The sequence below is a fragment of the Talpa europaea genome, assembly GCF_964194135.1.
Source record: "Talpa europaea genome assembly, chromosome: 14".
Lineage (NCBI taxonomy): Eukaryota > Metazoa > Chordata > Mammalia > Eulipotyphla > Talpidae > Talpa > Talpa europaea.
Window position 1 is genome coordinate 69,171,038 of NC_140082.1, and position 144,179 is coordinate 69,315,216.

Below are 144,179 nucleotides of genomic sequence, written 5' to 3' on the forward strand. Positions count from 1 at the left end.
ATACAAGCACTGGGCACAGTAAGAAGTGCGGGAGGGTGAGAGAATTCACCAGAGCCAGAGCGGGGAACAGAACAGGCAGACTGGAGAAGTACACTGCTGAGGGGAGCAGTGGGCATGGCAGGAAAGGTCTGTCACACCATGTGGGACCCTCGCCTGCGTCTGGGGATCGAACTGGTGCTGCAGAGACTGCAGGCAGCTTCACAGCCCAGCGCTTAACTGCTGCGCCACCAGGCAAGGCCCCAGAAATTCTTTAAACTAAACCCCCACTCCAAAAAATTCAACAAGAAGACCTAACGCCAAAACCAACAGAGGAATGAACTTGAAGAACAGAATAAAGCAAGGAATAAAATCACAAAAAAGACAAACAAAATGGCAAATACAGATGCCAACATATCAATATTAACTCTAAATATAAATGGACTGAACTCATCGATAAAAAGACACAGAGTGGCAGACTGGATTAAAAAATAAAATCCAACCTTCAGCTGTCTCCAAGAAACATATTTTAATCACAAAAGATAAAAATAGACTGAAAGTAAAAGGCTGGAAGACAATCCCACAAGCAAATGGACCAAAAAAGAAGGCAGGAACAGCTATACTTATATCAGATGAAACAGACTTCAAATTAAAAAAGGTAAAAAGAGACAGAAGGACACTACATTATCATCAAGGGGACAATACACCAGGAAGATAAAAACACTCAGCAACATATACTCACCAAATGAAGGAGCACCAAAATATACTGGACAATTATTATCATCTCTGAAAACAGAATTAAAGAAAATGCATATATATTCGAATATTTCAATACCCCACTCTCACCAATGCACAGATCAATGAGACAAAAAATAAACAAACACACCAGAGCCCTAAATAAAGACATAGAACTCATGGACTTGACAGACATCTATGGGACACTGCACCCAAAAAAATCAGAGTACACATTTTTCTCAAGCACTCATGAATCATTCTCCAGAATCAATCACATACTGGGCCACAAGACAAACATCAACAGATACATGAAGATCAAAATCACTCCAACTATCTTGCCTGATCATAAAGACATCAAACTTGAAATAAATCATGAAAAGAAAGCAAGGAACCCTCCTACTTCATGGAGATTGAATTCCACATTACTGGAAGGCCACCGGACTAATGAGGAGATCAAAGAAGAAATTAAAAAATATTCTGAGTTGAACAACAATGAGGAACCCAATTTCCAGAATATATGGGACACAGCAAAAGCAGTAATAACAGGGAAATATATAGCAATACAGGCTCACATCAAGAAACTAGAAAGAACTCAAAGAAACAAGTGAATCTCACATCTCAAAGAGCTAGAAAATGAACAACAAAAAAACCCTAAAGCCAGTAGAAGAAAGGAAATAATAAAAATCTAAGCAAAGTAAATGAAATAGAAATTTTTAAAAAAATCCAAAAGATCATGAAACCAAAAGTTGGTTCTTTGAAAAAAATAAACAAAATAGACAAACCTCTAACCAGGCTCACAAAGGAAAAAATGGGAAAAAACACGTATAAATTGGATTATAAATTAAAGAGGAGAAATCACAACAGACTCCATTGAAATCAAAAGAATAATCAGAGATTACTATGAAGACTTACTGCAAACAAATTCAACAATGTAGACGAGATGGACAAATTCCTAGAACAATATATCCATCTAAAGCTAGATAAAGAAGAAATAGAACACCTAAACAAACCAATTCCAAGCAGCAAAATTGAAGTAGTAATCAAAACACTCCCCAAAAACAAAAGCCCAGGCCCAGCGGCTTCACTAATGAATTTTATCAAACATTCAGCAACGAAGTATTGCCTATCCTACACAAACTCTTTCAAAAAATTGAAAAGAAGGAACACTACCAATTACATTCTAGGAAGCCAACATTACACTAATACCAAAACCAAACAAAGATAACACAAAGTAAGAAAATTATAGGCCAATCTCCCTAATGAATACTGAGACAAAAATCCTCAACAAAATCCTTGCCAACAGAATCCAACAATGCATCAAAGGGATAATACACCACAATCAGGTGGGATTTATCCCAAGGGCACAAGGATAGTTTAACATACAAAAATCAATCAGTGTATCCAACACATCAGCAAAAAGAAAAATAAAAACCATATGATCATATCAATAGATGCTGAGAAAGCATTACAAAGTCCAACATCCACTTATGATGAAGGCCCTTGAAATTCTTGGGATAAAAGGAACATACCTTAACACGATAAAAGCCGTATACAAAGAAGAAGAAATCAAGAAAACCATCCCTTTTATAATTGAAACAAAAAAAAAATCAAATACTTGGGTGTAAACCTAACAAAAGTGGTGAAGCACCTATACAAAGAAAATTATAAAACACTGTTAAGAGAAATAGAAGAAGACATGAAGAAATGAAAAGACATCCCCTGTTCATGGATTGGAAGAATTAACATTGTTAAAATGGCCATCCTATGAATGGCAATTTACAGATTCCATGCTATTCCAATAAAAATCTCAATGACATTCTTCAAAAGAAATAGAACAAATATTGATGAAATTAAGATGGAACCATAAAAAAAAAAAAAAACGTGAATAGCCAAAGCCCTACTGATGAAAACAAAGGTTAATGTAGGTATTGCACATCCAAACTTCAAACTATACTACGAAGCCATAATAATTAAAACAGTATGGTATTGGAAAAAATAAAACAGATACTCAGACCAATGGAACTGAATAGAAAGCCCAGAAATAAAGCCACACATATATGGACAACTAATCTTTGACAAAGAAGCAAATAATATACAATGGAACAAGGACAATTTGTTCAATAAATAGTGCTGGGAAAACTGGACCACCACATGCAAAAGAATGAAACTAGACAACTACCTCTCATGGTACACAAAAATCAACTCAAAATGAATAAAAGAATTGGACAAAAGACCTGAAACCATAAAATATATAGAAGAAAATATAGGTAAATCACTACAAGAAATACATCTCAGTAACATCTTTAAAGACTCATCACCCAAAGGAAAGAAAGTCAAGGAAAAGATAAATACCTGGGGTTACATCAAACTGAAAATATTCTGTAGGGCCTCCCCAGTGGCGCAGCGGTTGAGTGCTGGGTTGCGAAGCTGCCCGCAGCCTCTGCAGCGCCGGTTCGATCCCCAGCTGCTCCCCAGCCACCGGAGGAGGGTCCCACATGGCGCGCAGACCTCTCCTGCCGCCCGCTGCTCCCCTCAGCAGTGTACTTCGGTCATTCCGCCTGCTCTGCTCCCTGCTCTGGCTCTGGTGAATTCTCTCACCCTCCCGTGCTTCTGACTGTACCCAGTGCTTGAATAAATAAATAAATAAATCTTTAAAAAAAAAATGAAAATATTCTGTATGGCAAAAGAGACATTAACCAAAACAAAGAGACACCCCACTGATTGGGAAAAAGTCTTTGCACTCCATACATCTGATAAGGGACTGATCACAAAGATATACAAAGAACTCACTGGCATGACTCCACAAAAGCAAAGTAACCAATCCAGTCAAGAAATGGGCAGGAGAACTCAAAAGACAATTCTCCAAAGAGGAAATGCAAATGGCCAACAGGCATATGAAAAAATGTTCAACATCACTTATAATCAGGGAAATGCAAATAAAAACCACACTGAGATACCACCTTACACCAGTAAGAATGGCACATATCAAAAAACAAACAAACAAACAAACAAAAAAACCCAAGCAACAACAAATGTTGGCGAGGATACGGTGAAAAAGGAACTCTCCTACATTGCTGGTGGGAGTGCAAACTGGTCCAACCACTGTGGAAAGCTGTCTGGAGGTTCCTCATTCTACTAAAAATGGTTCCTCATTCTACTAAAAATGGAGCTACCATATGACCCAGCAATTCCACTCCTGGGGATCTACCCAAAAGACACAACAACATTGATTCAAATCAGCACCTGTACCCCTACATTTATTGCAGCACTATTTATAATAGGTAAAACCTGGAAACATCTCAAATGCCCCAAAATAGATGACTGGATCAAGAACATGTGGTATATATACACAATGGAATACCATTCAGCAATCAAAAAAAGATAATCTCATGCCATTCGCAGCAACATGGATGGAGCTAGAAGGAATTACGCTCAGTGAAATAAGTCAGAAAGAAAAACAAAAGTATTGGATGGTTTCACTTATAGGAGGAATATAGGGGAACAAAATGAGACATCAGGGGAAAAATAATAATACAAAAGCCATGAAAACAAAAACAAACAGATAATTATAAATCAGAGATATCCTGCAGGGGAGGAGGAGGGAGAAGTCTCAGATGGAGGGAAGGAGGAACACAGAGGACTCTGGTGATGATGCACAGGTGCATTGTTGAAGGAAATATTATAGGGATGACACCTGAGAGGAGAGGGAAAGCAAACATTGCTTAAAAATGAACAATGATGTAAAAAATATATAAAAAATAAATTAAAATATTGCAAAAAATATCACTAGTGCTCAAAATGCCTCCAAAGTGTGCTTGAGGGGGGAAAATGGTGAAAACACTGAAAGAGGTAATTATTTATTACTTTTCTCAAGAAAGTAAGTAGAATACATTGATATCTCACCTGGCTGTGTTAAGAGGCTCTAGGTATGAGAAAAATCACTAGTGCTCAAAATGCCTCCAAAGAGTGCTTTAGGGCAAAAATGGCAAAAACACTGAAAAAATGTCCTAACTCTAAAACTACACTATTTAGGTAAAGAGGAAGTTATATATTACTTTATTTGAGAAAGTAAATAAAATACACAAATATTACTCTTGGGTGTTGTAAGTCACTGAGTATAAGAAAGTTCACCAGTGCTCCAGCAACCTCCAAAGGAGCTTTTGCACGATGATTCTGAATCAGTATAAAAACGTGCAGTAACTCCAAAAATTCAATGTCTGCTTGCAAGAGTTACTTATATGTGATTTTCCTCCAGAAAGTAAGTCAAATACACAGCTATCTCACTTGGGCATTGGAAGAGTCGTTCAGTATGAGAAAAAACACTCGTACTCAAAATGTCTCCAAAGAGCACTTTAGGGCAAAAATGGTGAAAACACAGAAAACATGCTCTAACTCTGAAAGTTGAATGTTTAAGTGAAAGGGGTAATTGTTACTTTTCTTGAGAAAATAAGTAAAATACACAGATATCTCACTTGGGTGTTGTAAAAGTCACTGGGTATGAAAAAGTTCACCAGTGCTCCAAGAGCCTCCAAATGAGCTTTTGGGCAGTAATGCTGAATCACTGTGAAAACGTGCACCAACTCTGAAAGATCAATGTGTGGTTGCAAGAGTTATTTATATGTGATTTTCCTCCAGAAAGTAAGTCAAATACACAGATATCTCACTGGAGCGTTTTAAGAGTCTTTCAGTTTGAGAAAAAACACTAGTGCTCAAAATGCCTCCAAAGAGTGCTTTAGGGCCAAAATGGTGAAAACACAGAAAGCATGCTCTAACTCTGAAAGTTCAATGCTTTGGTAAAAGAGGTACTTATTTGTTACTTTTCCTGAGAAAGTAAGTAAAATACAGAAATCTCACTTGGGTGTTATAAAAGTCATGTGAAAGCTTACCCGTGCTCAAGAGCCTCCAAAGGAGCTTTTGGGTGATAATGCAGAAGCACTTTGAAAACATGCACTAACTCTGAAAGTTCAATGTCTGCTCGCAAGAGTTACTTATATGTGAAATTTCTCCAGAAAGTAAGGCAGATACACAGATATCTCACCTGGGTATGTTAAGACTCTGTAGGTATGAGAAAAATCACTTGTGCTCCAACTGCCTCCAAAGAGTGTTTTAGGGCGAAAACAGTGAAAACACTGAAAATATGTCCTAAATCAGAGTTTAGGAGAAAGATCTACTTATTTCTTACTTTTCTCTAGAAAGTATGTAAAATACACAGATGTCTCACTTGGGTGTTGTAAAAGTAACTGGGTATGATTTTATAGAAACTTTCCCATTTCTTTCAGTTCTTTTAATTCTTTATTTTACAGCCAACTGATTTAAAGAATACAATATTTAATAGATTAACAAAACAGGCTGAAGGGGATTTAAAAGCAGTTACTAAAATCTATAGAAAAGCTCAAACAAGGCAGCATCTGTCTTCACAGAACCAGGATCAGGGTCTGGGATGAGGAAAAGACACATTCCTGCTGCTGACATAGTGGGCGGGGGAGGGGGTCTGTTCCAGGAATAGATCTGAGGGCAGGGCCAGACTGGGGGTGCTTCGGGGGGAGCTCTGCCAGTGTCCTCTGAGCTGTCCACCAGCCCTGGATTCCCTGTCTGAACACAGGCTGCCTCCGGCACCTGGGGATATTGGGTCTTACCATCATGAGGGAATTAATGACTTGAAACTGACTTCAGAAGCCCCAAATATTACCCTTTCTCCCTCTCAAGGACCTTCCTACATGCCAGGGGTATCATTTTATTGTCATGAGTTAGAAGTGTCTCACAAACAATTTGTTTTAAATTTTTATTGTCAGAAGAATTTAGGATCAAAAACTCCATCTTTTAAATTTTTTTTTTATTTTAAAAAATTGTGATAACCATGTGGCAGGCAGGTCAGTTATTACTGAGGGTGTGCGTGTTTGTCTGTAATGTGTGTGTGCTCATGTGCACACCAGCATACATATACATTCTGGTACAATATTTATTGAAATATATGCACAGAAAACTACAATCCCGACTGTATCCTCATGTGGCCACCACCCAGGTTGAGAAAGAGATCAGTACTAGTCTTTGGAGACTTCCTCCATGCCCCTCCTAGTTACTGCTCTTTAACTCTAGAAGATACTCTCCCAACTTCACTGTGGCTAGCTAGTTTTGCCTGTTTGGAACTTCCAATAAGTGGAATTATGCAGCCTATACTATTCTGTGCCTGGAGGTTTTCATTCAACATTATGTTGTGACATGCGGCTGTCACACACTGTTTCCTCCCATTCTACCATTGCTGAGCATTTGGGTTCTTTCCAGCTTTTTGTTACAAACAGCACTGCTCTGAGTATTCTTGTACCTGTCTTTTTTGAATATATGTCTGCATTTGTACCAGGTATATATCTAGGAGTACAATTCCTTAGTCATTAGGAGGCATGTGTCCAGATTTGAAAGAAATTGCAAAATTTTCCAAGGTGGTTGTGCTAAGAGCTGTAACTTTTTCTAATTCATACTGATACATCACTAAAAACTTTGTTACTCAAAACTAAACGTTCTGCAGGAAAATATTTTTTTAAATGCCCTAGGTCAAAACCATTTTGGCATTTTTCTCTGGTTTAGAACTTGGGGTTTTATTCGCTTTCTCATGTGCTATTAGTTTATGGCCACTAGAGGAGTCTCTTATGTAATAGCATTTAAGCTGTTAAAAACTACAGGCCCGGGTTTAGAACTGAATCTCTTCCCCACCTCACACCCTAGACTGCAGAGGTTTGTTTTCTTCCTTCATGGGTTTGATAAAGAATAAAGTAACAATCCCAACCAACCTGTTCTAAACAAAAAGATTAATAATGCCAATTGTCAATTGAAAGGATACGCATGACGAGAAGTCACCATATCAAGCAAAGGTGAGGTCCCAGTTGTGGCCTTTCTGTGCACCTCATGTGGCCTTTCTACGTACTTGGGCATGGGGTTTGGAAGAAGAATTCCTGCATGACTGCCCTAAGACAATGGCCCACATCGCAGGGAGGCCTGAGGACACCTAGGTAGTCATTAAGGTGATTGTGTGGTCATGGTGAGAGATGGTCTGGGAGTAGCTCAGAAATTACATCAGGTAACTACAAAGTCTTCCCTGTATATGTGGCCAACATGTCCCTCCTTACAAACTTGCTCCACGACTCGGCCCTCAGCATGCCCCTAAGGATGCATTGGTGTGTTCCAGACACACCACCAGTGTGGGGAGTTATAAAGATAATTAGCATATCAACGCATCTTCTTGTCACTGTTTCAGGGCTCAATCAGGGGTCAGCATTGGCCTCCAGACTTCAGGTTATAAAAGGGCGTTGGAAATGGATGTACTGGTGGGAAGGTGGTCTTTGGATCTACAGTTCCTTGTGTTGTGATCTACATTACAACTTTTATTCTGGAGATTAGTTTTAGTATGTTTTTATAGATCTGGTAGTCACTGAAATGGTGAGGGTCCATATCCCTCACCACTGTCTCACTAGTCTGACCAAGCATTTTTACTACATAGCACTCTACACTCATTCACATAAAATACATTTCTTTTTTGTGAACATTACATTTCATTTCGTATCGAGTAGAATGACCCTCAGCTGACTGAGCTCTTAATCAGAAGGCCGATACCTAAGCATAGAACATGGACAGGGAAAGCATTATGACTTCACTATGTTCCTGTAAGCAGAATGAAAAATCCCTTTTCCTCGTCAGAGGATATTTCTTTAGTGACAAGGCTATTTGTCCAACTGGATACAAAGGAGTATCCCAGAGCAGGATCTTAGACAGAGATAGATCGATGCTATTGGCTCATTTTGTCTCCCTGAACCATTTTTTCTTCCTAACTTATCTTCTCCCTGACACATTCTTCTCTAGATGACTTGAGTATCATTGAGCGAAACTAATCAAGGGCTGTTTCTGTTGGCTTGGCAGATGATATAGGTTAGACTTTCCAAATTTGATGGGTAGGTTACTGTTTCAGGCCACAGTTTTGTTAAATCAGGAGTTTCGGAAGGATTTCCACTTCTCTGAATTTTTTCCAAGTTGACTATTTTGTTATTTACATTGGGAAATCAATATGACCCCTTTCCCAGCAACCTAGGCAGTTTCCTCTTTGCAGCTGTAGTTAAAGGAATAAACCAGACAGAGAACATCCTAGAATCCAAACAAAGTCCTACAGCACAATGTTCTCCTTCATAGATTACCAATCTTTTCACCCACAATAATAGATGTCTTTAGTTCAAAGACTGGGCCGAGATATTACTCTTTTTTTTTAAGATTTATTTTTATTATTTATTTGTAGAAGAACTGGGGTGTAGGCCACAGGTTCAAGGTTGTGAGAGGATTCACCAGAGACAGAGTGGGGTTCAGAACAGGTGGATCTACTGAAATCACACTGCTGAGGGGAGCAGCAGGGAGACAGGAGAGGTATATTGCACCATATGTGGATTAGCTCCCTGGCTGGGGATTGAACCCAGGTGGTGGTGGTGATAGCGCTGAGATTTAACTCCTAGGTCACCAGGGAGGCCCCCAAGACATTCCTCTTGACTTCCATCACTTCCCACTGTGAATCTTTAGCTGACATTGCTCTGACCTTGCTCAGGGGCTCCTGATGAAATCCCAACCTCTGAAACTATTTCCAGCATCCACCATGGTGCAGGACTCTGTGTATGTATAAATGTTTCCTCTAGGAAAACTAGAAAATCACACAGTGGGATCCCCTTTCAATCCCTCTGCAAGCCCTCACAGGCACCAGAGTGTAAAACTGCAAAGTACTCTGATAAAATATCAAGAAAAAAATCATCAGGGCCTCCCTGGTGGAGTGAGGGGTTAAGTCTCAGCACTATCAAGCTATCAGCAGCCACTGCAGCACTGAGTTCCATCCCTGGCCAGGGAGGTGAACCACATGGTGCAGAAGACCGCCTGTCTTGTACGCTGCTCCCCTCAGCAGTATATTTCAGTCAATTCTCCTGTTCTGTTCCCTACTCTGTCTCTCACCACCCTATACCTCTGGCCTACACCCCAGCTCTTGAATGCATAAATAAAATAAAATTTAAAAAAAAGAAAAAATCTTCAGATATTTAAAGGGTTGATATGTAGTAGAGGGCTTAGATCCAATGAGCAGAAATCTCAGAAGGAAGTCTGGTTGAATTAATCAACAGAGAAATGTCCTGCTTTGTGATGACATCACTAGGAAGTGATGATGACTGACTATTCATTTCTATTGTTGTCAGTACCATAAATTCAATGGCTTAAAACAACAAAATCATGATGTGTCCCTCAGCTGCCCATGTCTTTTTGGGGGTGCCCTAGTTGCTCCCAGATTATCTTGGTACATAGTGCTGCTGCTATTGCTTAAAATACCTGGTTGCCAGTCATTTGTAGAAACCACACCTACACCTAGAGATTCTGCCTGCCCTCTTGGCAGTCCCTCTGTTGTGAAAAGCACTTAGGCTCTGAGGTGTAAGGAGTGAGCAGCTGGGTGATCTCATTCCCCCACCTTCTTGTTAACTCCTTGGGTTCTGGTACTAAGCTAACCACATTCTACTCATGCTAACTTTTTCTTGTGCCATTTCAAATGTTCAGGAGCCACAAAAATAGAAAGGTTCTGTTTTCCTTCTCTTCCAGTGCTGTCACAGGCACTGGCTTCCCCACTGGATGTTGCTCACTCATTTGCTCTCTCCTTAAAAGGATGCGCCCATTCATTTCTACCTCCTCTCTAATTACTAGTTCTAGGACTGAGCCAATTGTTTTAACCTAAGTCTCATGTTGCTCTGTGAGGTTTTACTTCACAAACAGAAATATTTGGACACCCTAAGGCGTCCAACAAGATGGCTGCATTCACAAAAATGATATAAAAGAAAGCCCAAAAGCCCCTGAGGGAAAAACTGATTACTACCAAGCAAACAGGAGCATCACCCTGATGGAAAGGGGTAAGAAACTTTAAGGGAACTCTGTATAGAGTGATAGCCAGGTAGTATAGCCCATAAAATGGAGGAGAGGCTGCAGGGTAGAGCCTCCTACAGCTATTGACTGGTCACACAGCAACATCCAGGCACCTACAACCTGGCACTGCACTGGATAAGGGAGTGTACAAGTAGGAACACAAGTTAGGGTGTGCATTGCTGGAAACCTGCGGAGGTGGGGTGTAGGGGTCAGGAATGGACACGGTGCAGGTTTTCTAGGATCCAGCAAACCGGGTAAAGGAGTAGTCAGAGTCCTCAGTGGTTTTTCAGGTTTTTATTGGGATTACCAGGTACAGGGCAGGCAGGACTACTGGGGAGCTGAGGGGCTGGGAGGCTGGCAGGCATGCCAGCCTCCCAGCCCCCAGCAGGTCTTCACTCTATGAGCTCTCTGGCCTTCTCTCGGCTTCTGCTTCGGCTTCTTCTGGCATCCCCTCGACGCCGCCCTTAAAAGCCCAGTCTCAGCCCAGATGAATCCCATCTACCTATGCCCACACCCTATTCCAGGTGCCCGCCATCAGGCATGCATTCAGGACAAGGATCCATCATCTATCCTGATGGCAGAAGGGCAGAAAAGCCTGACATTTTTCCTTACCCTACACTCTACCCCCTCAGGGTTTTCTGCCATATAGTCTTCATATATACAATTTTCTTAGCAAACATAAACAATGCAGCCATGGCCCACAAAAGTAAATACATTACAATATAACAACAAAATACAACAGAACACAAATAAGTCCAGGCAGGGCCCCAACCTAGTGACACAAGACAATTATTGGTACCAGCAGATGAGCCACCAAATCTGCTGCCTAAGACACTGCTCACATGAGGGAGGGGGAATCATTCACGGCATCTACTGTAACACACCAGGAGCTGTCAGGCTTCCTGGCCTTTTCTGGCTGTAGTCTTGGCTACAAGCCACACACCGCATCCACCCCCAGGATGCACTCAATCTGGGATTGGCGATTCTATTCTACTGTTGGGGATAATCGCCAACCCTCAGGGTTTCTGTCTGCAGTCGCTCCAACACTCGGCTTTCATAGCCACCAATGCGACTCGCAGAGCCCTGCACTCAGGCCAACCCACTGCACAAGCACATGGGTCGGGGATCCAAACTTTACATTAGGCTTGGGCTCCACCCCAAGCCACGTGCCCCACCCATCCCCCAAGGACGGGTTCCTCAACACCTCACCCTCACTCGACAACGAGCAGGGCATCACCCACAGGTGATTTTACGAGACTCACTGGTCTTCAGCATACTCAGGCTGCTTAACAGCCACTTAGGGCTTCTCAACTTAGCATCAGCACCAGGTTTTGCCTTCTCAGTTGGCTTTTCTCCTCTGCCTGGTTGCTGGGCATACACAGGCTGCTTTTGGCCATCAAGGCCCACTGGCCACCCCCAGATTCTCAAAAAAACATAACCTGCCAAGGTCCTCCGCCTTCTGGCGGGATTATCAGTCCAAATTCATTAGTCCAAGTCCGTTAGCCTCTCCCTGCATCAGCACTGGTGAGCACTGAATCGTGGACCTCTCTTCCGACGATTCCTGCCGCCTCAGGGGTCGTTGGGTGGTCCTCTCAGGCGTCTCCTCCATGCGAGGTCTCGTCCTGCAGCTCCCGGAACCTGTCCTCCTCCTGTGCCACCATGACGCCTCCAGTGCCGTCACAGGCACACACAGTCTGTTACTCCTTAGTCCCTCCAGGTCTTCGGAGGGCTCCATACCCGTCTGCATGGATCATCTCGCTGACTTACGCCAATTGTAGGGGTCAGGAATGGACACGGTGCAGGTTTTCTGATCCCATGCAGACCGGGTAAAGGAGCAATAAGAGTCCTCAGTGGTTTTGCAGGTTTTTATTGGGATTACCAGGTACATGGCAGGCAGGAGTACTGGGGAGCTGAGGGCAGGAGTACTGGGGAGCTGGGAGGCAGGCCTCCCAGCCCCCAGCAGGTCTTCACTCTATGCACTCTCTGGCCTTCTCTAGGCTTCTGTTTCTCTTGCTTCTCTCTCGGCTTCTGCTTTGGCTTCTTCTGGCATCCCTGTGATGCCGCCCTTAAAAGCCCCGTCTCAGCCCAGGTGAATCCCATCTACCTATGCTCACACCCTATTACAGGTGCCCGCTATCAGGCATGCATTCAGGACCGCAAGGATCCATCATCTATCCTGATGGCGGGAGGGCAGAAAAGCCTGACATTTTTCCTTACTCTACATGGGGGCACAAAGTGAGGATAACTGGCTTGAATCTGATGTTCATAACACAAACAGCGGTAACTTTAATCAGGTCAAAGCACCTAGACTTCCCTCTAGAAGAGGAAACTACTGAAGCCCAGGCTGAGAGATCCAAAACACCTGCCACCCCTTACAAAGAACTGTATCACAACAGGAAGTTCAAATTGCTGAGTCTATTAGAGCTGATCCTTCGATGCCTAGTGCCCCAGTCCTCTCCTATACCTACTACTGCTCACCAGTTGACCAGTCCACCAACAACTCCAACAGATTCAAAAACAACAGTTGAAAAGCTACTCCTACTAAAACCCATACAAAATAGAAAATGAGATGGAAGAACATAGCACAAATGCCAAAAAAAAGCCTCTGAAAGGAGCCCCAAGTCAGTGCAGTTGTGGAGCATGACAGGGGAATATAGGGCAATAGTCCTAGCAATGCTCATGTAACTTTAAAGAAACAGGGAGGACATGAAACAAGAAGAGAATAAAGATAAGGAAAATATGAGGTAGCTACATTTAGGAACAATGGAATTAAGAAATATTATAACTGCTTTAAAAATACAAAACTGAGCCTAAATAGCAGACAAACAGAAGCAAAAGAGACAATGAGATTTGAAAACACAATTTTGGAGAACAAAATAAGATAGAGGAAAAAATTAAAACAGTGTTAAAAGTTTTCTGAGACAACTTAAAGAGAAACAATATCTATACCCTGAGGATCCCAAAAGTAAAAGAAAAAGAGAAAGGCACAGAAAGCCTATTTAAAGGAATAATCACTAGAAATCAATCTGGGAAATGAACCAAAAGCTGTGATCCAAGAGAATTGAAGAGTTCCAAACAAAACAATACTTCAGGGGCCTCCCTGGTGGTACAGGGGTTAAAGACCATGCTATCAGACTGCTGTCAGCCACTGCAGCATGAGTTCAATCCCCAGTCAGGTAGCTAACCCACAGGGCACAACAGACCTCTCCTGTCTCGCCCACTGTTCCCCTCAGCAGTGTATTTCAGTAGATCTGACTATTCTGCTCTCCTCTCTCTGATGAATCCTCTCAGCGCCCCCCCCCCACCCCCACCTCTGGCTTACACCCCAGTTCTTGTATACAAAAATAAATCTTTTAAAAAATGAAATCAAAGTAGAAATTAAAAAATACCTTGAGACTAATACAAATGAAGAAACAAGCTACCAGAATCTATGGGATGCAACATAAGTGGGCTTGAAAGGGAAAGTAATTGCTACACAGGCTCTTATTAAAAACAAACAAACAAGAAAAGTCCCAAGTAAACAACCTATTATCACATCTAGAACTTGAAAGGAACAAATAAGATCCAAAATTAGTAGAAGGAAGGGTATAATAAAAATAAGAGTGGCAATAAATGAAATTGAAATAAAAAGACTATATAAAAAACATTGATGAAAGTAAGAGTCGGTTCTTTGAGAAGACAGAAAAATAGATAACTAACCAATAGATAGTCTAAACAAAAAATAAATAACGAAAACATTAACATCCAGAATTACAAATGAAAGACGTGAATAGTACAGAAATACAAGTGCTCATAAGAGATTACCATGAACAACTATGTCAATTAATTCAATAATCTTGAAGAAATAAATTTCTAAATCAACACAATCTACCAAGATTAATCCATGAAGAAATAGATGAATTGAAAAAATTGATTACATAGAAATTGAAATAGTAATTTAAAAATCTTGTAAAAAGCAAAAGCCTAGGACCAGATATCTTTACAAATTATTTTTATCAAATTTTTAAAAACGAACTAATGCCTACCTTGTTCAAATTGTGTTTAAAATACAAGAATTAGCAGTGTTCTCTAATACATTTTATGATGCCAATGTTACCTTAATAATAAAACCAGACACTCTTTGCCTTTGGCGGGCCCCCCAAGATCCTGGTGTCGCTATGGGCCACGGCCCCGCCCGGTGTTACCAGTATTGTAAGCACAAGCCCCACCCAAAGTCTCGTTTCTGCTGCGGGGTCCCTGATTCCAAGATTCGCATCTTTGACTTGGGGCGGAAGAAGGCAAAAGTGGATGAGTTCCCACTCTGTGGCCTCATGGTATCAGATGAATATGAGCAGCTCTCCTCTGAAGGTCTGGAGGCTGCCCATATTTGTGCCAACAAGTATATGGTGAAAAGTTGTGGCAAAGATGGCTTCCACATCAGAGTGCGGCTCCACCCCTTCCATGTCATCCGCATCAACAAGATGCTGTCCTGTGCTGGGGCCGATAGGCTCCAGACAGGTATGCGGGATGCCTTTGGGAAGCCTCAGGGCACCGTGGCCAGGATCCACATTGGCCAAGTCATCATGTCCATCCGCACCAAGCTGCAGAACAAGGAGCATGTCATCAAGGCTCTGCGTAGGGCCAAGTTCAAGTTCCCTGGCTCAGAAAATCCATATTTCCAAGAAGTGGGGCTTTACCAAGTTTAATGCAGATGAGTTTGAAGACATGGTAGCTGAAAAACGGCTCATCCCAGATGGCTGTGGTGTCAAATACATCCCAAATCAAGGCCCCCTGGACAAGTGGCAGGCCCTGCACTCATGAGAGCAGAAGAGCTGCCCCCTTGTTAGTGACACAAATAAAAACTGCATTCTTAACCAAAAATAATAATAATAATAATAAAACGAGACAAAGAGAGCATGAGAAAAGGAAATTATACATCAATATCCCTGATGAACATTGATGCAAAAATTTTCAACAAAATACTAGTAAATAAAATTCAACAGCTACCACAATGATTATACGCCATGATTAAGTGGGATTCATACCACTTAATGAATGCAAGAGTGGTTTAATATACATAAATCAATTAATGTAATGCACCATATCAACAAAAGTAAACATAAAAATCATATTATAATATCAATAGATACAGAGAAAACATTTGATAAGATACAGTGCACATTTATGATGAAAACGCTAAGATGGGAATAGAAAGAACTTACCTCAATATAATAAGCCCATATATCACAAACTAACAGCCGATATAACACTCAATGGTAAGAAACTGAAAGCTTTCCTCCAAAAGATCCAGCACAAGACAAGTATTCCCATTGTCACCAGTTCCATTTAACTTAATACTGTAAAGTTTTGACTGGGGCTTTAGATAACACAGGAAATAAAGAGAATCCAAGTAGGAAAAGAAGTGAAACTTTCACTACTCGCAGATGATATTATATATAGAAGATTTGGAAGACTCCATTAAAAAAGTTATTGAAAACAATGAAGGTATACAGCAAAAGGGCAGACAACAAAATCAACATACAAAAATCCATTGCTTTTTAATATAAAAGAATGAACAAAAAGCAAAATAAATCAAGAAAATAACTTCAATTATAATTACTTCAAAAAGAAAAATTTCAGAATCAACCTAACAAAGGATATTATTACATACAAGAACTGTAAGATGTTATTAAAGGATTTAGATAGTGACATATCCTGTGCTTCCACTCTTAGATAGAAGTGTATCCCATTCTCATGGATGGGGAAAATCAATATAACCAAAATTACTATCTAGCCTAAAATGATATACAAATTTAACACAATCCCCATCAAAATACCAGAAATATTTTTCAAAGAAACTGAATAAAAATCATTGAGATTTATATGGAACCACAAAATGTTTGAATTTAAAGGCAACCAAAAGAAAAAAGGAAAGAAATGGGGATAGCACATTACTTGACTCCAAATTGTATTATAAAGCAATAGTATTAAAAACAATATGGTACAGAGGCGGAGCAACATGGCGGCGAGGAGACGCTGCGAGTAAGATCTCCCATTAAAAAAAGCTAATAGGGAGGAAAAGCGGCAGGTCCCAGTGACAACTGGGACACGGAAGATAAACGGGTGACTCCAGCAAACTACCCGAAGAAGAAAGTTGCCATAAAAGAGGACTAGAAGGGAGGAAAGCGCAAAACCCTGCTCTCCTCCCCCACCCACAGAGTCGGCACTCTCCAACCGGCAGAGAGGAGGGAAAAAACACACTAAAACGACCAACAAGAACAAACTACGCAGCAAGCGGGACTGTGAGTGGAAAGGAACTATTGCAGCCACCACACCCCAAGGGCTCTAGGAGAGATCTCTGGCGCCACCTAGTGATATGAAACCAGCAGAGGCTCCTGGAGGAGCCAGTGACCAGCTGGGAAGTTAGCCGACACCTGGCCCCTGCCGACCAGTAGTCTGAGCCCACAGGGGGAGCGAGCACCCACAGCCAGGGCAGACCAGGCGCGCAGAAGAGTGTGCCTGAGACCGGACGCGCAGGGAGTGTGTCCCGCATCGCCATTTTAGAACGGGGACATTTCTTCAGTAAAGACTGCCTGCAGAAAGCTCCCTCAGGAGTCAGAGGTGAGCCGGGGAAGTTCGCCCACAGCAGAACACCTCTGGCCTGCAGTCCAAGCCCAGAGGGGGAGAGGGAACCCACCGCCGGGGCAGACCAGGAGCACAGGGGAGTGTGTCCCCACATCGGCATTTTAGAACAGGGATCTTTCTTCAGTAAAGACTGCTTGAAACTGACAGATGGCTCCCGGAGTAGCCAGAGGGGAGCAGAGAAGCTCACCTAAGATGCTGGCCAGCCCCAGCAACACAGTGTCCCAACGCATACGGCAAATTAGAAAACAGACAGTAGGGAGTAGAAGAACCACACGCAACATAGCAACTCCTCAGGGAAGAAGCACACCACAAAAAGAAAACCAGCCCCCAGATTGCAATGACAGTAACTTGGAAGAACTTCTGAGCCTTCCAGAAAGAGAATTTAAAATTGCCATGATTAAAAAAATGACAGAACTCATAAAGGAAAACAATGATAAGGGAAAAATAATCAACGATCAGAAGAATGAAATTGAGTCCCTAAAGAGGGAAGTGAAAGAAATGCAGGAGATAAAAAAATTAATGGAAAAACTAAAGAATTCTGGGAAAAGCAATGAAAGCAGAATAGATGAAATGGAAGAACAAATAAGTTCTCTTGAAGACACAGAAATAAAAAGAACCAAAACAGAAAAGGAAAGAGAAGTACGAAGGAAAAAGAACGAAGAAAGACTTCGGGAACTATCGGACACCATGAGGAAAGGAAATATAAGAGTTATAGGAATACCAGAAGGAGAGGAGAGAGATGTAGGAACAGAGAAAATATTCCAGGAGATAATTGAAGAGAACTTCCCAAATGTGAAGAAGGAGCTGAAAATTGATATACAAGAAGCAAGAAGAACACCAAACTTCCATGACGAAAGGAAAAATACAGCAAGACACATAATAGTGAAGCTCCCAAGAATCCAGGACAAGGAAAAAATAATGAAGCTGACAAGAGGGAAGAAACAAATAACATTCAAAGGAAAACCAATCAGGCTGACATCAGACTTCTCTGAAGAAACAATACGGGCAAGGAGAGAGAGGAAGGACATAGTCAAGAGAATCCAAGAAAACAGATGTCAACCAAGAATACTTTATCCCGCAAAGCTTTCCTTCCTCTGTGAAGAAAGAATAAGGACCTTCCCAGACAAACAGAAACTATGAAACTTCATTACCAATAAACCCCCACTCCAAAAAATACTACAAGGAATCCTAAAACCAGAACCTCAGAGGGATGAATAACAATGAAAGAAGGCAAGGGGAAAAAAAGATATTAAAAGAATAAATAAAATCAAAGGAAAGACAAACACAATGGCAAATACAGATGCTAACATATCAATATTAACCCTAAGTGTAAATGGACTAAACTCTTCAATAAAAAGACAGAGTTGCAGCCTGGATTAAGAAACAAAACCCAACCTTTTGCTGTCTCCAGGAAACACATTTAGCTACAAAAGATAAAAATAGACTCAAAGTTAAAGGATGGAAAACAATCCTACAAGCAAATGGACCAAAAAAGAAAGCAGGAACAGCTATACTTATATCAGATAAAACAGATTTCAAACTCAAAAAAATAAAAAGGGATCCCAACGGTCACTACATTGTGATCAAAGGGACAATACTTCAAGAAGAAATAACACTAATTAACATATACTCACCAAACGAAGGAGCACCAAAATATATCAGACAACTGTTGTCATCTCTGAAAACAGACATCAGAGAAAACACATATGTAGTGGGAGACTGCAACACACCACTATCAACAATGGATAGATCAACAAGACAAAAAATAAGTAAAGAAACTAAAGCTCTAAATAAGGACCTAGAGCATTTGGGCTTAACAGACATCTATAGAACACTAAACCCCCAAAAAACGGAGTACACATTTTTCTCAAGAGCACACGGATCATTCTCCAGGATCGATCACATACTGGGGCACAAGACAAACATCAACAGATACACCAAGATCGAAATCATACAAACCATCTTTTCTGACCATGAAGGCATCAAGATAGAAATAAACCATAAAAAGAAGGCAAGGAACTTTCCTACCTCATGGAGACTAAAAACCACACTACTGGAAGACCACTGGACTAATGAGGAGATCAAAGAGGAAATTTAAAAATTCTTTGAATTGAATGACAAGGAGGACACCAATATCCTAAATGTATGAGATGTAGCAAAAGCAGTAATAAGAGGAAAATATATAGCAATAGAAGCTCACATCAAGAAATAAGAAAGAACTCAAAGAAACAACCTAATCTCGAAGCTCAAAGATCTAGAAAAAGAACAACAAAAAAACCCCAAAACCAGTAGAAGAAAAGAAATAATAAAAACCAAAGCAGAAATAAATGAAATTGAAACTAAAAAAACAATCCAAAAGATTAATGAAACCAAGAGCTGGTTCTTCCAAAAAAATCAATAAAATAGACAAACCCCTAGCCAGGCTTACAAAGGAAAAAAGGGAGAAAGCACAAATAAACAGGATCAGAAATGAAAGAGGAGAATTCACAACAGAAACAGCAGAAATAAAAAGAATAATCAGTAACTACTATGAAGAGTTGTATGGAAACAAGTTCAACAATCTAGAGGAGATGGACAAATTCCTACAACTCTACAATCACCCAAAGCTAGATAAAAAAGAAATAGAACACCTAAACAGACCAATTACAAGCAGCGAAATTGAAATGGTAATCAAAAACCTCCCCAAAAACAAAAGCCCAGGACCCGATGGATTTATAAGCGAATTCTACCAAACATTCAGAGATGAATCGGTGCCTATCCTTCACAAACTCTTCCAAAAAATTGAGAAGGAAGAGACAATACCAAACACGTTTTATGAAGCCAACATTACACTAATACCAAAACCGAATAAGGACAACACAAAAATGGAAAACTACAGGCCAATCTCCCTAATGAACAATGATGCAAAAATCCTCAACAAAATTTTAGCTATCAGAATCCAACAATGTATCCATAAGATAATTCACCACGACCAAGTAGGATTCATTCCAGGGACACAAGGATGGTTTCACATCCGAAAATCAATCAACGTTATCCAACACATCAACAAAAAGAAATATAAAAACCATATGATAATATCAATAGATGCTGAGAAAGCTTTCGACAAAGTGCAACACGCATTCATGATAAAAGCCCTTGAAATTCTTGGGATACAAGGAACATACCTCAACATCATAAAGGCCATCTATGACAAGCCAACAGCCAGTATCACTCTCAATGGTGAAAAGCTGAAAGCAATTCCATTAAGATCTGGAACAAGACAAGGATGCCCACTCTCACCACTGCTTTTCAATATAATACTGGAAGTCCTAGCCAGAGCAATAAGACAAGAGAAAGACATCCAAGGAATCCAAATAGGAAAAGAAGAAGTCAAACTATCACTATTTGCAGATGATATTATAATATATATAGAGAACCCCAAAAACTCCACAGAAAAACTAATTCAACTCATCAATCAGTTCAGTAAAGTGGCAGGATACAAAATCAACACACAAAAGTCAGTAGCCTTCCTATACACAAACAATAAATCTGAAGAAAAAGAAATAAAAAAAAACCATCCCTTTTATTATTGAAAGAAAAAAAAAATCAAATATTTGGGAATAAATCTAACCAAAGAGGTAAAGGACCTATACAAAGAAAACTATAAAACACTGTTAAAAGAAATAGAAGAAGACACAAAGAAATGGAAAGACATCCCCTGCTCATGGATTGGAAGAATAAACATTATTAAAATGGCCATCCTACCAAAAGCAATATACAGATTCAATGCTATTCCAATAAAAATTTCAATGTCATTCTTCAAAGAAATAGAACAATTATTGATGAAATTCATATGGAATCACAAAAAAACCCGAATTGCCAAAGCTCTCCTGAAAAAAAAAGAAGGGAATGGAGGCATCACACTCCCAGACTTCAAACGATACTACAAAGCCATAATCATCATAACTGCATGGTATTGGAACAAGAACAGACATACAGACCAATGGAATCGAATAGAAAATCCAGAAATAAACCCACAGATTTATGGTCAACTAATCTTTGACAAAGGAGCAAAGACTATGCATTGGAGCAAAGAAAGTTTGTTCAATAAATGGTGCTGGGAAAACTGGGTTGCTACATGCAAAAGAATGAAGCTTGACCACTACCTCACACCATACACAAAAATCAACTCAAAATGGATTAAAGAACTAGACATAAGACCTGAAACCATAAAATATATAGAAGGAAATATAGGCGAAACACTACGTGATTTGCACATCAAAGACATCTTTACAGATACATCACCCAAAGCAGTGATAGTGAAGGCAAAGATAAACCGCTGGCACTACATCAAATTAAAGAGCTTCTGCACAGCAAAAGAGACAATAACAAAAACAAAGAGAAACCCCACTGACTGGGAGAACATTTTTGCACCCAACACTAATGATAAAGGACTGATCACAAAAATCTGCAAAGAGCTGATGAGACTCAACAACAACAAAGAAAATAACCCAGTCAAAAAATGGGCAGAAGAGCTAAAAAGAAACTTCTCTGAAGAGGAAATGCAAATGGCCAACAGGCATATGAAAAAATGTTCAACATCACTTGCCATCAGGGAAATGCAAATCAAAACTACCATGAGATACCATCTTACACCAGCGAGAATGGCACATATTAAAAAAACTAGCAACAACAAATGTTGGCGAGGTTGTGGAGAAAAAGGAACTCTCCTGCATTGTTGGTGGGAGTGCAAACTGGTCTAACCACTATGGAGAGCTGTGTGGAGATTTCTGGACCTACTAAACATAGAGCTTCCATATGATCCTGCAATTCCACTCCTAGGTATTTACCCAAAGGACACAGAAACATCAATTCCAAAGAGCACCTGCACACCTATGTATAGCAGCACTGTTTACAATAGCTAAGCTTTGGAAACAGCCCAAATGCCCAAAAATAGATGACTGGATCAAGAAGATGTGGTACATATATACCATGGAATATTACTCAGCATTCAAAAAAGATAAACACATGCAATTTGCAGCAACATGGATGGCACTGGAAGGGATCATGCTCAGTGAAATAAGCCAAAAAGAAAAAGAAAAATACCGGATGGTCTCACTCATAGCAGGAATCTAGAAAACTTAAATAAGGGACCAGGATAATGAATAACTATAAGAAAGTGAAAATCAAAATCAACAAAAAACTATGAACCAGAGACACTTTTTGGGGGGTGGGGGGCGGGAGTGGAGGTATTGGGGTCAGAATGGGGGGTTGCAATTGTATGGGGAATATAAAAATAAAATTTATTATAAAAAAAAAGAAAATCAAATTTTGCAAGAAGTGAAGTACATATTTGAAAGGTAATAAAAATTGGGCAAACCATAAAAAAAAAAAACCAATATGGTACAATGGCCTCCCTGGTGGCCAAGGGGTTATGTCTCAGCACTATGAAGCTATCACCAGCCATTGCAGCATGAGTTCGATCCCCGGCCAGGGAGCTGGCCCACATGGCACAGCAGACCTCTCCTGTCTTGCCCACTGCTCCCCTCAGCAGTGTATTTCAGTCGCTCCACCTGTTTGCTCCCTTCTCTATCTCTGGTGAATCTTCTCACTCCCCATACCTTTGGCCTGTTGCCCCAGTTCTTGTATGCATAAATAAATTCAAAAAAATCAACAGAACAATATGGTACAACGGAACAAAATCAACAATCCAGAAAAGAATCCATGGGTATACCAGCACCTAGTCTATGATAAAATATCCATGACCATAAAATGGGGAAAAGACAGTGTCCTTCATAATTGGTGCTGGGGAAGTTACACAGAATGAAGTTGGATTACTCGCTAACAACATACACAAAAATAAATTCCAAATAGATCAAAGATGTAGATATAGGACCTGTAACAATAAAATACATAGAAGAAACATTAGCAATACATTCCATGATATCAACAATAAAGGTATTTTTGGTGACTTAACCCATATGGCAAGGGAATTGAAAACAAAAGTAAACAATTGGTATTACTTCAAGTTGAAAAGCTTCTACATAGCAAAAGAAAATACAAGATGATTAAATAGATGCCCTATTGAATGGGAAAAAATATTTACACCATATACAAATAATAAAGGACTAATATCCAAGATATATTTAAAAACTCATTAAAAAAAACCCAATCAACAAATGCACAGCAGATGTGAATAGATAATGCACCAGAGAGGATATCCAGAATAATTTGAGAATTATTATCCTGAACCAAAGAAGTGAGACACAGAAGAGTTCATACTATTGATTTTATGTCTCTGACATCTTGGAAAAGGCAAAAAACTACTCTTTAGAATCAGAAAACAGATCAGTGCTGCCTGATATAGGGAATATTAATGCTAAAGGAATAGGAGATTAGAGGGAATGTTATATAGCTTGATTTGGAAGTATTTACTAGAATTTTTACATATATCAAAACTCAAATGACTGCACACTTGTTATATACAATACATTACTTGTAAATTATATCTCAGTAGGTTTGATTTTAAAAAGAGGGGAAAAAAAGAAGAGTAGAAGACCTAGCTCAAATGAGACTTGTCACTGTTTCTCATTAATACATTGGGCCTCCCCTGGTGGCGCAGTGGTTGAGCGCTGGGTTGCGAAGCTGCCCACGCCTCTGCAGCACCGGTTCGATCCCCGACCTCCGGCGAGGGTCCCACATGGCACACAGACCTCTCCTGCCGCGCCCGCTGCTCCCCTCAGCAGTGTATTTCGTCAGTCTGCCTGTTCTGTTCCCCGTTCTGGCTCTGGTGAATTCTCTCACCCTCCCGTGCTTCTGACTGTACCCAGTGCTTGTATAAATAAATAAATCTTAAAAAAAAAAATACATCACCTTACACAAGTTGCTTATTTCTTTATCTATAAACTGAGATTTTTTTTATTGAGGTATAATTGACATATAAAACTATATGAGTATAAGTATACATGTGATGATTCAATATTTGTATATATTGTGAAATAATCGCCATAATGTCATTAGTCCATTCCTATGTGTAGCTACAAAAAGGGTTAAAATTGTTTTTTGTGAGGAGGACTTATAGGGTCTGTTAGTAGCATCAATTTCATAGGATTGTTGGGAAGATTTAGTAAGATGTTATTATATGTTGTTTGAGGTTCTACATGAACTTAAAATTAAAGGTAGTTCTTACTACTATGATTCATGGATTTTTCCTGATGAATTCATGAAAGAATGTGGCTCATGACTCATCTTGTTTTCAGAAGAGCTGCCTCTACAGATCTCAGAGTAAATGTGCACCTTTATCCACCACCCACAGATCATGCAGGCAGAACATACAAATCACACCCTAGAAAAACACCTTTTTTAATGCCAACTATCAGCAGGGAAATTAGGCTGAACTTCTTCCCCCATTCTGGGTACATGGCTATAGAAAAGACATCTAACTCTTTAAGACTGAGTGAGATTTCTTTGGGACAGGGCAGTCCAGTTAAATGCAGGCCGATTTGAGCTAAAATGGGCTCATTTGACCCAGTGAAGTGTCAGAACAACTGCTCTCTTTTATATTCACATGTGGTGTTATGTTTCACTAAGGGTTTCTGTCCTCCTTGTCTATGACAGCTTGCTTGGCAGCTTGAGCCTGCCCTGCCCACAATTTGGCCCTCTGCCATTTACCTTATGATTACGATCTCAGTAACCACTCCTGTTTGAACCTAGCAGCCTTTCCCATATGCACACCAGTTTGATCACACCTAATCAGTCAACCTTTCACTGTCTCCTACAAAACAACTCACCCACATGGCTCCTGAAAGCTCTTCCTTGGAGCCTCCAGACTCATAGGTCCTCCAGACTGAAGGAGGGTCTCTGCTGGCACCTGCGAGAAGCTGAAAGAATTTTTGACAGGTTTATCTTCCAAAGCTGAAAGATCAGAGAAGCCTTCCATCAGCCTGTAAGGGATTTTAGAGTAAGATAAAAATCATGGGAGCCTCCCTGGCCCCAGAGAGGTTCAAGTCTCAATGCTATCAAGCTATCGCCAGCCACTGTGCATGAGTTCCATCCTGGGCCAGGTTGCTGGCCCACATGGCGCAGCAGACCTCTCCTGTCTCCCCGCTGCTCCCCTCAACAGCATTTTTCAGCAGATCTGCCTATTCTGCCTATTCAGCAGATCTCCCCACTGTCTCAGGTTAATCCTCTCACCCCCCACACCTCTGGCCTACACCTGAGCTCTTGTATGCATAAATAAAATAAATCTTAAAAAAGAAAAGATAAAAATTAAGGATGCATACTGGCCTTAAGTTAAGATCCACATTAGATGAAGCTGGGTTTGATACAACTTGTACAACCCAATGCTTTGTCTTGGCAGTTCTTGTCTTAGGAAAGTTTTTCTGCTTGCAAGATTTCTTGTTTTGACTTTTGATTCCATGTTTCACTTTCTTTGCTCAAGTTAACATAACATAACTGATGATGACAGCATCCAGAGCAGTCTATGAAATGTGGGCCTTGGTCTATCATCTCCCTTATTTATTAGTTGTATGATTTGGGGTCAGGGCCTCTGCTCCCGCCACTCTGGCCTTATTTCTACTCATGTCACGCTCACTTCTCCCTCAGGGTCTTGACATTTCCCTCTGTGAGGGACCCCCTTCATCAAGATCTTCTGAGGATAATTTCTTCTTGTCATTCAGATCTCAGTTCAAATGTCATCTCTTCAGGTAGAACTTTCCTAACCAGCATTTCTAAAATGCCTTCCCCAGTTCAGTCAGTCTTATTTTATTTCTTTATAACATTTTTCTTATTTACTTATCATCCATCCATCTCAATTAGAACAAAAATTTGTAGAGGGCAGAGCAGAACCTTGTTGTCTTTTCTACCACTATACCCCTGAAGTTTAGAATTGTATCTGGCATATAAATAGTATGTTCCTAGTAAGTATTTATTGGTGAATCAATGAATTACTATCTCTAAGGCTTATTTTCTCTATCTGTATAATGGAGATAATAATACCTCCCTATAGAGTTAGTGAAAATGCATGTGAAAATATTTGTCCAGGGCTTAGCAATGCTTGGCATATAGTAAGTGTGCTCTAATGCTGGGTCATCATACATCCCCCCTATTGAGTTTATAAGCTCATCTAGTGCACAGACCATATCCTTATTTATATATTGCATATTGCTATAAATGTAGTAGAAACAATGAAATTTCATATAAATGAAAAAATTTCCTACTAGTAAATCAAGCCTTCAAAATAGCCATGTAGAAAAACACACAAACTTTAAGTAAGCTCATCTTTTAGATTCAACTCAGGAGGCCTCCTTACCCTCCAGGCTTTCCAGAATGTTCTGTCCTGTCCTGAAAGGGTCAGGGGATTCAGTGGCTATTCCCTATAAGGACTTGAACCAGAGCACCTGTGCTTTGATTTCACTCATATACTCACAGGTATGTTTTCATCTACTTGGCTGCCGGTGCTTTGAATCTGACTTATGTTTATAGCCACACTGACTGGGCCTGTGTCTTCCAACAGCATGTATAGGAGTGTTGAAGGATAGAACAGCAGTAAAGGGATAATGGCATAGTAATAAAGAACAGACTCTGTACTCAAGGCACCTGAATTCAAATCCTAGCTTCTGCCACTCATGTAGAGTGGGGCTTCAGAGAAGTTATTTACCCTCTGTGCCTCCGGTTCCTCACTAATAAAATGAAGATAACAAAGAACCAATCTCACAGTTATCAAGGTGGTTAAAAGACTCCCTACAGGGCCTCCCTGGTGGCGCAGCGGTTGAGTTCCACACTGCGAAGCTGTCTGCAGCCTCTGCAGCACCAGCTCGATTCCCTGCCAGCCAGGGAGAACCCCACATGGCATAGCAGACCTCTCCTGCCTCGCCCGCTTCTCCCCTCAGCAGTGTCTTTGGTCTGTCTGCCTGTTCTGCTCTCCACTCTGGCTCTGGTGAATTCTCTCACCCTCCTGCGCTTCTGACCTATACCCCAGTTCTTGTATAAATAAATAAATCTTAAAAAAATAAATAAATAAAAATAAAATAAAAGACTCCCTACACACAGGATTCTTAAAATAGTGCCTTCACTTCTATATGGCTCCTCATTTCAGGTAGCTATGCTCTAGAAAACTCTTGGCTCATTGAAAATATTCAGTATTTATTAAATGAAGCTGAAAAGTTCCTTGTAAATTGAATTTTTAAAATAAATTTAAACATACTTAAATGCACAGAAAGAAATTACAAATTGGTAATTTGCAATATGTATAAACATGTCTTATTAATTATTTTTCAATTTCATATTTATCCTAGTAAATGTGGTAAATGTATAGATGTATACTTCCTCTCCAAAAAGGACTTTCAGAAAACATATTAAGAAACAAAAAGGTTCAGTGATTTCAGCTTAGGGATTTACCTGTTTGAGGTGAAAATTCTCTCCAAACAGATAGTACTCTACTTTTTTCAGTTTCACAGTTTCTAAGTTTACTTTCTCTATGGACCTTAACTAGAGCAGTAAAAATCAAGTTCAGCCAAGACTTTAGAAATGTTGCTTCTCTATTATCTACAGAAGAAACAACAGGGGGTGGAGGGAGTGTTCTCAGCTCTCAATTAACAACGAATTTAAGTGCTGCACATTACTTTTAATAGAAGTGAGTTAGGAACTCCATGCAAATAGGGATTAAATGATGGTATAGAAACTGCTTTTGCTTAGTTTTACTTTTTCTAATCATTTAGCTGTTGGGAGAGAAAATGTTTATAGTAGCAATGTGATTGCTTCTGTTTAATAATTAATTGATACTTTGTAATACCAGCTTAAAGTGAATATCAAGAACTTTTAAGAATTGGTTCTTTCCTGAAAGATACTTTGGCCATGTATTTGTTTCTTTTTTTTTTTTTTTTTAAAGATTTATTTTATTTATACAAACACTGGGTATAGTCAGAAGCGCGGGAGGGTGAGAGAATTCACCAGAGCCAGAGCGGGGAGCAGAGCAGGCAGAAGGACCGAAGTACACTGCTGAGGGGAGCAGCGGGCGGCAGGAGAGGTCTGCGCGCCATGTGGGGCCCTCCTCCGGTGGCCGGGGAGCAGCCGGGGATCGAACTGGCGCTGCAGAGGCCGCGGGCAGCTTCGCAACCCAGCGCTCAACCGCTGCGCCACCGGGGAGGCCCCTTGGCCATGTATTTGTAAAACCAGTTTATTTTTCACAGGTACTCTTGAAAAATACTCAAATAAACCAACTTAAAAATGGTTTAAATGTTTTCTAAAGTGACTAGAACTCAGTTCATTTTGATCTAATAGAGTGTGTTTTAGTAGAGACTAGGAAGAAACACATGTACATTCCTCAGAGAGGAATAAAAACCCCTTTGTACTGGGAAGCCCTAGTCACAGAAGCCCAGCAGGCTTTGTTGATAGCCATTGCTTGTGAATGATAAAGTTTCAGCTTAATTTGCTGAAATCTTATCAGGTTTTCTTTCTTTTAAAATGTAGTATAGTAAATATAAACATCGTTCCCTACGGGTGATGACACCATGGGTCAGTCATCAATGGGACGAGCACTTTAGGTTTGTATCCCACAAGGGGTTAGTGCATAGCTCCTTTACCTTCATTCAGCCAGAACCACTTGTAAGCATTTGTGAGATAGCTGTTTGGGTGATGAATATAATTTATTGCCATAGGCTTGGAAACACATACAAACAATCACTATTATGGGCTGAATTATGTCCCCTAGAATATATACCTTGAAGCACTAACCCCCAAATGTGATGATATTTGGAGGTGGGGCCTTTGGGAGGTGATTCAGTTTAGATGAGGTCACCAGGGTGGGGCCCTCATGATAGGATTAGTGCCAGAGATCTTGCTTCCTCTTTCTCCACTATGGTTATTATGAGAAGACAACAGCCTGCAAGTTAGGAAAAGAGTCCTCATTGGGCAATCAAATTGACTGGCACGTTTTGGACTTCCCAGCCTTTAGAAATGCAGAACATAAATTTCTATTGTGTATGCCAACTAGTCTATGATACATTGTTATGGCAACCTGAATTGACTAACGAATGCACTGGCTTTTACTAGAGGAACAATTCATTTGTTTATTTACTTTTTCATTCATTTGATTATTCATTCTTCTTCCATGTACCAGGCTGTGTTGAATGTACAGAAGAACCAATAGCAAACAAAGATGAATAAAATCTCCTACCCTATGGTTTAGTTGTGTGGGAGACAGGGACATTAGTTGAGTAACACTAGTAAACCTAATGTTCTATGGTGAAGATGGTATAAAGGCAAGATCCTGGGAGCTAGGATGCAACATGTCATGGTGGGAGTTTGGATGTTTTGAAAAGAGGACTGAACAAAGATGGTTGTCAGAGAGCAAGGGGACTGTGGTACCTGGTAAGAGATGAGCAAGGAGAGACATTCAAAGAGTTGAAGGCAAAGTTAAAGAAGGATGTTAAGCTGAGCTACTGATAATCAGATTTGTGAGGGTTGTGGTGATGGAAGATGATTAAAGAAAAAGATTAAATAGATGTTAGAGATGAGGGATAAATAAAATGAAGCTTGATTTCTGGGTGTCTGACTTGGGAAGCTGGATGAAAACATGTTATTTATTCACGGAGAGAGGAAATAACGGAAGAGGACCAGGACTGGGAAGAAAGATAACGTATTTGTTTTAAGACAAATACATAGCAAGATAACAGCATAGAAAGTTGGGGAGATGTGTTTTTTTTTTCCTATTTCATATCGGTAAGTACCAAAATCAATCAGCCAATCGATCATATACATACAGACACATACACACACATACACATAGCCATGGAGTACAGATGAGACATTGACTAATTATGTTTAAGAAACATCAAACAGGACTTCCAAGAAGTGATGACCTCACTCATGTGTTGTTTTGCTGCCTCACTAGAGTACAAACTTCATAAAGGCGGAGATTTTGTTGACTATTATGTCTCTATAGTATAGAACGATACCTGGCAAAATATAGACACACAAGAGTATTAGTAAAATGAATTAACAAAAGGAGTGGGAAGAAGGTAGAGAAGGGCTGGAGTCAGAGGAAATGATTTTACAGGAGTGCAAGGCCAAGAGCCTCCATTTTATTGGCTGCTTACATAGAAGCTCATCTTCTGAGAGGGAATTGGGATACAGGGTTTGAAACATCTGTGGAAAATAACTTGGAGAGGAAGTTGTGAAACATATAAAATCAAGCCAAACAGTTTGTACTGTACTTGGGAGTGAGGTGAGGTGCAAAAGAGAAGAGTTTTGCATTCCAATTGTGGTAACTCAACTTTTCTTAGAGTTGGATATAGAACTATAGAGAGAATTACAGAGTAGGGAGAACCAAGGAGAGGCTCTTGACAGAACATGCAGGTGAGGGGGGAGCAAAGAAAGTGAAACTTGGAAAGAAGAAAACCACCTGAAGGTTCTATGTAAATAAGGCAGAATTTGAAGGAATGAACCCAAAGCATACACAAGTCTTCTTTGGTTTCATGCCTCCATGATTAGTAAAACGAAGAAAAAACCAAAACCCTCAACATAAACATACCTGCTATTTGGCAGCAAGGAAGTCTCAATAGGCTGGAAGTAAGTTTCAGGACTAAGTGCCAGCTACTGTCCCTTTTTCTTTCCCTCTCCTTGGGCAGGGCATTGATGTAAACAAGTAGTAAAGAAATAAAATGAACCATTTTATTCTACTTCTTCTTTGCTTACTTCTATTTTCATTTTATTAATAAGCCAGGGCTGCCAGTGCTCATATTAAATATGATTTACTGTTGCATATCCATTTATGGGGGATGGGGTGGGTAAAGAAGTAAGTTTTTTCATTGTTGAAAAGTGGAAGTTTAACGACCAATATCCAGAATTCTTTTTCTAGATGCCGGTGGGTCATGATCTTTTAGGGTGTTTCTGAGATTTCTTTGCTAGAAAATGGAAACCAATGCATAGGAACTAGTTTTTTCAGTACTAAACAGCCCGTTTATGAGTTGTAGGTTACCAAAAATGATTCTTGCTTTCCACAAATATGCTAACTTTTAGGATTAGAGGCTCTTTTATTTTTATTTAGATTCTAAAAGTTAACATGATTTTCTCTTCCCTGCAACGTGCACCACTTACAGTCTTCTCTCTCAAATGGTAAGTAACTTTCATCTTTCAGGACAAAAAACCTTGAATTTATCCTTGAGATTTTTCTTTTATATTTCATATCTAATCTATCAGGACATTCTGTGATTTCGACCTTCAAAACCATCCAAAGTCTGACCACTTTTCACCACATTCACTGTTACGGTCCACACCATGTCCACATTTCGCCTGGATTATCAACCTGTTTTCCACAGAAGCTTAGAGTGATTCTACTAAATTGAAGTCAGATCATGGCACTCATCTGGTCAAAAATTTTCCATGGCTCCCTGTATTAGCTACTCCTTTTCCCCTCCTACATAGTTATCCTGGCCTCCTTGGTGGCCCTCAATAAGCCCGCAGTCCCACACCTCAAAGTGTTGGCATTGGCTGATCACAGTTCGGATGCCTTCCCTCACCTAGTCATGAGTTCATGCCATAGAGTCTGTGTTCACTCATGACTTTTTCTACCAGGTCTACCTTGATTACCCTCCTTAAGACTACAACTGTATGACCCTACCTCCTATAATATTTTCCTTCTTAACTATACTTGTAAATTTATGTAATTATTATTAATCTGCTTAGCTCTTGGCTTTACGATTGATGCAATTTTTGGTTTTGCTCAGCACCATAACTCTAGCACTTAGCACTTTCACGTGAGTGAAAGAAAGGATGAATTCCCTTTACTCAACTCAGGACAATCCTCTTAAAACAACTAGACTTTAAATCGGATTTTTGGAGGGGCCTCCCCTGGGGGCGGGTGGCTGAGCGCAGTGCTGCGAAGCTGTCTACAGCCTCTGCAGTGTGGATTCAATCCGACTGGCTGCGGAGATGCCCACATGGCAAGGCAGACCTCTCCTGTGTCGCCCGCTGCTCCCCTCAGCAGTGTATTTCAGTAGATCGGCCTGTTCTGTTCCCCACTCTGTCTCTGGTGAATCCTCTCATCCTCCCGCGCATCTGGCCTGTACCCCTGTTCTTGCATGCATGAATAAATCAATCTTTAAAAAAAAAAAAAAACCCGGATTTTTGGAGTGAGCTTGCATGGGCAACTTTGCCTGAAATAAAGCTTTGCAGTTAGGGTTTCTGCAGTCTGTCTCCCGAGAAGAGGGAAGACAGTGCCTGAAACAGCTCTGCCCCTCTTTCAATGCGCCGCTGCAGGTGTCCCAGGCGCCCCTGCAGGAGGGTAGCGTGTGCTCCTAGACATCAGACACTGCCCTAGGGGTGACAAGCCCCTTCCTGTGTGAAATCCAACTCACCTTTGAGAAGCGGAAAAGCAGTTCAGCATGGCTTTATAGTTTGTTTTTTTAGCGTGATAAAATGTACATTAACAATCCACCATTTTAATCATTTTAAATGTCCCCTTTTTAAATTACGCAAAGGCGCCACCCGTGAGCTTTAAATTACCAAGCGGGCAGTGGCAAATGTGAGAGAGAGAGAGAGAGGGAGAGGGAGGGAGGGAGAGGGAGCGGGAGGGCCCCCCCAAACCCGAGGAACTCCCCGGACGGGCTGCAGGACGCGGAGCGCCACGAATCTGCTCTAAGCGGGGTCCCGGCTGCCTCGTGGCCTCGGGGGACCCGCAGTTCCAGCGGCGCAGCCACGGCCCCCGCGAGGTGCGCTCTGGTAGCTCGGACCGGCCGAGGGGAGCCGGGTCAGCGCGAATCCCGACCCACATTCCCGCAGGCCAAGTGCTCAACCCCGAGCAGCGGAGGCCGCGGGGAAGGCGGCTGCGCCCGGGCGCCGGGGGCCTCTCACGAGCAGCACAGCTCCCCGCCGCCCCGTCCCCAGCGCCGCCGCGCCAGAAAGCGCGCCCCTGCGCGTCCCCGCGCGCCCCCAGCCGCGGGCTGAGAGAGAAGCGCGCGCCGGCGCCGGCTTCCGCTGGTGCCCGCCGCCCCGCCCCGGCCCGCCCCGGCCCGCCCCGGCCCGCCCCTCGGCCCGCCCCGCCCCTCGGCGGGCGCGCGCCGGCCTCCCCTCCCCCAGCCGCGCGCCGCGGGCGGGCGGGGCCCGCGCGGGGGGCGGAGCCGGCGCGGCCTGGCGCGGGCCCAGTCGGGATTAGTTGGTTTCGGAGCGGAGGAGGGAGAGTCCGGGCCGTCGCGAGCGCCGAGGAGACAAAGCCGCGTCTGGGCCCTGCGGGGTGGCCCGGGGTCGGGGCGCCCCAGCCGGGAGGGAGCCCCGCGGATCGGCGGGCCGCCGCCCTCCGCCGCCGCCCCGCAACAGGTTCGCCGCCGCCCGGCGCCTCGCGGCGCCCTCTCTCCGCCCCGGCCCGGACGCCTCCCCGGCGCGGGCCCGCGAGCCGGCCCCGCTTCCATGCGGTTCGGGTTCAAAATGATGCCGGTAAGCGGGCGGGCCGGCGGGCGGGCGGGGGGCTGGTCGTCGCCGCGGTCCCGCGGGTCGGGGGCGCGGAGGGGGCCTGAGCCCGCGTCGGGGGACCGTGCGGGGGTATTTCCGGGGTGCGGCCGCGGGTCTTTCCTCCCGACCCCTCGCCCAGCTCGGCGCGAGAAGCGGGGAGACCCCCACGCAGAGAAGGGTCCCAGCCACTGCTCCTGACTTGGTCTCACAGACTCTCAAAACTTTTCCTCTCTGACTGAGTCCTGGCATTTTGCATTTCTTGGCGGTCAGAACTGGAACCCTGTTATTTGCTTTTTTTAAAGAAAAAATATAAACAAACTTTGCAGGCGTGAGCTATAATATACATACTGGAAGACGTGCATGCCGTTTCTTTCATTTCAATTAAATTTCATTTCAGCCTTGATAACTTCAGTAGCTGCCAAGTGGCGCGCTCTCTTTCTGGATTTTTTTTTTTTTTTTAATGGTTGCAGCCTTTAAGTTTTGGGTCTCGGTGAAAAGGAGGCGGCGCTGGCTTCATGTGTTTCCCACAACACAGCTCTGCAGAGCATCAGTGAGCTCTCATGAGGCTCCTCAGGCTTTGACATGGCCACTAGGCCACAGGTGAACTAGCCAGGTCTGAGACATTTTTGGAATGTCTTCTCTTCAGCAGTCGCAGAATTTGGAGGGTGTTGGTGGTTCCTGTAGACTTTACTGGCTTCCTTCCTCCAGGAATGGTACTGGTACTGGAACTGAGCAGAGCCAGGGAAAAAGGGATGACCTGATGGGTGTGACCTGACCCAGGCCTGCTTAGGGGTGCAGGGCATGCCTCAAAAACAGACATAAAGGGAGAAACAATAACAGGGTTTATTTACAGGTAGTGAGAAAATGGAGAGCTAAGAGAAGTAGAGTGAGAGAAAAAGAAGTGGGACATTCATAGATTGGCTGGTAGCTGAAGCAGTCTTTCCTACTGTTGTAGAGCAACCCCGATACAAAATCGGGTGCCTGACTGTGGGTCCTCACCCACGCGCTTAAAAGGACTTATCAATGCTCTATTGCAGGCACACGTGAAAGGTTAATAAAAGGTTTATTTACAAGGGAAGGGGAAATGAGGAAATGTACAGCTCTGGGAGAAAAGTGGGAGACAAAGTTTTAAATGAGTCCTACCCGATCCTCAGATCAGGAATCCCAAAATGGCGCTCTCACAGTTGGCCACCAGCCAGGAGCGGTGAAGCCGGGAGGCGAGCGATCGCGAGCCAGAGAGCGAGCCCAAGGCCCACGTGTTTGGTTTTTTATATCCAACCTGGCTGCCCAACTCCACCCTCATGTCCCAGCCACCCTCCCTTGGTGGTGATGGGATTTGTCTTTCCCAGAGTCTTGATGGCTTTAGTCTGGAGTGGGGGTGGAGTCCACAAAGCCTGTATAGGATTAACTCAGGACATCACTTCCCCCTAACACTACCTGGGATAGTCACCATGGTTTAGTAGCCAGGGCCCAAACAGCAGATGACTATGGCAAGATGGCAGCTTGCTGCCTCAGCAGAGTAAGCAGCAGCCACGCCACACATAGAAGATGGCAGCCGACCTGTGGAGGAGAGACTGGAACCCTCTTTACATGTGGAGGAAGCCAGTCTCTTGTGGAGAGGGCCAGGCTGCTGAGGATGAGAGCAAAAGCCAGGAGCTCTCTGCCAGAGACTGCTTGGTGTAGCCAACTGCTTGGGGTCAGAGGGGATGGGGGGAGCCTGGGCAGCCCCTTGAAGAGGAGACCAACAGCCACAGGAAATGGCACTGTCCAGCACTGAAGAGCCAGGAGAACCCATGAACAACTTTAGAGTTGGCCACATGTGTGCCAGCTTTTTAAATTCCCTTGCCCACTCCACTCCACCCCCTTCCCAGGAGCCCCCTCACGGAGGAGATCAGGGGGCAGAGTTCTGACCAGGGTGTTGTACCCCCTCTCCTTGGGATGTGGTGCAGTGCTGTGCAGGAGGCTTGACTGCCACCCGAGAACCCTGAGCATAGGGCTCAGCCACACCAGACTTCCAACAATTTCCCCGCTTTAAATTTTTGTCACCATTTCTATGATGATAAAAGTTAGATGTTTGGATGCTGGGATGCAGCCTTAGAAGACAGTTTCTACCAAGGTTGCAGTGTATTCTAAGGAACTGGTACTATATGTCATAAGGCACTGACCATGCATAGTCACTGTGGCCAAGTCAGTTGACCATACTTTTGGGTTTCAGAACAGTGTTGAGGTGACTCTTCAGAGTTTGGAAAAAAGGGGAGGTTTGCATTGGGGTTGGATTTATTTGCATGTTGCAGGAAGAAGAGAATCCAAGAGATAAAGATTGGCGCAGAGCTACAAACATGGAATCGTAGAATTTACTTATTTATTTTTACATTTATTTATTTATGCATATAGGAGTTGGGATATAGGCCAGAGGTTTGGGGAGATGAGAGGATTCACTAGAGAGAGTGGGGAACAGAACAGGCAGATTGACCGAAGTACACTGCTGAGGGGAGCAGCCGGCGAGACAGGAGAGGTCTGCTGCATCATATGGGTTACTCCCTGGCTGGGGATCAAACTTGTGCTGTAGAGGCTGCAGATTGCTTCATAGTACTGTGCTTAACCCCTTGCGCCACCAGGGAGGCCCATGGAATTGTAGAATTTAGATGTGTTCAAAGCCTGCTGGAATGACCATATTTCCAAGACCTGATGGAGGCCAGAACTCAGAGTAGATGTGGGTCCTATCCCTTGAACAGATATCATATGACAGTGGCAGGCTGCATGGGGAGCCTGATTCAGAGAACCCCTCATTCAGAAGATACATACTACTATTTCTGGAGTAGATCAGATCTATGGAAAACACCATTGATTACACAGTGGGACCCACCGTGGTCCCCAGACCTGGACTTAAACCTGTTCTTCACCCCTCCACTCAGTACAAACCAGAGAATCCATGGTCTGCCCAAGTACCACCAGCTTCCAACACTTGAAGTTCCATTCAACTGCAGGAGCCTGTCTGCCTAGGTCCGTCAGCACTGTCAGCTAACTCAGGGTCTTGGAGAAGTAGGGGGTCTCTTTCTTGCTAATTTCTCTTGAAACAATTTCCACAAATACTACCACTTTGAAATAACCAAAAATTAAAAATAAAACAATTGATGAGATTTTTTCAGAACTATAGAATTTAGTTTATATCATTGTATCAGAACATATCAAATACCTAAGAAGTTTCACGTAAAGATTTTGGAACACCACTATTAATACCCATGCATATGCTAAGGTTAAACATTTCCTTCAGATGATAGTGCTTCCCATTAAGTTCTAATTTATGAGATAACTCCAGTAGGTCAAATTCATTGAATGTCTTTCACGTGAGGAAAGGGAGAGATTTTATTTTAAAGATTTATTTATTTATGCATACAAAACCTGGGGTATAAGCCAGAGGTGCATGGAGGTGAGAGGATTCACCAGAGAGAGTGGGGTGCAGAACAGGCAGATGTACTGAAATACACTGCTGAGGGGAGCAACAGATGAGGCTGGAGAGGTCTGCTGCGCCATGTGGGTTTCTCCCTGGCCTGCGGAGATCGAACTCATGCTGCAATGGCTGGCTGCAATGGCTGGCGTTAGCTTGATGGCGCTGTCTTTAACCCCTGAGCCACCAGGGAGGCCTGAATGGGAGAGATTTTTATGGAGTCCCTCAGAAGCTCCACTGAGTTCCCATGACGTTTCCTCTGATCAGTCAGACACAGGATTGTCAGCGTTTCCTAATGTAGTTTTCCAGAAAGTTTTGTCGTAAGTATGAGGGGGGAAAAAAGCCATTTAGTTACCCAATGTTGACAATTTGAGTTATCACAAAGCTAAGACTATTCTTAGCCAGTACAATGCAGACAACTAAACTATAACCTATTATCTGAATTTCATAATGGGAATTCTTAGCCTTAAGAAAATTCCCAACTCCCATTTTTCCTGATGTTTAAAGACTGAAGCAGTCCGCCTTGTGCTGCCTCTTCTGTGCAGCGTTACCGAACACAAATGGCACAGGTTAAAAAAAAATTACTCTCAGTAGTACAAGTTCAAAGATATACATGTTTTAACCCAAACCATTGAATTCCAAATTAGTTTTCACGTTAAACAAAAATTATCCCAGATCATGGAAGCTCCTGAACTAGTTCCCATTATATTTTTGAGCTTAAGATTTCTATAGGTGCTGTCTATGCCAATTTTTATATCTTTCAGAGGCCAAAATAATTAGACATAAAGGAAAAGACACATAACATACAGACACAGACAGCTTTCTTAGTTGTCATTTAACTCATGTGGGATATCTTCTACAACTGCAGTTTTACTCATATTTGCAATGACATTGAGCACTTTTGTTTGCTTCTTTACAAAAACAAGCCCTAGTTGACTGAGGCTAGATTCTTTTTACTGCCTGACCGAAGGGCAGTTTGACTTACATTGAAGTAGTAAGGCTATTTGTTTACCTCAACCATACGTTTACCTGCAAAACAAACCAAAACAGTCTGCAAAAAAGGAAAGTAAAATAGACGCGTATACAGAACCCTCACAAAAATCGAAATTGTGAAAAATTAAAAGCCAAAATCAAAACCAAGTGAGACTTCGGAAGGGAAACCAAAACCAATCCAAACAGATCAATAATCAAGGAAGGTTCAGGCCTCCCCTGGTGGCACAGCGGTTGAGCACTGGGCTGTGAAGCTGCCCGAAGCCTCTGCAGCGCAGGTTCGATCCCCGGCCACTGGCGAGGGTCCCACATGGGGCAACAGACCTCTCCTGCCGCACCCGCTGCTCCCCTCAGCAGTGTGTTTCATCAGTCTGCCTGTTCTGTTCCCCGCTCTGTCTCTGGTGAATTCTCACCCTCCTGCGCTTCTGACTGTACCCAGTGCTCATATAGATAAATAAATAAATCTTTAAAAAAAATAATCAAGGAAGGCTTATAGTCATCTTCATTATCTCAGGGTTTCCAGTGTTTATTAGGAAGTCAATTCTGGGACATCCTGCAACAAGCTGAAAGAGGAAGGAAGAAAAAAATTAAGTTTTGTGTTAAATATCTCAGGTCTTTGACAGGTTCATAAATCCAGTGAGTGTGTGTATTAGCTTGTTTAACTCTCATTTTGTTCTGCTTCCTTCCTAGCATCCTCTTTACTCAGGACATCAGGGGATGGGGTCTGGACCACTGTGCTGTGCTCCTTTTCCTATGCCAAAACCAGCTGCCCTGCAGCCCTGTGGCACAGGGCTCCCTCCCCTGTGCTGGTGGCTCCTCCAGCAGCACCTCTCCCACTGAAATAGGATCATCTTGCAGTCTTCTGGCATTTTCTTGTGGCTTCATTTGACTAAAGAAACAACTCTCCTTTTACTTTCTACTGTGTGTAGAATGAAGTGATATAAAGTTTGCAGGCACAGAGGCAGAGTATAATGTTCTGCCCCTTGGTCCCCGCTTTTGTCATTATGGGAGGATGTCCTAAACTTTGAAATGCTGGACCAACTTAATAGAGTTGATAATTGAATTTTGGTATTCTGGGATATTTTGTCCTGTCAGGGTTCAAGGAATTTTTTGTGTTAATAACAGTGTGCGTCCTGTTTTAGTTTAATACTTGGTTATGAAGTTAGTTTTGTGATGTAAATGTCCAGTATTAAAATATGGACCACAGATAAGGGTGAAGGATTTCGTTTATGATTTTTATTCCTTAGGTTTACATTTCTTTGTTATGAAATAACTTTTGCAGATTGTAATTTTTTTCTAAGAATAGTAGCAAGTTAATATTGGTGTTCATTGCAGTATGATTTCTTTCTTAACGATCAATTTTATGTCATGGTATATCTATCCTTTGGGCTTTCTTGTGAAAGTTTTCCTGAGTACTTACCAGATCATCAATACTTACAAAATGTAGCTCTTGAGACTGTATTTAATTTTGCAGTATGATTCTTACTATTGCCTTTCTAATGTCAGAGTAGAATGTTAACACAAACACAACAGTGAGGTGTGGTAGCTTATGCACCAGCTTTGAAGCTAGACTAACTCTCCTCAGTTACTGCCCTATATGACTATAGGCTTAAAAATTATTTGTCCCTCAGTTTTATCATCTGTAATGGGGCTGCTAGTAGTACCTATAAACTTGCTTTTAGGGTGATTGTCAGGGTTGGAGTCACTGTTTATGAAATAGCATGTTGCCTAGTTTGGATAAGGTGCTAGATAAAAACTACTGAATTGCAGTATTGGTTAAGCTGAAGATTCTTATGTATGTGATCAATAAAAATAGGAAGCAGTTGTTCATTGGTAACCTCACGTTGTGTATCTGTATCTTGTAATATTTGGGGTAAAACTGTTTTCTTAAACATATTAATCATCTTTTAATGTGTTTGAATTTTTATCCCAGTATGTGGCAACGTTTTGTTTTATTACTTTGAGAAATTCAGATCAGTTTATCAGGAAAAGCATTATGTTTATTTTATTTTATTTTTTTAATAAATTTTATTGTTATATTCCCCATACAATTGCAGCCCCCCATTCTGACCCCAGTCCCTCCCCTGCCGCCCCCGCCCCCCTAAAAGTGTCTCTGGTTCATAGTTGTTTGTTGATTTTGATTTTCACTTTCTTATATTCATTTTCCTGGTCCCTTATTTAAGTTTTCTAGATTCCTGCTATGAGTGAGACCATCCGGTATTTTTCTTTTTCTTTTTGGCTTATTTCGCTGAGCATGATCCCTTCCAGCGCCATCCATGTTGCTGCAAATTGCATGTGTTTATCTTTTTTGAATGCTGAGTAATATTCCATGGTATATATGGACCACATCTTCTTGATCCAGTCATCTATTTTTGGGCATTTGGGTTGTTTCCAAAGCTTAGCTATTGTAAACAGTGCTGCTATAAACATAGGGGTGCAGGTGTTCTTTGGAATTGATGTTTCTGTGTCCTTTGGGTAAATACCTAGGAGTGGAATTGCTGGATCATATGGAAGCTCTATGTTTAGTAGGTCCAGAAATCTCCACACAGGAAAAGCATTATGTTTAATGTGAAAAAATGGGTCGTCCCAGAATATAGAAAGTTATCTTGATAGGCTTTTTTTTATTGTGGGTGTGTGGGTGGGTGGGGGTGTGTGTGTCTCATCAAAATGCCCATTGTAACCATTTTTAAGTGTACAGGTCAATGGCATTAAGAATACATTCCTTGATTTCCTTTGGATTGTATTTTGTTAAAACTGTGCAAATAGGTTGTATCTGTGTGTGCTCACTAAATGGTAGAGAATCGAGTAATTTTATTTCATGTGGGACGTGAAGTGATAATTGGGCCCAAAACCAGAGGGGAAGAAGATGCATTTTAGTAGCTAACTAAGAATAAGTCGACAAGACAAGAATCACAATAGGGCTAATGATAGGCTATTGCAGAAATGGGTGTGATAATTATACTCATTTTCACATACCTGCCAAGTTAGTATCTCTGGTTCTGTGCTATTTCTACAACTTGGTGAGGAGTAACTGGTTAATCTTTCATAATTGACACCTTACTTCATAGAAGGGATTATTTGCAGTTTGGAGTATGGCATTTTAGTGAGCCACTATCAATGTGTTTGATTATCAAATAAAGGGGCATCATTATTAGAAGCAGAATTTCGCAGCTACTTAAAAATTATATCAGATTTTTTCCCCATTTACTTTCATTTTATGAAGTATTATAGTCAAACAAAATATTTCTAGGAGTGAACTTAGCTAACTCTAAAAGCATTCTTTGCTCATTTTAGATAATAATTCTATAAAATTTTCTGTTCATAACCTGCTGCTGCAATGGTAAATAAAAAAAAACACAACAACCTACCACAAAACCACACACAGTATTCTGTACTGCCACATGGAAGGATACTTGATTTTGCCTGTGTTTCTCAGTGACGGAAGTATGTGTGCTGTTCAACTTGTTGCCACCAGCCACCTGCAGCCACCACACTTAAATATGGCCAGTGGGAACTGGAAAAAAAATTATATCTATTAGCCAAAATTGCTTGGTGACCACTGTATTGACATAGTCATTTTGATGAAGTAGCACAAAGAAAAACTTAAAAGTTGAATCACATGTTTGCAGCTTCACATTTTACATTGATACTTTAAAGTGAAATAATAATAGCTTTATCCCTGATGACACAGAGAATAGGTTTTCCAATTATTTAGGTTCTGTTTAAATGAATTTTATCATTTAGCTCAAATATGGATAATATTATCAAAAAGTTAACAGTTATTTTAAAAGCTCAGTTGAACTGATCATCCTTTAATTTTTAAATTTGTCATTTTGTGTTTCAGTGCCTCAGGGGAATTAGAATTATTTCTGGTCATTTCATGATGTTGTAAAATTATATCATTGTTTGAGCTTTGTTGGGGTGTTTATGACAAAACATGTGATATTATAGTATCCCCTTTAGAAATTTGATGCCTGCTCAGTAGGATTTACATAATTCTAAAATTTGTAGAAAATTTAAAAATTTGTAAAACCCTGCAGATCAGTACCTTAACTTCTGCTAATATACTTGTATTATTTTCATGTAGAAGCCTGGATTTGTTTGTCTGTTTCTCCAAACTGAAATTATATTTTGAAATTATAAAGCTTTCAAGTTGTAGATTTGAAACAGTGTATTTATATGAGTATATTATGTGCTGAGAGAATTCTTTTTAGTTTTTGAGTAGTAATATAGCAGGTAGGGTTATGTTTCATTCCAGAATAATGTTTAAGGTAGATTTTCTGTCTTCATAGAAATTGTAATTCTCAGACTGTTAAACAGATCATCTATTTTTAAAAATGTGCAAAATATCTCACATTTCCTGTGCCATAGTGAGGTTTGTTGCTTTGTGACTTCCGCTAAATTAATTAAAAGCTGAAAAGCATTTAAAAATTACTGTATTTTTATTTGTTTCAGAGAAACCGGATTTCGATTTTATACAGGCATTTAATACATTAACTTAAAGAGAATTTATCAGGAAGGGATAGTGGTAGGTCATTATTCGTACTCTGCTTCTAGGAAGAACAGCTTTCCCTCCTTTTTCATGATCCTTTCCCCCCAACTGCAGACAGTAAAAACAATAAAACAAAACCCCCTTTTCTGGAGCTTTTAAGGGAATCTATAGACCTCTATCTCCTTTGGTAATGGACCAGTGTGTGGCACTCCTTAAAAAGTCTTTTAAAGCTAATTAAACACCAGGCTGTGTTTTTCTTGCTTTGGTGTTGACCAACCTCTCTTCAGCCCAGATAAGGACAGTGCATACCAACAAATGTTGTTATGACTTGGTGTCATGTGTCCTAAACCTCTTGCTAGCTTTCTCTACTCACAAGTATCACAAAGAATTAGGAGAGTGAGATATAAGAATTTAGGAATCCAAAGTGTTTTCAGCTCATGCCATGTCATCGTCAGACATTATTTAAATAATGACTTTTTGATGATGTGCTAGAACTGAACAGCCCATCTTTCTTTAATCAGATGTAAATTGAGAAAAGAAAATGTGACAGAGTATATGAAATGTATACTTATGTTGGAGTGGTAGGTGAGACATTAAAATTTTTAATTTTATTGGAGCAATCCAAGAAGAAATTACAGTCATTAGGAGAGTCTTTCGAAGCACTAAGTATTACAGAGGCATTGATTTTAAAAAACATTGTTATACTGTCTCATCACAAAGATAGTGAAAAATGCAGATTCTAAACATAATTAGATCATAAACAGGATAAGAAGCTTCACAGACTCAGCAATGGTGGTCATTTTTTTAGCTTCTTTTCTACATAAAATTTATCCAAAAACAAAGACTAATTTGAATAATAATAGAACCAGATTTTCATTGCAAATTGCTGTTTGGCTAGTAAATACTGAGCCTTCACAGTTATTTTTCTAGAAATACATTTATAACTTGGTATTGCTCTTAAAAATTTCAAATATTTCAACTAAAAATCCCTAAGACACAAATAGTAGGAAACCATAATAAATAAGCTATTATAGAATACCACTTTAAACTGCTTGTGTAGATTTTGATTTTTACTTTATTATAATTAGTCTTTTTCCTGGTCCCTTATTTAGGTTTTTGAAATTCCTGCTATGAGTGAGACCATCCAAAAAGCAACTATAAACCAGAAACACACTGCAGTGGGTGGGGAGGATTAGGGTCAAAATAAGGGGGCGTGGGAATTGTATGGGGACTATAACTAAGATGAAAATGTGTACATTCTGCAAAAATGAAAAATGATGTAAAAAATATATAAAACAAAAAATAAATTACCAGTGTAATAAGAAATGGTTAAGAGAGCTCACTGACCTACCACAGTGGGATGAGCAGTTTCTATGACAGTGGGGTTAAAAGCCCTGCATGCTAATTTCTTTCCCAGGGAAGGTGAAGAAGTTTCTGTGTCTGACACTGTGCCCTGTGATTTAGGTTGCTCATTCCATTTAATCCTATTCTTTACCCTGTGAAGCAAGTCTTCTCTTTCTCATTCAACAGATAAGGAATTTGAAACTGAAAGGGTTTCAGTAATTTACCCTTGGTCACTGAACAGAAATGAGACAGGAACCAAGTCCACCTGCAGACAGGTGTACTGTTCAAGATAGTAACACCTAAATTAGAATATTTTTATATAATTGACAGGACAAATAGTGGCTATGTTCTTTTGGCTAATGATAAGTTTAAATACTGCTTTTCAGAGCGTAACTATGATTATTTATGAATTGAAAAAGGAAACTGGAGACATCTTCCCATAGTTAAATACAAACTGGATGAGAAGGTTGTAAATAGTTCTTAGCAAGTTGATTTGGAGGTGATTACTTCACCGCATGCAAAGAAATGTTCTCTATCTCCGATACCTCCATAGACACCTCAGCTCTTTCACTTCAGTGGGAGAGCAAAGGGGAGTGAGAATCACCTGTATGGGGGTCTTTGGATAATCTTTCTTTAGATGATATCTATCGATCTCTTTGTGTTTTTATTCTAACACCAAGCTGTTTTAATTAGTATTGCTTTGTACTGTAGTTTGAAGTTGGGGTGCATGATACCACCAATTTTTTTTTTTTTCCCTCAGCAGCGTTTTGCTATTCTGGATCTTTTGTAGTTTAGAATAAATTTCATAATTTCTTTTTGAGGGAGTTTTATGTCTGTGAAAATGCTGTTGGAATTTTGATAGGGATTTCATTGAATCTGTGTATAGCTTTAAGTAATGTAGCCATTTTAACGATGTTGATTCTTCCATTACATGTGCATGGGATGCCTTTCTATTTCTTTGTGTCTTTTAGCATTGCTTCACAGTTTTTGGTGTATAGATCTTACACTTCTTTGGTTAAATCCAAGACGTTTAATTCTTTTTTGATGATACTGTAAATGGGATTGTCTTCTGATTTCCCTTTCTGCTTGTTCATTATTTGCATATAGAAATGCAACAGATTTTTGTATATTAATTTTGTGGCCTGCAACTTGAATGCATTCATTTATTATTTCAAATAGCTTTTTCTGGAGTCTAGGATCTTTTCCTATGTATACTAATATCACCTGCAAATGGTGATAGTTTTACTTCTGTTTTTAGTTGGATACCTTTTATATCCTTTCCTTGTCTAATTGTTCTTGTTAGGACTTCCAACAATATATTGAATGACAGTGGGGAGAGTAGACATCCTTGTCTTGTTTTTTATCTTAGAGGAAAACGCTTTCAGTTTTTCACCATTGAATATGGTGTTGGCTGTGTGTTTATCATATATGGGCTTTATTATGTTGTCTCTCCTCTAATCTTTACCCATATCTGCTCCCTCAGTCCATTCAACACATTACTTCTCTGGTGGTCTTTCTGAAACTGAAATCTGTTTCTTCCCTCTCCAGAATTCTACTGACTCACTTCTGTTACTTACAATATAAATTCCTTAGTCATATATAAAGTGTCTTTTTCTTTTTTAAAGATTTATTTATTTATGCATACAAGAGCTGGGATACAGGCCAGAGGTACGGCAGGTGAGAGGATTCACCAGAGACACAGTAGGGAGCAGAACAAACAGATCGACTGAAATACACTGCTGAGGGGAGCAGCGGGTGAGGCAGGAGAGGTCTGCTGTGCCATGTGAGTAGCTCCCTGGCCGGGGATCGAACTCATGCTGCAGTGGCTGCAGATAGCTTCATAGGTTGTGTCTTAACCCCTTGTGGCACCAAGGAGGCCCTGTAAAGTGTCTTTATTTTCTAATCCAGTGGGTTTCAGCTTTTTTGTGTCAGTGATACACTTCCATAATATTTAGCCTCACAGTAGAAGTGACAGAGAGGCTCAAGGCAGAGCAAGCTGGCATTTCAGACATAACCCCGCTATGGAAGAGGGGTAAGTCTACTGGGCTTGGCACTGGGTACAGGAGCCTCTTTTACCCCACTACTCACTGTACCTTCCTGGGCAGTCGTGTTGCCTCCAGGTTACATCTTCCTCTTACAGAAAGTTGTGCCCTTTGCATGTTGCTGTCTGACCTGCTCTCCCCTGTCTGACTTTGAACTCTATGTATGTAAAACAAGCTTTAGATATTGAGACTTTTGCAGCACATCTTAGACTTGGGGGTTGAAAATGGACCTACCCTTCCTGCTGATGTGGCCTGATTCCTCCATGTTTCAGCAGTTTCAGGAGCCATGGTGACAGCAGCCAGGTTGCTTCTCACCTCTGTGCCTTTACCTGTCATGTTTCTGCCTGATGGTCCCTTTCCTGCTTTTCTTAGTCCGGTTCAGTGAAAGGGAACTGAACCTCTCTATTTTTTCCTGTTCTCTTTAGACGTCCTATGTACCTCCACGAGTAAGTTCTCACATTGCACCTATTGTTCATAGTGTTCTGTGTGCTCGTAGGGCGTGGGCCAGGCCTTTCCTCTGTTTCCAGCACTTCACACTGTTTGACAAGCTGTAGGGGTTTGATAAATATTGTTTGAAGAAATGAATGCATCTTCTGTTTTATTTTCTCTGGTGAGGATAGTTCTTACCCGTGGACATTTATATCCATTGCTGGCTTTTGAGCTTTCTTAAAGATTTTCCCAGACATAGTCATTGGAAATGGATGAACAATTCTGTAGCAGAGTGTGAGGTGGAAAGGAAGTAGGAGCCATGGGTTGGTTATATTCCACAACATCATGGGTGGACTTGAAAAATATGTGCTTAATGAATAAAAGTAAAAAATAGAATGAAATGTATAATAGTACTTACAAGTAAAATAAGACATGCCCTTGAAACAGCAGGGCTCAGTTTAGAAGAAAGCATACTAACATTAAGCTTACAGGATGTTTGGGGTGAGGAATTAACTATTTAAATGCATATTTTTAGTCCTTTTGCTTTATGCATTGTTTGTTTATGGCAGCTGTCCAAAGTAGAGTAGCCTAAGGTAAGTTGGTTTGGAAGAAATATTCAGCATTTGAAACCTATCTAAATTAAGTTTTATGTGTAGTTGATGATTTGAGGCAGTGACTATGGAACAGATAATTTAAAATAAATTTTGAAAAAAATAAAATAAAATAAAATAAATTTTGGGTCTTAATATTTCTTTAACTGAATACAGATTCCCTGAAATTCAAAACATAACAATGATAAATACTAGTGTTTATGAATCTGTGATGCTTTGATATTACTAGTGAATTTAATATATATCTGTGCTATACAGATTAATGTGCACTGTTACTGTCTCAGTGAAACAACTAATGCTCTACATTACTTAAAGCAGATTATTCAGAAACCTTGGCTCATATTACATTCCTGTTTATAATCCTCTAATGCAGTGATTCTGAAACTTTAGTAGGAATGTAGGGGCCCCTTGCCAAGAACTTGTGATTCAGGATGGCCTGGGTGTGCTAGGAATTTCTATTTCTGGACACTTACTTCTGATAAGTTGTTGGTGCTAATGCTCTTGGTCTGGAGACCAGACTGAGAACTAGTCTACTGACATTTCCCTTACTAGAAAGCCTACACTTCTTCACCTGTGTGAGCTAACCTCTGTTTACCTCTCTTGTGCCTCATTCATGCATGTCTGTGTTCCTGATATGCAGGCTTTCTTTTCAGCAATGGAACAGACAAAGATTATTCTCATTTTAGGACCTCTGCATGGAATCCCTTCTCCCAGATACTTCAGATGGCTGGCTCCTCCAGCCTCAGTTCAGATGCCTTCCCTTGCAATCATGAGCATCCACCCCTCTCACCTTCACATTCTCTGACACTTGATATATACCAGGCTTGTTTATTAGTCTCTTTCTGCGCCAAAGAGTGCAAGCTTTCCATCACTGTATTCCCAGTGCCTAAACTGTGCTTGCATTGTAGGTGCTCAGTAAATCAGAATGAATGAGTGAAAGATGTTGAAGTCAACAGAGTTGGATAGTCCATGTGTGATGAACTTTTTTTTTTAACAGAAAACTGCTCAAGTTGGTATTAATTTCATGTGTTGTTGATTCCCAAATTGTCCTTACTTGCTCTAGTGACCAAGGGAATGGTTTACGGTGTACAAAAGTACACTTGAGTATGATTTGGAATTTTGCTTTAAATAACTTAAAATGACTGGTAGAAACTGATGGACTGATACTAAAAATAGCCTATGATACCGGCCAGGGAGATTCCCACATGGCACGGCAGACCTCCCCTGTCGCGCCCACTGCTCCCATCAGCAGTGTATTTCGGTCGTCTGCCTATTCTGTTCCCCACTCTGTCTCTGGTGAATCCTCTCACCCTCTCGCGCCTCCAGCCTGTACTCCACCTCTTATATAAAAATAAATAAATCTTAAAAAACAAAATAATAACAACCCTAATAGAACAAGGGTAGATATAACTCATGGTAATTGATGAGGATTTTAAAACGCAGTTTAATGGTCTCGAGTAAACTCTAGGCTGGAGAAACAGCCCAGAAGTCATACTGAACCTCCTTATAAGCGCTGATCCTCCACTAACTATAATATAATCAGGTTGGTCTGATCTTCAAGGAGGCCACTCCTGAGGGAGACATCTCCCTGCCCCCTACCGGGGATGCTGACTTACATTGAATTGGGGGACTTGTAGGGCAATCCAAGCAATCCAGCAGCGCAGTGGTGCAGGAAGGTGGCAGCCTAGCACGTGAGAGTGGAGCATCCCAATCTGGGAGCCAGATCAGGGACTGAGGGTGCAATTCCTGCCAACAGAGCAAGCCCCGGAGCACACAGTTATGTGGAGCAGCAGGCAGAAAATCCCAGAAAACTGGATAGATCAGCATCTTGTTTCCAAACCCCTCCAGCTTGTAAGACTTGATTGCCTGAGAGTTTGAGATTCAAGGAAGTTTTGGTTGATACCTTTTAATGACATCCCCTTTCTAAATCACATTGTTAAAAGAGGTGTTTAGGGTTACAGGAAGTCTGGGAGCAGCAGCATCCGCTTCCAGAAAGTCATCTGGTGCTTTTCTTCACGAGGGGCACAATACAAGTAGTGGTGTCCATATCCCTCTGAGATATGGAATTATTACACACGAAATGCTCCAGACTTTTCTCTGATCTCATGCCAGCATTATTATCTGACTGTCCGTGTTCTGTGAGGTTAAGATTTAGGGAGGATTTATGTCACTCTTTACAGATTGTTCATTTTTCTTTAAAGGATCATTTTCCCTCATTATTTTTTAAGGGTTTTTAAGTTTTTATAAATCAAAACTATGAAGGTGTTTTGCAAAGCTCAGTTTTCTTTCTGTGACAAGGAGCATCTTATATTCTTTATTTTCCTGTGGAACTTCACAAGTTTATTATTTATTTTATTGAAGTAATATTGGTTAATATTTGTAATACAATTCATATAATTCTCTAAATCAAAGGAATAGACTGTTGTCTGACACAAAGTAAATTTCTTGTAAATGTTCTCAGTGTTTTGATATTTCTTCCTGGAAGCCTTCTGAATTTTATAATTTTTTTTTTTTTTTTAAGATTTACAAGAGCTGGGGTGCAGGCCAGAGGTGTGTGTGGGGTGGGGTATGTGTGTGAGAGGATTCACCAGAGACAGTGGGAGCAGAGCAGGTGGATTGACTGAAATACATGGCTGAGGGGAGCAGCGGACGAGACAGGAGAAGTCTGCTGTGCCATGCGGGGCAGCTCCAGGTCGGGGAATCGAACTTGTGCTGCAGTGGCTGCTGATACCTTCATAGTTCTGAGACATTCATTGTCCTGCAAAAATGGAGCTCTTAAAAATAAATCTGTGACCCATTCTTTTAAGAATATCTGTGATCTTGAAATTTTGGAAGGGCAAGTCTTCATTTGCACATGACTTGGGTATTAAATTATGTAAAGGTTGCCTGGTACTAATTGATCCCTGGGTCTTTCTGTTCAGATGCATCACCTTTAGAGGTAGGAAAAAGATTCATTTTGAATTAAATCTTTTCACATTTGTTGATTATGGTTTGCATTAAGTGTGCTTTTAAATGGTAAATTACTGTAAAAAAATATTAGCATTTAGATTTTAAAAATTTCAAAGTGACAACCACACCTACTTGCCTAATAAGGTTGATTTTGTTTGTATATCAATATACGTCTGCTCACATGTACATTGATTTTAAATGGCTGTAACCTACAACTTATTGCTGTGCTTTCTAGCTTTATTTTACTGTTTTTCTAACATTGTTTATACTTTTAGTAGCCGGGTCATAGACCTTCTAGAAAATCTGTTTTAAGTTGACTTTATTTATTGTATCAAAACATTGTAAATGTTTTAACATTCCTAAGTTGCTGGCTATTTGGTTTTTCATCTTATGTTTGTAGGTCTAACACAATAGTGAAAAATCTATAGGCAGTTAACTTTTTTTTTAATTTCAATTATTTCTTTGGGAAATAAGGTCACAAGATACACACATAATTCTATGGCTTTTGATATGTGCTTCATTTTGCTTTGCAAATGGGATTTTTAATAATTTATAATACTACGATCATGTCTTTGAATGAATTAACCTTCCTGCGCTCATCTCTGTTGGATCTTATCTTTTAATTGCAGACTAACTTAATAGTTCTAAGTGGTACCTCATCATTTTAATTTATGTCTTATTTCCCCATATTTTAGCATTTTGTATTGTCTCTGTATTTCCCCATATTTTAACATTTTGTATTTCCCCATATTTTAACATTTTGTGTTTCCCCGTATTTTAACATTTTGTATGTGATCTCTGTTACATTCTCTGATCTTAAATATACTCTAGAGTTTGTTGTCAGTTTGATCCTCCTTGTAGCTCTACCATAAAAAATGAAGTTCCTGATCCATAAATTGGAAAGAAGTTAGCATTCTGATGTATATCCAGTCACTGAGAGTGGCTGATCTGGAATTCACAATTCCCAGGGCCATCCCAGAGGCTATCTGTTCTTTGCCATCTAAGCTAGCTGGACACTGAGCATTTGCACAGGCCCAGCCTTCACAGCCCTTGCACTGGGTGTGTAGGTTCATCTGTGCTGCCTGGTGTGTTTTGATCTCATTATTGCTGAGCTCTTCGTGATGAAAATCATTTACTTCAGAAGTTTCCAGGAACACATTTGTACCTCTACTCAGTGAGAAAAACTGAGTTTCTAACAGCCTCTCCCAGAGGACTTAACTTTAGTGAACCTCATTTTACTTGCTTCCATATGGGAAAGAAGCTAATGAAGCCAAGACCATTTTCTTGAGACTATGGTGTTTTAAAAATATATAGTGTCTGGCCTCCCCGATGGCGTAGCGGGTTGAGTACAGCACTGTGAAGCTGTCCGCATCCTCTGCAGCACAGGTTCGATCCTCAGTCAGCCAGAGAGATGCCCACATGGTGCAGCAGACCTCTCCTGTCTTGCCCTTCAGCAGTGTACTTCGATCCATCTGCCTGTTCTGTTCCCTGCTCTGTCTCTGGTGAATCCTCTTCACCCTCCTGCGTTTTTGGTCAGTACCCCAGTTCTTGTATAAATAAGTAAATCTAATATATATATATATATATATATATATATATATATATACACACAGATACATGTATATATATATATAGAGAGAGAGAGAGAGACAGGAAATGATGGCATTTTGGATGGAAGGTGGCTACAGATTTTCTTAAATTTTCTTCATGCTTCCCATTTAATTTATTTCTCTGCTAAACCTTAGTCTACCTTAGGTCACATTCTTTTTTTTCCATTTCACCATAGTTATTTCCACATAATTTAGTGGCAGATTATTCTCTAACTTTTTTCATGAGTAAGTTTTATCTCCTTTAAGAGACTTTTATATCTGGGGCCTCCGGTGGCGCAGCAATTGAGCACTGGGTTGCAAAGCTGCCTGTAGCTTCTGCAGTGCCGGTTCAATCCCCAGCTGCGGGGCGAGGGTCCCACATGGCGCGCAGACCTCTCCTGCCGCCCGCTGCTCCCCTCAGCAGTGTACTTTGTCAGTCTGCCTGTTCCACTCTCCACTCTGGCTCCGGTGAATTCTCTCACCCTCCTGTACAAGCACTGTACCCAGTGCTTGTATAAATTCTCTCACCCTCCTGTACAAGCACTGTACCCAGTGCTTGTATAAATAAATAAATAAATCTTTGAAAAAAAAAAAGAGACATATCTCTTACATAGTAAACATAGAGTGAGCCTTTTAAATTGTGGTATAATTCATATACCACAAAATTTACCCTGTAAGTGTACATACCAGTGGTTTTTAGTATGTTTACAAAGTTATGTAGCCATCACTACTAGTTCTAGAACATTTTCGTCACCCCAGAAAGAAACCCCATATTTCTTCAGCATCCCTCTCTATCCTACTAACCATGGCAATCAGTCATCTGCTTTTTGTCTTTAGGGATTTGAATATTCCAGACATTTCCTTTTGTGCCTGGCTTGTCGTTTAACATAAAAATTTCAAGGCTCATCTATATTGTAGCATATGTCTACTTCATTCCTATTTGTGGGTGAATAATACTCCGTTCTGATGGAGTGGACTTTGAGTGTACAGCGAGTGCTTGTTAGTGGTCTCTGGCTGAAGCTGAGGAACCTGCCAACCCAAGAAAAGCACTACCAGACAGAGCTTTGTCTTACCTGTCTCACAGCAAGAATCCAGGAGAGTAGTAACATGTAAGAATAATAATAGCACCTGATGTTTATCTATTCTTTATTGAATCCTTAAAAAATCGATTTTATTATACAGATGATATGTATTTGAGAAAATTTAAACATAAATAATTTCCTCAAAATTTACTTCATAATGCATAATGTTATCACCAAGGCATAGCTACTGTTAATTTGGTGGATGTAGTTTCTGTTTTTTTTTTTTTTAAGTGTGTATTACAATATGCATATCATATTGTTCCATTTGTCTAGTAGGATATATGGTGAATATTGTTTTGTAACACAGTGATCAAAAATCAGAACTGTAAATTTTTGAATGTTTTGTTACTTATGCTTTTCCTTTCTAAAATGTTTTGTTAATACATTCTGGAAAGTTCTAAGATTTAACAGTTTCATTTTTTTTTTCATTTAAGCCAGGATTGTTGTTCTCTGAAGAACTTAGTTGATAAATTTCTGTAAGTAAATTTGTCATCATGCTGATAAAAGTCGCTTTCTCAAAACAAATGCCTCTTTACCTTATTTTTATTTTATCGTTTTATTTTATTTTTTCTAGGGAATTGAGTGTTCTTTTAAAGAATTCTTTGATCATTTTGGATCACAGTAGATTTGTAAAACAAAGATATGGAAAGCAGCAATGTAAGGAAAATGTGTGCCTGCTTTTCTTCATGTTAACATGATAGGTTAGTTTACCAGCCCTTTTTTCCCCTTATTTTTTGGTTTCTCTTCCAAGTAAGATGAGAATTGGTATTTATTGAGAAAATGCCTGTTCTACTTCCTCTATAAAACTTTAAATAGTTTTGTTGTATGTAAATGATTACACTAATGTCCATTATTGTGGCCAGATTATAACTTAAAAAGATTTTAAATTATAAGTATAAATGATTCTTAACCTTTATAAATTGGGAAATACTTTTGTCTTTAAAGAGCAGATGAAATGAGTTTAAAAGATTTATTTTAAAAGGTGTGATGCCTTTATTTACTTCTAACCATAATTTTCTAGGAGGGAAAATAGCAATTTCAGATACTGTGTTCTCTGTGGTAGTAACTGGGAGCAGTGGGTAGGTCTTCTCCACCCAGCCTCTTATGAGGGACCATAAGACTGTCCCTCAGTCACAGGAGAAGTGTCAGAGTCATAGCTTAGAGCTACCCCTCCTAGGCTTATTGTTGCCACTTGTATGGTGTTCAACTCAGAAATCATCAAACTTGATAAATTATGTTTGTGTTTAAAAAGGAAGTGGTCACTACAACAAAGAAAGGAAATAACCACTACAACATGAGGGTGGCCTTGGCACTTTGGTCATGCGAGTGTGAAGTGTTTGTGGGAGCTCCTGACAGTGCTCTTCTTGTGTGGGGCACTCTCATCTTGAACACCACACTGGAGGAAGGTGATAGCCAGAGATAAAGATTCAGTGTCATCAATGCCATGCTCCCTCCTAGTGCATTACTGTGGTCCGTGAAAACCTTCTGAAAAAAATTCCCATCTTGAAGTAAAAACAAAACACTCCTTCTACTCTGTGTCTTCCTTCTGTGGCTCCATCTTCTCTGCCTTGTGTTTAAGAAAAGCACCTCTGAAGAGTTACCTGTGCACTGTCTCTGTGCCCCTCCTGCAAGTTCTCCAGCCTGTTCCAACCAGGCTTTGATCCTCATTACTCAAGCAGTGCTTGTCCAGACAACCAACAACCTCTCTCTTGCCAAATCTGGGGATCAGATCTGAGCCCTCATTTCTGAGGCCTCTTAACGCTTTGACTCAGTTGAAACCCTGTCTTAACTTGGTTTCTGGTACACCACACTCCTCTGGGTTTTTTTGTTTGTGTGTGTGTGTGTTTTTAAATTAGGGACTTTTCTGTTTCCTTTGCTGGATCCTTGCACGGTGTGGGACCTGTGAATGTTGTCTGACCAGCTCAGAGCAGAATCCTCAGCATTCTTTTTGATCTCCAGCTGTTGCTGTTCTCCTCCAGTCTTAAGGCTTTAATAACTCCATCTGCTCATCTCTTACTTTTATCATCTCAGTCAGACTTGTATACTGAACAGCCTCCTCCCATGTCCGCCTGAGTGTCTATAGGCTTCTCCCTGTCCTGTAGGCCCTGTTCCGCCCTCCTCATCTCAGCAAATTGCGCCACTGTTTACTCAGTGGCTGAGACAACAACCCGGGTCACTGTTAATTTCTCTCAACTTTCATGTCCCACATCCTGTACAAAAAGCAAGTTTTGTTGGCTCTACCTTCAAAATATTACCCAAATCCAGCCATTTGTTTTTTACCACAGCCTGTGCTGCCATTATATCTCATTTAATGTGCTACATTTGGCCTTCTATGCCTGTCCTCTTACAGTCTGTTCACCTAGTAACCACATGAATAACTTCTCTTCCCTGTTCAGAAACCCCCTGTGTCCTAGTGAGGGGCAGGTGTTGGTGTGGACTGGTCACAAGTCAGCTAATCCAGAACAGAACTCCTGTCCCTTCTTCTTCCTACCCTCGCCCCCCACAGCTACCACCATCATAAACCAGGCACCCCTGGGGTTCCACCTGAGATGATTCTCCTCATCCATTGAACTGTTGACCCCTCACACACCCCTGCCCCCCACAATCATTTAGTCACTAGCTCCTCTCTTTCCTATTGAATCATCCTTTTTTCTTTGTCCTCCTTACTACTGCCTTCATCAGGTCCTTCATGTCTGAATTGCTAACTTATAATTTGTGGGTGGTTGTAAAGATGTTTGTTGGCTTTTACTCTGACACCTAGGAACAACTGAAATAAATGGCAGCTCTTCAGGAAGTTAAAGACTCTTATTTTGAAGATGAGGAGGCTGAGAGAGCCTGAGAGGTGACCTTACTTCCCTAGGTAGGGAGTCTAACTAATTATTAACAAATCTGGGGATAGAACCCATACTGCCTGCCTGGGAGTCTGCATAAATGCCACATTGCTGGCCCATCCTGGAAGACTTCAGTATAATTACTAAAATCACCACGGAGCTAATCTTCAAGCCTGAAAGGTAGAAATAGGGTCAGCTCATGCGCTTGCTATTCATACCAATGTTAATCCTGTGGAGTTTGGGGAAGATAAGTCTTAAACAGAACACATCTCTCATCCTTCTTACTTGTAATTCTACTTTTAAATACACGAAGCTGTTGTTTTCCAGGAAGTTAAAGACCAGATCCCTATTAAAGTTTGGTTTACCTTGACTATAAAGAGCATTTCTTAGTATTTTTCTGTTATAAGGAATGCCTCAAAGAATAGATGGTGGGTCAGAAGAACAGAATTGTTCCCTGACCCTTTTGTTTCAGCAGCCAAATAGAGCACTCTCTCAGTCTTTTTCTTATGAAGAGAAAATAATACCTGGTCTGCTTATCTGAGAGCATAAGCTGCTCAATTAATATGTGTGAAGATTTTCTGAAAGATGAAGTACACAAGGTAAGGTGGCTATTATGTGTGTTTAGTATCTATACCAAACATTAAATATTTCTGTGATTTCATAAGCCCTTCTAAGTCTCCTATTTACTATAAAGACAGTTACTATTTTTGACATGATAAACATCAAAGTTTTGGTTTGGGTGGCAAGTATAAAGAAAGTGCAGATTATTTATCTGTTAAATCTGCTGTGTAGCAGGGCTAGAGTGGCAGCAGGCTGGAATTCATGAGCTTCTTTACTTTAACCTTTTTATTTTGTTCAAGTGATTTTGTTAAAGCTTTGTGATTTTTGTGTAACAGCTTTAAAGCAGTCTTGTTGGTTAAGCTTATGCCAAGAACTATGTATCTTTACACTGTACGGTTTATGGGAATGTGAAAAACCTGATCTAAAGCTTCTGAGCTTATAAGGGGAAGTTCTGCAGTTATTTTAATACATCATTTATTGTGTCAGCATTATCCTCGATTTTAATTTTTCTGGGTTACCTTCCAGTTATCTGGATTATCTTCTGTGTTATATGTGTGTGTGTGAGTTAAGAAGTGGAGACTTCAATTGCCTCAGAAAATAGGGTTTTTGTTCTGGTAGAAGCTAGAAAGCCCTAGGGGCCGACTCAGCTACTTTCTCTGGGTGCGTATCTTGGTGCTCTGACCAGATTCTTAAATTTCTCAGTCTGATTTCTCAGCTAACTTCCTGTGATCATCTTTCTGATCAGTTGCCACCTTCCCCCCCCCACCCCCCCAAAGACCCTAATACAGATTTCTCAATTACAGGGTTGTAGGTGAAGATGCATAAGCTGGAAGGGAAAGTTGTATGGCTGTTGCCAGGCTTTGTGCTGTTAGGTGATGCTCTTGTGTCATTGTCATTGTGCAGATCCTACTTTGATCTTTTGTGGCCGAAAAACCCAGATTTTTCTAAGGGCTTCGTATAATCTGATTATTTTTACAGATTGTATACTGGTGCAAAGTTTATATTCCATAGCCTTTACATTCTTTTTTTGAATGTACAATTATTGCCACTTCTCTTCTCTCAATTATTGCCACATAGTTCACTTCTCTCTGAGGGATTACGCTTTCTTTTTCTCCTTTTTTTGGGTAAAAATCCTAATGCATACTCATTTGGTGGAGTAGGTTCTGCTGAGTTGAATGAGTATAGGAGTTTGTCTATATACATTGCCATTCACACTCTGCTGTTTCCCTCAGTTTCTTTAGCAATGGGAATAAACAGAATTTATTTTTGTAATTTAGTAGGTTTGAAACTTTAGTACTTCAGTAGCAGTGTTTTTAAGATATAGTGCCTGTTTCTTTCCCCCCACTGGGAGAAGCACTGTTCTTTTTTTTTTTTTAAGAAGTGGGGTACAGGCCAGAGTCGTGGATGGTGAGAAGAGTCACCAGAGAGTGGGAAGCAGAACAGGCAGATGTACGGAAATACACTGCTGAGGGGAGCAGCGGGTGAGACAGGAGAGGTCTGCTGCACCATGTGGGTTTCTCCCCAGCAGGCCTGGGATCTTGAACTCGCACTGCAAAGACTGTGCGGACAGCCTCACAGCACTGCGCTCAACCCCTGTGCCACCAGGGAGGCCTGGGAGAAGCAGTGTTAATGAGTTTTAGATTTAAATCTATTGTTTATATACAAGGTCACAGAAATTTTATCATAACAGCCAATTATTTCTAATTTACCTTATTGATGAAGTCTTGTGTTTTAAAGTAGGTGTTTAATTTGATTAAACCATTTTATGTTAAAAAATGCAGTTTTTGAACAGGTAAATATGTACATGGTACAGATATTAGATTTCCTTCTATGTTGTGTCCCTTATTTCCCATCCTGCCCTAGTTACCCTTACCGGACTTGGGTATGTGTCTGGCACATACTAAGAACTGTGTGGATATTTGGTAAACAGTATAGATAACATAGATAAAATTAAAAAAAAAAGATTTAATAGCCTGCTTGTATGAACCAGTTGTATGTGCTTCATGGGTCCCCAAAGGGGGCAGAGATCCAGTTGGCAGAGCTCCAGACCCGTCCCTTACTTGGGCCCAGGGTCAGCCCAACTATTCTGTTGTACATTTTCACTTGGACTGAGATTTGGTTTGGGGAAAAGAATCTGAGGTGATCAAGTGAAAACCACGCATGTGGTAATGACTGTTTCTCTTTTTGCTTTCAGATGTTTCTCACAGTGTACCTCAGCAACAATGAGCAGCACTTCACAGAAGTTCCAGTGACTCCAGAAACAACCTGCAGAGATGTGGTAGATCTGTGCAAAGAGCCTGGCGAGAATGACTGCCATTTGGCTGAAGTGTGGTGTGGTTCTGGTACGAGACCCAGGCAGCCTGTGCTGTGGTTACACCATCATTCATTGTTGTTGGTTTATAGACATGACACTGTGACCCTCATGTTTATCCAAAGCAGACTATAGAATAGCTTGTCCATCACACACTCATGTTCCTTTTCTTTTTTTTTTTTAACTTTTACAAAGTGTCTTTATTTTTATTATTATTTTTTTAATTTTTAAAGGCAGCCGTGTTCTTGACCTAACTTCGTTGCGATGTAGAAAGTTGTTTTTGCTATTTTTCTGTAATACAATGAACATACCACAGTAGAAAAGGTGAATTAGGCAGCTGATAAACCAGATGTAAACTTCTGGTATTTTATGGTCAAATATATGGTGCTCAAAAGCACTTTTTGTATGCTTACATAAGTAAGTGTTGAGGCATCCTGATTGTGTTGTCTTCTGAGTGTTTGTAAGTTTTCAGGGAAAGCTGTTCACTATCAAGTGGTAAATCACTTGGTGGCAGAAAACATGGTCATTTTTTTAAAGGCTTAAGTCAGTCACATGGTATGAGTCTTTGGAGCTCTAAAAAGGGCAGCTTGCTATCTCCTTGGCCTCATAGGAGTGTGTAGGTATGGGAGTAAATTTTCCTAATTTTGGTCTTGTTTCTCCACAGCCTGGTTGAATTCTCAGTTTCCTTTCTTACTCTACTTGTGCCAATGTCTCAGCTTGAGCTAGATACTGGGGTCCCATCATTCATGATTTCTGACTTCACTTGAGCCCCCACTTCTTACCAGGCAAATGCTCCTGCTCATCTTTGACTGCCTTCTCCACAGTCGGTGTTCTTGTGACTCCTCTGCACTCCTTGAGTTTTACTTTTGTTTCCCTTCACAGAGGAGCTAGATCAGACTACTTCCATACAGAAATCAAGTGATCAGTCTTTCCTACATGAAAATTTGACAGATTGACTGTCCTGCTTCAATACTTTAGTGGCTTTCTTTCCATTTATAATAAAATCCAAATTTTTGTGAAGGCCTATAGATTTGTTGTGGGTTTTTCTTCTTTGCTGTCATCTGGAAACCTTTTCCTCCTTGTCCCCTTCTATAGGTTTTTTTTATTGTTCCTGAATCAGCTTAACTGCCTCCCCGTGAGAGCTTTTGGTACTAGTTGTTCCCACTGCTTCTCTTGCTCTCCCTCCAGATTTTATCACTGCTGCTGCTCCCAGTCATTTGGACTTCAGCTAAAAAGTCACCTTCTTGGAGAAACTTTTCCTGATCTTCCTGCTAAAGTAGCCATGAAACTGTGTGTTGTATCTTCCTGGTTTAATCCTCTGCGTAACATGTTATGCTGATTTTTTTTTTTCTGCATTTATCAGCTTATTGCCTCTTTATTTCCTGTAGCCCCAAATACATGCACTAGACTGTCAACTCCCTAAAGAGTAGAGACTTTGCTTACCTTGTTAATTATTATATCCCCAGCTCAGGGAAAGTGCCAGGTATCTAATAGGTACTCAGTAAATATTTACCAAATGAATAAAGAGCTTCTAGCTCCTTGTGGAAGCTTCCTTGCATTCAGTAAATTACCTTGCTTTACAGAGCTAATTGAAACCACCCATTGTGAACTTTCTCAATATCCTTCCTGTTATCTCAGATTCCCTGTGAATGTGCTTGCTATTCTTTGGCATTTCTTAGAGGCAGAAGTGTTCTTTCCCTATCGCAGCTCACTGCCTTCCTTGAAATTCTTGATGCCACCCACTCCCTTTCCTCTCGGGTGTCTTGCTCACTTGAGTTCCATAACCCTTACTCAGTGATGATGGTGTTTAATGGATATTCTTTCTTCTTTCAATTAAAAAAATAGATGAATAACATCTGAGCATGTTCTTTTTTTGTACATCAGAAAATAATATAGGTAGAAGTCTCTGACCTATGTTTAGCTTGACCACTTGATGCCATCACTTACACTTTTAGCAGATAACTTTTTTATTTTTATTATTTTTTAAAAATTTATTTATAAAAACACTGGGTTCAGTCAGAAGCACGGGAGGGTGAAAGAATTTACCAGAGCCAGAGCAGGGAACAGAGCAGGCAGACTGACAAAATACACTGCTGGGGGAGCAGCAGGCGCAGCAGGAGAGGTCTGTTGTGCCATGTGGGAACCTCAGGGGCTGCCGGGGATCGAACTGGCGCTGCAGAGGCTGCGGGCAGCTTTGCAGCCCAGCGCTCAACCACTGTGCCACCAGGAGAGGCCCCAGATAACTTTTTTTAAAAAAAGATTATTTATGCATACAAGAACTGGGGTGTAGGCCAGAGGTGTGGAGGATGAGAGGATTCACCAGAGACTGTTGGGAACAGAACAGGCAGATCTACTGAAATATTCTGCTGAGGGGAGCAGTGGACAAGACAAGAGAGGTTTGCTGTGCCATGGGGGTAGCTCCCTAGCTGGGGATCAAACTCAGGCCACAGTGGCTGTAGCTTGATAGTGCTGAGACTTAACCCCTTGAGCTGCCAGGGAGGCTCTTAGATAACGTTTCGAACTTTTCCTCTGCATTAGAGAAATAGTTATAATAAACACAGAAATATTTTGTGTGTTGATACATTATCTCTTTTTTTCTTTGTGTAAATACTATGCTACAATATGCTGTTTTCTTTATAGTATAGCCGGGAGATCCTCTCAGTTAATATTAATTAGTAATTTTAGTTAGATAATTTTCCATCATATGCATAAACTGTAGTTCATCTAATCAGTTCTTTATTCATGAACATTAAAATCAGTTCTGTTCTGTTTTTACCAGTGCTGTGGTAAAGTCTTTCAGGAAGCTTTTTACCAAGCGCATGCATAGCTCTAGAGTAATACCAAGAACTGGAATTTCTTGGGTAAAGGTTCATAATTTTAGAAATGTAATATATATGTCAGATTTCCTCTTTATTTATGCATAAAGGTTTTTATACATAATACTCCTATCAGTGATTCCTTAAAGTGACCCTCATCCAATAATATTTTAATATTAATTTTAATATTTAAAACTGATAGCTGAGATTGCCCATTTTTTCATGTTTCTTGGCCATTTGGGTTTCCATTAAAAAGTTGTTCTTTACCTTTACTCATATTTCCTTTAGCTTTTGCCTTTTCCCCTTTGATTTGTAGAAAAACAACCCCTGTCCTGTATCACAGATTTATTTGTGTGTGATTTAAAAAATACTCTAGGACTGTAAGCATATTATCCTGTTATTTTTTCTAGCTGTAAATTTTAAACTCTTTTCCTTCCTTTCTCTTCCCACATTAATTTTTGTAACTCCTGTGAATTTAGGAATATCATATTTTTCTTTTTTGAAAAAAAGATTTATTTATTTATGCATATAAGAACTGGGATATAGGCCAGAGGTGCAGGGGGGTGAGAGGATTCATCAGAGACTGAGTGGGGAGCTTAACAGGTGAATCCACCAAAATACACTGCTGAGGGGAGCAGCAGGCAAGACAGGAGAGGTCTGCTATGCCCTGTGGGTCACCTTCCTGGCCTGAGATTGAACTTGTTCTTCAGTAGTTGTGGATAGCTTCATAGTGCTGACGCTTAACCCTTTGTGCCACCAGGGAGGTCTCGGCATCTCCTATTTTCTCCCAAATGGATTATGGGTTTTCTTTGGTGACTTATTGAACTGTTGGTTTCTTCCCTACTAATGTAAAACATTACTTCATATCCTGTGTTGTATCTCATATGAAGTTATCTTTCTGTGAGCTTAGTCAGTTACTTTTATTTTTGTTTATGACAAAATCAAACAATTTTAATTTCTGGAGTTTTATAATATGGTGAATATCAGTAAGGCAAGTGCTTATTTTATTGTCCTACTTTTTAAAAAAGTACTTGAGGGCCTCCCCAGTGGCGCAGTGGGTTTAACGCCGCACTGTGAAGCTGTTCGCAGCCTCTGCAGTGCGGGTTCGATTCCCGGCTGGCCAGGGAGAAACCCACATGGCATGACAGACCTCTCCTTCCTCGCCCATTGCTCCCCTCAGCAGTGTCTTCTGTCTGTCTGCCTGTTCTGCTCCCCGCTCTGTCTCTGGTGAATTCTCTCACCCTCCTGCACCTCTGACCTGTACTCCAGTTCTTGTATAAATAAATAAAAATCTTTAAAAAAAAATAAATACCTGCGCTATTTTTGTGTATTTTCTTTTTCAGATAAGTTTTATAATTACCTTGCAAGGCCCTATAAACAATCTGTTGGGATTTTGATTGGTTGCACAGCATTCATAATTAATTGGAAGGTTATTTGTATGTGTTGTGCTTTAGAATTAGTTTTTGGCTATCAGAATCCTATCTCTTCATTTACTAGTTTACTCCAATTTAAGGCAAGATACTTAACTTCTGTAATCCTCAAGTATTTTATTGACAGAATTGGGATAATAATTGTACTGTCTCCGAGGATCATGTGAGAGTCTGAGAGACAGTATTTGAGTGGGGTATAACATAGCGTCTGACATATGTCGTGTAGCCCTCAATATGTAATAGCTTTTATGTTTCAGACTCCCCCTCTTTTGCTGCAAGTTGTCCAGCTTGACCCAAGTTGAAATGAAATGTGTGTGACTTTGGATCTGGTGGAGGGTAATGATCTACTCAGAGTTTCTTCTGGGAGGGCAGTGTCTTAGAATTTTTATGATTATAGAAGGGGGAGTTTGTGTTCCCCGAGTGCTACTGGAAATAGAACCAGAACTGTTCTTGTCAAAACCAAGCAGATTAAGTTCAGGATTAGTTCACAGAATGGACTGCAAAATGCTTACTTAGCTGCTCCATTTTCTGCCCACATTATTTATTTAAGGAACTTAGCAGCTTTGACTACTGACAAGTGTGTTGAGTTTTCTTAGACTGTTTCAACATTCTTATATTTAAAAAATATTTGACATTACTGAGGTTTCCTTGATTTTAAATAGTTGCATCCTCAAACTGTGTGTGGTTTTTATATTGAGATTGGAAGATTTTTGTCAGGGACCTTAAAATACATTGTGAAAGCTCCATTTATCAGGGTATTTAGATATGCTCCTCTTTTTGTCTCTAGAAAGTTCTGACAACTGGCAGCCTCACAGGGAGAGGAGTCAATTATATATTTTCAGTACAATAAATAACCTTTTGTTTGAAAATGGGCACATCTGGTTTTTTTTTTTTAACATAATCTATGTAGTTATAATTTTAAAATAGCCTAGTGTAGATAGTAAGACTGGCTATTTAGAAAGTTGATTTTTAATTTTTCATTTATATATTTAGAGACTCAGAAGGGACCTGACAGCTATCTGATGTACTAGATTTCAGCAACTTTGAAACCTGCAGGGGATAAACAGGGCATGCTCATAGCTAGCAAGAAACCTGCTGGCTAGGCTCAGCTGGCCCAGACTCACCCTCTTTCCACACCCCACACAACACTGACACTGACCATATGTGTGGGAAATCTGTGATACTTCATTTTCTAAGACTACTTTTAATGAAAAAAGTATTTTTTTCTGAGGTACTAAGTATTTCCTATATTCATAATATGTAATTGGTGGGAAGGCTAGGTAGTCAGTGATAACATCTGTCTGTCTCTTACCTGCAGATAACATGATTTCTGTTTTTCAGAACGTCCAGTTGTTGATAATGAGCGGATGTTTGACATTTTGCAACGATTTGGAAGTCAGAGGCATGAAGTTCGCTTCTTCCTTCGTCATGAACGTCCCCCTGGCAGGGACATGGGTAGGTAGCTTTCCATGAGTCAGAACAAAGATTTGAAGTATGATTTTGTGGTTTGGAGTAGGTGGGGGCGGGGTTGGAATTAGGAGCCACCTAATTCCAGGGATGAGTGAGAGGGAAGGAAGTGGAAACAGTGATGAAAGATGGTTGTTCTAAGACTTAGAGGGCATAACTAAGGGTATGGATTTATTTTGTTTTATTTGAAGGTTGGAGACGTTTGATGGTAGTTTTTAATGTGGGTGGGAAGGAGTCAGCAGCACAGGACATTGAAATACAAGGGAGGAAATACTTGATGGCAGGTCCCTAAGAAAGTGCTCCCACAGCCCTGGAGGAAAGATTCCCTTAGGCCCAGGAAGCAGCTCTCTTCCCTCATAGCAGTGAAAGAAAAAACTGTTGCAGGTACAGATAAAGGTGTGTGCTTTGTGGGAACAAGTTGAAGAACTTATCTGAAAGCAGTTGTTTCCCCTGAAGTAGGGAAAAGTTATCTGAAAATGCTAATGGTTGTGAGTTGGCAGGGAAGGGCACCTACTGGGGAAACTAGATTGCTGGGTTTATAGGCCAGTTAAGATTAGAAACCATGAAACCATGTGTGGTTTTCTGTGACCCATAGGGTTGGGGAAAAAAAAAAAGAAAAAGATGGTTGAATTGACCCAGGATTAGGTTTTGCAAGGCCAACTAAGTGGAAGGTCGGTGGGACAGGGAAGAAGACAATACTGGCAAGGTGACATCTAAGCTGGGTGGGGAAGAAGTAAAGATAATAGGGGACATGGGGAGAAAAGTAGACGCTGGTAAAAGACCACAAGCTTCAGGTTAATGAACAGGCATAATGAGAGGAAATGACAGTAAGAAAGTAGAATGTTTGAATTGAAGATTTTAGAAGTAGAGCACTTCTAGATTTTGTCATTCAAGGTGGGGCAACGAAATGAGCCTTAAAGTGAAGATGAGGAAACTACAGAAATAAGGGGTTAGCTTTAAATCATAAAATCACCCAGAATGAAGTAGCAGTTGGTATAGAGAACTAGGGAGTCAAGTGTTCATATCTGTAGTGAATGAGGGTTATGATCGGAATTTAGTTATGCATAGAAAAACTGGGGTGTGGGCCACAGGTGAGGGGAGGAGAAGATTTACCGGAGACAGAGTGGGGAGCAGAACAGGCAGGTTGATTGAAATACACTGTTAAGGGGAGCAGTGGGCGAGACAGGAAAGGTCTGCTGTGCCATTTGGGTCAGCTCCCTGGCTGGAGATCAAACTCAGGCCCTAGTGGTGATAGCCTGAGACTTAACCCAGGGAGACTCCTGTAATTGGAATTTACAGATGACAATAATGAAAGGGTGGAAGGTAACACGTGGAGATGGAGCTGAAATACATGGAAGTAGGCTGAAAGCTGCACTGGACATTGAAGCTACAACAATCACTGTGATGCTACAGGTCTTGTAGAATATGGGCGAATAAGCACCTTCAAATCCAAGATTGTGAGGAAGTCCAGTTGTCAGTGGAAGCCACTGGTTAAAGCAGGATTGCCAGGTAGTTCTAAAAATGTTGGAATTTTTAAAATGGAAAGTTAAGGCTTTGTGACTTTGGTATATAATTCTTGGAAGAACGTAGGCAACAGATGTTAATTACTGGATTTTATAAAACCTGTATTTTATTGCCTCAATATAAATATATGGTACCTAGAAATTAGAAAATTATGAAATTTAGAGTGTGTGGGACCTTAGAATTGACTTAGCCTGGCTTCTTCCACTCTGCAGTTGAGAAATACTGATGAACAGGGATTAAGTGACTTGTTAAGAGGCCGCACACCTGGAGGCAGGGCCAGCAGTGGAACTTGAATCCCCTTAGCTGGGCTGACGTACCTGCCTTTTAGTGTCACTGGTGTCTATAGTTTTATTTGAAATAAGTAGCTGGTGTTTCTCCTGTGCTTTCTTTATTGTAGTTTTAAGCTGGCATTATGTCTTTTTTTAATAAAAAACCTTGTTTTTTATTTACATTAATTGCTGCCTGCATTCTCTTCTAATAAATGAGTCAAATTTTACCTGTTCATCTGCCAGTTTGAATATCTTCCTGTGTAGTGCTGGGTGAATTATTAAATAGTCTCTCAATGGTACAATAAGCAGTTTCAGTGTATCTGTAATGTGAGAAATATAATCTCAAGATAAAGGAGCCGTGGGCCTTCCCTGGTGGCGCAGCTGTTGAGCACTGGGCTGCGAAGCTGCCTGCAGCCTCTGCAGCACTGGTTCGATCCCCTGCCGCCGTCGAGGGTCCCACATGGCGCGACAGACCTTTCCTGCCACACCCGCTGCTCCCTTCAGCAGTGTATTTCATCAGTCTGCCTGCTTTGTTCCCCGCTTTGGCTCTGGTGAATTCTCTCACCCTCCCGTGCTTCTGACTGTACCCAGTGCTTGTATAAATAAATAAATCTTTTAAAAAAAAAAAAAAAAGAATGAAAGAAATGTAATTTAAAAAATAAATAAATAAAAATATTAAAAAAATATTTTTTAAATATTAAAAAAAAAAACAAAAAAAAGGATAAAGGAGCCGTTCTCACATTGTTGCAAAACACCAGTGCCATAGTGTTTAAATTGGGCTAAAACAGGATTGTTTTCAGTGTCCTTTAACCTATGATGTATATGAAAATTAATTTTAAATTTTATGCTTTTTTTGAGATTCATTTTATTTATTTATGCAAACAAGAACTGAAATATAAACCAGAGGTGTGGGGGGAGTGAGAGGATTCACAAGAGAGTGGGGGGCAGAAAAGGCGGATCTACTGAAATATACTACTCAGGGGAGCAGCAAGCGAGACAGGAGAAGTCTGCTGTTCCATGTATAGGTTAGCTCCTTGGCCAGGGAGCAAACTCAGGCTGTGGTGGCTGGCGATATCTTCGTAATGATGAAACTTTAACCATCAGGGAGGCCCAATTTTTGGTTTTTATTCTAATTTTGTAACTGAACACATTCAGGAAAAACACTGCTTTTTCTTTCAGGCAGCAAAGAAAGCAAGCATTCTTAAATGATAGGGTGTTTTTTTTGGTCTTACAGAAATGTTGTGACAGATTACTGGAGCAATTTTGCCAGAGAATTGAACAGTATTTTAAAAGTAAAGCTAATAGCCACATTAGCGTGATACCTGGCTCGGAGAATAGATATATTTATTTAATGGGCTGGGAATTTTTTCTAGGCTTCAAGGCAGGTACAGTAGACAATTTGACTCAAAATAAATATAAATCTAAAATTTCAGGGGAGGCAATTGAATAATTTTCCTTGTTTCTAAAAAGTGTAGGCAAAAACATAATTTCCTGTACTTAAAACATTCCCTTTGTTGGTGGTGTTTCTTACAATATATTGGTTCCCATTTATGATGCATTATGTGGTAGTGAGGGACTCATGTTTTTTGTCTTAACTAAGAAAATGGAAATATTTTACCTAAGGAAGGAAGCACTTGATATTATTTATATTACCATAAAATGTTCTCAATAAATCAGATATTCAAAATAACACTTGTTTTGTTTTCAGTTGCTTCTTTTCTATAAGTTATTACAAGTTATGTGTAAATTGCAGGTATTACTAATGAGTACAAGGATCGCTTGATTAAATTTTCACTTATTTCAGTGAACCTACTGCTGATTTCACTAATGAATAGCTAAAGAGAAATAGGAGGAGTAACTATAGGCAAATGGTGTGAATTACCCATAATCAGAAGTACATTTTTTAATTTTTCCTCCTCAGTGTCTGAATCATGTACCTTTCTTAGGGGATAGTTAGCATGTGACTTTTTTTTAGTGCAGTTTCACTTTACTGTTCCAAATAATCAATTTTCCAAAACAGGCTGAATTATGAGACTTTAACTCCATTGCTATTAAAAAAAAATTATAAGTATACTTTCAGCTCAGTATAAAAAAGCAATGGTAACATCTCAGATTTCAATTGTTATCTGTCAACTCTAATGTTAACGCATAATTTTTGAATTTTGTCCTTAGTGAGTGGACCAAGACCTCAGGATCCAAGTTTAAAAAGAAATGGTGTAAAAGTTCCTGGTGAGCATCGAAGAAAGGATAATGGTGTAAGTAACTGTTTTTTCCTATGTTGACTACATACCACAGTGGTATTTTAACTCTTGAGCCTCACTCATTGTTACTTTGTTATTCAGTCAGTTATTAAGGATGGCCCTGTTTTAAAGGGCTATTTTAGATTTATTTCATAGATACTACTAATTTTAATGATCTCTACATGGCTAAAGGTAAATGCTGTTTATTCCACAAATTCAGAACAAAACAAATGTTGAGCAGGGTTTTTGGTGATTTTGTTTGTTGTAATCACTTTTAGGGAAATGGAAAACCATGCATTAATGCTCTTGCCATTGCATATGAATTTTAGCAAGTATCTTTGGGGTATCACAGTATCCTTACCGACAGGTATCCTTGCTCAAATACAGTAAATTTGGTAGAATGTTACAATCTGAATTTTTTTTAAAGATTTATTTATTTATTTATACAAGCACTGGGTATAGTCAGAAGGGTGGGAGGGTGAGAGAATTCACCAGAGCCAGAGCGGAAAGCAGAACAGGCAGACTGACAAAGTACACTGCTGAGGGGAGCAGTGGGCGGCAGGAGAGGTCTGCGCGCCATTTGGGACCCTCACCTGGTGGCCAGGGATAGAACCAGCGCTGCAGAGGCTGCGGGCAGCTTTGCAACCCAGCGCTCAACTGCCGCGCCACCAGGGAGGCCCTGTTACAATCTGATTTAATTAAACTACTGTACTGTATTGTTGCACATTCTTCCTGTTTTCTGTTCTTCGATCTTGTTATTTTACACTGATGAAGGCAGATGTAAGGATGGCAGAATGATCTTAACTATTCATAGGATTTGAATGCATTGTATCTTTTCCCCTCAATGCCTTTTTTTTAAAAAACAGCTTTTTGAAGTGTAATTGACATGATAATTGCACCTATTTAGAATGCAAAATTTGATGGGTTTTGACATGTGTCACCTGCAAAACCATCTCCATAATCAAGGTAATGAAAATACCCATCACCTCAAACTTTCATTATCTTACTGTAATCCTTCCCTTCTTGCCACACTCCCATCCTCCAGAAATTCCAGGTTTACCTTCTGTCCCTGTAAGTTAATTGTGTTTTCCGTGTAACTGGAATCACATAGTACATGCTTTTTTTTTTTTTTTAGCTTTAATCACTCAGCCTAAATATTTTAATATTTATCCATTTTGCTGTGTATAACAAAAGTTAATTCCTTTTTATTGCTTATAGATACTTCCTTATCTGGATATACCAAGCTTTGTTTTTCTGCTCACCTGTTCATGGGCATTTAAATTGTTTATAGTTTTTGATTATTTCATATTAAGTTGCTATGAATATCTGATGAAGTCTTTGAATGGACATATGTTTTATTTCTCTTGAGTAAACATTTAGTATTAGAATGACTGGGGCATATGGTATGTATTAACTGCTTTCTAAAGAGATTGTAGTATTTTACATTCCCACCAGAGAGTACCAATTTTCCCACATCATTTCCAACATTTGGTGTGGTCAGTCTTTTTAATTTTGTCTGTCTAGTGAGTGTCTAGTGGTATTGCACTATGATTTTAATTTGTATTTCTCCAGTGGCTAATTATGTTAGGCCTCCTTTCACATGCACATTTGCTGTTGAGGCATCTTCTTTGCTGAAATATTTGTTCAATTTTTCTGCTCATTTTGAATTTGAGAGTTCTTTTATTAAATATTGTTTGCAAGTATTTTTTTCCCAATCTAACTTAAATTTAATGAAGTATGCTGGATCACTTTAGATGTTTTGTAGTTTTAAACTCTGCATTTAAGTTTATGATCCCTTTTGAGTTAACATTTGCATGTAGTGTGAGAAAGTTCACTTTTTTGTGTGTGCATGGACATTCAGTTACACAAGCAGTACAAACTATTTTCTACCCATTCCATTGCCTTTGTACCTTTGTCCGAAATCATTTGCCCCACAGAGGCATAGGTCTGTTTTTGTGTTCCAGTCTGCTCTTCGATCTGTTTATCTGTGTTGACGTCAGTACCACAGTGGATTGGCTACTGGAGCATCACTTGTATTGAGGTCACATAGCATTAAGTTTCCAGCTTTATTCTCTTCAAAGCTGTTTTTGCTGTTCTAGCTCCTATGCGCTTCTGTGGGTTTTTAGACTTTGCTTGTCACTTTATAATAAAGCCTTCTGAGATTTGATTGGGATTCTGTTGAATTCCAGTCAGGAAAGAATGGCCACCTTGACAGTATTATATTTTCACTTGATGTACACCATGGTCTCTCTTCGTTTGAGTAGGTCTTCTTCTTAGCAGTGTTTTAAGGTTTCTAGTGTATTATACGTTTTCTGCTAACTCTACTTCTGTGTACTTAATATTTTCTTTGATATTGAAATAGGATTTTTTCTTGTTTTTTATTGTATTTTGACTTTTTTTTTTTTTTTTTTTTTTTTTAAGAAAACATGGGTTTACAGCATTGTATGTAATTCAGAGGCTTAGGATCACACCTCTTCTGATGCATCTTCTCACCACACCCATAGTCCCTATCATATAGTCATTTATGCCCTCCTTGAAATAACATATTTTTTTCCCCTCAAAATTCCAATTCCTGGAATTTATAGGAATACAGTGGGTTTTTATCCTGCAGTTTTACTAAATAACTTCTTGGTTCTGGTAGTTATTTGATAGATTGCTTAGAATTTTCTTCATAGATGACCACATTGTCTATGAGTAAATACGGTTTAATTTCTGTCTTTCCAATGCTGTTTCTTTCTTTTTCTGTTGCACTAGCTAGAACCTCTAAGGTAATGTTGAATAGATGTTTTGAGAGTGACTGTCCTTGCTTTGTTCCTGGGATGACTCAGTATATCTTGAATTTTTTAAGCCTGGTTTTTTTTTTTTTTTTTTTTTTAAGATTTATTTATTTATTTATACAAGCACTGGGTACAGTCAGAAGCACGGGAGGGTGAGAGAATTCACCAGAGCCAGAGCGGGGAACAGAACAGGCAGACTGAGGAAATAGACTGCTGAGGGGAGCAGTGTAGGCGGCAGGAGAGGTCTACATGCCTTGTGGGACCCTTGCCGGAGACGGGGGATCGAACCAGTGCTGCAGAGGCTGCGGGCAGCATCGCAGCCCAGTGCTCAACCGCTGCACCACCAGAGATGGCCCTGGTTTCATATTTTTAAAGAGTGTTCTGAGGAAATCTAGTCTGGATTTATGGCCAATGCCCCAATGTCATGTTTAATATACTCAAATGCTATTTTTCAGATATACGTTAACTATAGAACAAGGTGATTCTAAGTAATTTCATTTATGTCACTGACAGTTGAAACTGATTTCAAACTTACAACTTCTGACAGTTGAAACTAACTTAAAATTTACAACTTAAAAAGTGTATATTTGTATGTTTTACATCTTAAGTCAATGAGGTGTTGATGAATATAAAATTCAATGGTCTCTTTAACATTATGGAAGAAAAATGACTGAATAATCTTGTCACGTTTGGTTCAGGTAAAGCTTAAAAATTGACCTTTGATGTGTATTGTTTGTGTTTTTATTTGTAGGTTAATAGTCCTAGGATGGATCTGACTCTTGCTGAACTTCAGGAAATGGCATCTCGCCAACAGCAACAGATTGAGACCCAGCAACAAATGCTGGCCACTAAGGTAGTGCTTTGTGTTAAAGAACTAACAGACCATTATTGTTAAAGTATGGGAAGACCATTTACATTCTATCTCTTATATTAAGTCAGTTACCTCACAGATGTAGGCATCTGTGGTGCTTACTCCTTTTTTATTTTTTTTTTAAAGAATTTATTTTTGCTTTTTTTTTTTTTTAAAGATTTATTTATTTATTTATACAAGCATTGGGTACAGTCAGAAGCATGGGAGGGCGAGAGAATTCACCAGAGCCAGAGTGGGGAGCAGAACAGGCAGAAGGACCGAAGTACATTGCTGAGGGGAGCAGTCGGCGTGGCAGGAGAGGTCTGCACACCATGTGGGACCCTCACCCAGCAGCCGGGGATCAAACCAGCGCTGCAGAGGCTGCTTGCAGCTTCGCAGCCAAGCGCTCAACCGCTGTGCCACCCGGGGAGGCCCTGCTTATTCCTTTTTAATGCAGCATTTGTAGAAATCCTTAAATTGTTCCAGTCTAAGCCACTGATTCTGATCAAAATACCCATGCTGTGTTGGTTATCAGTGACAGAAATGTCAGGAAGCCTTCAGCTGGCTGTCCTCATTTATTACAGCAAGAAGAACTTTAATGCTGACTCTGTCCCCCTCTATTGCTTGCCCTTATTTGGGGACATTCTCCACCCACAAACTAATTCTAGCCCTAACTTTGAACAAGGAAAACCGTGAGAAGCCTCTTCATTACTATTAAAACTAGTTTCACTGCTGCTTCTGCTAACCATAGTAGGCTACCAGTATAAACTAAGTATCATCAGACTTTCTCCGTAAAAGGTTATACACATAGTATGTGTTTCTGGCTCTGCTATCTCAGCACTGCAGTTGTAGCGGAGAGTAGCCAGAGTCAAAAGGTAAACAAGAGGGTCTGGCTGTGTTCCAGTGTGACTTGGTTTATAAAAACAGCTGCTGCATCTGGCCTGCAGGCTGTAGTTTGCTATCACCGGGCCTAACACTCAGTATCCACAAATGACCAGTCTCGGGTTCGCTGAAGCTGAGGGAGACAGTTGATGGTTTGACATAGCAAGTTACACAGCAAGGCTTTGAAGTTATGGCATTCTTTAAGGGATTCTTGAAGGCGGTTGCCAATATGCGCTCTGGCAATCCATATAATAAATACAGCCTAGGATTCCTTGCATCCACTTCTGTTTGTGATTCCAGACACCAAGATTTTTAAAATCATGTGTGTCATTCTCCTAATATACATACAAATCACCTAGGGATCTTGCTAAAGACACACGTTCTGAATTCAGTAGGTATGGATTGGGGTCTGTGATTATGCTCCTTGGTAGCAGTGAATAAATTAAAATAAAAAGGTTGATTGTTGCAGAATAAATCTCTCTCCTCATGGTCTTATTTTCAAATTATATTTTCAATATATTATGGTATATATGTTTTAGGTATATTAATCTGAATTTACCTTCCATTGTGTTATATTCCTCTAATATTCAGCTTAAAAATTTTTTTTAGGGTTTTCTTTTTTTTAATTTAATTTTTTATATCATTTTTAATTTTTGTACAATGTTTGCATTTTTTCTTTCTGGCTTATTTCACTGAGCATGATTTTTAATATGATAGCAATGAAATTTTAAGTTGCGTAATTGCAGTTTTCTGAAGGCATTAAGTAGTTCTTTAGCTCTCTTAGTGGATTTATTGATTACATGCTATGTAAGGTACTGGTCAGTGAGATTTACATTTCATATTTTGTTTAATCCTTACCACAGCTGTAAGAGGTAGATATTACTGATCACCCCCATTTTCTAGATGAAGAAACAGATTTATGTACTTGGTGAGATTATGAAATTTGTCCCAAAGTCTCATAGCTAATAAGTGTTTCAGAGCTTGGACTTGACTGCAAATTTTGACTCTAAAGCTTATCATTTTAACAATGTTCTGATATGCGTGCCAGCTCTACATGAGCACCTTTTAAAATGGACTAGTTCAAGCACCACTGCTTGCTACTTTAGAAACACTTGCATTAATGCAGAACCTTGCACCAAAAGGTTCTAGTGTTGAAACCAGGAGTTTCTGTTTTTCACAAACTGCCAACATAGTTTCTGATGGCCATATGGCAATATATAGGGCGGATAGTGAGACCAGAATAGTGCACCAGTGCCCCTCAGTCTCGCCATCTCAGGGTTGTGGTTGGGTTATATTGGGGTGAGTGGTGTACGTATTAAAAATGATATGCCTGTTGATTGCTTTTATCTTTAGGAACAGCGTTTAAAATTTTTGAAACAGCAAGACCAGCGTCAACAGCAACAAGCTGCTGAACAGGAGAAGCTGAAGAGGCTAAAAGAAATAGCCGAGAACCAGGAAGCTAAACTTAAAAAAGTTAGAGCTCTGAAAGGCCGTGTGGAACAGACAAGGCTGAGCAACGGGAAGCTGGGTGAGCATTGCATGGGTGTGCTCAGTCCTGCATGGAGGCTCCTTGGTAGACTGACCGGGTGTAAGAAAACATTTCGTCTTAGAAGTTAACATAAATGGGTAGTAACAAAGAAGAATAGAGACTTTGTAGATGGATAACTTTAAAAGTGTTCAGGAGGTTTTTGAAAAGTATAATTCACTGTAGTTTTGATGCTGCTGGTTCCCCTGAATTAAATTCAGCTGCTGAATGTTTTAGACAGGATTTCTAACTTAGCATAGTATGGATTTGGTTTTTTCTCTTTAAATATTTTCTTGACTGAGAATTTGGAAACAAGAATTTTTATTCATAAATAGCTGCATCAGTTTTGAATGGAGCATTTTAATTTAAATTAAGTTGAGTGATTTAGACAATTATAAATCAGAGACATGCATCAGGGGAGGAGGAGGGAGAGGGATCAGAGGATCAGAGGATGGGAGAGAGGAGCACGGGGGACTGTAGTGATGGTACATGGGTGCTTTGGTGAGGGAAATTCTATGGGGACTACACCAGAGGGGTTGAGGGGAAGCAAATATTATTTTAAAATGAACAATGATGTAAAAAATAAATAGAGCTGGATAACAAAAAAAAAAAAGTTGAGTGATTTAGTGCCTCCCTCTACCACTATCAAATTGAAATTGAAATGAAAAGTTCCAAGGAAATTTCATTGTTTCTAAAATGCAGAGTTTAATAATATCCTTAATAAAAATTCTGATAAAATGTGCATTTAGACAGAAGCATAGACATTTAGAGATTTCATTTCTCATAAAAGAAAGAGGTTGGTTCTAAGACAGTTTTGAAAATTTTCTCTGCTTTTTATTAGAAAGTTTGTTGTAAAGCCTAGTTGCCTGGGAAGTTCCATTCTTACTTCCCCTGCCCCCAACTATTGCTGCATTTCTGTTCTCGTCGTAGTGGAGGAAATTGAACAGATGAATAGTTTGTTCCAGCAAAAACAGAGGGAGCTCGTTCTGGCCGTGTCGAAAGTAGAAGAACTTACAAGACAGCTGGAGATGCTCAAGAATGGCAGGATTGACGGCCACCACGACAACCAGTCTGCTGTGGCTGAGCTGGATCGACTTTACAAGGAGCTGCAGGTAAGGCCTGGCTGCCTGTGAAATTTGGTGGAACCTCCTCTCCAGAAACACAGTTGTCCATATAAATGACAGGATATACTGGATTTCAATATTTTTCCCTTGGGTTCAGGGGGTGGGCGGGCGAGATCTAAACCCCAAAGTGTCCAGAGTAAACTTTTATAGACCTTAAACAGGAAACCTGTGGTATTCCTCTGAACCGCATTTGGTGGTCTAACACTGAATTTTAAACCATGAAATGAGAAGTGTGGAGAGGTGGCGGGACCTCTCATTTTAGAAATTATGTAATAGCCATGTGATTATCTGTTTGAGAAATTTTTCTTCCTATTCCTTGGACACCTTTTTATCCAACCCCCTTCCTACTCACCCTTCCCCCCATTTTATTCAGCTAAGAAACAAATTGAATCAAGAGCAGAATGCCAAGCTACAACAACAGAGGGAGTGTTTGAATAAACGCAATTCAGAAGTGGCAGTCATGGACAAGCGTGTTAATGAGCTGAGGGACCGGCTATGGAAGAAGAAGGCTGCACTACAGCAAAAGGAGAATCTTCCAGTAAGTGGGCTGTGTTGTATGGGCCAGGGAGGAGGGGAAGATGACCAGCCCAGAGAGATCACTTATCACAGCATCTTCTTCAGATCATTACTCAGTGTGCTCTCAGGAAAGACAGTGTTTATGGCTCTTCACAAGATAATCCACTGTTCTTTCACTTTTAACATTGTTATCTATGTCTTTCTGCTTTTCTTTCTAATACTTGTAATAAAACATGACCAAGACTTCATTGTGTAGTGCCTTTGTTTTGAAATGTGCTGATTTTTAAAAATTATAAAATTGTCAAAGCTTTTTTCTGAGTCTGATCTAATATGACTTGTAATATTAACACCTGTGCTTTTTCCTGAGGTCTCATCCGATGGAAGTCACCCCCAGCAAGGCCTGTCAGCACCGAGCCGTGTGGCTGCAGTGGGTCCCTATATCCAGTCGTCTACTATGCCCCGGATTCCCTCCAGGCCTGAACTTGTGGTGAAGCCAGCGCTGCCGGATGGTTCCTTAGCTCTGCAGACTTCAGAGGGGCCAATGAAAGTACAGACACTGCCCAATATGAGATCCTCGGCTGCTTCACAAGCTAAAGGTAAAAACAAGTCATTTCCAAGTTCTTTTCACAGCTTAGTTCCTCCCCATCCTATTATTTTTTCCAAGTTCAAGTTTAAAAATATGTCTTTCTATCCCTTGTTCGTGTTCAAATTCAGAGTAACTGCAGAGCTTTTCTTTTTGGTGTTACAGTGCCATATATGTGTTAGTGTCTGTCATCTTTACAAAATGTGAGGTGGTAAATCCTTTCCATTGATAGTTGGTGTTAATTATACATGAAAACGTGCCTATTGATACTTTTTGAATAAAGGTAAACATTGGGAGATAAAAGTGAAACTAACAGAGCTTCTTGGGTTAGTGATCTTTGTATTCTGTATCGTGCTCAGGTACAAAGGGAGGTACAAGCCAGAGAGCTTTTGCTAAGAAGAGAGCAGCAGGAAGAGCTGTATGGAAGGCTGATAAGACATCCTGTGGTCATCAGGCCTCTCAGGAAGAAGAAAATAGTCAGGACTGTCTCTTTTCCCTAACCATCACTGTACAAAAGAAAAATAGCTACCTTAAAAGTTATTAATATTTTACCATAGTTACTACTATGATGCAATATTGCCAGAGTCTAGGTTTAATCATAGAACTACTTTTGTTTCTATAAGGAAAAATAAAATCTATGGCTTTGAAATTTAAATATTCAGTGTAGGAAAAATTTGAATATGGTAATTGTGAAAGACTATGGTCCAGGTCATGCGTTGAAAGTCACATTTTAGCTTTTCTGTTGTGTGTGCATTAGGCGGTGTATGTCAGCTATGCTCAGACCCCTTGGTCTGCTAAATTAGAAATCTTTTTCTGGGTGTGGTGGTGATGCTGCTTGCCCAGTGTTTTACCCAGACTGACTTTGTTTGCCTTGAACAATTTAAAATTACTTGAGTAAGGGGAAAAGTGTTTGTGTGTGTTGTGTGTGTGTGTGTAAACCAGAGATGGGGAGCAAAGAGAGCATTCACCAGAGACAGAGTGGGGAACAGAACAGGTGGAGCTACTGAAATTACACTGCTTAGGGGGGCAGTGGGTGAGACAGAAAAGGTCTGCTGCGCCATATGTGGGTTAGCTCCCTGGCAGGGCATCAAACTCAGGCTTTAGCAGTGATAGTGCTGAGGCATAACCCCTAGGCCAGCAGGGAGGCCCCTAGGGGAAAAAAAATCTTAAGTTAGAAATCTAGAACCTGGAGCCTTCCTGATGGCACAAGGGGTTAAACACCGCACTACAAAGCAATCTGAAGCCTCTGCCGCACTAGTTTAATTCCCGGTTGGCCAGGGAGCAACCCACATGGCGCAGCAGACCTCTCCTGCCTCGCCCGCTGCTCCCCTCAGCAGTGTATTTCAGTCAGTCTGTGTGTTTTGTTCTCCACTCTGTCTCTGGTGAATCCTCTCACCCCCTGCATCTGCTCTTATATGCATAAATAAATAAATCTTTAAAAAAAAATGTAGAACCTAGTACTTTCTTAAAAAGTTTTCTGGGATTGTTATAAGTATGAAATTTATTTTCCTTTGTTTTTTTCCTTTTTAAATTTTTTTTAAATTTTTAAACAATATTTGCTTTCCCCCACCCCCTCAGATTGAGTCCCCATAGAATTTCCTTCCCCAAGGCATCTGTGCACCATCACCACAGTCTCCTGTGCTCCTCCCTCCCCCTGCAGTATGTCTCAGATTTATCATTGTCTGGTTTTGCTTTGTTGTGTTTTGTACTGTTACTTTTTTTTTTTTGCACTGATGTCTTATATGGTTCCCCTATATTCCTGCTATAAGTGAAACCATCTGATATTTTTCTTTTTCCTTCTGGCTTATTTCACTGAGCATAATTCCTTCTAGCTCCATCCATGTTGCTATGAATGGCATGAGTTTATCTTTTTTGATTGCTGAATAATATTCCATTGTGTATACCACATTGATTTTATATACCACGTCTTCTTGATCCAGTCATCTATTTTGGGGCATTTGGGTTGTTTCCAGGTTTTACCTATTGTAAATAGTGCTGCAATAAACATAGATGTACAGGTGTTCTTTTGAATCAATGTTTTTGTGTCCTTTGGGTAGCTCCCTAGTAATGGAATTGCCAAGTCTTATGGTAGCTCCATTTTTAGTAGACTGAAGAACCTCCAGACAGCTTTCCACAGTGGTTGGACCAGTTGGCACTCCCACCAGCAATGCAGGAGAGTTCCTTTTTCACCACATCCTTGCCAACATTTGTTGTTGCTTGTTTTTTTGATATGCGCCGTTCTTATTGGTGTAAGGTTGTATCTCAGTATGGTTTTGATTTGCATTTCCCTGATAAGGGATGGTGAACATTTTTTCATATGCCTGTTGGCCATTTGCATTTCCTCTTTGGAAAAATGTCTTTTAAGTTCTTCTGCCCATTTCTTGACTGGATTGTTTATTTTGTTTTTGTTGAGCCCTGTGAATTCTTTGTATATCTTTGTGATCAGTCCCTTATCAGTTGAATGGAGTACAAAGATTTTTTCCCAATCAGTGGGGTGTCTCTCTGTTTTGGTTAATGTCTCTTTTGCTGTACAGAAGCTTTTCAGTTTGATATAATCCTAGGTGTTTATCTTTGCCTTCACTATCACTGCTTTGGGTAATGAGTCTTTAAAGAGGTTTCTGAGATGTATGTCTTGTAGCGTTTTACCTATATTTTCTTCTGTATGTTTTATGGTTTCAGGTCTTATGTCCAGTCCTTTTATCCATTTTGAGTTGATTTTTGTGCACAGTGAGAGGTAGTGGTCTAGTTTCATTTTTTTGCATGAGAAGTCCAATTTTCCCAGCACCATTTATTGAACAAACTGTCCATGTTCCATTGCATATTCTTTGCTCCTTTGTTAAAGAAACTTAGTTGTTCATAGAAGTGTGACTTTATTTCTGGGCCCTCTGTTCGGTTCCATTGGTCTTCTCCTCCTTTGTTTTCATCAGTAGGGCTTTGGCTATTTGTGGTTTTTTGTGGTTCCGTATGAATTTCATCAGTATTTGTTCTGTTTCTTTGAAGACTGTCATTGAGATTTTTTATTGGAATAGCATTGAATCTGTATATTGCTTTTGGTAGGATGGCCGTTTTAATAATATTAATTCTTCCAATCCATGAGCAGGGGATTTCTTTGCATTTCTTTGTGTCTTCTCAGTTTCTTTTAACAGTGTTTTATAATTTTCTTTGTATAGATCTTTCACCTCTTTTGTTAGGTTTATTCCCAAGTATTTGATTTTTTTTTGGTTTCAATTATAAAAGGGATGGTTTTCTTGATTTCTTCTTCAGATTGTTTGTGTATAGGAAGGCTACTGATTTTTGAGTGTTGATTTTATATCCTGCTACTTTTCTGAACTGGTTGATTATTAGGGTTCTCTATGTATATTATCATATCGTCTGCAAATAGTGATAGTTTTACTTCTTCTTTCCCTATTTGTATTCCTTGTTTTTCTATGAGTATGAAATTTAGATCTGTTTTTTAGATATTGAAATTCTTAGCAGCAAAAATAAGCATTAAAGCTCTTTTTAAATACTGGTTATTTATAGCTGCTTTTCTACATTTTAGGCTCTAAGATCCTTCCACTTGGTCCTGATTGGAGTCCAGCCAGTGCAGATCTTTTTCTGAACCAAGCCCCTGCTTTGGTCCCTAAGAGCTCTGGGACTACTCCAGATCAAGGTAAGGTTTATTTTTGTTCCTTCTGAACATTCTATCTTTGATCATCCAAAAGATGCTGTGATTTCCTTGTCTGTGTAAAAATTCAGGACAGTATTTATTTCCCAAACACCTTCATTTAGGAATTCAGGCACTAGCATTGTAGGGTTTAGTTTATTCTGTAATCAACCTGATTTAAAAATAGAATCATTTTAGTAGGTACTGGGTTTCAAGGAAATTGGGGAGGGGTACACTTCTTCATGAAAAGAAATTTACCGTCTAAATATGAATGTGATTTTTTTTTTTTCTTCTTTAGCTCATGATGGGGACATTCCACTGAGAGAGAAAGAGAAGAAAGTGCGTCCCTTTTCCATGTTTGACACAGTGGACCAGTCTGCTGCCCCACCTTCCTTCGGCACCCTGAGGAAGAACCAGAGCAGTGAAGATATCTTGCGGGATGCTCAGGTACTTTAGAATACCCCAGTCTAAAGATTTGATGGCAGTGCTATATGTATGTTTAAGAAGAGCTAAAGTATTATGTGAGGGAGAGCAGGAAAGAAACAAAATATATCTGAAAAAATGAGAAAAAAAGTAACATAATTCTGTCGCTTTAATTTCTGCATCTTGAGTGTATTTGTGTCTCACTCATATTGGAGAATGACTAACATACTGTTTCTGGGTCATATTTTGTGGAATTCTCTAAAATATATTTGTATATTGAAAAACATTGTATTTTTGATGATCAATTATCTTGCTTCTTCAAATTTTGGAGCTGAGAAATTGTCAGACTTGACGATAAGTCCTCTAAAACTGTCAGGGTGCCCACCTCTGACAGCCAGGGGATGGCTGCATGCTCCACGTTGGGGTCTTTTACCACAGCAGCCAAGGTGGTGTGAGGTTCTGAGGAGCAAGATGGTTTTCAGCTCTTAAATCGCCATCTGTGGATATGTGAAGTGGCAGGTTGTGAGGTGGGTACTTAGGGTTGCCACAAGGAGGAAGTTGTCCAGGGAGGAATTTTCTACATCACTGAAATATTTTATTGAGTGTGATCAAATTCAAAGATTTAAAACTAATGATTTAAAAATGTAGAGGCAGTATTTTTAGTGTATACTTAATATTTATGGAATTAGGTTAGCTAGAACATTCTGTGCACCCAGTTACTGTATTTTAACTGACTTTTTGGTATGTGTTATAGGCTGCAAATAAAAATGTGGCTAAAGTACCACCTCCTGTTCCATCAAAACCAAAACAGATTAATTTGCCTTATTTCGGACAATCTAATCAGTCACCATCAGATATTAATCCAGATGGAAATCTCCAGCAGTTGTCGACAGTTGTTGCATCCCTGGGAAATAAGCCAAAACCCACCGGGCAGCAGCAGAGGGTCTTGCTGTCCCCCGGAGTGCCTTCAGCTGGCCAAGACCAAACCCTTTCTCCAGGTTCTAAGCAAGAAAGTCCACCCGCTGCTGCTGTCCGGCCCTTCACTCCTCAGCCTTCTAAAGACACCCTACTTCCCCCCTTCAAAAAGCCCCAGATCGTGGCAGCAAGCTCAATCTATTCCATGTACACACAGCATCAGGCTCCCGGAAAAAACTTCCAGCAGGCAGTGCAGAGTGCCTTGACCAAGACACACCCCAGAGGCCCGCATTTCCCAAGCGGTAAGTTCCCCCCAGAGTTCCCATCTGTTATCACAGCAGGCTCACAGCAAAATGCCTATTCCTAATGTGGCCGATGTTTTTTGTTTAATTGTGACTTCTGTTCTTAGTTGGGTGTTGAAAAGAATTTCTGCTAAATGTCAGCTGCTAAAGATAACATGATTAAAATCAAAGATGAATAAAGTGAAAAAAATAAATGGATTAGATGACTAAAACCTGTAGTAGTCACACAGCCTTCTGCATTGTAATTACCTGTGTGTGTTTGTTAAACACCTACTGATGAGTCTTCAGAACTCAAGACTTGGGCAACTGTTGTGCAAAGGCCATGTCATCACTCCAGATTTGACCAGATGTGCTTGTTGCATAGAGGACTGAACAGCTACCTCTGTGTATATTTTCTTAAAAAAACCACACTCTCTATTTTAAGTTTTTCTAATGTGGACACAGCCGTTAGTTAAATATGAAAGCATAAAAAGATTGTTTTGTTTTAAACCATAAGTAATCTGGTAATTTGTTAGGTTCTTTTTTTTTTTTTTTTTTTTTTTTTTTCATGCATGCATGCAAGAACAGGGGTCTAGGCCAGAGGTTCAGAGGGCTGAGAGGATTCACCAGAGACAGAGTGGGAAGCAGAACCGGCAGATCTACTGAAATACACTGCTGAGGGGAGCAATAGGCGAGAAAGGAGAGATCTGCTACACCATGTGGGTTAGCTTCCTGTCCTGGGATCGAACTCATGCCACAATGGCTGGCGATAGCTTCATAGTGCTGAGACTTAACCCCTGTGCACCAGGGAGGCCCCAGGCTCTTTCTTTCTAAGACTCATTTGTTTATAGGACTAGAGTAGGAATCACCATCTTTTATTTGAATGAAAATGACTTTCTCTTCATGAAAGAAGTTTATAACATGGTCTAAAGTGTCTTAAAGATAACGTGACAGTAAAGAATTAATGTATATGCTACATCTCACTCTTTTCATGAGTCTTTGGTGGAAAATGCTAATCTGATAATTTGGGAATTTGGATAATTTTGATAGGATCAGAATTGTTGGCAGGATAAGTTATGAGTTTCTAAGCAAAGTAAGCAACCTCACACTGATTTACTTTTGTAAAGTATGAGTGATGGGATTGTGCAGGTTTAGTTTTAATCTGGACACAGAAAAAAGGATCATCAGTTTTCATTGATCCTAAATTATTTTTGCATTTTAGGTTTGGATATTACAATCAGTGATTTTGTAATAATTATAAATTGCAGTGATTTGTTATTGTATATAAAACAATGGTGCATGTAATAATCAGTGGGAGTTTCGATTCTGTATAAATTTATTATGCAAAGATGGAAGCCTTACTTTGTCATTTGTTAGTTTTTAAAAAAAAAATTAGTGGTAGCAAACGGTATTAGGAAGTAACTGTGAAATTAAGAGAGGCTTTAATTATTGTTAGCTATACCTGTTACTTAGGGTTTTCTTTTTTTTATGTTTTCCGTTAGTATATGGCAAGCCTGTGATTGCTGCTGTCCAGAATCAACAGCAGCACCCAGACAACATTTATTCCAATAACCAGAGCAAACCTGGCAGCCCAGAACCTGAAACAGAGGCTGTTTCTTCAGTTCAGGAGAGCCATGAAAATGAAAGGATTCCTCGACCCCTTAGCCCCACCAAATTGCTCCCTTTCTTATCTAACCCTTACCGAAACCAGAGCGATGCTGACTTAGAAGCCCTCCGAAAGAAACTATCTAATGCACCGAGGCCACTGAAAAAGCGGAGTTCTATCACAGAGCCCGAGGGTCCTAATGGGCCAAATATTCAGAAACTTTTGTATCAGAGAACCACCATAGCTGCTATGGAGACCATCTCTGTCTCGTCGTACCCATCCAAGTCAGCTTCAGAGACTACTGGCTCAGAAAGCCCAACAGAAATCCAGAATCCTTATTTACATGTGGAGCCAGAAAAGGAGGTAGTCTCTCTGGTTCCTGAATCAGTGTCTCCAGAGGAAGCAGGGAGTGCCAGTACAGAGAACAGTGGCATGCCAGCTCCTTCTCCAGGCCTTGATTATGTGCCTGAAGGAGTCCCAGACAGCAGCCCCAATTTCCAGAATAATGTGGAAGAACCAACCCCAGAGGCTTCCCATCTGCTGGAAGTGTACCTAGAGGAGTATCCCCCATATCCACCCCCACCATACCCGTCTGGGGAACCAGAGGGGCCTGGAGAAGATGCTGTGAACATGCGTCCACCTGAGGTCACCGGGCAGGCCTCTCTGCCACCTGTAAGTAATGAGGAACCTCCCGATCATTTCAGGAAACTTTCACCTCATCATAGTCATCTGAGTGGTAGATTGCCAGAACTCTGGGAGATTCCAGCAAGTCTTATGGCCACCTGCAAAAAATGGTTAATGTTGAAAGCCTGATGTAGCAAGTTTGCCCTTTATTTTACAGTTCCCTTGGCACAGAGTGGATCTCATAAATATTACCAAAGTCTGTATAGTATTAAGAACATTTAATTTTTTTTGGAAGAACCCTTTTCTTTGTAAAAGAAACACTTATACCTATAATCTCCACATTTGCTGTTTTTTCACTAGCTGGCGTCACATGTTAGGGATGCAACATACGACAGGGGAAAAGGCAATCTGCTTCTAGAATGTCTGGTCACAGCTTAGCTCTATGAAGTCAGGCAGTGGCAACACTTTCAAACTTTGCCTTTTCTAGCAGCTGCATTTATTTTTATTGTTATACTTAGGTGGAACCTCAAACTTCCACCATTGATGAAATTGGAAGGGTTCTGGATGAAATGGGGCCAGGGACGAGGTAACCAGGCAGGAGCTGGGCAAACACCTGTTTCACCTCTTCCTCGCCTGCCACACAGTCTGAAAACTTTGGGCAGTGTAATGGCCACCATTGGTTCTTTATCCTCTGATTTGAAGTTAAGCTCCTTTTGTTTTTGACTTGGCCGTGTCTTCCACGGTCCTCCCAATATTCAGCTTTTGTTTGGAAAAGTTTATCATGTCACTGTGAAGTAAATGAGAGGAGATCACAGTCCCAGATGACTTTAAAATCAAGTCTGCTTTTTCAGAATTTACTTTGAAGTAACTTGTTTCAGTAAGTAATTTATTTCAGAAACAAATCGTATTTTTTTAAGAATTTTAAAAAACATGCTTTATATATTAGATTACTTACTGCATATTTTAAGTGTGATAGTAATCAAAGATAATGATCATCCAAAGTTATTTTAACTGCTGGTTAAGGCAAACACTTGCTTAAAATACTTGATATAATCAGCGTTGGATTCTAGGAGAGAAAATTTTAAAATCAAGGTGACCACCTTTTAAACAACTCTGTGCTGTCAGTCCTGAGGTGTTAAGCATGAGACAGGGAAAGACATTTTTACATCTGTTCCTGTTATTTCACCTCCCTTTTTTAAAGATTATTACTCTCTTCCTTAGGAAAGTGAGTGACTTTTCCCTCTGGTTGGAGAGAGGTGCCATTGTCTCACAGTGGCTGACGGCTGGGAGTGGCTGGGCGCTTGTGCTATGGTGCTGCCTGGGGGGTCAGCTGTCAGCCACATGTGTCTGCACACACTTGGGCTCGCTCTCTTTTTCAAGAAACAACACTTCAGCCACTGCATATTTGTGAAATACATTGGCTTTCCCTTTGTTTTGAAAATCTCAGTAGTTTTGCACATCTGTAATGAAATAGAGAAGTATGTGTAGTATCACACCTTAGAAAATGTTTGTACTTTGTTGGATGTGTTTAAGAAACCCGTTTTAAAGAAGTTACAGCTAGTCTTTACAATTTCACCTTTTTTTTAAAGCTTGATTTATTACAGTTTAGGAAAACTTGATAATTTCATTTGTGTTCTTGGAGCATACTTCAAATTAAGGCTCCTACAATTCCTCTGTATATCTAAGACATACTGGTAATCTTTATTATTCACCTTCTTTATCTGTTTCCCCTCAGGAGACATTGCTGTGAGATGGTTAAGAGAAGGGCTTTGAAGAAGTTAGATTACTGGGATTTGAATTTAAGCGCTGGTGTTTATTGACTTTGCTTACTTTCCTTATCTGTTAAAGGGGGTAATAATAGTAAATGAATAATCATTCTGTAAATGATAATTCTGAGTTGTGCTCTTGCCCAAGTTAACCATAGTGTGTTCACTATACCGTATTCGGTAGGTCATTTGAAGACTTATTTTGTTCACTTTGGTATTTGACAGAAAGGCAGTTCACTTGCAGGTCCAGATTCTATTCTTAGCCTAGTTCATGCTATAATGTATTTCTCAAATGTTATTTTAGTAGGTTTTATATAGTTAAGTTCTTCTCGCTTTCCTGCATGGGTATATTCACTTTGTGAAAATTCATTAAGTTGTATATGATGAGTAATATAAATGTTAAACTTCAATAAAATGTACTATCTATATATTTTTAAAGTTCTTTTAAAACATTAGATTTATTTCTCCACTTTGGTGGTTGATTTCTTTTGCTTAGGCCTCAATCCTTAATTTTCCATGTATTTCCCTGGCAGGGCAAAAGGACAAACTTGCGTAAAACTGGTTCAGAGCGGATTGGTCATAAAATGAGGGTGAAATTCAACCCCCTTGCTTTACTTCTAGACTCATCTTTGGAGGGAGAATTTGACCTCGTGCAGAGAATTATTTATGAGGTATGATTTAATTAGTGAATTTAGTAAATACAACCTTACATTTTGCTTTAAAGCTTTAATTAGAAAGCTTCTATGGAGATACTGGATTTAAAATTATTTTCTGTTTTGGAAAGTGGGTTGTGGAGAGGAACTCTTGAGCATGCTCCAAAATAGGCTATGCTGTTTTAAGTTGTGACTGTAAAATTTTAATAATGCAAGAGTTCACCTTTCACTTGGGATTCTTGGGAAGCTCATTACCCTCCTTTAAAAATTGCTCATATGTGGATTTGTACTATGTGGTGTTAAATTGCAGATGTAGCCCCTACTTTTCAGAAACCTACCATTTAAAATATTTTTAGTTGACTTCTTTTCCTTTCCATGCAAATGTAACTTCTACTTAGACACTAATTTGTGGTGGGAAACTGGAGGATAAATAAACAGAAATGACTCTTAAGGATATAGTTTCTGGTACCTCTCATTCGATTTTTTTAGAAAAAAAAAATCTTTTTATAGTGAGTACCTACTTAATGTGGTTCTTCTGTCTGTCTTATTTTTAAAGTTATTTTTGGTGTAGTTTTCTTGGCTCCTATAGGTTTTAATTATAATTTTAAAGAAAAAGTAGTCACAAGAGTGTTTCTGTTCTCTTGACCCTAAGGAGCCATTTAGCAGTGACAGTTCAAGTGACACAGAATTTGAATTATGGTCACCCTTATTGCTGTTACAGGTTAATGACCCAAGCCTGCCCAACGATGAAGGCATCACTGCCCTGCACAATGCTGTGTGTGCAGGCCACACAGAAATCGTGAAGTTCCTGGTACAGTTTGGTGTAAATGTGAATGCTGCTGATAGCGATGGATGGTAAGATTTTCTTTTGAGCTCCACTCAGGCTTCAGTTGTATCTGCTGTATAATCAATCACGTAGGTGCTGATGGAAGGCAAACAAATTTGTCAGTGTTTGTCCTCACACAGTTTTGTTCTAGAAGGAGAAATGTGTTAAACTTTTTTGAAGAATTAACATGTCCTCATGTCATAGTCATCTCAGTCCCTTTCTGGAAACAGATGGAGTTTTAAAAAATGTGTGGCTAAAAATAAGAAATGGCATGAAGTATGTACCTTTAATTAGCATGCTTAAGCAAATTTGAGAAATAAGCAAGGTTCCTCCAACCCCCTGAAACTTCGTAGTCTTTAGTATACTGATGTCCCTTCTGTCTCTCCAAGAGGGAATTATGATTTGCAACCTTTCCCAAGTATATTTGACCATGGAGCATTTTGTGGAACCTTTATGTGTGTAAAACACAGGACGTAGTATTGTCATTGACTAATACTACTGTTCATGGGTTAATGGCTTGCTATTAAGTAATAATAAAGATCCTTGTAAGTTACCATCACCCCTGATATTTATAATAGAATAAATTCTGCATTTTTAAGTTTTGAAGTACATGTTCCTTTTTGGAAAAAATATAAAAATTTGCTATCTTCTATTTGGAGTTTTTAAAAAAATGTAATCACACTATATTCAGAATTATAATTTTATAGCCTGTTTTTCTTTCAAAATGAGAGTTATGCTTTCATACCACATTTTCATTCATAAACATGTGGTTGAGTATAGGAAACACATAGATTTGAAATAGCCTCGCAGTCCCTCACACTGTGCTCTCATTCATTATTACTGTCCTCCTCTTGTTAGATATTTAGATTGTTTTTCAATTTTGTTTTATAAATAATGCTTGGGGAGGAAGTATTTTGGTTGTAAATTTTAAAGTTATTTTCATAAAAATAATATGTGCCCATTATGGGAAATGTACAAAATAGAGAAATAGGAAGAGGGAAACAAGCCACCAGCCCTCCACTATAGAGAAACACCATTAATAGTTTGCTATATTTCTTTCGAGCTTATATATTTTTTTAGCTTAATTTTTTGGTTTAACTTTAAAACATAAGCAAAACACAAAGTCTTACTGTGTCATAATGTCCTTGTTTCCTTAATATTGGAGTTTAAATTGTATATAATTTTTCTTGTTAAAAATCATGCAGTTAAAAAATCTCAGGTAGGGCTGAAAAAAATCCCTGGTGGCGCAGCGGTTGAGCACTGGGCTGCAAAGCTGCCTGCAGCCTCTGCAGCGCTGGTTCGATCCCTGGCCGCCGGCAAGGGTCCCACACGGCGCGACAGACCTCTCCTGCCACACCCACTGCTCCCCTCAGCAGTGTATTTCATCAATTCTGCCTGTTCTGTTCCGTGCTCTGGCTCTGGTGAATTCTCTCACCCTCCCATGCTTCTGACTGTACCCAGTGCTGGTATAAATAAATAAATAAATCTTAAAAAAAAAAAAAAAATCTCAGGTAATAGTCAATTCAATCAAACTGATTTTTCTTACAAAATTGTGCCAGAATGAAGCAGGGAGAGAAGAAAAGGGTAAAGAAACTATATTTGTGCACTTCAGGGCCTGCTGTGATGTTCTCTAGCTCATCTTCTGAGTTAGGCAGTGGTGCTGGGTCTTGCCATATGGGGTCATTTATAACATGTCATAAAACGTGTAAGATGCTGGAGAAGATTCTCTTTAGTGATATAAATTAGTAAGTTCCTGCTAACTAGATGCCTAAAATATATTAAAATATGTGTATTTTATAGTCTGGTCTGAATTGAGTTGATTATTTTTTATTAAAATTTAATTTGGATTTCTAAATGTTGGATAAAGGTAGTAGTTCCTTATGTGCGATGTAATTCCTTCAATGTTTTGAGTGAAGACTTGTAATTTAAGTCTTGTGTGGTCCCTTGCTCTGGCAGAAATAATTAAACTGAATGTTCCAGTGCATAGAAGCAAGTGCCTTTTGTCCTGTTAGATTATCACGCAGTATCATGTTCTTCTCTCATTCCCTTGGTTTCTCTACCTCCACACCACCCAGCCTTGTGCAGTCCCAGTACCCTGATATCTCCCTGTTGCTTTAATTCTCTGATGGGCTCAAGTATCTCTGCTTAACTGTTTTTAAATAATCTTTTAAGAGATTTTCCAAAGAAAGGCTTAGTAATTGATAAATTGAAGAACTTTCTTTACAGATTTCTTACAGATGTCAATTTAGAAAAACATTTCTAGCCATCACTGTGTCTTACTCCACAGGACCCCGTTGCATTGTGCTGCCTCGTGCAACAATGTCCAAGTGTGTAAGTTTTTGGTGGAATCAGGAGCCGCTGTGTTTGCCATGACCTACAGTGACATGCAGACTGCTGCAGATAAGTGCGAGGAAATGGAGGAAGGCTACACCCAGTGCTCACAGTTTCTTTACGGTATGTGACATCTAGAACCAAATACATTGGTTACTCTGTTACTGTATCCTGGGGTGTCATTTGATAAGTATTTTTATTATTTGGAAACATTTCTACATTGCACATAGTCCATAGGTCGGCCTTGATGACAAACAAAACAGCTTTTGTGTGCACGTTTAGAAAGAAAGCTCATGTCGAGACATCTTTATCCGCAAGGGACTGTGATGCAGTGTCTACCTAGTGTTTTGTGTGGCCACCAGAAGGGCCTTTACTAAGGCGTAACCACTCTGGGACTGATGCTGTATCTTTGCAAATAAGTAAACACCCTCTCCTTTCAAGATTATCAAGAGAAAGAATCCAGTTAATCCAAGTTTACTGCAAAAATCAACCTTGTCAAAGTAAAACAGAAGCAACATATATTTAGAGTTAATTTTTTGACTTTTTTTTTTAAATTCAAGTTTATGACTGGTTGATAACATCTGCTCTGTCCACCAGAAGAAATGAACTTGAAGTTTTTGGTGAAAATATGTTGGTTGGCATTTTTATTTCTAAGGAAAATTTTTCATTTACAGGATTTAGAAGTTGAGGAATGTTTCTTTTTAGTTTTGCTTAAGAGTAATTGAGAAGGGGAAAAGAGAGAGGCAAATGAGTGGTTAAGACTTCATACCCCTTGGGGGCCTCCCCGGTGGCGCAGCGGTTGAGCGCTGGGTTGCGAAGCTGCCCGCAGCCTCTGCAGCGCTGGTTCTATCCCCGGCTGCTCCCCGGCCACCGGAGGAGGGTCCCACATGGCGCGCAGACCTCTCCTGCCGCCCGCTGCTCCCCTCAGCAGTGTACTTCGGTCCTTCTGCCTGCTCTGCTCCCCGCTCTGGCTCTGGTGAATTCTCTCACCCTCCCACGCTTCTGACTGTACCCAGTGCTTGTATAAATAAATAAATAAATCTTTAAAAAAAAAAAAAAAAGACTTCATACCCCCCAAACTCATGCAAACTGCTTGCCAATTGGTTGGCAAGGCCCGAGGTGAAGGACATATCTTTGTTTTCTATGTCTTGACTGTCCTGCCCATCTCCCTTGGCTTGTTTTCAGGCTCTGGGTAAAAAGGGAGAGGTTAGAGAAAAAGCCACAAACAAGTTCTCTCCAACTCTCAGCTATTAGTTTTTATTGTTGATATTTATGAATTATATTTATTTCCTGAATTCTTGGATCAAAGAACATTTTGGTATATTAACATTATTTAAAAGTTAGTATGTTTCGATTTTGCTGTATTACATTTATTGGCCATCTTGGGTCGTATTTAAGTATGGAATATGATTTTTAAAAAGAGGGGCATTTGATCAGAAGTATTTTAAATGGATAAAAATATCATAGCTGCCAAGAGTGACTATGACATAGATACACAGTTGAAATAATAGTAGGTGAGTATGGTGAATACCCATGTAACCAACTTGGGACTCAGAACATTCCCAGGCTCTCTGTTGTCATCTGGACTCCCCTACCTGGAGCCCCCTCACATCTGTAGTGACTGCACCTTGATTTTTATCCTTTCATGTTTAGTGTTCTTGCTTTTAAAAATAGTTATGTCAGCTGTGTATGAATACTGTAGCTGATACTGTTTAGTTTTGCCTGCTTTTCACCCTTACATAAAATAAATCATACCCGTGATCCCGTGGCTGCCTTTTTCATTCACCATTGTTTTTGAGAATTCTCTGCGTTGTATGTAGGCACTGTTTATTTTCACTGTGCTATACTGTTCTGTTTTATGACGATACCACAATTATCTTTTCATTCTATTTTTGATGGCCATTGGGTTATTTATTTATTCACTTATAAATATTGCTGCTGTGAGCGTATTTTTATTGTCAGTGCATCTGTCCAGAATTAGGAGTGCTGGTCGCCCTGATTATATCTAGCAGACTTCCTTTTGTTCTCTGTTCTCTTTGACAGTTTGTAGATTGAAATGATACGTATTGTGGCTTAGTTTGTATTCCCCAAATTACCGGTACCATTGAGCCTGTTAGGCCCCTCAAAAGTGTAATTTGGTAAATAGCAAAGTATGATACATTTTCTTCCATTCCTAATGATTTCTTGGAAATAGGACATGAGTTGTTATATATTGAGTATACGAAAGTATCAGGATTTGTCTCCCACACTTTCCCATTTCCATCCCAGTCAAATAATGAATCTGGCCAGCTTTCAAACTTTATGGAATTAAGTTTTATCAAATCTTACTGTCCTTGTCAATCTGTCATGCTTTGCATATCTTATTTAAACACAAAAGTTAGAAATTAGTCTCCACTAATAGAATCTTGACCCGTGAGATTGGCAGAATTTTCTTTTGGAAAAGAAAAATTTTATTTTTTACCCAAAATGAGAGGTGTACTACATGCTATGTCATATTAGTTGATAAGGAATGATAAATTCATAATAACTTAGTGTTCACGTAAGTCAAGACACCTGGCTATTCAAAAACAAGCATATATTTTCCTCGCTTTCCTAAAAACATTAAGGTGAAAATAACAAACACTGAATTGTTATGTTATGGTCTAATTTTCCCTTCTCTGCCTTCCTCCTGTTGCCTGCCAGTTGTTAGTCCTCAGTAGTGCCCTGTGGGATAGGGAGTAAAATGGAAAAAGCTAAAACTTAAAGTAGTAGTAATTTACAAATCTGTTACTAACTCTGGTAAAAAGTGTGCACGTGAGGATTTTTCCCGTCCCAGTTTTTGGATTTAAATATTTTTTAGAATTTGGGTTCTTTATTTTAGAGTTGACCATATGTAGCCCTTTGTATCGTGTCTAAAATATTGAGAACACTGGTTCTCATTATTGTAAAAGTTGACTGTGTAAACTTAGTGTATCTAAAACATTTAGCCATATTGCTGCATCCTAACATACAACATAAAGCAACTTTATAATTTTTTTCATTCATCATCCCCCATATTTCCCATTTGAATATTACCAGAGACGACTTTAATAGACGTAATACTCTGGGCCCTTTTTTAGTTGTCTGCTTCTAAATTTTAGGTAAGAATGAAGAAATTTGTTTCCAGAGTTCCTTGGTCATTACACTAAAGAGTAGGCAGAAATTTTACATGTTGATCACTTTAATATCCTAGATTCCTTACTCCTAGACTTGTGAAAGTTTCTGTATTCTGGGTAAGCTGTTTTGAGAAATGCTTCTAAAGCATGTCGTGTTTGGAGGTGGTTAGGGAGGCATATGCATCCCTGACAGCTCTGACGCTGCCCCAGGTACCCGTTTCTCTCACTTGGTTCTGCGCAGGCAACAGTTCTTATGGGCGATGATGCACTCTGAATTATGTATTCTGTGCTATATTTCAGGAGTTCAGGAGAAAATGGGCATAATGAATAAAGGAGTTATTTATGCACTTTGGGATTACGAGCCTCAGAATGACGATGAGCTATCCATGAAGGAAGGTGACTGCATGACCATCGTCCACAGGGAAGATGAAGACGAAATTGAGTGGTGGTGGGCACGCCTCAACGACAGAGAGGGCTACGTGCCACGGAACCTGCTCGGAGTAAGTTCCTCTAACGTGTCTGTTTTTTTTAGATGTGCCAGAGAGGGGCTTTGTGAAAACAGCATTTGTTTTAGAGACAGTGCAACTGACTACCCTTTGTTAATGAGACATGAAATACCAAATTTGGGGTGGTTTTAGATTTAGACCTAATGGCACCTTTTCACTGATTCTTATAGTTAGTGGCACACTTAGACATTTGCCAGCCTTGAGAAGTCAGGAGTCCTTTGTACATTTATAAATAGAATAAAGATAACTGGATGATGTGATGGGAATTGAATTTGTGACTTGTGAAATAAAATTTAAATATATCTAAATCAGGATTTGCAACTCTGGTTGAGAGTTTGAACAGGACCTTAAGACAAGATTTTCTGTTCTTTCTCAACTTAATTTTTGTAAAAGCCAAGGAAATGAAAAAAAGTCTTATCAGCTCATATAAACCAATAACACTTCTCTTACTTAGCCCAAAGGAACTGGCATCAGATAAAGATCCTCAGAAGTATTTTGGGAGAAGGCTAGTACAGTTAGGCAGAGAAAAGAAAGTCTCAAGACTTTGCCTTAGGCTCTTTCATAAGTTCAATTGTTCCATATGAGAAAAAAGTTTAAAGGTAAAAGTGCTTGTACAGTCCACTGTTGGTAAGGAAGTAAGATGGGGCCAAGGGAAGGAAGGGCCAATTGTAACCAGCAACTTACTGCATATGGGTCAGGGGCTCTGGCTTCACGTCACTTTAGATCCCCTGCAGCACCTAGATTCCAGGTGAGCAGGGCAGTGGAAGAAAGTGGGGGAAGAGCTGGAGAAGTCCACCTTCTAAGAGCATTGCAAGCCCTAGCACTGGAAGATATTTTATTGTTATTTTCATCACTATTGGGCAGTCACAGTCTGTGCCCATATGGAGTTTCTGCTCTGGCACTGAGGCCATGAATAGGGTTAAGTCTGGAGGTTTCCTGTCCAGGCATCACTCTGTGGAGTAGGTGGAAATGACCCAGAGTGGAGACCTGATTGTCTGGGTTCTGACCAGCTGGCTCCCCACTCCTTGTTGTCTGTCTAGTGTGCAGCGTAAACAACTTCATGCACTGACTGCTGCCTTCTGGTAACAAAATTTATTCAGTAAACATTCAGGTTTAGGCCATGTTTGTGTGATTATAATGTAAATTATAAAGAAGGAGGAAAGAAAAAAACAGGCCATGGAGCCCTTTACAAAAATTTTCAGATTACCAGACAAAAATAGAAACACAAAAGCTGTTTTCTTTGGAGCATCCCTCTGCTTCCACAAAGTCTCTAGTTCCAGAGAGAATCTCTGCATGCACTTGCCTTCTTGGGTAAATCTCAACAAGTTAAGCATTTTTACCTTTTATAGTTTAGAATCTGGGGAAGATTCTCCCTTTCAAAATTAGTGGCTGGAGTCTTTTAATCTCCTAACAAAGAGACCCTGTGGTTGGGGGGGGGGGGGGCGCATGGGGTGGGTATTGGTTCCCAAGTGTGGGAGCCACAGACCAGAGATGGATCTGCCTCTCAAAAGGTGCTGAATCCAGTGGGCCAGATGGAAGATTTTCACTTTAATCTGACATTTAAACATTCTTTGTCCTTTGGAAATCTTTTGGGCCTTTATATACTTTTTTGTTTTGAGCTTTTTAAAAAAGGAAGTTGTATAAATGTTGAATTTTTAGACAGAGGCTCTAATATGAGTTTAGAAAATTTGTATTGACTAAATATCTTTTCTTAGAAAAAGAATCCTTTATTTAACATTAACATTGATCCACCGGCTAGTTTTTCAGTTTTGGCTGGAAGCCTGACTACTTTCTTTCAATAAACCTTTTTCCCTTTGTTTAGGGAAGTGAAGGGGGTAGGGAGGAGGACTTTTGTTTAGTTTGCCAGTTGAATTACTAGTTTGACTTGCTCTTGGCTTCCAGTCTGGAGATCATAAGACCTTCACAAACACTCTCCTCTCTAGCTATTGTTATAGAAAACACAAAACCAAAACTCCACTTAAATCTGTAGACTTTTAGTCTGTGGCATTTCTTTCCTGACAGCCTTAAGTCCCATCACACCACCACGTTATATTCATTATGAATAAAGTTAAAGAGACTTTAAATCTCTAATCTTTTCCCTCATAATGAAAGCCTCAAATGCTGGCGCATCTTATGTATTGCAAATCAGGTCCAGCAGTCTGTATTCCTACTTAGATGTGACTTAGAGCTCAGCAGGTGCACAAATGGAGTTAATGGATAGCAGTCTCATGGCATTGTGCCTTTGAATGTCCTTTGTCAGAAGAGTTGCTAAATGGGAATCTTGGTGTACCCCTAGTATTTCTTGAAATTTTTTTACACTCCCAAATCTTTATATTATGGTAAATATTTTTAAAACTCTCTTACAGCTGTACCCAAGAATTAAACCAAGACAGAGGACCTTGGCCTGAAACTTTAGAGTTTTAGTTAATGAAGAAGTAAATCTCTGTTATCACTCAGAAGTAATGTGATTATTTTTGGCAAAAATTTCATGAGACTTTTTTAATGACAATATAACTTGAAAGTAATGAAGAATGTGCTCTGGAAGAAAATGAAGGATTGAAGAATCCACTACTTGTGGGTGAATGGAGCTTTTAAGTACGCCGACCGTACTGCCTGGAGTAAACGTGGCGTGCAGAGAGACAGACTGATAGTCCTGTTTGCTGCCCCAAGAAATAGGACTGTTTTCACTGGGGCTGCTGGAAAACCAGTTTCTTGCCCTGCCGTTTTCCAGCCCCAATACCTGTCCCTCCAATAGAAAGGACCAGTGTACCCTTGTGGCGTCACCTCATGGCATCATGTCCAGGGTCTCCCGACACCGGGAGCCTCCGGGGGACTCAAATGAAGGCTCAAGGGTGCCAAAAACTTGTGTGTTGTCAATGACCTATTAGTTGGTTGTCAGTGAGCAATAATTTTCTTATCTGACTTCTTATAGCATCTTAAGAATTATACATATATTTGAAATATTGAAACTAAGCTACACTACAAGTAATTAGATTTAGAATCTTAATTTTTAGGCTAATTTGAGTCTATATTTATTGTCTTTTATATCTCAGAAATTAGAGACTTTCTGTAGTTACCTATGATATTTGTCAAGATGATAGCTGACTTTAAGAACAATTGTAATAAAACTTTTTAACTCTAAGCTTTTTACTGGTCTTAGTTTTTGATGATAAAAACAATCTTGTTTAAAATTCAGCCATTGGGATATTTTAGCCAGCTAAAAAATATTAAGCTGTCCTTACCAGCCATGCGATTAAATGTAAGTATTCCCTTGCTTGCAGAAAACTGTTTTATAGTTCATGAGTTTTCTGATGGTCTTTGATACAGAATTAAGTTTTCTTTTGACAGTTCTCAGAAACCACGGTGACAGACATGTGTACCTTTACCTGGAGTCTCTGATAAGAGTGTTTCAGCATCTATTGTTATTTCCATTTTCTTCATAGTTAATTACATTGATTTATGAGATGAAAACTTATGTAGACAAACCTTCACATTGTTTGATTAGTGTTGCCAAATTGTTTGGAACCCGTTTTACGTAATGGAATTCATTTATTAGAAGATACAAATGAAAGATCAGTGACCCTTTTTTCCTTGTACATTTTTATGAATAACTAAATACCATGCCTTTCAGAGCAATGGCGAGATAGTGACAACATGAACCAAATGTCAGAAGACAGGTAGGACATACCGAATTTTTACTTTTTCCCTCCCCCACTGCCATGTTCCCATCGCCTCACACTAACAACTGAATGCTTGTATCCTCCTAAAACTCATGTTGAAATATCCCCAACTCTTCATTGTGATGGTTTAGGAAGTGAGGCATTTGGGAGGTGATTGGGTTTAGACAAGGTCATGTGGGCCCCATGATGAGATTAGTGACCTTATGAGAGAAAGAGACCTTCCCTTCTCTCTAGCCCTGTGAGGACACAAGATGGCTGCCATCTATGAGCCAGAAGGAGAGTCCCCAGCAGATACTGAATCTGCTGGCACTGTGGTCTTGGACATGTAGCCTCCAGAACTGAGAAATAAATGTCTGTTGTACAAGCCCCCACCCACCTCGCCCCCCACCCCCAATATGTTATTTGTTGTAGCAGCTTAACTTATTAAGACACCTGGTTTTTCAAACACTAACCTATGACTTGCTATGAGGGACTTTTCAGATTTAATTAAACTTACTAATCAGCCAACCTTGAAATAGCTTATCCTTGACTACCTGGGCCCAGTGCAGTCACATGAGCTCTTTAAAGCAGAAAAGATGATACGGAAGGGCAGGTCAGGGAGATAGGTGTGAGAAGGAATCTACCTACCAATGCTGGCTTTGAAGGTGAGTGGGGGAGTGTGGAAAATTGACAGCCAGGCAATAAGAGCCCCACAGCAACAAGAACGTGTTCCTCCCATGTTTCAGTAAGGAACATGTTAGCCCAGTGAGACAGACACTGGGCTTCTAAGCTACTGAACTGTGAAATAATAGGGTTTTTTTATTTAGAACTGGGATGTAGACCAGAGATGCAGGGGGGTGAGTGGATTCACCAGAGAGTGGGGAGCAAAACAGGCAGATCTACTGAAATACACCATTAAGGGGAGTGGTGGGTTAGACAGGAGTGGTCTGCTGTGGGTCAGCTCCTCAGCGGGATCAAATCCAGGCTGTGATCAAATTCAGGCCATTGTGATAGCGTTGAGACTTAATCCTTACATCACCATGGAGGACCAAATAATAAGTATTTAAGTTTCTAACTTTGTGCTCACATGTTACAGCAGTAACAGGAAACACAACCCAGGTTCTAGTCCTGGCTGGGGCACTTAGCACCTCGTGGGGACACTGAGCTGTTTTCCTAATTGCTACCATGGTTTCTGCAAAGTGCTTGAGGAAAGCCACAACGCATCCTGTACGTGAAAGTGCAGGGTGAACTGGAAAGAAAGGCACAGAGGTATATAAAAAGGGAAGATGTGACTGTCAGGAAAATGTGCCCGTCTCAGCTTTATTTCCTTAGTCCTAAACTTAGAACATCATTTGTTATAATTGGTTTTTAAGTTGTTTTATTATCAGAGTATTCTTATACCAAAGCTCCTTGTAGAAATATTTAAAAATACGGAACGGCGAAAAAGCAGAAGGAAAAAAACGCGAGAGGCAACACCTATTAACATTTGGGCATATATCTAGTCTGTTTTCTTCTGTCTGCCTCGTTGAAAGCATACTGCCCAATTTTGTGTCCTCTTATCCATGCTGTTGTGTCGTGATTTCTAACGACTCCACATTTCATCAGGTATTTTATCCAGTTTATCTAGTATTGAAATGGCTGTTTCTCATTTCTTACATACTGTAATTGACACTGTAGTCATCTCCTCATGGAAGCAGGATTTTTAGATTTTTGGAAAATAAGGAGGGATAAAGCAGCTGGAGAATGGACCCTGCTACCGAGGGTGGTGTGCAGACTTGAGCTGTGCTCAGTGTAAAGGCAGTGAGCCTGAAGGGTCTGACCAGGGGAGCAGAGAAAGGGACATGGAAAAGAAAATGGGGTTAGGGAGGTGTTGGGAAAATGAGTTGAAAATAAGGCTTTTCCCACTCCCACCCCACCCCCCACCATTAGCATCTATGATCAGCACCTTTGGTCTTGCTCATGCACCTGTAATTATGGACACCTGGCCCAGAGTGCATGGGGCACATGCCTGTATAAATGGGGACACCTGTGGCAGAGGGATTAAAAGGGCGGCCTCACTCTGAGGCAGTATTACAGGGAAAGGAGACAGAGAAATACTGAAGGAGTGTTCCCTGAGTCAGTGTTAACAGGCCTATAAAAATCTACTGAAGGCTCCAAAGTTACCCTTTCGTCCAGCAAGATCTGAAGATGAACCTACCCACCCTGGGACGGTTGCAACATGGGGAAGAAGAGGGAGAGAAGAGTGTAGTGTGGAAGACAGCACAAAGAGGAAGATACTGGCTGGTCCTTTGCATGAGGTTTGGCTTTAGTGGTCACAAAGGCAGCAATTACAGAAGAGCAGTTGGGCCAGATTGTAGGAGATGAAGGAGTCAAGGAGAAAGGAAGAGCTAAGCACCAGGGAGGACTGCTGTGTAGGAGGCTGGGCTCAGGAGGAAGGAGGGAGAAAACAGCAGGGAGAGGTGTGGATTAAGTGCACTTTAGAATATGTGAGCACTCAGTAGGGGTGCTTAAATGCTGTGGAAGGAAAACTGAAGATAGAAGCACGGGGCTAATGAGGAGACCTGAGACTAGTTCAGACCAGAGATTCAGGGAGGGCTCTTTCCTGAACTGGAGGGAAGGAAGCAGCGACAGCTTAGGTTGGCGTGAGGTTCTACAGTGTCATCAAGTTGAATGGATTTACTTTAGCATCTGTTTTTCCCTGTAAAACAGGCATTGACCAATGTCAACTCCCTCATCAATCCCTGACCACATTCCTTGCCCAGCCTCAATCCCTGGTCCCTCCGAACATCTCCACTCCTAGCCCTATGCTGCTGATGTGGGCCAGCCTGCAGGCTTCAAACACCTCAGCAAGAGGAAGGACTGAAACTCATGTGGGTGGACTTTGGGAAATCCATCTTATCTTTTCATGAAACCTGAGGCTGGCATTTCCTTATCTCAAGTCAGGTCACATCTTTCCCAGTTTTCATGACTCCTCCAGGTCTCCCACAGACCAATGACTTAAGTGCTTGTTTTCTCAGCTCCCCCCTCATATTCGCTACACCAGCGGGAGTTGACCAAAGTGAATTCAGGTGGTCGACCAAGCAGGAAACCTGGTTCAGCCTCTGTAAGAGAGGCCAAGAAGCAGCAGAAATGAGAGCTGCGCTTAGTTAGGATCAATTCTCAGAGCTTCTGAATTGGATTTAAAAAACATTTCATAGTGACACATTTCAATGCTAAGATGCCTCTTCAGTGTGAGGAGCTGGCCTGGGAGAGGGGCGAGTGGAGACAGGCTGTGGCGGGGGGTGCTTGTTCACACACAACCCTCTGGGACCCTCCTGAAAGGACAGCAGCCGGGTGACTGCCCAGGGCAACTCTTTATTCAACAGTACATTTGGAAGAAGATAAGGCAACAAGGTAATATTTTTATAATGTTGCTAGCATTTCCCCAAGCTGAAGCCAGGAAACAAGCCTGTGCCATCTTTGCAGGTCGTAATGTCCCCCCAAGTCCATGCACACAGAGCAGTTCAGGAAGTGTTGCAGCAGGCAGCAAACAGCTTGTTTTGTCATTCATCACATCAAGGTGAACCGGACGCCTGATTTTGCTAATTTTGCTTCAGCTGATCAAGAGTAGAATCTCTTTGGTATTTGTAACACTGAATGTACTGGACCAGAGGTGCTCAAGGACTTGAGGTTAAGACGCATGAGTTTACTAATGAGTTTTACAGAATCTGTCTCTCGTTCAACCCAACTGCTGGGGGTGTGCTTCTGCCCGGCCTCTGCAGGTGCCCTGGGGAGCTTACTTCGGGATGCCTCCTGTTCTCCACTTTGGTCAAGGGAAATGTAGACAGCTGTCTGGTAAATGCCAGTGCTGCATTTTTAAACTTGAAGTGGCTTTAAATATTCTCAGCAAGGTCACTATGTATGTCCTTTAAGGCTGACCTAATGTTTGCTCAGCTGTTAAATACCTCCCTGCATTTTATTCCTTACTTAATATTGATCTAACAGGAAAGTGTGTAAAAGTAAAAAGTATATATACTATTTACAGATTTAAAGTTGTCTTTAAACTTACCAAGGGTTAAGTGGCTCACTTGGATTAGTATAATGATATGTAAATATTTTACTTTAATATCTGAAAGTTCTGCTATCTCACATAGTATCATTTTCCGCTATAATCATCAGTTTAAGTAAATGTTCCCATAATTTCAAGGTCCAGATAAAAAGTTTCTCTGTAGAAGCTTAGTCATGGCTGATTTTTCTTTCATGCGAAGTCTTCAAGCAGAATAGTGATCACTTCAAAGTACTGAAAAACAGAGCCACTGTGAAAAAGAAAAAACAGGTCGGTTCAGTGACCAGTTCTGAAATGAACGGCTCTTTTGTTTAAGTACCTCGAAAGATTGATGGTTGTACCCAAAAAGCTGATCAAAGTTAAGATAGCAGTATACTAACTCCCATTTTTTTCTATCTGATTTCTAGAGTCTAGCTTGTTTGGACCAATAGTCTGGGTGCTGTTTGAATCAGGTGGTCACGAGTCATATTACAGGGCTGACTGAAACATGAAATGTGGAACTCAGTCAATAGAATTAGCATTTTTACATCTCTGCATCTGAGTATCAGCAAACAAGAGTTTGCGCTGTGCATAGCTCTTAAATAAGTGGTTCTCAGCCTTGGTTCTATATTGGAATAACCTCAGGACTTCTAATCAGATTCTAATGGAGCAAGGTCTAATGGGTGAGATCTGGACATCAGGACTTTGCAAAGCTCCCAGGTGGTGTGACCTGCAGCCAAGGCTGAAACTGCTGCAAACTGAAGGGGAGATATACTTGCGGTTGGTTGTTCATCCTCAGCAAAAATGACCAGAGTGAGGGGAGCTCTAGGATCCCACGAAAAGTGAGGTCTACCACAGGTGGGGTGGAAAAGATGAAGACTGTCAGGGGAAATGGGGAGTCGGGGAGGGGTGGGGTACCCAGCAAGAATGATCAGGAGGCTAGCGTTTCCAGAAATTAACAGGTGGCATGTTTTACGTCACGATCCAATGGGCTCCACTTTAAATTGCAGCTCTGGGCAGGGATATTCCTAGGCTGCAGCGGCCATTTCAGCTGGCTGCAGGTGCTGTGTAATACGTAATGGCAGAGTAAGACAGCTGTTTACTTGCTAGGTTCCTTCAGAGTTCAAAATTCAAAAAAAGAGTCCCAGGCCCTACACTTGTCCTCCTCACCACTTTGCCCCTCTTTGGAGTCTGCAGACTGTGTCGTTCTCCCCCAGCACTGGCCACTGAGCCAGCCCTTGTAGCCTGCGCTGCCTCAGGTCCCCCGAGGAATGGAGGCTGGAGTCAGATGAGAATGAAAGTCAATCCCAGCTGGTTTATTTATTTGAAGGGAGAGAACTGTCTTTGAGATGACAACAGGATATATTGCACTTTGCTTTTTGGGGAATTGGTTGGTATACCACCTTAATTTGAGTTGATCATCATTGCAAAGGTGGGCATTGCTGGGGTTTTAGACATATGCGCACAATAATGGTATATGGCCAGCTTCACTATTGTTAATTTTAGAGAGAGGAAGTAGAAAATAATTTATTCAGAATTTTAAGTGGATCTGTCCTCATAACAGACCTTCCAAAATCTATTTGAATTTCATCCAGAGGATTTTTTTTTTTTTTTTTTTTTATAAAAGCACCTTCTCCCATGCATGCTAATCAGCAGTTCTTTCTCTAAGAGCCATTGGGCAGCCACCCTCTCCTTATCTTAACCTTGTGCTATACTCAAGGCAGAGCTCATGGCAGGAGTGATCTGGTGTGTTTCCTTGGACCTAAAAATCAGTAGGTAATTGGGGAATAACTACAAATAAAAGTGCATGGTGGGATTTTATAGCCATTTACAGGCCTATCCCTGACAGGTCAAAAGATTTTTAAAGCAGAGCTTCAGAAAGCAGGTCAGTTAGCGGCAGTTCTCTGTCACCCAAGTAAAAGTCCTCCCCCGTCCCCTTAGGAATGAGGGGGCAGGGGCAGTGGTATGGGCCATTGACTTACAGAGATAAGGTCGAGCGCTATTGTTCCAGTATTCTCAGGATCCAGCTGCTTAAATATCTCTGTGGAGGAAGAGGATGTTGTGAGCCAGTGAGCTGAGACAGGCCACGTTACCCTTTCCCATTTAGCAGCTGATCTCATTGACAGTCACAAGCTATTAATTCATTCTCGACTGGACAGTCATGTCTAGTTCAGGTGGCTTCACCTGTGATGAAAAGCGGCTTGTTTTCATACTGAGAGCTGAAATGCTTCTTCCCTCACCCCCAATTCACTTACTGAATAGTGTTTCCAGTCGAACCAAACACTTAACAAAATTATCAAAATCGATGATGAGCTCATCATCTGCAAACCGTGCAACGATGACTTGATGGAGTTCACGGGGTAGCTTGAAACCTGCAGTGAAATGAACAAGCAAACTGAGTGCCTAGTGTCAGCTGGCACCCTGGTGCCCTGGTCACGGGCTCTGGAAATGTCGTGGCGATTTAAATGACAATTGTAACTGCTTTTGTCCCTTGATTGCTCTGCTGTGAGTCTGCTTTTATTTTATAGTTGATATTTTCTGCCTTTGCTTCTGTTTCCAAACTTGTTCATGTCCCCTGCTGTGTCCTTCCTGATAAACATGGAGGACTTTTCTTGCCAGTTCTGATTTCCATGTCGTACTGCTTCACCTTGTTAGCCATACTTTCATTTTTGTTTATGTAGCTCTGATTCATCTTGGAAACTAAATTCTCCTTGCATGTATACAGCAAAAACTTTTTGGGGTAAACTAATATTAATCCTACAGTTCTCCATAGAAATAGATGTGTAATGGGCCATTGCTGCCCAGAGTTGAAACTGCTTGCCACAGCTTCCTTTGCAGCTATGTGAGGCCTGTGAGTCCAGGCAGTGGGATGTATGAGTGCAGTGACGTGTGCCCTAAGGAAGTAGCCGGTCCTCCTCCCCTATCAGTCTGTTGCCAGAATGTTGTTGCAGTGGTGGCAAGCCAGCCTAGGTCCCTCTGATAAAGGCAACATGAAGGGATGGGGACCCAGCAAGAGAGAAGCAGCCTGGATCCCTGGCAGCAGGAGGCACGATCCCAGCCCAAGCAGCTTAGCTTGGATTGTTAGGTGAGAAAAGGATGTATCTTGAAATTTGGGATGTAGCAGTTATTTGGGATTTCTGCTACAGGCTTCTATCCCAACTAGCAAGATGAAGAACTTCATGCTGGGATATCTGTTCTCGAGGCACACTCCAAAGTCTCCCACTTTGCAGGTCTCCCACAAGCTTGTGTCCCTGTTATTGATGTCTAATTCTGCTAGAGGCATGCCCCAGGGTGGAGCTGAGATATACCATTTTTGTTAAGCAACCATGCATTAGAAAGGAGTGTATGTGGGGGGAGTCCACTGAGAACTAGCTTCACCTGCCTGACCTACCAGGCCACTTGGAGGGGAACTTACATTCCAGAGGTTTTAGAAGGCAGAGCATCCTGGGCTACATATTATTTTACCAATCAGTCTTTAAAAGGGAAATGGAAAAAATGTGTCATAATGAACCAGCACTTAATTCATTTCATAGCTTACCAAACTTTGTATTAAATGCACAGACTGAACATTCACATACTCATTCTAATAAACAAAAACAGTTATGAAGTGTTACCTGCTTCTTCTAAAGCCCTCCGCATCTCATAGGAGTTCATGGTACCAGACTTATCCACATCAATTTCGCGGTAAATTTTCTGTAACAGGAAAAATTATTATAAGGCAGAAGCAAATGACCTCTGTGCTATGTGCTGAGTGGGGATGAAGGTTTTCTAACAATTTGCCTCTAGTTTGGCCTTGGAAGAGTCACCTATGTTTCTGCCTTAAATAGCTAATTGCATTTTGCCTCTCTGTGCAATAATTTGTAAATAGGCCCATCAAATCTCGACCCTGGATGGGTGTTATTGACTTAAGTCACTTGGTACTGGAGCTGTTAAAAATCCAAGCTCCATGCAAAAATGAAAAATGAGGGCCTCCCCTGGTGGCGCAGCAGTTGAGCGCTGGGCTGCAAAGCTGCCTGCAGCCTCTGCAGCGCTGGTTCAATCCCCGGCTGCCAGCGAGGGTCCCACATGGTGCAACAGACCTCTCCTGCCGTGCCCACTGCTCCCCTCAGCAGTGTATTTCGTCAGTCTGCCTGTCCTGTTCCCTGCTCTGGCTCTGGTGAATTCTCTCACCCTCCTGTGCTTCTGACTGTACCCAGTGCTTGTACAAATAAATAAATCTTTTTTTAAAAAAATGAAAAATGATGTAAGATTATATAAAATAAAATATTAAAAAAAAAATCCAAGCTCCAACAAACTAGTCAGTTAAGATACTTTAGGTAGGGTTTATAGATGAGCCTATTTGTCAGTCATTGAGTTAAATTAAGGGGCTGACTAGTTAACTTACAAAGTCCTTGTTGTTTTCTGCTTGCATTTGCTTGGCCTCTCTTCATCCCAAACTCCACTAAGGGTAAAAATCCCAGTCTCCTTGGAAATGTCCCTTCATCCCCCCCTGAAGAGTTGCTGTATATGAGAGTTTATCGACAGCATGTGCCCAACACAGACCCACCTCTCCACCACCCACCCCTGCTTTGGGCCCTCCTGAGCTCTTACTTGGTATGTCTGAATCTTTTTCCAGAGAATGTAGAACTCCTTCAGGCCCAGCTTGCCGCTCCCATCCAACTGTCTTCAGTTGAGGAAAGCTCCTTGAGTCAAGCTTATGTGGGCCTAGTGTCACCTGCTTGTCCTCTCCACTGGATATTCTGGTAACCCCAGCATCCTCACAAACAGGTCTTATAGAAGGACCTTGGCCTGCTTTTCACATTGGCCAACCCTGCGTCTAAGGATTGTGGAAGAGTCAAAGACTTTCTCGTTCTCCAGGATCTCAATAGCTGATTGGGGCTGGAGTTGCTGTGGGAACCCCAGAATCGGCTAAAAATGAGCTATTAGGTTATATTGAGAGTCTTTCTGATGGCTTCAGTGGCTAGTCCTTACCCATTATTTTAGACTGTTATTTGAAGTATTTCTAAAAGGCCTTTGGGGAGGGGAGCTACACTGTGATGCACACATAAGCCCATTTCACAGAAGCTCAGAACACCCCACCCCGCTTCTCATTAAGCCTCAGGAATAGAGGGGAAGGATTAGTTGGGTGGCCTAGAAACTAGAGGAAAAAGGAGGGAAGAATTCACCCCTTTGAATTTGTCTACAAATTAAGAAGAAAATCATGACCAGAGAAAACAGATTCATTTCAGAAACATCAGAGGGTAGGGACTATTTCCCTAGAAATGGTGGAAACACTGTCCCTTAAGAAGCAAACCCAAGCTGCTCCAGGCAGAAAACGGTGGGCGAGTTGTTGGGCATCTTTCACTGGTCACAACGGCTGGCTGATCTGTCTGCTCTGGGTCTGGGAGGTGGTGTTCCCCTTTCCCTCATCTGAAGTGTCTCATGTTCCCTGGTGAGAGAGGTCGGCACCGACCACCATCCTACAATGCAGCCAGCAGGTAGAGCTGGCTGTTCAGAAGGTGAGGGGCAATGTGGTTTTGTTCCCCAGAGCACTTCAAAGGATACATCCAGCATGTCCACCATGATTTTGCAGGTCTCGATGCTGAAACCATCTGTCTTGATATCTTGGCCTACAAGACAAAATTAAGCATGGCAGGAAAATCTTTGAGAACAGAAGTTCCGTTCTACATTGATGGAAATGCTCTACATCTGCACGCTACAATCCACAGCAGTCACTTTAATTATTTTCTATACCTGTATAGGGCAAGTGGCCACAGTGCAGGGACGATGGGGAAGATGATTTGCCTGATTTCTCTGTACTTAAACAGGGTTTAGTAAGTCCTTTTCAAACAAATGAAAATAATGACAAATGACTTTAAATGTTCACAGGGTACAGTGTCACCTGTGTTTGTCAGGCAGGAAATAGAACTCAGAGGTCATGAGGTTCCAGGCTAGGACCTATGAGGAAGACATGAGTTGTCTGCAGGCATTTATGGGGCATCTCTGTCCCAGGCTGACTTGGATAGGTGAGGACCCAGAAGCCATCTGTGAGCCACTGATTTACTAGATGACTCCTGTCTAGCTGGTGGTTGGAAGGTGGCATGAAACCCTTGTCACAAACCTGAATCTGGTCCCCACAGACTTCATGGGAAACCCACACTTAACACTACCATCCTGAGCATAAACACTTAAGTGGGTATGGGTCTAAAGCTGTGTGTGTGCAGGGGGCCCTGGGCAGAAAACAGGCATCACCAGGCAGTCAGGGGAGGTGCAAGAAAAGCAGATACTGCTCCCCACCCTCCATCTGTAGAGAAACAGTGAGGCCTCAGTGCCCGTTGGCTCATAACGGTCACACATCTGAAGAAACCAATGACCTCACTTGTGCCAGGCAGCTTCAAGGGTAGACACCGTCTTCTTGTCTTCCCCAGACAGAGGAGGGAGGCCCCGGAGCCAGGCCTGCCTGGGGAAGTCCTCACGGACTAGCCAGTCCTGGCCATTCCAACCCCCACCGCGGTGCTCTGTGAGTCACAGGAGCTCTTAACAGTCCTGTGTCTGGTGGGCATAGGAGAGGGACCAGCCACCTATGATCCCAGTGAGGTACACGTGGATCATATTCATGGGGACCACAGCCAGCAGGCCCTGGCCTCTTGGCTCTGAAAGGAGGATTTTCTTTTATCTCGTGGAGTTAGGCCAGAGGCTCTTTGAAGTCCGTGAGACTTCTAGAGATGGTCCCAGGACTGATGTTCAGGATGTGACAACATGCACACTGGCTTCTGATCCAGGCTGACCACTTCTGATGCTGTATGGACGCCTGCTCAGTGGATTGCGATCTTAGCACAGGTTACCTAGTGATAATTTGAGGGGGTAAGGAATGTGTGTGTGTATGGGTATGTTTGGCCATCCCTTAGTGGGAAGGTTGAATAATAAATCCTTTGGTATTTTTTTTTAAGAAAAATCGTTAATGAAATGAAAATTGTGGTGAGAACCATGGCTCTCTGCCCCCTTCCGGAGTCTCTGGGCTCACAGCAGCCATTTCTAGAGTTTTGAAGTCACTTGCTTGGTGCACTGGCTCATAAGTGACATTTCTCCCAAAAAAAGAACTGGTCATATGTGGCTTATTTAAGTACACAATTGGGAGATAAGACTTTTTTAGTGCCACTCCCTAAATGTAAGATGATTCATTTATTTTTCTATTCTGGCTAATGGATCAGTGATTTGCTACTTAATAGACCCAAGGAACTCAGGAACTAACGAGCACTTTCTGACTTCCGTTTTCCGGGCTGACTCAGTCTTATCTGTTAGTCATCACAATAGCCGCCGTTTATCGAACACACTTCACAGTAGGCGGTTTCTACATGTGAGCTCATGAGGACATTCAACCACTGTTAAGAGGTCAGCAATACCATGTCTATTTTGCAGATAAAGAAACAAGAGTCAGAGATTATGAAACTTGGTTTACATCACAGAGTTAGTAAGTAGTGGAGACCTGAATGTGGTATTTGATCTATAGACTCTGCAAAGCTTTATTTTAATCACATCACATAGAACCTCCTTCACCCAACTCTTTGATGGTGGCACTAGGAGGGGGGAGTTATGCTTTAGCCGTGCCTGTCAAGGCATAGAAGGAGAAGGGTCCCCATGTGCCCTCACGTTCAAAGGAGAAGAGGCGGTACGAGGGACGTGCTGGGAGGGGATACTTACGCCGGGCTAGAACTCTTTTCAGGATGGTCTGCAACTCAAAGGCGGAAATCTCTGCATCCTGTGGACATGTAAGCACAGTGTGGTTAGTGGCCCCCACATAGCCACGCGAAGCGGGGAGCAGCAAACGTTTAGGGTACACCCACTCTGGCCAGGCCCCATGGGGGGCACATGCGGTGGGCCTGGGCTGGCGTGCAGAAGTCTGCATTTCTAACAAGTCCCCAGGAGGTGCTGCTGGCTGACTGCACCTGGAGATGCACAGCGACAGCCTATCTTAGACACGAATTTCAAGGTACAATTGTTCCAGATGTAGCCCATTCAGTTCTTTACTGCGGGCACTACAAAGAGTAAATTCTGCACTTTGCTCATGGTGGTGGGCTTACTGGATTTAATTCTCTCCCAGATTTAGTTCCTCCCAGCCTCATCACCATTTAGGACTCAGACCTGGCTTCCTGTAGAGCTGGGGGGACCAGGTGTCCAGGAACTGCTCCTACACCTTCTCCCCTCACCCTGGGGCTCCTCAGAGGTGGCCTGGGGGCCTGTTCACTCTCACACACTGAGTAAGTGTTAAGACCATGATTGACTGTAGCTTTCCTTGCCTTCCTGTGGGGAGGGTTGCATATGACTCACTCAATGGGGAAATAAGTCTCTAACATGCCCCCTTCCCTTAGAAGTGGGGTGGGCGGCATGGTGGGAAATGGGGAGCAGATGCCCTAGCTCTTAGATGGGTGAGTCTTTGATTAAGTACAGGAAGGCCCAGATGAACTCCATGTGGACACCCGAGAGAGTCAGGTTCTGTATAATTTGAAGGAAGATGACTGGTTTTGTTTTGCTTTTTTTTTTTTTTTTTTTTTTTTTTGAGTTGTTGGGATGGAAGACTGAAAAATCTGTAGCAGACTGGAGCCTGAATGACAGGAATTTTTTTTTTTTAAGAATGGAGGAGACTAATGTTCTACTGTAAACTGCTTCCATTCTTCAGGTTTATAATACTCAGTCTCCTTAAATACTTTGTGGACATCAAGGATAAAGGGCCAAGTTCCATGCCTCTGTTGGAATGAAACAGGAAAATAAAAATCAAAGGTGGGGGCTAAGAGCCCTGGGGCAGAAGGAGCACAGGTGGAGCTAACCATGCAAGCGGAGCCCCTGGCAACTGGCCACGGGCAGGTGTCCTTGGGGAACATGGGACAGGACAAGGAGTCAAAACAGAAATCCAAGTTACACTTGCAATTCCTCTATGTTCAGTTTTCCTCCCCCCCTTTAAAGTCTCCTTGGTTTTTACTGATAGGGTGTCAGGAGAGGTTCCTTGTTTCACTCCTGAGAGGATCATCTAACAGTCAGCTGGAGGGACACTCCGCTGAGATTTGATGTGACCCAGCATCCAAGGTGTCTACCCGAGGAACGCAAGAACATGAATTCCAAGGGGCACATGCACTCCTAGGTTCACTGCAGCACTATTTACAATTGTCAGTCTTGCAAACAACCTAAGCGCCCAACAACTACCAGTAGATTAAGGATATATATAAGCAGCGATATATGTCTACACAACGGGTTCCCACCAGTATTAAAAAAAAAAACAAAACGATGAAACCCTGTCATTTGTGACAAATGGAGGGCATTATAGTAAATGAAATAAGAAGGTGTAAGACAAATACTAATGATTTCACTCACATGTGGAATATAAAGAAGACCAAGAAGCAGACAAGACTAAGCCAAAACAAACCCAAGAAATCTGACTGTAGAACTGAGGTTACCAGAAGGGGGTAGAAAGTAAATGGGGATAGGGGCCCAATGGATTATGATGGTAGGTGTGGTGACATACATCTGAGGGGCTGTGATCCTGTCCCCTAAATCATACAGTGTGGTAAACAGACATCACCACAATACAAAATAATACAATTAAAAAAAAGAAATCAAAGTCTCCTTGGGGCCTCCCTAGTGGTGCAGCGGGTTGAGCACAGCTCTATGAAGCTGTCCGCAGCCTCTGCAGCGCGGGTTCAATTCCCGGCTGGCCGCTCCCCTCAGCAGTGTATTTCAGTCCATCTGCCTGTTCTGCTCCCTCCTCTGAATCCTCTCACCCTCCCACGCCTCTGGCCTGTACCCCAGCTATTGTATGAATAAAAAATTTAAAAAATAAAAAAAAAATGAAAAGAAATCAAAGTCTCCTTGAGGACAAACAGTCGTTTCCTTTGCATCAACCAAAGGTCATAACTTAGAGATTTTGGGAACATACCTCCCCAGCCAGCTGGGCAAACAAATTTCTGAATCCATCCTCAATGTCATCCTCGCTGACGTCAAACTGGAAGGTAAAGCCCAGAAGTATAAAAATGCTGGATCAGAGCAAAGAACGGTAGCAAGCAGCCAGTTTCCCCTCTGGGGCAGCCTCTCCCCCTTCACAGTTCCCCTCTCTGCCTCCCCCTTGGGCCCGTACTCCAAGGCAACTGGGATTGAGATAAAGGATAGTGTGAAGAATTAATGAAAGAATGACTTTCTAATTAAAACTTCCAAGGGGATATGAACTAGGTGGGAAGGAGATACATTCTAATTTCTCACAAAGGTATCTCCGGTAACGTTCAACCAAAATGACCTTTTAGAGCTACTCTAATAGGGATTCAGAAGCACCAAGACTACTTGGAATGTTCCAGAAGGATTCTGGAGTGAGTGAGCACATCTCCTGAGGATCTTTGAAACTGTCTGGTCTCTTACTGAGGATGTTTGACAACATAGAGCTTCAGCAACTGCTTCAACGATTATCAATCTACGTCAGGTCCCCAGAGGGAGGCGCGTCCCTTCCCGTTTGTGGTGTTTTCCGCCCTCCAGGGTATTTGTTAACACTGGGCCTCACTTGAAATTCCCTAGCTGGATCCCTCGCCCTTCAGGTTTTACCATGGACTCACAACTCTGGCAACTCTAGGGAGCCTGAGAAGTCCCATCATTCATCACTTTCATTTTATAAATGGGACAGCTCAGGTCCAAAGTGGGGTGTCAAAACCTTCAACGATCATTACAGGAGCGGTGTCCCTCCTTTTCCACCTCAGCTCTGTGCACACTGGGACTGTGCCCTGAATGGAAGGGACCCCCTAGACCCCCCCACAGTGGCCAGAGCCAATCCCACTATCCTTAATCTCAAACTGTACTGACAAGTGCAGGGACCTTTTAAAAACCCTTGGGATTATTTTTTGTTCCTCTGCTCTCCGGGTTGTGCAGGCTGGCATGGGCAGAATTCAAGGAGTTACAAGTACCTCTTCCAGGTTGGCTTCAATTTCATCATCGACAATCCTGGAAACAGAAGGACAAGGTGTGTTACTGGGAGCAGGGGAAGCAGAAGGAAGTGTTGCTAAAATCACTGCAAAATGAAAGAGGGACTTTAATCCAGCAAGGATGGGCAGAGAGATTTCTCTGTATCCCAGGTTTCGGGGATAACACATCTCCTTCAAGAACAGAAATCAAGACAGAAAGGAACTGAGGAAACGTGGAAAGCCTTCATCAAATAGCATGGTCTGCCCACATGGCATGGTGCAGACACTCCAGACAACTTTTAAGTTCCACTTAAAACACTCTTTGCCATAAATCTTACATCAAAAATCCTTCCTACTGAGAATCACACAGGGCATTGTAGCCGATTTGCTCTGCTTAGGGCCGAAGCGGGCAGGGCGGCATGGAGGCCAGTGTGTGGCTGCAGCTGAAGCTCAGGCAGCCGCTAGTTTATCCCAGCAGAGTCCTGAGTGTGGTGAGGGTAATTCTGCTTCCTGAAGAGGGTCTTCCTTGGGATCCAAAACTGGGCCACCACAAGTGCCAACTCAAGGCCAACAGTGTGTGGGATAAAGGCCGTGCAAACCCTTGGTGTGGACATTTGGAAGCTGGGGCAAAGGATTAATATGCTGATGGGTGGTGTCCTGTGGGGGGAGCTCACCCTGGAGAGAGGAGAGTTGAGGGGGTTGAGGCTTCCCTATAACAGTGGCTTGTGGTTGGCAGGGATGGAGAACGAGTTCTGAGGTGGACACAGGACAGTGTCAGCCCCGGGCCGCCCATCATGTCCCCATTTTCTTGTTAGTGGGATGGAAGTCAAACACACCAGGCTTCCTCCAAGGATCCTAAAAGGCCCCTTCCCATGGCATTCTTGAGCAAAAGATGAGACCCCCGTCAGAGGCAGGAAACACATAGCCACAGAGTTTGGAGATATTTATCAGCTTGCAGCTCCCTAGCATTGTTTCCTCACTAACAGCACCCCAGTTTCCTTGGGGGAAATCATTTTCCTGCCGTGTGTTGTCTCAAAGCAAGGGTGATGCCCTGTTCCCCTTCCCACTACCCTCCTCCCTTGTAGGTACAGTGTAAGAGGCCATTGGATGCTCTCTGCTGGGCCTCTGGGTCAGTACAGGGCACATGGTCAGAGTGGACCCACAGTTGCCCTGTTCATGGCTTCGCACGTGCTGACCCTCCAGCATGTCCTTGGCCTGCTCTTCTCCTGCCTCCTGCCTCCCACCAGTTCGGAAGTCCCTATGACCTTCCCTCTTGTTAAGTTGCCCTGATTATATCTCTCTCGGTCTAGTGCCCAACTAAATGCACATTACTGAGGCAGAAGTCATTGGGAACAGAGGCCCTGTAGACAGTGACATTAGGTCAAAAGGGTCTAAATGTCTGGGAACCGGGCCTCCCCGGTGGCGCAGTGGTTGAGCACTGGGTTACGAAGCTGCCCGCAGCCTCTACAGTGCCGGTTCGATCCCCAGCTGCTCCCTGGCCACCGGAGGAGGGTCCCACTTGGCGCGCAGACCTCTCCTGCCGCCCGCTGCTCCCCTCAGCAGTGTACTTCGGTCCTTCTGCCTGCTCTGCTCCCCGCTCTGGCTCTGGTGAATTCTCTCACCCTCCCGCGCTTCTGACTGTACCCAGTGCTTGTATGTATGTATGTATCAATCAATCAATAAATAAATCTTTAAAAAAAAAATAAATAAATAAATGTCTGGGAACCAATGAGGAAGGCGGGAGAACCCCAGGACCTGATCATGGCAACAGGTTCTGGAGACCACTGAGCTGTGGCTTACACTCTTGGCTCCAGAAAAGTGTTACACCAGCACTGCCCAGCTTCCTCCAAATGATGGAACTGGGTTTGTAGAGTCCAATATAGGTCGTTAAAATGAAACAACTTGGTCATTCAGAGAAACAGCTGAAATTACATTTTGTGATTAGCTCTACAACCACCCCTTACTAACCCAAAATAGCCTGACTGGCTGTTGTCTTTGTGTTCCTGAGTATAATACTAAAAGTTCTTCAAGATGTCAAATCCTCACACTAAACTCTTTGGAACAGGCGGTTATAATAGAAGAAGAAACTGATGTTCAGAGGAGCAAAGAGCGCCGGGTAGGTGAGGAGCAGGCTGGCAGTAGTAACGGTGGGTGGGAGGGGACGTGACCTACTGGTAGTCGGCCTTCTTTTCAGAAAAGACACGGATGCAGAAATCGCCGTCCTTGTTGGGCTCGAAGGTAGAAGGCACAACAATGTACTCTCCCGGGGGCAGCTTGAAGCGGTTGAGCACCTCCCGCAGGTTGATGAAGGTGTCTGACCGCTCCCTTGCTCTGTTTGTCAGGAAGAACTTTTTGCTGAGGTGGATGTTGGTCTGTCCCATCAACTGATGAGTAAACAGAAACAAGTGGGGATGGGGGGTGGGGAGAAGACTCCAAATCAATGCCATTTCACTCTTGGAGATAAAAGGATGACACAAATAATGTTCTGATAAAAGGCAAACTTTCTAGCAAAAATAACACCTGCCCACAGATCCGTTAATAGCAACTGTGGGCCTACTAAGTGCTCTCAAGTAACTTAATTCATCAAGACAGTCTGGCCAATGTGGATGGTTGACCAGTTCTATTGAAAAAGAAACTGCAGTCCAGAGAGAATATGGAGCTTGTCCACGGTCGCAGCCTGCAGATGGCAGGGCTGGGAATCAGGGTCAGCTCTTCCTGCACAGTCTGCAGGTTTATCTTTTTCCTCCAGCTTGTAAGAGCGCTGCAGAACTCTGGGAAGACCACTCCGGGGCCCCAGCTGTGCATTATCCACTCACAACTAAACCACGCGTGTGTTCTGTGGGCCGCTGAGAGGCAGCAAGGCCCCAGGGCCATCTGTGATACCTTGCCCTGAGCTCAGGTCAGCAGCACCGAGGGCCTGAGCCACCTCACCAGGGCCGCAGAGGGGCAGGGACTCATCCTTCACAGCTATGAGCCCTGCCCAAGCTTCACAAGTCCCTGGGCGGGCAGTGCAAGCCTTTTACATGTTGGTGAATCTGCGTCTCCAGGGACAGGTGCTGATGCCCACCAGACATACCTCCTCTGGGACCTGCAAAGATAAAGGAGCACACACTTAATTCAGATCCTGGCAAAGCAGCATACGTAAATGTCATCACCGTGACTATCTCCATTGCCACCCCGCCCTGTTGCTGTTGCTTTAGCAATATTAACTTAAGTCAACATGGCAATTTTCCAAAGAACTCAAAGCACATCCACATTTAAAATATTTCTTATGACCCAGCAATAATGTGGATGAGCCCTCACCACCAGCTCCAATTTATAGAGCATGAAGCTAGCACAGGGCTGTGAAGGGACACGTTTAAGGTCACCCACATGGCTGCCTCCCATCCAGGAAAAGCAGCGCTGAAAGTCCATGCCTTGATTTCCAGGCTGGGGGTGGGGGTATGGGAAGTGGGGTGTTCTGTGTCACACCTCAGATTACTCCGCTATTTCTAAGACTGAGGAGTTTGGACTCATGTGCATTTTTTAAACTGGTGGGGTCTTTCCAAATCCCTTCCTTCCTGGATCGGTGCCCTTTCGGTGGCGGCCACATCCCAGGGTTGAGTGAATAGTCTTCTCCCCCAACCCCCTAGGGGAGCTCCCTCCATGATGTCAGGGAAAGCAGATCTCAGTAGGGATAAGGTGGGAGCCCTCATTTGCAGTATTTATTCACCATTTGCTGTGGTGTAAATATTCCCCCTGCCACCACAGCCATTTTCAGGTTGCCCTTGTGAGTTCACGGATGAGGGGCTGGCAGAGATAGGCATATGTGGCTTTCGGGAGCCAGCTCATCATGAGTTCCACCAACATACCAAAGTGCATCCCCACTTGGTTTGCTCTGAAGTCTTCCTTGCACCCCTCCTCTCCCACTGGCAGCCTAAGGCCACAAGAAGCGCTCTTCTGTGCCGCAAAAGGGGACGGTGAGGGCACGGGGCTGGCCAGGTGGGTTAGCTCTCTGTGCCGCAGCCCCAGCAGGGGGAGGCGGTGCTGATGTTGCTGAGCTCTGATGTGCTGGGTTGGGGTGATCTTTATTTTGTACAGAATGAAAGTAGGACGTGATACTGAGTGTCTGAGTGTGTGTATTTTGGGGGGTGTTGGAGGGACAGGGCTCCAAGTAGGGGTGGCCTGGTGGGAGCCTATTGACTGTTTCTGTGTTCTGAGCTCCCTCCCATCTTCCAGGTTCCGACCAACTGGATCCGTCAGCTCAGTTCCTGTCCTGACAACACTTTCCCACGTGATCTAGTATATTCTACTCTCAGCTTAAGTCTCTTTGTTTTGGAGACGGGTGACTGCTCATCTGTGCTTTGGAGAGTGCCAGCCTGGGGCATGTGAAAGGGACATGGAAGCCAGTAGAAAGGGTGGGATTCCTGGGAAACTGGCCATGGGGGCAACTGCCCACTGACACAGGCATTGCAGGAAGCTCCCGGTGTGACTTCTATCTACATCTGCCCAGGCCGTGACTTTGTTTTTTCCATGTCCAAGCACCATGTCTGGGGTCCCCTGGCCAGGACTACCTCTGGGGTTGGCCTTCCTTGCTGGGGCTGAGATGAGCTGAGAGAGAGGATAGGCGAGGTCGTCCCCGTCCAGACCCACCTCATAGATGCCAAAGCCAATGGTGTGCATGTCCTCGCCCATCTTCCTCTGCCGCCGCCGGTGCTTCTGGATGAGGCCCACCAGGAAGGTGCAGCCACTCTCTCCATCCTCCTGGTCCTCATCCTCCTCCTCTAGCTTGATTACGTATTGGGGGTTCATCCAGAAAGTATCTATGGGCAGAGAGGGCAAGAGTCAGTCACTTCTACAAGGTGCCCAGCCTAAGCAGGAACGCCCAGGGGATGAGGAGCTCTGAAGGGGGCCAGATGTCAGGGGGGTCGTGCAGCTTAGAGAGGAGTCCTATTGGGCTGGGCAAGGAGACTCAGAGACTGACTCCCAAACCCCCTTCAGTAGACCCAGAGGCCAGGAACATCCTGTGCACAATTTCAGCCTCTTGTTCCGGGTCCCTAGTCCTCCAGGGTCTGTCACCTGGCCAACTCCCTTCGCAGTGTCTCTTCCCTCCCCGCTTCCAAAATCTGATTACAGGAAGGACCTGAGATTCATTCAGGGATCACTATGCTGATTGCTCTCCCTTACATCACAGAATAAAACTGTGGCAGTAAAGGTATCATCCAGTGGCAAACCCCAACCTCAAGGGCTGCTGGCAGCCTGTTTTCGTAAGTAAAGTTATTGGAACACAGCCATGTCTTCTCGTTTAATCATGGTTGCCTCTGGGCTGCAACAGTAGAGTTGGAGTAGCTGCCATAGAGATGAATGGCCCACCCAGCCAGAAAATATTTCGGGCCCTTAAGAGAGACTTTGATGACCCCCGAGCTAGTAGGTAGTAAAAAGAATTTTGTGGGGTGTAAAGGGCCTTTCCTGGCCCCTTTGGGACTGCCAATTGGTGGCTGCATGCTTGAGGCAGAATAAGCACGACTGGTCTGCCAGTCCTGGTCGGATACTCTCTCTCTGGGCCAGGCATGCCACCTAGAGCCTGACTCTCTGGGCTGCCACTACTGCATGAGCACTGAGCCCACATCAGACTGCCCTGCTCAGTTCTGGGGAACCTGTGTGCCTTGGGAAAGTCATTCAACCCCCAGTCTCTGCTCATCTTAGAGACGAAGATGATAAAGTTCTTGCCTCGGAAGTTTATTGTGAAGATTAAATGGAATTATATGACAGTTACCAGCACCCAATTCGCGCTCTATAATCGGCAGCTGTCCCCAGGGTTCTATCACTTCTTAGAGGTAGGCAGGGGAGGACTGGGGGCCATCAAGGCAGGAGAAATCATCACCCCACCTGGGCTCCACCATCAGCACTCGCTCAGGCACAGGCCCGGTGCTGAGGTTCCCAGCAGGACAGGCAATTGGGCTCAGGATGGACAGAATAGCCAGTGGGAACGAAGTGGGGCTGGGCGCTGCTTTGGTGAGCATGGGGGAAGGCCGAGGTCCAGGGAAGCAGGGGCCTGGGGAGGGCATCACAGACATAGGGTCTTGGCTTTTGTCTATGTAGGGAGGCGAAGAGAGTGTAGAGGTTAACGGGAAGAGTAGAGTGGTGTAGAGATGGAGATGCAGGGATAGGGAAGCCAGAGTGGGCAAGAGCTGACAGACTGGGGCCCATTGCACCTTGGGGCAGGGTGAGGGCTGCCTGGGCTACCCCACAAAGCCAAATGGCCTTACTCGGGAAATTCCTGCAGCCCCCTGCAGTGGAGCCCCGCCGCCAGTTCCCATCCATCTTGGTGAGCTTCCACTTCTTGTAGGAATCACTGGTGAGGGTGTCGGGGGTCAGGTTGCAGATCTCCAGCCGGGAATAGTGCCTCAGGAAGTCCTCGAAAGACATCCTGGCAAAAGTAGGGACACATCCAGGTTGTAAGAGGAAACAGAGAAGTAGCTGACCTTTCCCCAAGATCAGGCTGGGCCCACAGGGGCCAGGCAGAGGGGCAATGTGGAGAGACAGTGCCGGGGGCTGAACGGCCGCTGGCAGTCACGAGAAGGCACAGACTCCGGTGCTGGTGCTGCCACTTTCCAGCAGGCGACTGAGCAAGTTGCTTAAACCTTTCTGTGGCTCAGAACTCTCCCTGTGAAAACAGGAGTCTGAGCATCCGATGATACACATTGGAAACTCATCCTGCGATGTGCAGTAGGTGGCCTCAGGCAGACAACTGCTTGCACCACTCACTCAGGGATGGATTCCTTAAGGTGTTGGGATGAATCTCAAGGAACCGGCTGGGAGAGGGGCCCCACCTTCCCCCATTTTCTCCTGGAATCCCCTTAGTCTTCCTTGTAAAGCTGCTCAGCTTATAAACCCCATGAGAGATGGGCAAGTTCAAGTGGTTTAGGAATGTTTTTGTTCAAGGCCTTATAGTAAGTGTGAAACAACAAAACCAGGATCCCATGCCTCTGTGCCCCATCGCATGATCATCTTGCTAATTTTCTAGTAAAGATCACTGCAGCAGACACCCCTTTTCCTGTAATCTTACCAGAACTCCCCATCTTCATGCCTCCTGGTCAGGCTCTCCCTCAACTCTGGGTCTATAGTGTTCCAGTTTGGGCAGCTGGAAGAGAAAGTAATGTGTGAGACATTGGAAACCTGCAGAGGGCAATGACCTTCCCAAGTCTCCCCAAAGGGGAGGGTCAAGGACATACTCTCTCCCCTTGTGGGCCCACACCTAGTAAGGGGGTGGAGGAACAGGCGCTGGCTAAGACTACAGTGAGAGGGTGAGTTCCCTGGAAGATGGTGGCAACGAAGAGTCCAGAAAACGAACACAGAGCATGAGAGCAAGATGAAGCAGCATCAGTGACCCAGGGTCAGAGGGGCCTGGTAGCTCTTTTAAGGGGCAACTGAAAAAGTGATGAGAAGCAGCTTATCTTGGTCTCTGCAGCTGAATCAGTGTCTCTGGCATGGCAGAGGCTGCCTTGGAGGGGGCCAGGGAAAGGGGCAGAACTGGAGGTGCTGGGCCGTGGAGGAAGGAGTGGGGGCAGGAGGAAGACCATGAGGGAGGCTCACAGGAGATTTTACCCCAGAGTCAAAGATGTACAGTAAAAAGCTGGGGATCAACAGAAACTTCTCTCTGGTCTCAAGCCCTATGTGTATAATCTCAAAGTAGAACCCAGGCTTGGAGTGGAGTGGGGATGAGGGGAACACTTATTCCCTGAAGGTCCCATAGTGAGGCGAATCTCAGCTCGGGATCTTACCCTAAATGGCACTAGGGAAGGCATGAACCCTGAGGGGTGAAAGGGAGGAGCATCACAGGAGCCCTGTGTCTTGGAGACACCCAGACTGCTGGAATGAGCTAGTTAAAGGTCTTAGGGGGGCCACCTAGGTCCTGGGCCCACTCTGGTGACCTGCACTCTCGAGGCTTTATTCCTCAGCACAGCACACTCCCCATTCATTCCCCCAGCACCCCCAAGCAGAACCCCTCCCTGCTCCCCCACTTGCACCCTCCTCACTTGTCATTCCACTTTCCGGTCCACTCCACCTCTCCCCAGGGGTTGCGGATGCGGATCAATTTCTGCAGGCTTCCTCTACTTTCAACCTGAAGCGGGGTCAGGTGAGAGGAGGGAGATGTTGAGCTCAGGCCAGGCCTGGAGGTTCTCAGGCCCACAGCCCCATTGGCATGAGCTGGGGTGGGGGGGTCGTCCAGCTCATGTTGTAAGGGGATCACAAAAAGGAGAGAGGCTTGTCCCTAGACATGTTGCTGCTGTGTGGTCCTAGTGGCTCCTTGGACCTGGGCCCTGGCAGGCCAGGGCGTGTCAATCTCTCTGGCAAGCTGAAGGACAAGCAAGCTTGGCCCACTCTCTCTGCTAGCACTTTGCATCTGAAACTCCATGTAACTGACTATAACAGGATGCCCATTAGCCAAGGGAGTCTAGGAAGGTTTACCCCCAGGGAAAGAACACAAGCAAAGCAGTACCAACTCTTGATTGGACCCTGGGGCGGGGCGGGGAGGGGAGACACTATAAATGACATTTAGGGGTAACTGGGAAAATATAAATATGGACTGCATATTAAGAGAATGTTAGTTAAATAGTTTGTATCTTCTTGGACATGGCAGTAACACTGGGATTAAGTAAGAGATTGTCCTTATTCAATGGAGACAAAGGCTGAAGTCTGTGTGGGTGAGGTTTCCTGAGACCTGCAACCTACTCAGATGCCAGAGGAAAAAGTGCTCCAACACAGAGGAAAAGAACAGGAGGCGAACAGCTGTTGAATCTGGGGACATAACATCCGGATGTTTACTATTCTTTCAACTATTGTAGGCTTGAAAATGCTCAAAAAGGGAAATAAAACAAAAATGCCAGGGAAAAAACGCCACATATCTGACCTGGGGTCCAGTCTGAGTTTTGGAATTAAACTGGGATGCATAATAGTATTTATAATGCAATAGTGACAACAACAAGGGTAGTTCCATGAGTGTATACAAAGTGTCAGGGATATACAGCAAAGTGACTGAATCACCACAAGCACTTTCCGGTGGGAATGATTGTAATGCTAATTCAGAGATCAGGAAACTAAGGGCAGAGTTCAAGTACCTGCCCAGAACACACAGCTAGAGAGAGGCAGAGTCAGATCTGAGTATGGGCACGCACGAATGCTTTCATGAGATGGAATGTGAAAGCACTTCAAAGACTATAAAACACTATACAGATGCAAAATATTGTTTTTATTATCTTTAGCAGATATTCTGAAACAAAAAAAGAGCTCCGAAAGCTGCATCTCCTGGCCACCAGGGGGCAGTGCACACCAGTCTGGAGTCCCGGGAAGACACGTCCCCACCCCAACCCCATCTGGCCTGAACTTCAGGAATGTGAGGCCCATTTGGAAAGGATTTTGGAAACAGGGGGGCCCCACCCTAGGCAATCACAGGCAAAAACGTGCTTTGGGCTATTGTGTTAGGGGGAGAAAGACCCCTGAAAATCCACGCCAGGCATACCTCCTCGGCCCCGGTGACCGAGTACGCGTGCCCCTTCACCAGCTTCTGGAAGGTGACAGCCTCTGAATCTGCAGCACTGGTGATCTGGAAAGATGGGAAGAATCAGCGTGGGCGGCTTCATTCTCTGTCCCTTACTCTCTTCCTTATTCTGGTCCTACCACAAACACCCTGGGAGACAGCCAGGCCCAGGTGTGGCCTGGGGGAGGGAGGGCAGAGCTGCTTTTGGACCCAGATCTGTCCTTCACAACCAGAGAAAAGGTTGAAGGGGAGGAAGTGGGCCGTCCACCAATGCTTGGGAGGTGTATTCATGCACTTCTCCCTGCTGAGGTGAGCAGGGCATCTCCTGGAGAGGGCTGGAGGGCACTCTCTGGCTTAGGGCAGACACTGGCCAGCCTTGGGTGGGCCCAGCCACAGGGCTTATGCAAGGGCCCTTTTGTTTTTCAAGTGAGACCAGAAGTTCTCAGAACTTTCTCCAAGTCATCTCTTTCACCCATGTATTCCCACAGCTGTTATTTCTGACTTAGTAAAGACAGGACTGCTCCCAGTCCACGTTTTGCCTCTACATGGTCTGCAAAAAGTTTGAGAATCCCTGTAGAGAATTGGACTAAGCCAGGGCTTCTTATCTCTGTTCCACAGTGATCTGTTCCCAGATAGGACAGGGCTAGGGAGCAGGGCACAGCCATTGTCTGGAGGCTCCTGGAGACAGCCCATCATGCCGCCATCCCTCCCCTGGTGAGGTTAGCCAGCAAGGCTGCAATGAGGAAATGGCTCTTTCCCATGCCTTCAGAAGGCTCCACAGGCCTACTAACCCTGCAAGAGGGAAGGCTAGGCTGCGGGGCTCCCGGAACAGGCCCGGAGAGAGGAGAGGTGTCCAAAACAGTGCTTCCCTGGGACCCACAGAGGGCAAAGTCCTCTCAGGGAACCTGTGGTCTGGGGTGGTGATTCCCAGGAGGCTGAGGGTGGAAGTGGGCTGGAGGACCATCACCCCCCAGCGGTACCCCACACTGCCCGGGTGCCAGGGGATGCATGATATGGTGGATGAGGGTTAGGTTGGTGATGTAAGAGAGGGCAGTGGCTTCCCCCACACTGTCAGTGTCCCTTCAGCTAGGGCAGCAGCAGCGTGACAGACAGGGAGGCCGGTACTTACATCGATGGAGCAGCCCAGGAGAGAGCCTTTCTGGAGAGCTTTTTGGATGATCTTGAACAGGTTAGGAGGGGCTTTCCTCAACTCATACCACTCAGCGATGCCTCCGGTGAAGTCCTCAAAGCCCTCTGTGGTGGCACCCCCAGAGAGCGCCTCATAACACCCGTTGACCCTGGGGAGGGCAGGGAGAGAGCTGCTGCTGCACCCGATGCCAACCCTACTGCCTCTCGGAGTGTCTCCCCCACCCCCCACGTCTCCTGTGTTGGATGCTCCAGGGATCCTCTGCCCAGATTCTTCATGACTTTGTCTTCAACTCAGCATGCCGGTGAGGGCAAGTTGCCGTCTCCACAGTGACCACTTCCTGGGGACTTTGTGCAGTGTTTTGAAAATCATTTAGAACCCCAGAATTGGAAGGACCTAGAAAATTATTGGTCCAACCTCCCCTAATGATTCTTTCTACGTCCTGTAGAAAAGGGGAGGTCTGCTAGTTGGATGCTTGGCATTTGTAGACTTAAAAAAGATAATTCAATAGCGAAAGCGTTTTCCAGCATAGTAGGCACTGTGATGAGGGGGCACCATGCGCCTGAGGTGGGAGCATCCTGTGGCTTAACGCTACTATTTGAGCACGTGACTTGGAGCCTGAGTACACCGCTTTGAGCAGTCACATCACTACCATTTACCTTCTCACGTGACTTCTCAGGCCTCAGATTCTCACATTGGGTAAGTGGATCCTGGCCCTGCTCCCTGGCAGGGGCCACAAGAAACAGAAACCCCTGGATGCCTTGGAGCCAGGCCATTTGCTGGAGAAAGCCCAGGCAGGAGGGGCTCCCGTAGGGCTCCTGAGAAGGGGCAGTGCTGAGCACTACATAAGCTAGACTGGGGCAACCTAGGAGGGATGCAGTTGGAAGGATGGGAAAACAATTTCTACTCCTATCTCCTGGGTAAGTTCCCATAATTTTTTTAGCTTTGTAATAGTCCATTTTGCCCACTGGCAAAAACTCTTCACGACGTTAGCTAACAAAACTGTAATATGAACTGCCAAGGAAGTAGAGGTGCTTTCTCAAAGCCAGCACGGTCAGCCTCATGACTTGTTCTGACAAATTTGGCTAAAAATGGCAATCGCTGTCACTTATGAGGGCAAAACATGCCAAGCACAATCTCCTTGAATTCAGAGCTCAATTTTAGCCAAGTAGTCCTACTGAATAGGACTCTGCTACTCCAGGCAGTCCCTGAAGCAGTCCAGATTTTCCCAGAATCCAGGGCAGCTGGGGGCAGGCTCAGTCACTTACTTGGCATAGGCCTTCTCCAGCAGGGCGCTCCAGAACTCACTCCCCTCTGCTGAATGCACGAAGAGCAGCTCCCCGTCCTTGGTGGGCAGCCTGTCATCTATCACCACGTCCACCCACTCGCCATACTGCCAGAACTGCGGGACAGTGGGGAAAGGGTGGTAAAGGGTAGGCTAGGAGGAGCCGGTGACAGCATGAGGACCCCGAGCCTCAGTGCCTCTGGCTCCCGCCTGCACCGGCCCCTTGGCAATAGGCCCCATGAGCCCCTCCTAGGAGGAGATGCCCCTTCTTACTGTGCTCCAGCAGGGCAAGTACTGACTAAGAAACTGAGGACAGGGGTGATTGTCCCTCCTCCAAATCCGCATCTGCTTCTCGAGCATTCTGCTATGCTCTGTACTTTTTAAAATACTACTTCTCATCTACCAGCTTAAAAAGAGGTGAGTAAGGAGTACTTGGTTTGCTTCCAATTCACTGTACTCATGAGGGCAAGTTACCATCTTCACAGTGACCACTTCACTGTGATGTTTTGCAGCTTTTTGAAACTCTCCTAGAACCTTAGAGCTGGAAGGACCAAGGTGATAACTCAGGTGATTGCCTCAGACTTCACATATTCATTTTTTTCCCCTAACTTGGGGATTGCTTTCTGGGCACCCTGCTTGACCTCTCTTCAAATGTCCCAAATGATCCCCATTGCTATCCTCACAGGGCCCCAAGAAAGGAGCAGGCCAGGAAGCTGCCTACTGTCCAGTAACACCCTTCATAGAACAGTGCTGGTTGTAGGGGTCTGCAAACACGAAGGACTGTTAGACTTGGTTAAGTCAGGGGGCCTGTTCCTAGTTCCAGGGCCCGTTCATGGCTCCCAGCATCCGCTCCTAACTTCTAGAACCTGCTCTTAGCTTTCAGGACCTATTCTTGATCCCTAGGACACACTGACAAAAAGCCTGGCCCTACCATTAAGTTACCTGGAAGTGGAAGATCCCTGCATAGTTTTCTTGGAAGCTCTGGTCTGGGGGGACAACTCGAGCCAGGACTTCTTCATTCAACGTGAGGGAGGCAATGGCTGCCAGCAGCCAGCAGTCACCTGTGAGTACAGCACAAGGAGCTCTCATCAGAGGGGTCTCAGTGCCCCAGGTGTAAAACATCTTGTTCCCATCTCAGGGAGCTTGAGGCCGAGCACAGAAGAATCAACAGTCCTTCCATGAGAGTACTAAGGAGGGGGTTGGGGTGATATTTTGAGGGGAACTCTGCTGAGGGAGGAATGTTTTGGTGACCGTAGTTGCAGGGGGATGGGAGAATTCATTCTTGGAAAGCCCCAGAACTTGTGACAACTGCACAGTGGCCTCATAGCCCATCTCTGTGTCTGCCACACTTCAGGCCCTCAGCAGTAAGCAGGCATGAGTGATGAAGCCTCAGCCACAAAGCCTCAGAACTTGATTTTGGAAGGTGAATTTGAGTGAGAGAAAGAAAATGTGATGGTAGATGGGAAGTGGCTGAATTTTTCCATCTTCTCCTGGGGAGGAGGCTGCAGGGGCAAGGGAAGAGAGACCAACAGGCAGTCCAATGGCAGGAAGGAGCGAGCAATGCAAACAGAGGAGCCAGCAGCAGGCCAACAGGGCTGGGCTGCCCCCAGGAGGTCACTCCTGGGCGGTGTGAGCCCGGTGCAGGGGCCCTGCACCCTGCCCTTCCCCGAGCCTCACTGCCTCCCTCAGCAACACGAGGGTAACTGTGAAGAGTAAGGAGGGCACCCATTTTGCACCTGGGTAGGGCGTTGCATGGCAAGAGCCATGACCACACCCGTAGTGAGAAAGGAGCGGTGCCAGCAACAACACAGGATGCTTTGCAGGAGGCTCACAGTTGCCACAAGATATAGAGCAAGAGGATGAGGAAGTGATGAGCACTTTCCAACAAGTTCCCCTGACAATAAAAGGAAGTAGTTTTAGATAAGTTCAATTTGTTTTTAACTAATGAGCAGATCTATTAAGAGGATTTTATCCAGGATTGAAATGTGACTAATCACTGCTTGACCAGCTCTTTACCTAATTTGCATCTCATTGCACCAGACTATGACAGACTTACATAGCGGATCTGAGTGAGAACTTTCTGGTCCTCTCACTGTGCATGTAAGTCCATCCCCAGGCAAGTATTTCTTGGATCTGTGTCTCCCAGGGCTGCAGACCTAAAGCCCCAAATAAATGCCTTCTCTTGGATGGGGGTGGGAGGTTGGGGGTAAGGATGAATATCACTGAAGTTGACCTAGTTCTTTGTGTTCTGGGAGACAGCTTAGCATCTTGGTAGTTCTTCAACTAAACTGTCCTGTTAACACTCAGAAATGATGCACTTAGCTCTTTGAGACTATATATGCCACTGGTAACTCTATGGTAGGTGGAGACACATTCCTCCCTAGTTAGTAAGCAAAAGCCACACAAATCCTTTTGCTTCTTCCATGGGGAGTGTGTTATGGATTCATTGTCCATTTTCTACTCAGCAGCCATTTGCCTTCCCCTGGTAACACTAATGTCCTTTGGAGAAACCAAAGGCAGGGGTCATGCAGCTGTCATAATCAGCAGGATGCCCCCAACTCCAGGTGGGCTAGTTTGGGGCAGGTGGGATGCTCATTTAACTTTGATGCTACAAACACTTAGGTTTCTAACTGGTTTTAGCTCTAGGTAAGCCCTCCAGCCCAGGCACTAAGTCTCTTTAGACTTGGTTACCTGTTGATAATGTTTGTTTTTTGTTGTTGTTGTTAAGATTTTATTTATTTATACAAGCACTGGGTACAGTCAGAAGCGCAGGAGGGTGAGAGAATTCACCAGAGCCAGAGCGGGGAGCAGAGCAGGCAGAGTGACGAAGTACACTGCTGAGGGGAGCAGCGGGCGGCAGGAGAGGTCTGCCCGCCATGTGGGACCCTCGCCTGGTGGCCGGGTATTGAACCAGTGCTACAGAGGCTGCGGGCAGCTTCGCAACCCAGCGCTCAACTGCTGCGCCACCGGGGAGGCCCTATTGATGTTTTGATCTTCGTTTACTCCATTCATTCCAGGGCAATTGTCTTAGTGACCCCAGTGCTTGGACTATGAAAAGCTGGAGATGAGGACCCAACAGCTTCTGGTTGCTTCTCCACATCCAGCTTACACCTTCCGCTCCGTGCCCTAGACCTGACCTCGATGAATGAAACTGTGGGCTTTTAGGGCTTCTGGCTGCTGGTGGGGTTTGGCCAGTGGGGAACTCTAAAGACCAGAGGGCAGCCAGGTGCGGGCATTTCTTCCCTGACTCCTTTGTGAGCTTGGCTCCAGTTGTGACCTTGAGCACAGGGCACAGCTCCTTCAAGGTGGCATCTCTGCACGACCCACTCCCGCTTCTAGAACCCTGACAACAGCTTCCCATTCATACACAGTGGCTATCTTCTGGGAGAGATTTGGTTATTCTTCCTCATTTGATCACAGAAGGCTCCTGTCAGTGTTTATGCCAAGAGTGTCTAAGATTTCTCTGACTAGTGTGTTCTGCCCTTCATTAGCTCCTCACCCCTACTGACGGACTCCATGGGCGACATCTTGCTGCCAAGGCTTAGTCCATTTAAAAAGTGGCCCAGTTACTTGGCTAGAAAGAGCATCATAAAATGCTATGTCCTCTTGAGTTAATCTATAAATTTAATGCAATTCCAATAAAAGTAGTAAGAGGATTTAAAAAAAAACATTGGAACTTAGCTGATTCTAAAGTTTATAAAGAAAAATTAAACATGAAGCGTAGTCAGAAAAATATACAAAATGGGAAAGGATCAGACATTAAAACATTTATAAAGCTACAGTAAGTAAAACAGTACAGAACTTGTGTGTGAGTATACTGAAAGCTAAATGGCACAGAACAGAAAGTTCAGAAACAAAGAGTACGATCATAGGTATTTAGTAAAGATAAATTTCTTACAAATGGAAATGTAACAATTGTGCAGTCCTCTAGAAAAAATATCATGTTATAGCTCATCTTATTACAGGCATAAATTCTAAATATTTTTATAGAAAATTTTAACATTATGTTAAATATATATTTTATTACATTGTTTACATATTTATATATAAATAAAATACATTTAGATAGTTAATGTATATATGTATATCATATATTTTATTTATACATTAATATATTTGTACTGCAATAACATTATAAATTGAATGTTTCTCTAAGCCAATAAACATTGCAGAAAAGACAATGGGAGAATCCTATTATAAACTCAGAGTGGAGACAGGTTTATGGAATTATAATGTGCAAGCCATAAAATTTAAAATAAATTTAATTACATAAGAGCAGAAAAAACAAACTTAAATGGCAAAAAATCACAAGTAGGCAAAGTCAAACAAACAACAGGAAAAATTATGTTATTCAGTTCTCAGACCAAAAGCCAGATACAAAATTTTCTAGTATATAAGTGAAAAACTGAGAGCACAATATAAAAATGGGCAAAGATATAAATAGAGTTAAGGGAAAAAGGAAAAGTTAATCTCTCAAACATGAAATGTATTCACCCTCCCTTATGCCAAAAAATATAAAGTAAAACTACACCGGGTTATCATTTCTTCACCTTTTGAATTGCTAAGACCATACAGTTTGAGCCCGGAGAGGCTCTAGGGGAAATACTCCTTGTCTTGTGGGTGAGCAGAGGTCCATGCAATCCCTGCTAAGACCTCCTGACAGTACCATCGATGTATCCCAGTGATTCCCCCTGTAGTGACCCGCCTACAAACACACTCACTTTAGAAAACGATGTTAAATGTGAGGTTATTTATTGCAGCACTGGCTGTAATTAAATGACTGGAAATAAGCTAAGTATCCATCCACAGAGGCAAACCGAGTATGGTGCCTCTCTCTAATGAAATTCTAAGCAGCCATAAAAAGGAAGGATGCTCTCTCTTTCTTGCTGTGGGATGAAAGGGCCAAAAGAAAAAAAAAAAGGGGGTGGGGGAAATGAAACAAATAGAAAAAAAGGAAGGACACTGAACTCACCCCTTTATTATTCACATCTTCATAATCTGAAGTTATTTTTGCTTGCTTGGCTATGTGTCTTATGTGCTTAAATTGTGATTTTTATAACTGTGAGCTCTAGTTTTTTGCCTGCTATAGATAATTAGTTATATCCAGTAGAGTAAGATAAAAAGCCTAATACTAGTTTTTCTAAATGAAAATGTTTTGGTAGGGGCCTCCCTGGTGGTGCAAAGGGTAAGACACAGCAGTAGGAGGCTGTCTGCAGCCACTGCAGCAGGAGTTCAATCCCCAGCCAGGGAGGTGACCCACATGGCACAGCAGACCTCTCCTGTCTCGCCCATTGCTCCCCTCAGCAGTGTAAATACTGACTGTATTTCAGTCAGTCTGTCTGTTCTGCTCCCCGCTCTGCCTCTAGTGAATCCTCTCACCTTCCCCTGCCTATACCCCAGTTCTTGTATACATAAATAAATAAATTTAAAAAAAAAAGAAAATGTTTTGGTAGCGGTCTTCCATAACAGCCAGTCTATCTTCAGTAAGAATACACAGTCAGTCCACTTATTCTTGTGTCCTCCAAAATGTGTTCTATAGAAAGCAGTTCCTCAAGAAATAAACAGTTCTTGAGAAATGGATTCTACGATCAAGTAAGTGTGGGAAATGCAAAGCTTCCCAGGTCAGGTGCAGGGACTTGTTCCAATAAACACAGCATCTCCCAAGAGTAAGGAGGCGGGAGCTTGCTATGCAAGTCTCCCAGCTTTTTGACCTAAGCCCCCCCTCCTGCTGACATCTCACCTAGCCAGTGAGCTGTGCAGCCCCTTGCAGATCACCCCAGGGGCACAGTCTGTTCTGGTTTATCCTGGGTTTGTTCTGGTTTATCCCGGCAGGTTCTTCAACAGCTGGGCTGCTCGGAACTGGATCTGCCCACTTCTCACAGTGAAGGTGGTTTGAGAGCATCTATGTCTAAACCTGTGTCTTCAGGTTTCCATACCGTTTCGGGACTATCTTTTCTTTACATACATGGTTTTATTGTACACATTTTAAAAAAAAAGCTCAGCCTCAAATTTTCTGAGGAATGAGGTGAGGCTTCTGTACACATTAAGGACAATCTACCTAAGCTCCCTAAAGCTCTGACTCATCCCCTCAGGAGCCTGGAGACTTCCTTAATCTGTCCAGTGCCCTGAACACAAGCAGGGACAAGAGTCAGAGTGGGTCACTACAGGTCCGTGGCCACCCTTCAGACAGACTCCGTGCTTCCCCCAGAGGAAGCCGGTTGCCTGTGACCCTCCTGCTGCAGGTGGCTTCTGGCCACGTGCCTCGTTAAAGGCCGCAGACAGGGCCCTGCCCAGAGGTCCTGGAGTCACCCATCAAAGACCTGGCCATGGGCTCGACTCCCTTGAGCCCCAGCTAAGTCTGCCTGGAAGACATTCAGGACAGGACTGAGAGGCTGGGGAGGGAGCACGAGGACTTTTCTGTCCTGTTCCTATCCTGAAAATGGGCCTGGGTGTCCCAACTACCTCATGTTTTAGTCAAGTGTGTGCTACCTATGAAGAGGGCCCTGGGAATACCTGCCCCCTCATCCAACTGCATCTAGACTTACTCCCTCAACAGAGCAGAGTCCTCACTGCACTGCAATCAGACTTGGAAGGCAGATGTCCTGGAAAGAGACCCAGAGTTTAAATGCCCCAACGTGAAAACAAGCAGGTCCTGGGGGAACTCTGGATCCCGGAAAAGGTGTATCTTGCTGGAGGCTGAATTCATGCCTGTTCCCTCAAAGAATTGCCCTCACTGGTTCCACCTCTTGCTTCATAACCCATTCTCTCACCTTCCCCAGAACCTGTTCATCTTCTTGGCCCCCGAAGTCACCTGTGTGACTCCTCCCTCTGGGCTTCTTCAGAGTTCCTCAGTCTCTGGGCTCTTGGCTTCCCTCTCCATCCTCTTTGGCTGGGTTTGCTTCCCCAGCCTGGCCCTAGGCATCGCCCTTCCTGCCCACCTTTCTCCCCGGCCTGGGTGCCTGTCCAGTTTACACTGTCCCAGACCCCCTTTCAGCAGGCTCTGGGCTAGCAGGAGGTAAGCACACAAAAAGGCAGGTTCCCACCCACTGGGAGATCTAGCCTGGTGGACCAGGACCTGGGTGCTGGGTGGGCACACAGCCTGGTCGGCCAGTGCTGAAGGGTCTGGAATAGGGCGGGTCGATGTGCTGGGGTAGAGGGGCTTTGCTGTTCACCAGCTGCCAGGGCAAATGGCTCCATGGGCACTCCTTCCAGTGATCCCCAAACCAGAAGAGCGTAGAGAAAGATCCCTTGGCTACACTTAGAGGCCCAACCAGCAGTGGGTATGGAGAGCACTGAAGTTGTGGTTTGAAGATCTCGATCTGAATCCTGACTTGGCTTAGAATTGTATGAACCTTGAAATACTTCATAATTCTCTGACCCTAGGTTTTTCCAGTTGTGAAGGGGGATCATACTTACATATATATCCTCAGAGGATTGTTAGGATCAGATGAAAAGGGAAATTTAGAGCCCTGTAGATGGGCTCAGAGACAGGGAACCCCAAACATTTTGTGCTAATTCTGCATGCATGTGAATATGAATTTTTGTAGGGGGGAGTGTCAAGTTTCTCTCCCACTCTCACCCCAAAAGGTGGATGCTAGAAACATGGGAGCCAGGGGATGGGATCAAATCTGACCTGGAGCAAACTACTTTCTGTGCCTCACTTTTCTCACATGTAAAATGGGTTTCATAAGCGTAGACTGTCACAGAATTAGGAATTAAATGGGAGAAGATATGTAAAACATTTAGAAGTGTCTCTAAATGTTTGCCTTTTTTATTTTCTAATTTCATAGGGGAGAAAAATGAGACCCGGAAGAGGTGACTGAGCTAGGGGCGCCAGACAGTGGCCACCCTGGGTGCTGTGACCCGGAAAGGGTGGCAGCAAACACTGGGGAGGATGGGGTGGAGGTGGGCACCAAGTTGGTGTAGAGACACTAGCACCAAAATGGGGTCTCTGTCACATCGCCAAATGAAGACTTATACTCAGTTGCCTTTCACAGGAATGTAACTTTGAGGAGCAATCTGGAGTTACCTGGTTCAAAGCAATGAGCATTAATATGCCTGATGGCCCCCAAGGATGGTGATCTTGCCAGCAACGAATCTCTCTTTCCTTATCTTGCCCCCGTCTCTCTATAAAAGCTTCTGTTTTGTACCCCTCTTCCGAACACTGGCTAGATGGGGTACTGCCAGCCTCAGGAATCCCTCAATAAAGCCAGTGGCAGATTTACATTGATTCAGTTGAATTTTGCTCAACACTAGGAATGAGGAGTCGGGGAGGTCAGTTCTAGGACCCCCTGAGTTGACTGCACACAGGGTTTTTCTTATTATCTTGAGCCTCAGGAAACTTCAGAAATAAGGGGCAGGGGAGGCCCAGATAAGGCATAAACAAAGGTAAAGAATGAGCACTGAAAGGCTCATAGATAGAAACACACTCAAACCAAGGGTAACCACTGCCAGAGGCTCATTTGCCCTTCACTCCCCTGGGGCCAGATCAGCGGTGCCCCCACCAGGCTCCCTGCTCCCGGGGCCACTGCTTTGTCCCCTCACTTAATACCAGGCAAGAGGGTTCTTTAAGAGCCAAACCACCTCCTGCCTCTGCAGTTGGATAATCCCCTTTCTCCTTGCATGCCCTGCCTATGGTTTTCCACAAATTTTTTTTACTGTTTTTGTACCTATCGCACAAGAGTATTCATGTATTGATTTATTTGTTTAGCAACTTGTATAGTGAGGCTCTCTCTGGCACCTTGGGGACCTGCTGGGAACACTTAAGCCACTTTTGCTCATTGGGGCCTTTAGGGGCTCCTCCCCAAGCCCAAACTTTCTTCCCCTTCTAATTTGCTTGGGAGAGGGTGGACTGAGCTGATTTGGGTATTAAGCACACCATCTGGACTCGGCAATCCGAGCTTGCCTCAAGAAGAGGGTTGCCAGTCTCTGGCTGGGCGCACCCTCTGCTCCTCTATGCACACGCAGCCACAGCCTTCCCTCTGCAGGGGCCCTGCCCAGGCCCCCCTCCGATGACACAGCAGGCCCAAGCAGACTTTATGAATGACTTCTTTAAGCTCCAGAACCTTCTTCTGAAAAGAGAGCGTCACACGGAGCCATGTCAGTACATTTCCAGTGCCCCCTGGCACCTGAGTGCTGAAGGCCGGCTCTGTGCACAGGTGGTACCCGGCCCGGTGGCGCTGGGTTACTCAGAGTTGCTGTGGCTGGAAGTTTTTCCAAGAAGGGAGGGTGATATTTGTTTTGTACTGTCTCCTTCTTTCCCTTCTATCCTCACTGTTGTTTTTCCAACAAACAGGAAAATAGAGCAGAGAGCCCAGGATGTGCTGAACTTCTGTCCCTGCCCGTCCTGCCATGGCATCATCACACTAGATGTGTTGCCTGTTGACAGTCCCAGAGGGCGGAAGTTCTGAGGGCAGGCGCCACGTCACAGGGAGCGCATGCTCCGTGAAGTCCAACACACACTGGTGGACTCACACACATACTTCAAAAACACAGGCTGAGGAAATTCTTCAACTTGGAGAGAAACAAGAGGCCCAGGGCCAGCCCCTCCACTTCTGGGAGCCCTTCCCAGCCTCGGGACCCCTCATTGTTGCTTCTCTCTTCTCTGGCCTGACTTGTGGGGTCACCCATGGGTGCTTCTGAGCATTTCTGTCCTTGTGCTGACTGGCCTACGTGTGTGTCTTTTTCCTTCCATTTAGTGTCAAGTTCCTTTTTAGCTCATCCATCCTTCTGTGCAGGCTCATGCTACGTGTAGAGAAGAATGACCCTCAGGCTCACGAGCCAGTGTAGGGACAGACATGAGGAGGAAAGACTCCCCAAGATGTTCAGATAGGACTCCCAAAGGCGGTCAAGGCCTCCCCAAGACATTGGATTATTTTGAGTTGAGGATAACTGAGGCCCCGTAGGCTCACAAGAAACCATTGCGACTCCCTTACCTAGAAGAATGAAAAATGGGGATATTACTCAAAGAGCCTTATCCTATTCCTTAGCTCAGGATATATACTCTAATTTCCCCCCATTTGCTTTATAATATCTATTCATATGGATTCTCCATACATATATAATTAAATTTGTCCTTTTGTCCTGCTAGTCTGCCTGATGTTAATTTGATTGCTCAACCAGCCCAAGAAGGCAGAAATTTCCTCTCCTTCCCATGTGTGGCAACATGATCAGAGAAGATAGTAGGGAGCACTAGACTTCAAGTCCAAACAGGGTAAGACTGGGGTTGTAGGAGGGGAGGCAGGGGACGGCTTCTTAAGAATTGGGTGGAGATGGAGCACTCGCAGGAGAGGGAAGGTCGAGTGCAGAGACCCAAAATATGCAGGGAGTGGCAGAGTCCAGGCTGGGGAAGGGAGCAGCTTCAAGTGGGGCCCAGGTGCTGGGTATTTGGAGAGGGTGGAGATTAGGTTAGACTTCCACTAGCTTAGTTCAGTCTGAACTGAGCCCATGAGGGGATTTAAACTCATGAGCCTTCTTATCCTTTTTTTTTTTTTTTTAAGATTTATTTACTTATTTATACAAGCACTGGGTACAGTCAGAAGCCAGGAGGGTGAGAGAGCTCACCAGAGTCAGAGCGGGGAGCAGAACAGGTAGACCGACGAAACACTGCTGAGGGGAGCAGCGGGCGGCAGGAGAGGTCTGCGCACCATGTGGGACCCTCACCCAGTGGCCGGGGATTGAACTGGCGCTGCAGAGGCTGCGGGCAGCTTTGCAACCCAGCGCTCAACCGCTGCGCCACTGAGGAGGCCCCCTTCTTATCCTTTTACCTTCTACATCAGACCATCCAGGTACTTGTACTTTCCAGAATGAGCTGTTTCCTGCCGAGGATGTGGGTACTCTGGTCCCTTCTTCCTCTGCCCCACACTTTCCCTCATCTCTCTTATTTGTCATCCAGTCCCAGCCTCTGCAGGGGGTGAGGACGAGTAGGGCCCTATTTGCCCCGTTTGTCCCCCCTCCCATGTCCTCACAGTGTGTCCTGGCTGATCCCTCTTATAGCATGATAAAAACCTAGATTTAATTTATTCATTTTATCATTTCTGCCACTGGGATGTCACCTCCCTGAGGGCAGGGCCTCTGGCAATATCTGGAGTGGACAAGAGACAAGCAGATGTTCCAGCAAGAGTTCATTTGAGAGTTAATGGGGAACAGGAGGAGAAGGAGGGTTGGCAAGGGATTAAAAATCCAGAACGGAGAGGACTGGACGAATATGGGAGCAAGAGACAGAGACAAGAGCCCTGTGTTTTGAAAAGAACTGCATTTAATTTTGTTTCTTTTTTCTAAAGTACCAGTCCACTGATCTTCCTATAATAGGCACCCAGTAAAGCTGGCTGAAAGGAAGCAGTGAGGTAATTGGCTGAACTGAGTGGACAGGGCCGCAGGCCTGGCAGGCTCTCAGGCATGGCTGGTGGAGAGAGTCCTGAGGCTGGCAGGATCAGCCTGGCTGGTTCAGTCTCCCAGCATATTGGAAGGTCCCAGCGAATAGACCCACCCCATCTACGATGGAGTAATGACCAAGCAGCCTTGGGTCACTATTAGTGAAGGACAAGAAGTTCATTATTCAAAGGGGAAGAAACTCAGCATCTTCTAATAATGGCGGCTATAATAGTTCTGGTTTCACATGCTCTTCTAGAACCTTGCCTGACCACACAGGGAAATGGAACCTCCATCCCTCCCCTTGCACCTGGATGGGCTTCCTTCTGTCTCAATGAGTAGGGTGGGGCAGAAGAGATAGGACATGCCTTCCAAGGCTTACTCATCTAAGATGAAACAGCTTCCAAGCCCTCTAGTTAGGGCTTGTGCCGCTGTGCAAGAGACTCAGCTACCCTCATGTTTCCATGGAACAGGCCACATAAGTAGTGGAGAGACCCTAGATCCCCAGGTGATCCAACCTCCAGCCCAGGCACCAAGTATGTGGGTGAGGGGCCTTCCTTCAGTTACCCCTGGCCCCTACCCTGTGTGACTGCAACCACGTGAGACACCCTGAGGGAGGCACCCAGCTGAGCCCAGGCCTCCTCAAATCCATGAAAAAGAATGAGAAAATGCTGTTGCAAGTCATTAATTTTGGGGATCAGATACAGGGAGCTTCTGAAATCTGCCTGGCCAAGGTCAGTAGATGAATCTGCTAATAGTCTGCCCTTCTGGGCGGTGCCAGGAGGAGAGCAGAGCCGACATGGAGAGATGCCAGGGCAGATGCCATGCCAAGAGCCCAGACGCTCAGTCACTCTGGGGTCCCCAGGGGCACAGGACCTGAGATGTGCTCCACACACCTCTGGGAAGCTATGAGATAGCAGGCCTGCTGGGGGTGGGGAGGAACCTCAGAGAGCAGCAGGGAGGGTGACCTCCTCCTCAGCTGCACCCCCTCCCTGGATGTGGAAGGGCAGAGCACCTCTCCCACAAGGCCAAGCATCCCAGAAATGCCACCCTGTCTGCGCGCTCTGCGTTTATTTCTCCTTTGCTGCGATGTTTGCTCCCAACTGTGGCCAGGACAGGGACCATACTGGAAGGTGTATGAGGCTGGCTTTCAGCCACCCACCTGCAATTACATGGTCCCTCTCAATCCCCTGGGATCCTTTTTATGGGTCCCAGCCAATGTTTGGTAACCCGATGCCCAGTGATCACCTCCCATCCCCTCATGGTACAGGATGTTTCAATCCCCCACTCACTGCCCATCTCCAGTGGATTTGCCAACCCCACTGTCCTCCTCCCCTCCCCCTGGGGAGTTCTGGCAATGTCTGGGGACATTTTTGGTTAGCATGCCTGAAGAGGGAGAGAGCTAGTGGGCAGAAGCCAGAAACACTGCCATGTGTCCTAAAGCACCCAGACACCCCCACAAGGAAGAATTACCAAACACCAGAGTGCCGAGCTCAGGAATCCTACTCTGTTTCAAATTTTCCTTGCCCTGTGTCTCACTCCTTCAATTCTTTGTTCTTTGCCTTCCTGGGTCTATGATAACCAGACCAGCACAATGGGGCTACTTCTGCAAAGCATGACCTTTCCTGGAATACTGGTGTCTTAACATTCTCTGACAAACCCAACATCACAGACATGATATCACGCTCGCAAGGCCTCAGCCCCAGAGGGACAGGAGACAAGCTCTCAGGCCCTGTAGTGCCAGCCTTGGAAGGGAGGGGACCGATGTCCAGGAAGCCCAGAGGAGCCGCCGGGAGGGGAGTATCAAGAGGAAGCACACACCCTGCCCGCAGCCCAGGCTGCTGAGGAGGTGCTGGTGAGTCACAGGGCCACCCCTTCTGCGACTGTGTCATGGCCTGGCAGCAGCCCAGAAAAGGATACCCTCAAAAGGAACTCCCCACACACATAATCAGATCTCATTTCTATCAGGGTTGGGCCAGGGTGTGTGTGTGTGGCAGGGGGGGAGGGGGGGTGGGGGTGTGGAGGTGGGGGCGTGTGCATGTGTGTGAGTGTGTAAGATTCTCTGCTCTAACCCCATGTCTTGGATAGAAATCCTCAGTCTCCTTCCATGAACTACACACAGGACTGGGAATAAAAGCAAACTACCCACACATAGTCCCCTTTCCTTTCCTTTCCCTCGCTGCTCCTGCTGGAGCCCTGAAGGGAGAAGTCGGGAGATGCAGATGCTGAGGCCTGAGGTTCACCCTCCAACACTCTGAGCTCAGGAGCCCTATCGGACTCTCAGAGGGAGCCTATGTCTGGCAGCTGAGCCCTGTCCTGTTCTCAGTGGCACCTTAGGTGAGGAGGTTGTAGATTCATCTTCCGGACTGACCCCACTGATCCATGGCTCCTCAGCCACTATCTGATAAAGCCTTTGTATCTGCCAGATTCCAGCAGACGTGTCTCCTCATGGCTGCCTGTCCTTCCTTTCTAATTCAGATCTCTGATCCCGGCGACCCTCACAGGCCCCCACAGCAGGGGAAGAGGTGCAGCTTGCCAGGCCGCCAGCTCTGGCCCTAAATTCTTATTCCTTGAAAGTCACCTTCCTAGAGGAACCAGCTGGAGAGCATCTATTTCACAGACTTCCTGGGGGGCATTCACAGTGAGGAATTAAAGGGAAAAGTCTCACTGTGGCTGGAGCAGCAAAAGGCAGAGAAACATCACATCGTATCACAAGAGTGAACAGCAGGGATTTTCTCACCGTCATCCCAATGCCCAGAGAGATGGCGAAGCCACAGGGGACCCTGGGTCCCAAAGGCACCTTTAGTGTTTACTGATCTTAACATTAGACACCTCATTGTTTCCGCTTCACAGATGGGTGAGAGGAAGCCGTGGCTGAATCATGGCAGGGGCACTGGAGATGACTTATATGTGCTGGGAGAGGAGAGCCCAAGAACTTGGCACCAAAGTCTGGGCTTTTGGGAGAAATACCAAAAGCGACAGTCACAGCAAGAGCCCTGGAAGTTGGGACAGAGATTTAAACTGAGGTTCCTGAGCTTTGCCCTGAACATCACCATCTCCTGTCACCTCCTCGCACTTCAGTTGATGCCAATGTCCAGTGCCAGAGCTGGACCCACTCAGGTATTCGGGACATGGCACATGCTCCACCTCACCTCCCCAATTCCACTTGACAACTTCCCTCAAGCCAAACTCTCCCCAAAGGTGACTTCCTGTGCGTTTATTAAATCCTCCTGCAAGTCAGCCTCCGGCACTCTGAGTGGAAGGTGCCCGACTTCATTCCATCCTCACAGCCCTAGGAGGACCATTATCCCCATGGGGTGGATGAGCAAACTCAGGCTGGAAGAGGATAACGATTCACTCAAAGTGACAGGGCCAGGAGGTGGGAGAACCCGGGGATGCCAGAGTCCTCACTCTTGACCCCGCTACTCACAGATATTTACTGACGCGGGTGCCTTGCTTGGCTGTGAGTGGAGAAACACAGGCCTGAGAGGACCGTCCCACCCTACAGAGCAAAGGATGGATGACTAGATTTCCACCCTCAGTGGGCTGCTGCGCAGTCTAATGCAGAAGCCACAACACACTTGCGGCTACTTAACATTAACATTTAATGCAATTAAAATGTAGTTCCTTGGTGGTATTACACTTTAGGCGATACAAGTGGCCAGCAGCTAGCACATAGGATGGTACAGAGCAGACATTTCTCTCATTGCTAAATTTGTTGGACAGAGCTGCCCACTAACCACCTGCTGGCCAGGCCACCTGATCTGGGGCCATCCAGAAACACCGACTACTCTCATCCTGGGGTTCCATCACTCATACTGGTCTAGCCAGGACCTCACAGACCCCAAGGAACATGGTCCTTCATTTCTGAAATCCTAGGATGGGGGTGAGATGAAATCCTAGGGGATGAGACACTTTCTGTGGCTGACGCTGTTGAGGGACGGATGAGACTAACTTGAGACCTTGCTGTGGGGCTGTTATTGCTGACACATGAGCTGAAGCCCGGTGGGTGGAGATGCGGAGGTGGGTAGCATATTTTAGAGTCACAGAATGTCAGAAGTGGTGGGGCCTTAGGAAATCAGATCCATTCCCCTGATCTCAGAGAGAGACCGCCTGTCTTTGGGAGCACTAGGACCTGCAAAAAAGTTCCACTATGCTCTGTAGAGCAGTCTGGGAGACTAAACTCCCTCTGGGCACCAGCAGCTTCAGAGAACAATGTAGGGGAAGTGGCGGGGAGGGGGGGGGGATTCTTTCAGGGCGGGCCCTATCATGCCTACTCCTGAGGAAGCAGGAGGGACAGCCATGGAGAGATCTGTCCTTCAGATCTTGAATTAGGCTGTACCCCCACTGAGTGGTGGGCAAGGCTGGGGGCAGGCAGGAGCCTCTGGGTCAAACAGCAGAGCTTGCAATTCATCCCTGGCCTGCCTGTGGCCTGTGTAGCAGGGAAAGGACCTGGGAGCACAGGCAGCAGCCCCAGGGAGACAAGCTGTGAAAGAGCACTGAAACCAGAAGAGAAGCTGAGAGGAAACGATGACTCATGGGCACAGCATCAGTTCCAGGAGTGGGGGAGAGGCTGCTGGAGGGGAAGGGTGGGGCTGGTGGTGGAAGGATTTCTTTTAAGAGAGAGAAAAGACTATTTACTTTTTCCATCAGTCCGGCTAACGTAATAAATATTTTCTTATTTATTTATTTAGTTTTTAATAACATGCACTCATTTTTTTAAAGGCGCCCATAGAGGGGCATCCTACAAAATCTGGACTATGGTCTCCATTACTCCACAAATTTAAAACAGTTCTAAGAATTTCTATAACTTTTTCTATTACATTTTTCATCTTCTTTTACATATATTATCTTCTCTTCTATTTCTCCTTCCTCCGAGTGCTAATAATCTGTGTTTCCCTTAGGAAGCCACATTTTCTTGAGAGTACCAAGTTTGCCCTTTTCCTCCTTGGCTCTTCATCCTTGGATGATGAGTGTTTAGAGCAAAGATCAGGTTTCCAATCCAGCTTATTTCCTTCTCCTTCTTTTCTCTCCCAGCCTCATTCTCTTGTATGATTTGGCAAAGAGGCTTCTTATATAGTTGGACCTAATAGCCATAGCCCCTTAGATTTCTGTAGGATTCTAGAGTTTGCCAGCTGTGTTGCCAAATTAATCTTATTTTCACCACTGCCCTGGGCAGGAGGATTATCATTATTACCATTTTGCAGGGGAGGAAACTGAGGCTCAGAGTGCTTGGGTGACCCGCCCAGTCACCCAGGCCTGTAGGCCAAGGAGCAGCAGGTCCTGGAAACTTCTTTCCCACTCTCTGATGAGCTAGGCTGTGGGGAGGGGCATCCTATAGCCAAACACCTCCCAGTCAGTGATCCAGGGGCCAACTCTTTGACTCCTGGGGGGAAGAGGCAGGGTGACCCACCACTGAGAGGCCCGGAGATCATTTACCAGGTTATCATGAAATAGAGCTGTGCTGTTTCAACAACTCTGACAGCACTGGAAGCCTTAAGTCCTCCCCAAGCTAGCCAGGGGCCTGGGGGGCATCAAACCAGAAGGGCTGCCTTTCCCTGAAGCTGTGAGGGCTGCAGTAGTGGGGGAGGGGGAGGGAAGAGGGGTGCTGGTGGAATGGACATTGGAGAGAGCTCAGTGAAAACCACATGGAGGAGGAGCAGCTTTTGAATTTCCTGGACCTCTGGGGACACCCAAGTGGCAATCACCTGTAAAAACAGGTTGCAACTAGCAATTCCAGAACCATATTTAGCTGTGGGGTCAGCCCAGTGGGGGCACATCGTGGGTCTCTAGCCCTTCCTCCAGATGGGCAGAATATTCTCTATTCTTAACCCACCAAGGTCTGTAGTGCAGGGGGCTCCTAGTTAGAGAAGTTCTGCAGAAGTAGTCTGAATAACTTTGGTGAGGCTTCAAGCTAAGTCTGTGCACAAGCCGTTGCTGGCAGCACTGTAAAGGCAGACGGGCACGGGAGCAGGCATGGGGGAAGTCCAGGTCGGAGGGTGGCACTGCCCAGGTTCACTGAGTGGGCTGAGTAGGTCTCAGGACAAGAAACATGGGCAGAGAAAATGAATTTGGTTTTGAGACACATTCCCTTAACACAGCCTGGCAACTCAGAGGGAGTCTGGGATTATGAAGAACACAGTAGAGTTAAAATTCAGATCAGAGGGGCCTCCCTGGTGGGGCAAGGGGTTAAGACGCAGCACTATGAAGCTATCCTCAGCCACCACTGCAGCACGAGTTTGATCCCTGGCCAGGGAGGTGACCCACATGGCACAGCATGCCTGACTCGCCTGCTGCTCCCCTCAGCAAGTGTATTTCAGAGTAGATCCACCTGCTCTGTTCCCCACTCTGTCTCTGGTGACTCCTCTCATCCCCCACACCTCTGTTCTGTACCCCAGTTCTGGTATACATAAATAAATAAATCCTTAAAAAAATTCAGATCAGGGACCTCCCCGGTGGCGCAGCGGTTGAGCGCTGGGTTGCGAAGCTGCCCGCAGCCTCTGAAGCGCCGGTTCGATCCCTGGCTGCTCCCCGGCCACCAGAGGAGGGTCCCACCTGGCGTGGAGACCTCTCCTGCCGCCCGCTGCTCCCCTCAGCAGTGTACTTCGGCCCTTCTGCCTGCTCTGCTCCCTGCTCTGGCTCTGGTGAATTCTCTCACCCTCCTGCGCTTCTGACTGTACCCAGTGCTTGTATAAATAAATAAAATAAATAAATAAAAATAAATCTTTGAAAAAAAAATTCAGATCAGAGCTCTTTGGCAGTTCTTGCTTGTAAAAAGTACAGCTGCCCCCGGCCCCCATCTTGCCTTCCCAGTCGCGCACCATCAGTTTTCTTATCTGCATAGTGGGGATGAAAATAATAACTTCAGAATTGGGATGACTGCAAGAGAGAATGCAGTGAAAAACAAAAGATGAAATTCAACTTTAGTGTCCATAAATAAAGTTTTACTAAAACAAAAAAATGTTGTATGAGTTGCACACCTTTGTATAAGTGACAGGTCCATGCCTCCATTCTATGTGAGATAAACAAAGAACTGTAGGTGCCATAACCCACATGCTGTGCCAAGCAACAGGGAAGGCTTTAGAGGAGCTGACTGCCATACCTTAGATTACTGAGATCACCTCACTGACTTCCATCTCTCAAATTTTTAGAAAAGACTGAGAATCCAAGTGGTGACTTGCCCAAGGTCTCCCAACCAAGAGCCAAGCCTGGACTCATATCTCTGGTCATGTGGCTGGATGCCCCTGCCACAGTTCCTGATGCTTCTGAAGCTGCTGGGACTTGGTGACAGACAGCAGTCCATCACTACCCTGTGCCCAGAAGCCCAAATAAGGGTGAGAGTTCAGTAAACCACATTCCATAGGCTGCAATCTAACCAGAATCTGCCTAAATAAAAGGCCAAGAAAACAAAATGGACAATGAGGCTTAAAAAAACTTTAGATATTACAGGCCAGTTACTGGGAAATTTGAGTAAGACTTACATTTAATCTTCTATTTGATATGCTGTACATCATGGGGAATTTCCCCTGTCGCCTCTCCACATGGCCTGGTAGTACTTAAATAGCACTTAAGTCCTATATTTGTTACTTGTAGTTGGGCCCTTGAGATGTTGGTCAACTTTGAAGTGAATGTTTGGTCGAGGTGTGGTACTTAGCCTAACTGAGGAGTAAATCCACATGTGTCCTGGTGTGCTTGTCTCCGCATTCTCTACAGCCCCCAAGGTTGTTCAATTTCTCTATCAACTCCTAACCCTGTTAAATTCCATTCTCTCTAACGAACATTCTCTCTAGCGACTTTTCGAGAGCATCTACTTCAGGTGCTCAAGGGTCCCTGGACTTCTATTGTTTGTGGGGGAGAGTCAGGAAATGGGAGATATGCTTTCTGCTGGTGAGAATGTACTCTGGCATCTCTGGTATCTGCACACAGAGACATTGCTTCACCGGGGCTTGCCTGCCTAGCCTGGGTCATGTTCTCTGCGAGAGGAATTTCTGCAGTGTGCACAGCCTAATGATTCACACAGCTGCCCCGACATCCCTCAGAAGTTGAAAATTTTCCAGGCCCCTTTATAGGGAGTTCAGCTCTGGGGTTAAACACACAGCTAGAGTCAGACTGTCTGTATTTATATACCAGGCCCCACTGCAGCTGTGGGATGAGCTTAAACAAGTTACTCCCAGGATCTTGGTGTCCTCCTTATAAGGTGGGCTTGATTACATTTCCTTAGAGATTTTGCAAGAATAGATTAGTAACTGATACACAGTACAGAGTCAATAAATATAAGCTGTTCTTATTCAGAGTATCAGAACCTCTATGAGGTGGGCCAGGGAAGGAGGTACAATTCAAGTTGATCAATTTTGATAATGATGATCTGGTTTGGGAACCAAATTGACGCTGATGTCAGGAAACAAGATTTTGGTTTATTGGAGCAAACAACCTGCTCCAGTGATCATGGGCCTGCATTTAGTAGAGTAAGGAAAAAACAGTGTATTCTCTGAGAATCTAAAATAATGGTCACAGGCCCACTATTGAGACTGCTTCACAGAAGTTGGAGGAGTTTTCACACCAAAGCTGAAGACCCCATAGATTCTAGTTCTCAGCAGGCACTATATCCAGAAACAAATAAGCAAGCAAAGTTTCCGATCCTCGCAGTCCAGCTTCTCCAGCTAACCTTAATTAGAAGAATATCACCACTGCTTCTACAACATTCTAAACACTGCTGTGATGCCACTGGCCACTGTCCGGCAAACACGCCATGGCCACTGCTCTGGGCCTCTAACTTGCTCTCACAGCCAGCAGCGAGCACCAGGGTTTCCTCTCGCTTCACACTGAGTCACCATCCCCTGTCCTGAACCCCAGAGAACTAACGGTTCACTGCTGCCACTGGCCTGGGGGAGTCCTCCCATCTGGCCTCAGCCCAGAGAGGGCCACTGGTAATAGAATCCTCAAGAGATACAGAGCCCGAGTGTGGCTGAAATTGGAAGCCCCTCAGTCCTCTAGTGGGAGCTCTTTGTAAGCTCAACAACCAGCCCATAGCAGGGGACACAGGAGGCCCACTGTGTCCTTCGGGGACAAGAAACTCCAGGAAACTTCTGGAAATGGAAATCACCAAGCTGCTTGGGAAGGGAGAGCAGCCAGAGAGGATCCCTCAGCCCTTCCACTCACAACCTGCAGCCAAGACCCTGCTGCCAGC

The 144,179-nt window shown here is 43.0% G+C and overlaps 2 protein-coding genes and 1 pseudogene across 4 annotated transcripts in view; 2 read left to right on the forward strand and 1 right to left on the reverse strand.

Moving 5' to 3' along the window:
• The first annotated feature begins 14,789 nt into the window (after window positions 1-14,789).
• Window positions 14,790-15,464, forward strand: LOC311183806 (large ribosomal subunit protein uL16-like; annotated as a pseudogene). The gene has a single exon. The product of its transcript is annotated as a large ribosomal subunit protein uL16-like (transcript).
• An 18,175-nt stretch (window positions 15,465-33,639) lies between these two features.
• TP53BP2 (tumor protein p53 binding protein 2) lies at window positions 33,640-95,482 on the forward strand (the record flags this gene model as incomplete). Of its 2 annotated transcripts, XM_084253803.1 has the most annotated exons (18): window positions 33,640-33,666; window positions 58,244-58,391; window positions 63,948-64,061; window positions 68,039-68,121; window positions 71,635-71,736; window positions 73,969-74,143; window positions 75,071-75,252; window positions 75,638-75,802; window positions 76,148-76,376; window positions 79,905-80,015; window positions 80,308-80,456; window positions 81,187-81,649; window positions 83,131-83,906; window positions 86,158-86,295; window positions 86,999-87,132; window positions 89,391-89,557; window positions 92,869-93,068; window positions 95,441-95,482. In XM_084253803.1, the coding sequence occupies 18 exons, from the start codon at window positions 33,640-33,642 to the stop codon at window positions 95,480-95,482; spliced, it is 3,405 nt and encodes a 1,134-aa protein (XP_084109929.1). The 2 variants fall into 2 exon arrangements, with proteins under 2 accessions (XP_084109929.1, XP_084109930.1); XM_084253804.1 differs by lacking the exon at window positions 33,640-33,666 and having other exon boundaries at window positions 79,905-80,030.
• Window positions 95,483-101,004: 5,522 nt separating this feature from the next.
• The window catches only part of CAPN2 (calpain 2), a gene marked incomplete at both ends in the record, with an annotated part of 48,340 nt that continues 5,165 nt past the window's right edge, over window positions 101,005-144,179 (reverse strand). Inside the window, 19 exons of the mRNA XM_084253125.1 lie at window positions 101,005-101,028; window positions 102,740-102,798; window positions 103,013-103,129; window positions 104,372-104,450; window positions 105,348-105,416; window positions 106,302-106,366; window positions 108,438-108,495; window positions 110,665-110,730; window positions 111,674-111,710; window positions 113,843-114,054; window positions 114,747-114,758; window positions 116,303-116,472; window positions 117,919-118,079; window positions 118,719-118,793; window positions 119,689-119,774; window positions 121,173-121,256; window positions 122,320-122,488; window positions 123,606-123,739; window positions 124,565-124,683. Coding sequence (XP_084109251.1) covers window positions 101,005-101,028; window positions 102,740-102,798; window positions 103,013-103,129; window positions 104,372-104,450; window positions 105,348-105,416; window positions 106,302-106,366; window positions 108,438-108,495; window positions 110,665-110,730; window positions 111,674-111,710; window positions 113,843-114,054; window positions 114,747-114,758; window positions 116,303-116,472; window positions 117,919-118,079; window positions 118,719-118,793; window positions 119,689-119,774; window positions 121,173-121,256; window positions 122,320-122,488; window positions 123,606-123,739; window positions 124,565-124,683 — 1,796 coding nt within the window. The remainder of the gene's footprint in view (window positions 101,029-102,739; window positions 102,799-103,012; window positions 103,130-104,371; window positions 104,451-105,347; window positions 105,417-106,301; window positions 106,367-108,437; window positions 108,496-110,664; window positions 110,731-111,673; window positions 111,711-113,842; window positions 114,055-114,746; window positions 114,759-116,302; window positions 116,473-117,918; window positions 118,080-118,718; window positions 118,794-119,688; window positions 119,775-121,172; window positions 121,257-122,319; window positions 122,489-123,605; window positions 123,740-124,564; window positions 124,684-144,179) is intronic.